Source organism: Rhododendron vialii, chromosome 9a (assembly GCF_030253575.1).
Source record: "Rhododendron vialii isolate Sample 1 chromosome 9a, ASM3025357v1".
NCBI classification, from domain to species: Eukaryota; Viridiplantae; Streptophyta; class Magnoliopsida; order Ericales; family Ericaceae; genus Rhododendron; species Rhododendron vialii.
The window spans coordinates 38,251,876-38,369,423 of record NC_080565.1 but is presented as its reverse complement, the minus strand read 5'-3'; the positions used below and the strand labels follow the sequence as shown (position 1 = coordinate 38,369,423).

At 39.5% G+C, this 117,548-nt stretch overlaps 7 protein-coding genes and 2 long non-coding RNA genes across 16 annotated transcripts in view; 4 read left to right on the top strand and 5 right to left on the bottom strand.

Annotated features, from left to right (window-relative positions):
- The first annotated feature begins 3,898 nt into the window (after nucleotides 1-3,898).
- On the top strand, nucleotides 3,899-6,698 carry LOC131300051 (pectinesterase 2-like). The gene is made up of 2 exons (XM_058325696.1): nucleotides 3,899-4,868; nucleotides 5,843-6,698. The coding sequence occupies exons 1-2, from the start codon at nucleotides 4,001-4,003 to the stop codon at nucleotides 6,532-6,534; spliced, it is 1,560 nt and encodes a 519-aa protein (XP_058181679.1). The 5' UTR covers nucleotides 3,899-4,000; the 3' UTR covers nucleotides 6,535-6,698.
- Nucleotides 6,699-9,063: 2,365 nt separating this feature from the next.
- Nucleotides 9,064-15,597, bottom strand: LOC131300049 (pentatricopeptide repeat-containing protein At5g62370). The gene is made up of 5 exons (XM_058325695.1): nucleotides 12,017-15,597; nucleotides 11,639-11,938; nucleotides 10,375-10,598; nucleotides 10,167-10,299; nucleotides 9,064-9,608 (listed from the first exon to the last, which is right to left on the bottom strand). The coding sequence occupies exon 1, from the start codon at nucleotides 15,228-15,230 to the stop codon at nucleotides 12,213-12,215; it is 3,018 nt and encodes a 1,005-aa protein (XP_058181678.1). The 5' UTR covers nucleotides 15,231-15,597; the 3' UTR covers nucleotides 9,064-9,608; nucleotides 10,167-10,299; nucleotides 10,375-10,598; nucleotides 11,639-11,938; nucleotides 12,017-12,212.
- On the top strand, nucleotides 9,603-10,677 carry LOC131300050 (uncharacterized). The gene is made up of 2 exons (XR_009190858.1): nucleotides 9,603-9,761; nucleotides 10,140-10,677. It is a non-coding gene; the product is annotated as an uncharacterized LOC131300050 (long non-coding RNA).
- A 2,035-nt stretch (nucleotides 15,598-17,632) lies between the features above and the next one.
- On the bottom strand, nucleotides 17,633-24,251 carry LOC131300044 (monocopper oxidase-like protein SKU5). The gene is made up of 9 exons (XM_058325685.1): nucleotides 23,624-24,251; nucleotides 21,499-21,608; nucleotides 21,118-21,388; nucleotides 20,879-21,017; nucleotides 20,013-20,379; nucleotides 19,109-19,474; nucleotides 18,948-19,026; nucleotides 18,035-18,234; nucleotides 17,633-17,911 (listed from the first exon to the last, which is right to left on the bottom strand). Exons 1-9 carry the CDS (start codon nucleotides 23,765-23,767, stop codon nucleotides 17,809-17,811), a joined length of 1,779 nt encoding a protein of 592 aa, XP_058181668.1. The 5' UTR covers nucleotides 23,768-24,251; the 3' UTR covers nucleotides 17,633-17,808.
- A 1,137-nt stretch (nucleotides 24,252-25,388) lies between these two features.
- On the top strand, nucleotides 25,389-86,674 carry LOC131300048 (uncharacterized). Its single transcript, XR_009190857.1, has 2 exons — nucleotides 25,389-25,526; nucleotides 86,447-86,674. It is a non-coding gene; the product is annotated as an uncharacterized LOC131300048 (long non-coding RNA).
- Nucleotides 25,524-30,725, bottom strand: LOC131300047 (beta-fructofuranosidase, soluble isoenzyme I-like). The gene is made up of 8 exons (XM_058325693.1): nucleotides 30,305-30,725; nucleotides 30,125-30,133; nucleotides 27,864-28,108; nucleotides 26,978-27,589; nucleotides 26,361-26,522; nucleotides 26,015-26,250; nucleotides 25,803-25,890; nucleotides 25,524-25,703 (listed from the first exon to the last, which is right to left on the bottom strand). Exons 1-8 carry the CDS (start codon nucleotides 30,720-30,722, stop codon nucleotides 25,524-25,526), a joined length of 1,950 nt encoding a protein of 649 aa, XP_058181676.1. The 5' UTR covers nucleotides 30,723-30,725.
- On the bottom strand, nucleotides 66,294-106,004 carry LOC131300045 (probable trehalose-phosphate phosphatase F). Of its 6 annotated transcripts, none has more exons than XM_058325691.1 (12): nucleotides 105,850-106,004; nucleotides 102,668-103,298; nucleotides 102,429-102,569; nucleotides 102,268-102,339; nucleotides 101,799-101,921; nucleotides 101,633-101,689; nucleotides 101,436-101,537; nucleotides 101,265-101,342; nucleotides 101,105-101,174; nucleotides 100,935-101,005; nucleotides 100,755-100,847; nucleotides 66,294-66,712 (listed from the first exon to the last, which is right to left on the bottom strand). In XM_058325691.1, the coding sequence occupies exons 2-12, from the start codon at nucleotides 102,956-102,958 to the stop codon at nucleotides 66,659-66,661; spliced, it is 1,152 nt and encodes a 383-aa protein (XP_058181674.1). In that variant the 5' UTR covers nucleotides 102,959-103,298; nucleotides 105,850-106,004; the 3' UTR covers nucleotides 66,294-66,658. The 6 variants fall into 6 exon arrangements, with proteins under 6 accessions (XP_058181674.1, XP_058181673.1, XP_058181671.1 ...); XM_058325690.1 differs by lacking the exon at nucleotides 66,294-66,712 and adding an exon at nucleotides 98,639-99,040 and having other exon boundaries at nucleotides 105,850-106,003; XM_058325688.1 differs by lacking the exon at nucleotides 66,294-66,712 and having other exon boundaries at nucleotides 99,798-100,847; nucleotides 102,668-103,154; nucleotides 103,227-103,298.
- Nucleotides 86,281-92,127, bottom strand: LOC131300043 (beta-fructofuranosidase, soluble isoenzyme I-like). Of its 3 annotated transcripts, XM_058325681.1 has the most exons (8): nucleotides 91,565-92,117; nucleotides 91,378-91,386; nucleotides 88,829-89,073; nucleotides 87,967-88,578; nucleotides 87,333-87,494; nucleotides 86,987-87,222; nucleotides 86,773-86,860; nucleotides 86,281-86,674 (listed from the first exon to the last, which is right to left on the bottom strand). In XM_058325681.1, the coding sequence occupies exons 1-8, from the start codon at nucleotides 91,968-91,970 to the stop codon at nucleotides 86,474-86,476; spliced, it is 1,959 nt and encodes a 652-aa protein (XP_058181664.1). In that variant the 5' UTR covers nucleotides 91,971-92,117; the 3' UTR covers nucleotides 86,281-86,473. The 3 variants fall into 3 exon arrangements, with proteins under 3 accessions (XP_058181664.1, XP_058181665.1, XP_058181666.1); XM_058325682.1 differs by lacking the exon at nucleotides 91,378-91,386 and having other exon boundaries at nucleotides 91,565-92,127; XM_058325683.1 differs by lacking the exons at nucleotides 91,378-91,386; nucleotides 91,565-92,117 and adding an exon at nucleotides 89,196-89,373.
- An 11,274-nt stretch (nucleotides 106,005-117,278) lies between the features above and the next one.
- LOC131300046 (uncharacterized) overlaps nucleotides 117,279-117,548 on the top strand; it is a 501-nt gene continuing 231 nt past the window's right edge. The window contains exon 1 of the mRNA XM_058325692.1: nucleotides 117,279-117,548. This exon is cut by the window's right edge and continues 231 nt beyond it. Coding sequence (XP_058181675.1) covers nucleotides 117,413-117,548 — 136 coding nt within the window. The 5' untranslated portion in view covers nucleotides 117,279-117,412.

Sequence of the window (117,548 nt, the reverse complement as noted above, 5' to 3'; positions counted from 1 at the left end):
ACGTACCCTTGACCCAGAAAAATACGATCTGTATCAGTGGTGGAGGAGGCTACAGTACTCTTTCTTCGAGTTTGAATGCAAATTGGTGAATGGAGCTATGAAGATCAAAGAAGCAGGTCGAGAGAGGATCTTCTTTTCTTGTGGTTTTTGTTCTAGCCTCAGAGACCATGTTTTCTTTTTTGTTGTTTGCGTAATAAATCCTCCCATCGTGGAGGTGTATGGTACTCTCCCTGCGTGGAGGTTTGTAGCCCACCCTTTGTGGCACAAATATAATCCTCTAACCAATGCTGCAAAACATTTCGAAAGATCAATAACGAGGTTAAAATGTTTGAAGTAAGCTAGAACACGAACAAGCGGGTGCGTTTATATGTACGTGTGGTCGGCTCCAAATTCCTGCCGTAGAATCCATTAACCCACGTGATGGAATTTGTGTCTGGAACATGTAGTTCACGTGCGTTTACTGAAGGGTCCATTCAACAAGGGTTCACACTGTTTATTCATTTACTATATTTGGTAAAGAAGCATATATCCACCCAAAAACAAGAATATAAAATTTGTTTAAGACCCACTTAACTTGGAAACAAAATTAATACTATAAGAAGTAAGCAAATGATCAGTTATCTCGTCCCACCACCAAATAAATAAGCACGCAAACCAACTTCACTTTTGGACCAAAGCTCTTCCATTCGACTTCCAATATTTTTTTACAGAACATGTGCCTCTCTCTCTCTCTCTCTCTCTCTCTCTCTCTCTCTCTCCTATAAATCAGGTTTTTAACAGTAGGAGAGAAGAAGTTTTATTAACTCAAGTAATTAATTTACAACACTTGTCAACACTGTTTTTGTTAATGTCAGAATTGTTAAGCATAAAAAAAACTTGTACTTTGTGTAAAGTACAAGATTTTTATGGACGATAAAGTACTTTTGACATTATCATTTTCCCAAGTTAAAAGAGCAAAGAATGGATTAACATCATCGTTACAGATTTACATACCAATAAGTAAATGACGTACGTGAGTTGTGAGTTCAAATCTTATGAAGAGTAGTTCCTTTTTTTTGCTATACAAAAATAAAAGTGCACGTATGGTACCCTGCCATCTCTATTAGGAAGTATCACATCGTCACACCACACCACTATTTGTCCGTAGGGACCTCACCGCACCTATGTCGGGACCGAAGCTAAAGTCCCACCATGTGTAAGTGGTGCATGTTAGGTGTATGTTTAGCCTTACCAAGGGGCTAAAGGGACTTAAACGTAACACTTTCCAACCAAATTTAAGCATTGTCATGACCACTGAACCAGCCCCTCGCGGTTCACAAAGAGAGTAGTTTAATTCATAGCCATTGTAATTTGTGAGACCAGGTCAGGATAAATTTAGGTTTGTATGTACATAACCAAAAAAGGAATGGCACAAGCCACCAAAACCAATCATATGCCCTAGTTAGCAGGAAAACAAAATCACCAGGTGTGAAATACAAGCAAAAACCCAGCAGAAACAGATTTTTATCTCCACCCAATCACCAAAAAAACACCACCAAGAAGAAGAGGCTGTGGCGTAGCAAAAAAAGAAAAGAAAAAAATGAACTGCAATGATCAACTCCATTACGAAATACTAGAAGCAAAAACAAAATACAATAGAGTATATATTTCCACCCATGGGCCAAAAAGCACCGACTAGAGAGGCAGTGGCAACTACAATGATTAAAAACCCCATTAAAGTTAAGTCGACCGTCATGTGGTGTTGAATCTCGAGTGAGCAGTTGAGTTGCGCGTAAGTTGGCACGAATACTTAATATGTTGCAGTATGCACACGAAGGTGGGGTCATAAAACAATTTGTAGTAGGTTCATATATATCTTGACCAATAGAAATGTATGGCAAATAGTAGTACTTAGCATTTTAATTTCTTCCCGTAGCATCAGCCGACCTCGCTAGTTTCCCCACAGCGTCCCACTATCTAGTGTCTATAGTGGCGTCTCCGCTCTCTTCACAATCACATATTCACGCGGGATTGACCCATCTGAATGTATGATTGAGACCGCCAAATTAAAAAGTTACTGTGAGGAACTAGTGATGTTTTTATCAAAAAAAAAAAAAACTAGTGATGTTTCGAATGCGGGGGGAATTAGGAATATGATTATCAATTTGCCTTACCGTTGAAAATTAGAAAGCAGTTGCGTGGTTCGATTGGGATGCACGTTTCCTAGTCTTAAGCCGGGGAAAATTTTTCAGTGCCGGGTGGCTATCACGTAGTTCTCGCTCGGCGCATTCGAGCATTTCATTACTTTTTTGAACGGCTCGGATTTGAAGAGAGAAAAATGAGAAAGAAAGTGTTAAGTGAAAGGAGAGAAAGAGTTTCAATTCAATCAAGTCGTCCAAAAGTGTATTGGACGGCCCAGATATGCCGAGCGGATGCCACGTGGGTATAAGTCAGATAGATCAAGGCGTTCTGGCGGAAGGCGAATCTTCAAGAGTCACACCAATAGAAAAGGTCAGACCGTCGAGCGGGCTAGTCTCAGTAATAAAACCTTACAATATGGAATAAGTCAGATAGATAATCGTGAGTCAGCCCCGAGGTTAGTCCCTGTGAGTTGGTCGATTTACTCTCCACATAAATGATCAGTTTTCAAATTTTGTGATCAGGGTGTAAGAATTAAAGTAATTTCTTGTGAATCTCTAGTCCCAACGTGGAAGATCTGCTTTTGATCAGATCAGGAAGTGCTTCTAGATTCGCGAAGACATTCCTAACCGTCGAGGTGCTTGTGAATTGGCTCAGATACTCCTGATCATCAAACCGGAAAAAAATAAAAATTAAAATCCCACGTTTCGCATTATGTCATAAACATGTTATTGGATTCATGTAAATAAATCCTCATGCCACTGATTGTAAGTACATTATTGTGATTATAAAAAATAGAATAGTATTAATAGGTGAGAGCAGAGACTATTGGGGAAGTTTGACCAAAAAAATAATAAAGTATAAAGTATTTTAAGGAAATCTCCATTTTGACTAGTGTACGGATAAAATTAGGCATTACTTTCACGAAATTAACTGAAAAAAAAAATTCATGTTCTCAAAGCATTATAAATGAAGACAAAATCGGAGAGAGCATCAAAATTTGGATTGCTAATTAAGATATTTTTCTTTACTAATTACTATTAGAATAACTTTTAATTAAATGCTTTTCTTTTTATCAAGAAATTTTTATTGCTTTGATTTGGTCAAAAGTAAAAGTTGTGCTAAACCCACTGACACAAGATTTAAAATCATTAGTGTGAGAATATAAATGATATGCTTACTATCTCTCTAGCAGTTTAAATTTTTATTAGATAAGTTGGTGACTAATAAGGTAATTAAAATGATAGCAGAAACACGTCTGCGTACTCAAACCTGAACGACTATCTAATAATTGAAATACTTTCACTTTTTAGCTCGTTTGTAGAGTCTGACTACATGTGAGAAAATATATTGTGATATACACAATCAATTCCCTCTATAATAGCTCAATCTTTGAATGAGTTATTTGTTAATTACAATTCAAAATTAGAATTGCAAATCCTATTGCAAGTGCATGCCCTCAAATTAATTAGTTTCTATAGAGGTTGGGTATTAGAACACTTGCAAATTTTATGAGAAATGGAAGTTTTGGCAGGAACACTTTACCAAACTATGCCTTTATTAGGCAAGGCGCCTAAGAGAGATTATCATAATTCAAACATCAAGACCAATTAATAAAACTGCGGTTTGGTCAAAGCCAATCTCTGTTCTAGCTTGACTTCTTATAAACTATTGCATTTGCACTTTGTATACTTGTCTCCTCTCACCCTTTTTCAACTCTAGCCAACCTTTCACCCCTCCTCCATTCCAACTATATATATAAAGAGACCCCCTCCCATTCTCAAAACCAAATTCAAGAGAAAGAAATCACGATTAGCCTGAGGTGTGTGTAAATTAGTCCGAGACACCCGGTAATATCGACAAAAAGCACCCGTTTACCCCTATGGCAACCAAGTTAGTATTATCATTATTTACAGTAGTCGTATCTTTCTCTTGTGCTTCGTCGATTGCCCTGGCGGCCTCTTCCGACGACATAAACCAGTGGTGCAACGAAACCCCGAACCCCGAATCATGCAAGTATTTCATGGCCCGTGGCTCGCACCACTTTGCGCCCAAACAAAAATCCGAGTTCAAGAAGATGGCCATGCAAGTAGCCATGGAACGAGCGCTTACCGCCGAGACCCACCACAAGGAGCTTGGCTCTAAGTGCCGTACCGAGCGCGAGAAGAGCGCCTGGGCTGATTGCTTGAAGCTTTACGAGAGCACCGTTTTCCACCTTAACCAGACACTGAGCCGGAAATGCTCCAACTCCGACGCTCAGACGTGGCTCAGCACTGCCCTGACCAACCTCGACACGTGTCGGGCCGGGTTTGTGGAGCTGGGCGTTTCGGACCTCGTGTGGCCGTTGATGTCTAATAATGTCTCCAAGCTTATTTGCAACAGTTTGGCTATTGATCACAATAACGGCTCGTCTCATAAACAAACTTACAGAAAAGGTTATCCGACTTGGGTTTCACCCGGTGACCGGAAGCTGTTGCAGTCGTGGACAGCTACGAGGGCGAACCTCGTGGTGGCTCAAGACGGCTCGGGAAACTACCGGACCATTAAGGCCGCCCTGGCTGCGGCGGCTAAGAGGAGGGGGAGTGGGAGGTATGTTATACATGTGAAGCGTGGGGTTTACAGAGAGAACATTGAGATTGGTATTAACATGAAGAATATTATGTTGGTCGGCGATGGCTTGAAAAACACCGTTATCACCGGAAGCCGCAGTGTGGGAGGAGGTTCCACCACCTACGACTCAGCAACAGTTGGTAAGCTCTCTCTCTCTCTCTCTCTCTCTCTCTCCTTATTTTCAACCTAGACTCACGGTGACTGATAAAGAAAATTGCTACTAAAAGGGACGGGGGAAAACCATGAAGGAAAGGAAAATTCGCTAGTCTCCTTCAAATTGATTGACTTTTTATAAGAAAACTAATAATGATCTTTTATAATATTTTTCCTATTAATTTAACTGCAGTTTCGAATATAGCTTTTGAAAAAAAACAAAACCTTGTTTTGAAGAATATGAAAGAGACCAATTTCTAATAGAAAAATAGTCTAACTATTAAATACTGTAATACTTATCAAAATTTTTTTTGAATAACACTTTTATATCAGCCGTCACTATTCGTGACATATACTATAAAGAAAATACACACACAAATAATGTTGGATATAATTGTCTATATTTCTCGATCTATTGCGTTTATTTTTCACATATTACAAAGGCAACAGTAAATTAAGAAAGCGTTGCTGTCGTGAAGAAATATTCAATATTATTCATTTATTACACCATGGAAAGCGTTGCTGTCGTGAAGAAATATTCAATATAATATTCAATATTATTCATTTATTACACCATGGAAAGCGTTGCTGTCGTGAAGAAATATTCAATATTATTCATTTATTACACCATGAAAATTCAATCGGCCTCTAGAAGCATCAACCTTTCACCTAAATTCTTTCAAATCGCATTAATTCCTACTCCTTCCGTCCCAAAATGATTGTCCGGTCCGCAAAATGAGGACTTAAAAATAATGCATTTCTTTTATAAAAAAAGTAAGAAAAAATCCAAACTTTTTTCATAACTCATCGATATCTAGTGAATTGTTAAAAAAAATTTAAATTTTTCTTGCAAAAAGTATATTATTTTTACGTTCTCGTTTTGCGGACTGGACAAATATTATGGGACGGAGGAAGTAATAAAGTCAATCACTAATTATTACCGATGTCTTTTTACCTGCAGCGGTCACCGGTGAAGCATTCGTAGCACGCGATATAACGTTCCGCAACACAGCCGGACCACAAAACTACCAAGCCGTAGCCCTCCGATCGGGTTCCGATCACTCCGTTTTCTACCGTTGCAGCTTCGAGGGTTACCAAGACACGCTCTTCGTCCACTCACAACGACAATTCTACAAGGAATGCTACATCTACGGCACGGTCGATTTCATATTTGGAAACGCGGCAGTAGTCTTCCAAAACTGCATGATTTACGCGCGCAAACCCCTGAGGGGCCAACAAAACGTCGTGACAGCACAGGGGCGGACCGATCCCAACCAGAACACCGGCATTTCGATCCATAATTCTCGTGTCATGGCCGCATCGGACCTGAGACCGGTGCTTAGTTCAGTCAAGACGTATTTGGGACGACCCTGGAAGCAGTATTCGCGTACAGTTTATTTACGTACTTATCTCGATTCCTTGGTGGATCCGGCGGGGTGGTTAGCATGGGATGGTAATTTCGCCCTGAACACTCTGTACTATGGGGAGTACATGAATTTGGGTCCCGGGTCTTCGACCCGTCGCAGAGTGAAGTGGGGTGGCTACCGAGTAATGACTAGAGCGACCGAGGCGTCAAGGTTCAGTGTCGCTAATTTCATCGCCGGCAGATCGTGGTTGCCGGCCACCACCGTGCCGTACACTTCTGGCATCTGATCACATCACTAGTTGCGCTGTTTTTTGATTGACTGATTCTTCTGTTGGTAATTCTCTGTTTTCTTTATTCTTTCTGTAATCCCTACATTGAAGAGAGTCTTCCAGGGGTATTCTTGTTGATTTTTTGAAACTTTAACACATACAACAATTTCTTGCTGCTGCTTCTTTCTAATCTTTTGGAGAATTTATATTGTTGGGGCCTATTGTTGTAGTCACCGGTGAATGCTCCGGTGACTACAGGGCTGACTACTTACGCAAACGATCAAACCGGTTGAGAAAACAGAGAAGAACTATGACAGCAGAACTGAACCAAGAAGAATTGAAAAGAATTAACATCTATAACTATGACAAGATTTGGATGTGGGAAGGCACAGAATTCTTCCGTGCAAACAAAAAGAATTCCTGAATCTGAACTCGGATTATAGACGCAATCCAGGTTAGTTAAACTCTCAAAAAATGCGATGACTGGAAATAGACCGGTGCAATAAGGGATGCAACATGGATTTATCACCTAAAGAATCAAGTGCAGATGAGCTTGACCTGGCAAATCTGCAGTTGTCTTCTATGTACAAAGGAACAAGTGCCGTGTTCATTTTTCAACATAAAACTTGGAAGTTGGATTTCACCCAAAAGAGCAGACAGGAAATTCGTTTTCGAAGAGCCATAGAACAATCAGACCATTGCGCTCTGCGTGTTAAAGAAAACTGCCAAATGAATGCTCTTAACCACGTAGATGTAGCAAGTTGTAACACCCCGCGACTCAACTTGGGATTAACACATCTATTGATCCTAAGGTCCGTGCCAAGAATTTGCCTGATTCTAAGGCAGGCCCGTGCCAAGTATTTTACACTTCACAAATGGAGCAGAGACACAAAGCTCCTAATCCAAACTCGTTTCAAACAAGCAAATTGCTTTAAGTAGAGCCCTGCCAGAGCCCAAGAAACCAATGGATTATCAAACTTGAGTCCCTCCTTTGCTCAGGAACCAGCAAAACAATGTCACTCGACTCACTGACACCTCCCAACCAAGCACCATCGCACATAGCTAGAAATTTTAATCATGAAGAAGCTTCCACAGTTCCACTTCAACATCACAGTCCCCTACCTGCTGCTTCACCAGCTTTTAATGGAGCTTTCTGGCCATCGCTGATCCCTAAATTGAATTAAACATTGTCAGACCTATTTCCCTTCTTATCTTTCATCGTCTTGTTCCCACATAACCCCAATGGTATCTTCATCCCCATCCCACAGTCTAGATCCCTTCCTCTCCAGTGTAGAAAAAAACTCCACCAATCTATCTAGCTGACCTCTTGCTAAGGGAATCTCAGTATTGGCTAGAAGCCTATACCAACCCTAGACGGGTAAAACTCACCTCAGAGACCTCTCTAAATGATGCAGAAGTGATCGCACTTGATTATATTGGCCGGTTTGAGCGAAACAGTCCAAGGACTTTAGTACTAGTGGAGGAGCGACCCATGATTGAGGCCCTCTATTTGGTCAATCATTCTAGAACCACAATTCCTAGGAGTCCTCCAAATCTTCACATATATGGGAAAAGATTTGATTTGATTTTCTAGTAAGAGAATATTTTATTTGAGTATCTTTTAATAGGAAACTTCTTTTGCAATGCCGCTTGTTTTGGTAATAATTCTCTGGGAATTAATATTAGGAATAAGTCATATTTTTATTTTTGGTAATTAGATCTTTTTCTTAATTGGCAAGTATTGCCCTTTGGTTATTTGTTTCCTAATTAGCTTGATCCTAGTAGCCTATAAATAAGCATTGTAAGCCTTCGGGCAATTCGGTTGAGTTTGAATAATAAGAAAGCAATTCGGTTGAGTTTGAATAATAAGAAAACAGAGAGCTTTCTCTATATTGTGAGTTTGTGAGTTTTGTTCTCGTGTCTGTTCTTGTTTTCATACGCTTCCCTGCATCACTAAAGCGTTTACAATAATGTCTGAGGCACTCTGAGCTCAAAGCCGACAAAGTAATCAGGCATCAAATTACCTGACCGCTCTCCAGTCCACCAGAGAAACGCTCCTTCATCAGGAAATATGTCAACATTTCGCCAAAAGGAAGCAGATCAATCATAGTAGCTAGGTTCCAAATCTACACCCATAAAGCCAGCGCAAGCTACTATCTATACCATATACCACGTCGTTTATACAAAGTACGGAATGTTTATGGGAGATATATTTCTATCTTATTCCTGTATCCCTTTGATCGAATCTTTTGAGAAGATATATTCTATTTGGTAAATCTATAACCCATGGAAAACGACAACAGGAACAGTAGCAAAATGCTCTACCGTCGACGAAATAACACGAATGACAAACAATAATCATGCAAAAGCCAGTTTGAAACAAGAAAACACAACCAACAAAAGTTCTAACCCTGAAACAGTAGTAGTTCAGGGTCTCGAGGCGCAAAAGTATGTCTCGTTAATATTTGCAATCCTCAATAAAAAACAGTCATGCACCCAAGTACACCAAAGTGCTGGCGAATGTAGCACCAAAATTGAGTTATTACCTTCTTTTCCAAATTCAAATCCAAACAGTACCACGTTTTTACCTTTGCACATATACCACTCAACTATGGATACCCCGGCATACATGAATATCTGGGTACATTTACGTAATAAGGAATCTGTGCATATCTACAGTTACATAGAAGATTGCTAGCAAATTAACAGAACTAGACACATTCACCCAAATGGATCCATCACTTTAACGAATCTTTGAGCATACATTACAAAACCCTCAATTGCACAGGTCTTCTGTTAAACACACACTAGTTTTTAAGAGGAAAAATGACTGAATCGGTAAGAAATCTAAACCTTTTTTTGCTGTGTTTATTTTGCCAAGCTAATTAAACGTCATCAGCCATCTTTCTTCGACTTTTCTGTACTGTTCATCTCCTTTTTGGTTCCTCTCGCCAGCTCTATTAACCACCATGGCTCCGCAAGCATGCACAAATGCCAAGTTCCGAGACATGGCTTTGCAAGCGACCGCAAAGGAACCACATAAAGTATAGCTAAGATGATGCAAATTCGGCTTTAGAGAGGCCATGGCAAACCTGGACGCGAGTTGGAAAGGGCGTTAGTGAAAACATTCTACCCCTACCGTTTTTTTTTATTGCTCAGCAACATTCTTCCCCTGACGTTGAAATCTGATTTTTCAGAGATAACAAAAAACACCATGGTTATTGACAATGGATCCGTAGAAATGAGTACTGCTATTGGTACCGTAGAGAAAATGCACCGACGGCCACCGGACGGCCGATCCGAGCCGTCCAAAAATTTTAAAAAACAAAACCGAGTGGGCTTACGCGAGAATCAATGGCATCCGAGGGTACTTGATCCGAGCACCCCTTTTTCGTCTATATATGTATATACGTGTATATACACGAAAAAGGGGTGCTCGGATCAAGTACCCTACACACCTCGGATGCCATTGATTCTAGCGTAGGCCCATTCGGTTTTATTTTTTAAATTTTTTGGACGGCTCGGATCGGCCGTTTGGTGGCCGGAGACGGCCGTCTGGTGGCCGTCAGTGCATTTTCCCTACGGTACCATCGGTACCAATAGGATTTTCGCCGTAGAAATAGTAAAAATGTTATTAGAACAAACCAAACCTGATGGCAGCTAATGATGGGTCTGGAAATTTTCACACCGTAGAAGAGTCTTTTGATGCATCAGCCAATAGGAGAGATGGAAATGGGAGGTTCGGCTTGTACATCGAGGAGGGGCTTTTTATTAATGGTCTATCTACATATGTTGATATAAACATATAAGTTTATATCTGCCCGCATTGAATCATGCTTTAGTATCTGCATGACTTACCAGTGGTCCTCAGATATGGATTCAAGGCTACAGCTTTGAAAGATACTAAAACACTCTATGCCCCTTTAAGTGATGGTGGAAATAGATAGTGTATTCACTGTTGAATTGAATCACCTCCACAAACTCGCTGAAACAATTACCTTGATGTCGGTGACAAGGATCTGGTGTTCAGATGACTTTTCAAGAATGGCTGGACCTCTGGATCTTCTCGAAAGGATTGGCCTCTTTGGAATGGAAAACAAAAAAATGTGAGGACAAGATCACAAAGAAACAGAAGGCATAAGGAAAGAGAAAAAGTAAGACTTGTTGACCCATAAGCACAACAGCCTTGCATGTTTAATGTTAACATACATAGGAGCTGCATGGTCAGGAGAGACAAGATTAAGAGGAAGAGGTTGTACATATCAACTCATTTTGATAAGTGTTGATCATATCACATGACACATATGTAAACATCAACAATATATTGACAATAGCATGATGAAGAACGAATCATGCAGAATTTGACAAAGCAAGAGAGAGCTCAAGGCAACGAAAATTCAATCTCAAAACAAAGCAACTTAGGACTCCGGGGTTGTGAGGACTGTAACGACGGTTCGTGATGGAAAATCTAGGAATCCAAGCTTAAGGGCATGTTTGGATCTTGGATTTTTCAAGCAAAAGGAAAATGTAAGGGATATAGAATTCCTTAATCAATTTTGAGACTGTAGAAATGGACTTCTTCGAAAAATCTTTTTCTTTGTTTTGTTCTCATTTTCTAGCTCAACCAAGAAAAAAGAAGCTTTACTTCATTTATTTGCTTTATTTTTTCTTCTCCCGCAACCAATCCAAAACCCTAACACCGCCTAAATGAACAAAAAAAAAGAGAAGTAGATAAAACCAAAACAGTTCCTCTCTTGCTTCTATTTTTATGCATATTCTAGTGGAAATCATATAGCATATCGTCGGAATCTGCAATCTTAGTTATAGACATAGCTTCTTTTAAGCACCCAATTATTCTAAGTAGAGTTTTGGAGATGATAAAAGATACCGTAACAAAAAGACGTTCTTTATACTATCAAATTCTTTAACCAAACTAGAGGAAGGTAAGCCCCAACAGGGTTTAGACTTGTGAACAGTAGACTGCGTCAAACATAGATGATAGAAACTTACACAGCTCACTGCAGAACCGTAAAAAGAGATGCACAATTGCATTCAACTCATTTCAAGTAAATTGATTACAACACGCAAGACAGGAAAACTGCAAGAAGAGGACACAACTCACTTTTGGCGGGGTCAATGTGGACAAAAAGACACCAACAAGTATTCGAAATCACCATTTGTATGATCTAAATCAGAGTCACTTGCATTGTAACCTTGAGAAATCAACCAAAGAAATAAACATGAACAAGAACGACAATTGAGAGAGAGAGAGAGAGAGAGAGAGAGAGAGAGAGAGAGAGAGAGAGAGAGAGAGTATCAGGAGATTGTCAGTGACTTTCAACTCTTTGAATCCGAAAAATGAATCATGTAGCCGACCCCAATTGATTGAGACACAAGGCTTCTTTGCTTTGGTAGTATTCAACTGCCAACAAGAAATGGATTAGGAAGCAAAAACAGGAAATATAAAAAGTGCAAAAAAGTAAGGGAATAGGAGTATTACCATAATGACCTTATGGCACGAGCTGACAACAGTGTGTTCCCGAAGGCGCCCCTCTCTTTCAAGAGGTTTTGCGCCTTTGCGGCATGTCAAGCCCTGGTGAGGTTCTTTGCTTTGCCTCGAACTCCACAATAACTTAAGGTCATCATTGGAGAGACAATATAAAAAGTCTTCACCGAGGGAACAGATATTTCTTCAATCATGAAACCAATCCCAGTTCTCTTTGCTTGTGACAGGATTCAATCAGAAATCTCTCTGCCAATTCTTCAAAAAAAACCCTTCTTTCAACCGCAATCTCAGCTAATATACTTCTTTTGTCAAGTATCATATCACGTACCACTTGAGCTTTGTGCAGTTTATCTTCTTCAACTAACAAGCGAAGCAACAAGTCCAGTACGAACTGTGAAGGTATAAAATCACGGGCGAGCATATCTTCACACATCCTCAAAGCATGAACACTCAGACGATTAGCACAAAGACATTTGAGTAGGTGTTGATAAGAAGCCTTGTTAGGAGAAAACCCTCTTTTATACATAGTGTGAGTCAATGACAATGCATCAAGTAGTCTTCCAGCCTGGCAAAGCCCTATTATCAAGGTGTTGAACACCATTCTATCTGGAATACAACCATATGCATTCATCTGATTGAACAACCAAATAGCAGAATCTGCTTCCCGAAATCGAATATGGGTCCCAATGAGAATTGTGAAAGTCACCTGATTGGGATACACACCATTTCTTAGCATCCATTCAAGATGACCATACGCATCATGTATATTGTTTGCCCAACAAAGTACAGAAATCGCGCCATTATACAAGTACAAATTTGGCATAAATGTAGTGCTCAAGATTTTCCTCATTACTTTTACCGCAATGAACTTTATTTCCTCAAGGGACTTCATCGAAATTCTCAACTGACTTTCCCTTGGCACCAAACTTCTCTGTTCAAGCAGGTGGAACAACACTTCCCTCGCCCTTTCAAACTTCCAATGTCCAAAATGCCATTTTCCTTTAATGCGTGCAATATTTTTGCAAACACCACTGACCAATGTGATACTACTGACCAGATCATGCTTAATTTGGCTAGTTTGCATCAAGCCAACCAATCTGAATGCAAATTCTAGTTCACTCTTCTTCGAAAATTGATTGATTAGAGATGTATATAGAACATTATTTGGCTCAAAACCATCTTCCAACATTCTATCAAGGTACAAACAACCCTTTTCAGTCATGTTTTTCTTGATTAACCCATGTATAAGGGCAGTGTAAGCACGATAACTCGGCTGAATTCCACCTTCTACCATCTTATCAAATAGTTGACAAGCTTCAACAGATCGTCCACTCTTAGAGTAGGCATTAATCATTGTGACATAAATGACCTCATCAGGATCAATACCAGCCTCAAGCATCCTCTTAAAAATATCTTGAGCCTCATATATCCTTTTTTCTCTGCTTAAATAACCGATAATAGAGTCATAAATAGCAACACTTGGCTTCAGTCCCCGCTCATCCATTTGGTTGAGGATGGAAAAAGCTGATGCCAAGTCACCACGCTTACAATGTTCATTGACCAATATCAAGTAAGTGGCTGAATTCGGGATCATCCCCCGATCTTGCATGAGGTCAAACAGGTACTTGACATCATTAACAAGCCCCTCCTGGAAAAGACATTTGATCAAGGAGTTGTAAGTTGAAAGCAAAGGTTGGAATCCACAGCTTAACATTGTGTCCATGCAAAGAAAAGCAGTTTCGCTTTTTCCTGCCGCACACAACGCAGGGATATAAATACTAAAGGCCACAACAGCTAAATCAGAGTTGCTTTTCACAATTTCTCCCAGCAAATGCTCCACTCTTTGTTCAAAACAAGTATCAGAATCTAAGGAAGAAGGGTCAAGACCACAACCAACTTTTGAAACTGCATGCAATAGCATGAGGGCAAGATTAAGCTCATGCCCCTTTGGGTACATCTTCAAAAGGGTCAAAAACATTACATGATCAGGAACAATCCCACTATCCAGCATCTTGTTGTACAATTCATCAACTCCCATTAGCTTGTTCTCATTATACATTGCAGTAATTAAGGCTGTGTAAATGTGCACAGTCGGAGCTATACCATTCCGATACATGCTATCTAAAAGCATCAGAGCACAATCAGATTTCTTATCCTTACAGTACTTCCTGATCATTAAGTGGTAAGTCACTGTATCAGGTTTTATTCCCCTCTCGACCATCTGGTTATGCAAAACCCATCCTTTATCTGGTAGACCAAAATTGACAAAACCGTGTATCAACGTATTGTAGATATAACTATCTGGCTCACAACCCTTCTTCATCATTTTCATAAATAGCCTCATAGCCATTTTCAGTTTCTTCTTCTTGCAATACCCATTAATAAGAGTAGTGTAAATAATCTTATCCAGAAAGAAACCTTGGGATTCCATTTCTGTACTCAGCAACTCGGCCTCCTCAACCAGCCCTCTCTTACAATAACTTAGAACCAATGACTTCCACAAATGACCAGGACACGGTACCCCTCTATCGCGCATTACGTCAAACACTTGTAGGGCTTCATCTAAATATCCCAAGATGCACAACCCATCAACCAAAACGTTATAACACCGAAAACCCAGCAGAATTCCAGAATCATTGATCACAACAAAGGAATCGAACGCCTCCAAAAGTCTATCTTTCGCGCAGAGCTCCCAAATGAGCGCATTGCACGTACTTCTACTAGGCACCCAGTTCATTCCAATCAACTTATCAAAATGGGTTTTTGCTTCCTCTAACTCTCCTAAACTACAACAACAAACAACCATAGAATTCAACACCAAAGGGTCAGAATCATTACCTTTGATTACAAACCCATCATTGTACACTATCTTGGCCAACTGGGTCTCACCCGAATCCACTAATTTCTTTATAACAGCTCCATAAGTACAAGAATCAAGCTCCATCCCTCTTAACGTGGCGAAATCAACGGCTGAGATTGCATCCGCGACAGACGAGCACTGGGATATTATCCTATGAATGACTCGCTGCGCAGAGGAGAATTGGTTGCGATGAATTAGCCTGTCAAGTAAAGAAAAGCAGAGGCTTTTATGGTCAGTTGGAGGAGTTGAAACTGAAGGGATTGGGGGCTCAATAGGTAAAGGACAGGTATTGAATGTTCTTCGGATAAAGAAGTAGAGGTTGTGAGAATTAGGCCTCTTTTTAATCATCTGATCTTATTTGAATAGGGTGGAGTGAAAAAGATCCAAAAAAAATTTTGGTCAGCAGGAAAAAAGACCCAGTTGAGAATTTAGAACCCAGAGAGGAGAAATGAGAGATGAACCAGTAATTAACAAGGTTGCCACTGGCCATACATGTATACACATGGATAAAGAGAGGCAATGAGGAGTAGAGAGTAGAGAGAGAAATAGAGTACCATATGGTCGTAAGTGGACGGACCCAGGTGAAGAAATTGATGAATTGAGTGAACAGGAAGGGGCAAGTAGAGAGAGAGAGAGAGGAGAGAAAGAAAGAATGTGGCGGGGCAAGTAAATCCCTAAACCTCTGACTAGCAGCCCCTTTGGATTTTGGGGTGAGAAAAGAAGAGAAATGAATGGGGTGTGTAACGGGTGTTCTCCCTTGTCAGCCAGCGAGAAAAGAAAAGAAAGGAGGGTGATTTCTCATCCTTCTTGCCAAATAACAGTGAGAAATCAAATTCTCACAAGCGATTGGTAGAGTTTCAGTGACTCTCCAATGAGTTGAAATTCTCTCCCTCTCATCTTCGGCAACCATGGTACTCTCTCTCTTCTCCGGCGACGCATAGTCACTTGTCCGACGACGATTTGAAGAGGGGGTAACCACACGCTCCCGTTTCTTAAGAAATCTTGCCACTTTTGGCAAAAAACGGAACTGGGTATGGGAGGGGTTCTGGTCTCCCTCCGTCTCTCACCCTCTCTCGCCTTCTTCCCCTTCCAAACAAGGGAGAGATTGAGCTCTCTCCCAATTTCTTTTCTTCTCTCGCGAACTCTTGCTTACCAAACAAGCTGTAGATGTGGCAGGGATAATCCGGACCCTTCAAAATCGGGAAATGGGCCATAATACAAGTCCAGACCGGTCCATTGAGATGTAGGCTCAATTAAAAGCACCATAGGGCTCCGGTCTCGTTTGATGCCTGTGGTAGATTTAGAGGATTCGAAGTATTGAGGTCCATTATGCTAAAAATTTTATTTTTTATATATTTATTTTTTGCTATACAAAGACAAGTCATTTCAGTTAGTAAAATACACTCTAAAATTAGAATCGATAGTGAAGAGGTATAATAAATAGTAAAGAGGGCCATTAATAGTCCGGGCATTATATCAATCCCCCACTCAAAATTCAAATCAAAAACCCATGAAGAGGGCCCATTGGATTCCCAATCCAGTCTACAGTACTCTACAACCACCATCAAACATGGACTCTATGTAGACAGTAGAGTGAAGGGGGGAGCTAAACTTCAAAGATGGACAAAATGAAAACTTCAAAATAAAAACAAAGCCTTATTTTCCTCATTCATATCAGTTCTCTACTAAATCACCATAACTCCAATTGTTTTAACTTGAAAACCAAAATTGTTTTTGTTTTTCGACAATCCGAAAGTGAACTTCGGGCCATTGGGATTTGGGATATGATTAATTGATCGTCAGTCTACATGTTAGTGTATGAACAATACCTGAGTTGTCGGGAAAGATTCTCTCTTGCCTATTGTTAGAGGATGTATGGTTTCCCGTATATCATGGTGTATGTGTTTTTGCCATGCTTTTATTAGGCAATGGTCTTTTGAATTTGGTGTCATAGAGAAAATAATAGGGTGGCTCATTGGCTTGTATCAAGATGTTTTAAAGGAGATTTCTCCCACTATCTCCTAGTTCTTCGCTTTCTTCAGGCCTTCGGCTCTAACATTTAACTGAGCTTCATGGCGATAGGAGTTCTTAGTTTGTTTCGTGCATGCACTTGTGTATTTCTTAGTTTGTTTCGTGCATGCACTTGTGTATTTAGTCGTCCTCCCTGAAATCATTCCTTGTTTTGTTCTTGTCATTAACAATCTCCCAGAGTAATGTTTGCATTATTTTGATTTTGTATTATTTTTTTGTTGAATAATGCTAAGTGAACAATGTCTCAAGACTCAAGAGTCAAGCCTGCCACAGGCAAACACACAAATTTCCAGATTTCCACGTTCAGTAATCATTTACTTCTTTGAACTGCAAGCCCTCACACACTTCAAGTCCAAGGAAAAAGGCTAGGGCTGTAAATGAGCCGAGCTTTGTAGAGCTCGAGCCTTAACAAGCTGAGCCCTTATCGAGCCAAGTTGAGTCATTTACTAAACGAACATCTTTAATCAAACCAAGCCATCCTTAACAAACCGAGCTTTTGTCAAACTAGCCAAAACTCGAGCTCGAGCTTGGCTCGTTTACTAAATGAACCAAGCCTTAACGAGCCGAGCCGAGCTAAACTCGCGAGCTGCTCGGTTCGTTTACAGCCCTAAAAAGGGCACATAAAGCAGTTGCATAATCTTCTTATAGGGAAAAGTATACCAAAACAAACACCACAGCCACAGGAAACAAAAACATACAGTTCGGCACAAATTAAATTGTTGAAAAATGTGGGTGAATCTTCACCAGCATGCAACTTTGTCACATAACAAGTGATGGGTACACCCAAATACCGACGACGTGGGTAAAACAAAACAAATGAAAATTTGTGCTGAAAGTACTTCTCTTGACAACTAGTCCTACTATCTTACAACTAAAACTGTAACTCAAGCAAATACTACCACATAACTAAAATGGCAGCAGAAAACAGAATCAGCAGAGTGAAATCCAGTCTTGATTGTGCACCAACAGTTGATGCTGAAGAACAGGTTCTCTGTGGCCTGAAATGCAAACAGAAGAGCAATGAGAATATCAGTTCGGATATATGCATGAGAGAGAGAGAGAGAGAGAGAGAGAGAGAGAGAGAGAGAGAGAGAGAGAGAGAGAGAGAGAGAGAATTATACTTCTGCATGTATCCAAGGGCACCACAGTAAAGGACATTATCAGGTGCAGCCAATTCTGTTGTGTTGTTTTCTTCAGGATTTACGATTCTCATATACGTCTCTTGGCCAAGGTACCATCTATCAAGATTTTCTGTCCTAAGATTCCACACTCCAACGTTGTCGAGAGAGACCATAATTGCTGTCCATCCCCCAGGGAAAACCTACTTATATATAAGGAAACAGTGGAAATTACTAGAAGAAATAGAATGTGCATTTCAATTATCAAAGAGGGGAAGAGGAAAAACAGGAAACTCATGCAAAATAAGTGCAACAGAAATTGCACATAATAATTAATGGGTGGTTCAGATTCAATGCCACGTATTGGGAAAATGAATCTCAAGCACATATTCATTTCTTTGTGCAGCTTTCTCGGTGCATGTAGCATGCTGGGGGGAATAGTAAAATATAGAAGATTTAAGGCACTGTTTGGATATTACATTTAGGGGTCTGCGGAGGAAAAAGAAATGAAATGGAAGATTTTCAAGCTTATCCAATGTTTTTACTGTCTTTTCCCCATCCATTACATTTCCATCCGCAAATCCAAGATCCGAAACACAGCCTAAAGCTCTCATTAGCGAATATTATAAGTTGCTCCAGCACATGTAAGAGACATTATAAAGACCATGAAGTACACAAATGTAAGCAGCAAACTAATTCAGATGCATAGATCTTGTAACAGAAAGGTCTTATTTGATGTCCTTGTTTTTATAAACCAGGGGTCGCCTCAGAACAAATTTTCTCATAAACTTGCACCTCATTATGACAAATCTTGCTCCGCGCGCACAGAGAGAGAGAGAGAGAGAGAGAGAGAGAGAGAGAGAGAGAGAGAGAGAGAGAGAGAGAGAGAGAGAGAGAGAGAGAGAGAGGAGCAAACCTGTATTGTACAGCGAAATATTGCGTCCCACTTATTATACGATTTTCTGCTACCATTAGTCCATTCCCCATAGTCCATCCTACAATAGCAATAACATAGTTATCAACAAACTCAGACGGAAATTCGATATTGCATAGTGATACCCAAGGTAAGAAATGTACCCAACAACAAAAAATGAGTAACCATCCATGTGAAAGCTCTGCACAACTGTATCATTGTTCTGCAATATGATTTCAACGAAGCCCTTATATGTACCATTAATCGAAGATATGTCACTACGAGGGGGTCCATTCAGTGGCCTGCTTGGGAAATCAAGCTTGTAATCACCTTTCACTTTAAATTTGTCGGCAAGTCTAACTGGTGTGTTAGGATTGACAAATGAAATTCCATTAAACGTCGACCGGAGTTTTCCATCAATAACAACCGGTGGCATGCTCCTTAACACGTATGTGTCAGTCACGTTGATCAAACCATAGTGAAAAGAACCTTGAGGGTTTCTACGAGATCCACTTGCAGATGCGTTTTGCCTGATAAAAGTCCAGTACAGGAAAAAATAATCAACCTAGATCTGTGATAATTAGATACGGTAAGAGTACATAGAAAAATGGGAGGAAAAAAAAAAGGAGTGGAGGGGGGGGGGGGCTCAAACCGAAGACCATGGGAAAGGAGGTGTATTAACAGTAGAGTTTGATATTGTTTGAAGCATTGGTTTGGCATTTGAGTTACATTAGCTTTTGAAGAATATATGGTTAAGCTAGAAGTCTAAAAGGATTTTTTTGGAGATACTTTTTACGTTTCTCAAAGGACAAAAATGTGCAGTCTGCAATGAGAAGTATGAGTTGAGTACTGTTTTAGTCAATGTTAATCAGACAACTTACCAACTTCCTCCTCTTTCATCCATTGAAAGTCTCACATTCCAATTTCACCAAAATTATATCTAAAGATAACCATTTATTTTTCTCCCTTGAATCTCATTCAAGACACTCTGATGCATACCATAAAATCATGAAAATGTTGGACTACACGGATTCAAAATGACATCATAATGAGAACCAAGCAACAAACCTGATGGTCAATGCCTCGGTCAGAACAAATGACTTGTCGTAAACATCATTTGGTGGATCAGGGAGAGGACCAGTTGCCTTTCCTTTTGAATTGGAGTAGTGCAAGATAGCAACACCAGTAACCCTTTGCCAAAGATCCTGGTTCACAAACCTAGCACTTGCCACTATATAGTAGTCGCTACTTGCACTTTGATTCATGGTAACTAAAAAAGAGTAAGACTGCCCAACATGGATATCTAAGCTACTAAAGCTTTCTTGTAAAGTGTAGTCACCCTCCGTTTCTACTAGAAGCAGATTATGGTTCTGGATTCGGAAATTCAAACAAGTTGAGACCCCCACATTGTGCACACGTATTCGGTAAGTTTTTCCTGCAGAAAAATAAATTGCACCACACCTAGTTTAGATCGAACACGAAGATTTTACAGTATGCTCAAGTAGGAAAGTGTACAACAGTGTGGGAAGCTGTTAATGCAGAACAATTGGAAATGAAATGGATTCCACTTTATACTGGCAGATAAAAGGAGAACGTTTTTCATTGGAAATTCTGAGTATAACTCGGAAGAAAATAATACACTTGACAAAAGAAGGGCGTACCCTTTTAATTCCAACCTACTAAATCAAAGAGAACTAAGTCTAGCTAAAATGCATTGGGGTATGTGCCAGTTCTACAAACCAAGAGATACAGACTAAAGCGCACATCTAAGTTGAGTGGCCTTAATTCTGCTGAACAAGGAGGTTTAGTAAGTGAAAAGGAAAAAGTAACAGTCAACAAACATGACAATAGAATTATAAATCAGTTCACTATGAGAAGAGCTTCCAAATGACCGTAAATCTCTTCATGTAAGAATCATTTAAAAGCTACATTACCTGGTTCAACTTTGATGGTTTCATGATCAATGCCACCCCGAACCAGCGTATTACTATATCTATAAGGTCCCTTCCCATTAATCAGAACCCCATCAGGTATACCAAGTTCTTTTCCAGCATCAAGATCCTTACTAAGTGCCTGAAGTTCAGGGACCAACAAGCATTATATTTGTACTTACTGAAATCAAATTTCCATTTAACAGTAACTCAAACCCACAAAAACTGAAACAAATACTAACCGTATGGTTTCGCTTATACCAATCACCAATCATAATGAAAATATCCGCATCCGGGGCATTAAAAGGCAGTAGGACCTCATTCTTGTTGCTGATGACGAAAGAACCATAGCCACCTGCTGCTCTCTGAAAATTGAGCGAGGGGAAATAGAAGAAGCTACCGACCTGATCTTTGACTTGAAACTGATAGGTCCAGTTCCACATTGGAGGGATAGGGCAGTTTGTCCCCAGAACACCATCTTGCCAAGCAGCACGACGCATTTGCACTCCAGGCCTGTCGGTGCCATATATCGCGGAAGCCTTAGAATTACTTGATGTGCAAAAGCCCAGCTATTGAAAAATTGAAAGTAGATAGGTTTTTGTTAAGAGTTTGCTGATACCTACCAAGTAATGAGGAGACTTTCATCCAATTTGTTCGTGACATTTACTACAACATTGTAGTTAGTAGTAACATTAAGAGTTGGACCAGGAAACTTCCCATTAACTGCTATAACCTGCAAACAATGGCAATATAAGATATGAAAAATGCACAAGCTCAAATATCCAATTAACCTCAAGTTAGCACAGGAATTCAAGTTACTAAGCCAGGGAGAAAATAGCCAAAAAGAAAATGAAACCAGGCGACAAGACATGAATTATGAACGATGAAGTTTTTTCATGCAATAAACCTCAATAGCAAATTCTCAAGCCAAATTATCAGATTCCTCCATTTAGCACATGAGTTTCCCAGATCTGAAGTTCTCGAGGGGCGGCGGTGAGTAATAAAGTGTGCGGTTGGGTTAGAGTGTTTTCTGTTTCAAAAATGCTACACTTTGTGTTTTTTGTTTCTCTGTGTTTTCTCCGGCTGTTTTTCCAGTCCGGTTTTTGTTTTCCGGTTTGGGTTTTCCCTAGATCCGGAGGGTGCGGTGGTGGGCAAATAACTTTGTGTCTAGTCTTTATGTGACTGGTTTGGTGTGGTTGTTTGCCTCAGATCAGTGGTCTGCCCGCCGTGTCTTCGAAGCTGCGTTGGACTGTCAATGGTTGTCCGTCCGTGGCCAAAACTCTGCGTGCCAGCGGGAGTTTGCTCTTTGGAGTGGCGTCCTTACCGGCGAAGGAAAAGCACTTTGTGTTTTTGTTTTGCGGTTTCGCCGGCGTTTTGGCTTAAGATTACTGTATTGGGAAAGACAGATTTCTCTGCGCTGCTTTGATTACTGCGATTAGGGTTTTGATTTTTGAAGGGAATTGTTTGTCTGGTGCATACTCCACGTGTCCCGACCTTGCCTTTGAGTATGTGGTGGTGTGAAGATGTCCCTGCTCTCAGACTTCAATTAGTCCTTCCGGTTATTCCTGTAGTACCATTTCGTGGTTTTGATTGAAATCTGTAGATGCCGTATGGCGTTTTTAATTATGAATAATTTCGAGCGGATCAAAAAAAAATGGAAATGGAAAACCATCTGAGAAACCATTAGGGTGGAATTTTGATACAAATCTACTTCAAAAGTAGTAACCCAGTCATTTCATCCAACGACATTTGCAATAGTCACGACAAATCAGTGATATAGAACCTTTAAAATCACAAATCCCACGTAGAACATTGACCCATAATGACAGGCACTCGAACCCAATCTCTTTGACAAATGAAAAATAGTCCTAAAATAAGTCTAGGAACACAGAAATTAAAAAATCGACCATAGAAAATGCACGGATGAACGAGATTTTCCCAAAGTGGACCTTACCAACAAATCACGTAAAATCCTATTGTCATGGGGCCAGTTTTAGTGTCCTATTTTTAAGATTTCAGGCTTGAAACCTTCCGAGTGCTATCAACTCCTATGAGGCCAATGCCACCAATTTAACGTAGCACTTTGTCTTGGCTTTAATGAGACTTCTCGCTAGTGGCACTGAGTCTCCTAAAGAATAGTCGAGGTGTATGTAAGCTAGCTCGGACACTCAGAGTGGACAGAAATAAATTGCATATTCCTAATACCCCTTGCTGAATCAACTGCAACTACCGAGTCATCTATAAATTACAGGGGAAAACAAGCCACAAAACCCAGGAAAAAGCCATAAAATCAGAATCAGTCACACCCACACTATATCTAATTCAACCTTCGTATTTCTACCTTAACTGCACACTTGACACTGCTATAAATCATGAAAAGCCACAAATCATACACAGAGAATTCATCTACAGCGATACTTTTGAAACTTAACTGCTTCACAAATGCAATTGTTCTGCTACCCCCCACACAAATACACACAGTCACGTCATTCGTGGTGTCCACCACATACACAGCGCAAAATTTGTGAGTGTGTGTATTTTTGAGTGAGTTGTGCTGGTGTGTGGACCCCACAAATTTTATGTGTATTTGTGTGTGTTTCCCTAGAATTTTTTTCACGAAAAACTGACGATAAAAAAAAAAAAAACTGCTGCACAAATCGGTTCCGTCATTTGCTATGTTCGGATGATTACGTGCCTCTGTGAGTGTGTGAGTTTCTGCATAGAGAGAGAGAGAGAGAGAGAGAGGACCTGTTGAGGAGAACCCAAAGGAGAAACGGTGATGTAAGAGAGCTCCAAGTCGAATTTGGCAAATGGGTCTCCAGCAAAACAGAGACCGAACAGCAAAGCAACGTATAGTACCAAACGCAACCCAACCGACCCCAAAAACTCCATCTAAGAAAAGGCTTCGCGACGGTTTCTGTTTTTCGTAAAGCGGATTTCCACTCAGGATTTTCACATCACAATGATCACATCACCATTTATATATACAGAGCGTCAGGGAGAGGGAGAGAGAGAGAGAGAGAGAGGGAGAGAGAGAGAGAGAGAACGGCTGTGTCTGTTTTTGCTAACAATAACTTGGCTGGCTTTGTTTGCAAGGAAAGTGTGGAGTCCTCAGCACTGGGATTGTGCCCTTTGGCGCTTCCCTTTTTCGGCAGATATTGTGGGGACCACTGTTCGTGACGTTATCACCGGCAACTCGCTAAACCCGTTTCCACCCCGATTCAACTCACTCATTAGGGGAGCAATTAATTTCGTGGAATATTATCCAAACCACATTACACACCTGTTCGATGCATGTAAATTCTATTCACGTCGAATGACTTCGGACAGGCATTTCTGTCCGGGTCTGGCTCATGGAACTCGTATTCCAAGTTCTTTTCACTTGAAATACCGTTGTCATTGCATGTCAGAAATGAAAGAGTGTTTCTCAACTTATAATCGGGACCTTGATCGATTAAAAAATTGAGAAAAGAAAAACATTAATGACCGAAAAAGATTCGTAAGATTTTAGATTTTAGAGCGTGCCTTACTTGTCCGCATATATTCGGATTTACTTACCATATAATACTACGGCCACGAAATACTATCGGCATGTTTAAGCACTTAATACTGGTAGTACTAGGCCATGCGTGACACTATGAATTTCTTAAGAGTAGAATACAACGAAAAATGTTCCAAGAATTGGTAACTGTAATTCGTAATTAATTAATTTCACTAAAATGGTCCTTAATTTAATTGTAGCACAAGGAAGGAAACAATATTGATTGTCATTCATTTGGAGATGATTTCCCCGTCAAAATCTTGAATTATGGACAAAAACTTTGACCGTGAGTTTTTGATAAGGAAATTACTTTTATTTATGTACACATTCATTAGTTGAGTTGTCCTTAATAAATTTGAGGAAATATATCTCATTCATATCTGTTTCGACCATTTTAGGATGTCAAATGAAAGATCTAAAAGAAAACTCAATCGGGTGATGTTAGTATCACAAATCTATCGATACGTGTATTATTTACCGCATATGGTGACAGGTATCGGTACATTGTTAATATGTTAACATGGCCGATGCTATGAATATTTCTACTACATGGGAAAAGGTGATTCACTCTTAATTTCTCTTGTTTTTTTGGAGAAATGAAGCATGAGTGAACCTTGTTTCCTATAAGATAAATTTTCAGAACGGCGCACGTATTAATCGCCGTTGCATAAATGATGACCACCAAATAAATGCAACTGTACTTGATCCATATTTCGATGCACATGAGCATTTCCATTTTTATTTTTTTTTGGATTTTAGGGCTAATTACGATTTCCCGTGAATATTATTTTAGATCATGTATGTCTTGAGAATGAAATACCTAGAAATTTGTGAAAATGTGGGCTTTTTTAGTCCATTTAGTTTAGGGAAACTCAAAGAACTAGTAATTCTGTTTCAAGTGGGATAGGAATAAGAGATCAGGCGGAGGCATACATGAATGGAGATCGAAAACTATCAATTAACATTAATGATCTACAACTAATTACATAATGCCTTTGGACATGCCCAAAAAGATGGGATTTTACACACAATATCGGAGTTTGGTTGCTGCGAAATTCCAGATTTTTTTTTTCTCCCCTTTTTCTTCCATTTTCCAGACAACAAGAATTAGTGAATGTCTGCTGAATCCATTTGCCATATCTTCAGAGATGCTGTTACATTTGTTCCGGTGGCATTGTTGAACAGAAATACTCGCGCTGCTCCATCGATGGCCCTCGTCGGGTAAAGTCGAGACGTGATCACTGTTCTTCCTCCTTGAGCAAAGCTTTCCACAATCGAATGATCCACCTGGATTGATTTTTCCACCAATTCAATTACATCCATTGAGCAAAAAAATGTAATAACAGTAGTTTGAAGCAGAGTGAGAAATGAGATATTCCAACATACCAATAATCGCATAGAGAATTTTTCGCCTTCGAGCACAGGGACCGTGCCACCATTCACCCTCTTGTTAACTGATGAAGCCTTTGATGACCTGCAATAGTTCAACGTTTTTTTTCATTTGATCAGGCGTATTTCAACGACATATCTCCAAATTGAGGAATATACGGTTTTTGTTTAGGCGAAGGGACATTATTTAGGCATAGGAAAAGACAAACCTCATCTCATCGGAACAGAAGAAGGTCTTGTAACTGCCGTCAATGAACTTAGAAATGTAGAAATAGACAGGCGTTAACTCGGACAACGCTTCATCAGCGAGAACCAGCAGCCCGAAAGGTCCCAAAGCGCCTCTTGATACAGCACCACCGGTGGTGTTGCATGTGTGACCAACATTGGCTTCAGTTGTCGCCTCCAGCACCGCCTTGTCTACTTCAAATGTAGCAACTATGTCCAACTGTCAACATTGACAAAACAAGTCCTCGTAAGCTTACTACATTGACATTTCTGTTACAACAATAATTCGACAAGCACGTAAAAAGTACTAGAAATGTAATAGCTAGAGACCTCTGTAGCCGAGCCTATGTTCAGTGGCACGACTGATCCCGGACCAAGCTCCACTCCATGGAATTCAGTACCGTTCGATCGCAACATCTCCAATTCTTCCACTGGCCATTGAAGTATGTTGCTTCCGGTCTTCTTGTCAAACACTATCGTCCTTGGAATGGTCTGCACAAGCACAACAGGAACCAAATCAGTCACCTATAGATGCTCCATTCATGAGTGTTAGCATGAATTCCCTGGCAACTGGTGCAAATTGATAAGACCTCGTTTGATCATTCTGGGCACTAACTTTTAATTTTTCACTCTCGCTAAAACGGAAACAATGAAGTATACAAATAGAATACTAGTTCAAAATTTGTCTTTAAAAAGGGTAAAAACTGCATCCAAATGAAGCATATGTGGTTATTGCAAAACACAATATACAACTAACTCATATCCCGAAAGGCAAAAAGTACCCGAAAACAAGTACTACCATATGGTATGGATTCAAATTTAGTATTGTGAGCCATACCCTAGGCCAACACTTCCAATTTGAACACTTTTCAGATCTTTTTTACAAGTATACAAACATTGAAGTGAATGTAATTGACGCGGTTTATGATAGATGAGGGGATATATACCTGAACTGATGCCCAACCCTTCAAAAGGTCATCACTTGCATTATCAGTTTCTCCGATCCAACTCCACGAGATCCTTCTCTGCTTGTTCTGGTCATAAAACGTCTTTGATGCATAGTACACCCCATAATCCACCCGCAACCCGATACCCACATCCATTTCCGGGTTATCGGGCGTCCACGTGTTATTTACAGGATCATATGTCCCAATTGCATAATAATCCTTCTTCTCATTATCCAAGCTTGCCTTCAGGACATGCTTAATACCCGGCCCATTGAACGACGTGTCCAGCCCATTTGCGTCACTTGTTGAAACCGGGTAGAAGTCCACACACTCCCACATACCCGTACCATGAACCGCATGCATAACACCCTCCAATAATTCAAAACTAGTAAAATTGGTGGTTTCGTAAACAAGGGTAATACCCGTGGAATTAATCTTTGACCCGATAGCAACCCGCCATTTTCCATCTTGGTTGACCCATGCGGTGGTAGGGTCCCTAAAATCTTTCCGATGAATACCGGGCGGGGGAACCAAAACTGGGTTACCAGAGTACTTGACCCAGTCTATCAGGAGCGGATCGGATAGGTTGGCGGGATACGCAAGGTTTTGCACCTGCACCAAACCACGTTAGTATATTCGGTATGGGTTAATAGACCCTACAAATTCCTAAGAACAAACAATACAAATATTATGCATTTGTAAATTCCTAAAGAACAAGAACTATCTATTCTTGATGATCAAAATAGTTTTTTACTCGATTTATATTCAATCCACCTTGAATAAATTTGGATTGAGCAAAAAACAAGCACTTTTATGAGTAAACTTAGTGAGTAGAGGTTTTTGAATGATACCTATCAGTAGAAATTTTTCTAGAGTCGCGACTGACCTGCACTTTTTTGTTGGTGAATCCGGTGTAAAGCATTACGATTTGGCCATCGGGTAGGATCGTGGCAGACCCGGTCCAAACACCATTAGCATCGAACCAGGTATCGGGTTCCATGGCGGAGGGAAGGTGGAGCCAATGGATCATGTCTTCCGAAACTGCGTGGCCCCATGTGATGTTGCCCCAAACCGAGGATTCCGGGTTGTACTGGTAGAAAATGTGGTACCACCCCTTGTAAAATAGTGGACCTGCCAGAAGAATTGAAAACATTGGGCACATGATTAAATATTGGAGACATGGACTATAAGTAATCTTAGCCCCGTTCCGGAATGATAAATAAGTACTTATTTTTTAAAAAGGCAATTTCAAGTTCAAAAATCATGTGCTTACGCAAATAATTTTTCTATCACTATAGATCTTGTTTAATAGATCTCATTGATATCTTTAATACGGTGCAAAAAAAATTAAAAAATTATTTTTCATTTACGTTATTTTTGAGTTTAAAAATGTGAAATAAGTACTTATTTTTTAAGAAGATGTTCTGGAACGGGGTCATTTGGGCCTTGAGGGCCATGACAATCAACTGGAGTAAGCTAGTATGCATTATTCAGGTATTGGGTGTTTGACTACGTACACAGTGCAGCAAAGGCTCGAGCCAAACATTCCACAATTGTTCGTAAACGGCTCAATTAGATGACAACCCTAAGTGTGTGCGACAAGTTAAGTTATTCGGTACATATTTCTCGAGCATTGTGCGGCCTAACGCTCTTTTAAAATTATTACAAACTTGTGCGGATACCATGGTACTAACCATAATCACTCTAGAAAATTCCTCATGCCGTGCATGTTAATTATGAATAAACTAAGCTAACGATTAGTACTCCAATTTCTTTTAGTATCTCTAACCCCGACCACTCGATATCTTAATTTCAAACGCACATGTGGTAGGTTTGGTGAACAGAACAGAACAGTCCCAATATAGAAGTAGGACTCCCCGTTCCATAATGTTTGCCGATCCGCAAAATAATGACGTAAAAATAATACAATTTTTGCAAAAAAAATTTCAACAATTCACTAGATATCAATGAGTTCTTTTAACATATGAAAAAAATTTGATATTTTTCTTGAAAGAAATGCATTATTTTTGAATCCTCATTTTACGAATCAGACAAATATCTTGGGTCGGAAGTATGTATTAAGCTGATCCAATGATACAGGAAGTGGAAGTCCCCTACGTCAGTCCAATGACTCCAATCTAGTTGGTCCTGTCCCCACTATTTGTGGCACCTCTAGGAATTCCCAGCCACACACGTGTCCTCTGAAATTACTACTTAACATTACCCTCATAATCACCCCATGGATCTGGTAAGCTTATTTTTTAGCATCAATATTAATTCGCTAAAAACGAAAAAAGTAATGTTAGTGCCGGAACCAAACTTTCACACACTTTAGGCTCCATTCTTGTAAACTTTTTTTTTCTTCTTTGTTTTGTGTATTTTGTTCATTTTTTTTTAAACTTTTGTTAAATTCGCATCATATTTTTTAGATTAATCATTCGTCTTGACGATATGAGTCTAAGATGAATAAAATTATGATGAAAAACAAAAAAAAGAATTCACTAAAAACAAATAAAGTATCAAACAGCTATCTTATTTGTCAAAAGTGAAGTCTCATTTGAATTTTTCAATATCGGTCCATATTTTTATACTTTTTCAATTCATCTTGTCAAGACAAACGATTAACCCTAAAAATGGGTTCACACTTATAAGTTTACAAAAATGTAGCTCTAACACACCCAAAAAAGGGGTTCAACACTTTCAATCACTGCGCTAATTCGCTCAACACCAAAACAGAATCCTTATCGCAGCTACGAGCCTACGTCAAATCGTTTTTCTGCTTAACTATTGATATCCCTTATTAAAAATAGCGTACTGTGTGTGGGCACCTCTACCTTTGTGACTCTGTTTATTGATCTTGTTATCGTTCTGGCTTTCAAGTAGTAGTAAATGAGTATTCGAATCAAATGTGTATATGGTTCAATGCACTTGAATCCCGCATGATAAATATAGGATCCAAACAAATCGTACAGTGATGGACACATGATGACATAAATCACATGTGTGTTACACGTGTGTCTATTCATGTCCGAAAAGTATCTTCGTAACAATGATTTTCTTTACGAAGGAAGAAACATTTTTTTTCTGCTTATTAACATAACATAATCACGGAGCAAGAGAGAGAGAGAGAGAGAGAGAGAGAGATACCATTAGGATCTGAAGCAGAAGTTAGTCCAATTCCCCAAACAGCAGCCATGGAAAATACCACAATTAAAGTTAGACTCAGTACAAAAATTTAACAAGCATTCATATAATTTATATGGAAATGGAACACAATGGAATGAAAAGGGTAGAAAGAGAAAAAGAAAAAAGCTGTTTGTAACGTACCATTCATCCAGTTTTTTTCTGGTTGAAAATGGAAAGCAGTTCTTTGCCAAGCGAACATGGCGTTGCTCCAAGGATACACCGAGTCAAGTTCGCCGGAGAAGTCCCGGAATGTCTTCCACGACACCCCCCGTGCCATCCTTCTCGACGGCGGCATTAACTTTTCGGGCGACATTGGGATCAGAGGAGAAGACGTTGGCTGATCATTTTCGTTCATGATTTCATCAGGGGAGGGTTGTGGGTCTTGGTTAAAAATCAAGACAATTAGAAGTGATAGAAAAAGCAGGGAAAGGAATATCCCGGCGAGAGCCTTGATGGCTGCCGAGGAAGCGGCGGAGTCCGGCAGCGGAGTGTATGGAGTGGCATTTTCGAGATCCTTGGGGGTGACCATTTTTGTAGAGATTTTTTCCTCTGAGGGCATAGTAGGGGATTTAGGATGGAGCAATGTGGTGGAGTAAATAAGATGCTCTCTCTCGCTCCTTATATAGAGAATCTTAGAGAGAGAGAGAGAGAGAGAGAGAGAGAGAGAGGTGATGAGGTGGGCAGTGGTCGATGCTATAAGGAAACTAGTGAGAGTAATGATAGCATGTGGAAAGAAATTAAAATGAATTTTCGTTTGACAAAAAAGAAGAAGAAAGAAATTAAAATGCTACTACTATTTCTATAGTACATTTCTATTGGTCAAGATATGAACCCATGACAAATTCTTTATGAACCCATGCACCCTGGCGTGCATACTTCAAAGTACTAGGTAATTTTTCCGTTAAAGCAATACACAATTTCTCTCTCTAAGGGTATTTAGTTTGCGCATACTTCAATTGATCACTGGAGACTCAATTTACTATATATAAACTAGTATGGAGCCCACTTAAAGCTAGGGCAATGCTTTGTATGAACTAACTCAGAAGGTTTCGAATTTAAAACCTGAAGAGGGAACAATACGCATCTTCTTCTTTTAGAAAGAAGCAAGAAAATTTCATTCACCTTAAAACTATTTGTGTAAAGAAAAATTGGATTTTGACTTCACAAGGCATGGAAAACTAAATTCATTTTTTCAAGTGGGGAGACATTTTTTGGGTTAAAAATTACTACACTATAGGGGTATGTAAAGCTATATCGAGATCGATCTCACATTCCGATTTCCTCCATTTTACACCTATTTAATCATTTAGCATGTTGCTCCTATTTGAGAGTTTTTTTTTTGCTGGTCAAGTCATTTTGAATGTAATGGTTTGAAAAAAACTTTAAAAATTTGATTGACCTATAATTAAGTAACAATTTTAGACGTTGGCGGATTGTAATTCAAGTTTGAGGAAATTTTCAACCACGTGAAATAATAATCATGTAGTCGCCACTGCGTGTGGGGTTGAGTTTTGGGTCCTACACGAATAATCTGAACCGTTCATTTATTTTAAAATCATTTTTCGAGTAGCCCTGCAAAAAATCAACTCAATTGAAGCAAAAAAATTAGCTCAATGGGATATGTGTAAGTACGTGGTTGATCCAATTTCTAAGTTTTGATTTAAAATTTAGGATCCTAAACTCTCAATAAAAAGTTAAAGATTGGATAAACCGTTTGTGCATATTTAATTGAGTTTTTTTTTTTGCAAGGATAGTCCAAAATTATGTTAAAGTTAATGAACGGTTTATATTATCCGTTTTTTTTTTAAAGATCACTGTTTATATTATTCGTAAGGAACCCAAAAATGGGTCCCACACGCCATCGGTACCCCATTGGTAATTTACAAGTCGGTACCAATAGTGCAGCTCATTCTAAAATTCTATGGACATACATAAATGTGCATAGATCTGGACACAAAAATCTATCCAGAACTTATTTGATATATGTGTGAGCTCCACGTCTATTGTATGGGACCCATGTATTTGGACAAAATATTTGTTCAAACTTGTGCATTTTTTGTTGTGCGCCCATAGCATCGCTCATCTTATAAGATAATGATTTCAGAGACTCCCTATATCATGAACTAATGCATCTCGGGGCCGGGGTTCGAGCACGAGCGAGAATGAAAGCGAGTGTTTGTAACCATTTCTCTAAACAGTCATTCCACAACTACACTCATTTACACACCCAAGTACACACTCACAATGGTGTGGGCTAGCTCCACGCACGCACACTGGATGTGTGTAGTGTGTGTCGAGCTCACATCCATACGACTGTGGGTGTGTAAATGGGTATAAAGCTCTCATTTAGAGAACTCGGCTCCAGCCCATTTTTCATTTATCCAGTTTGCTCACGTTTTGACCATTATTAAGTTTAGACAAATAAACACACGGTAGGACCGAAAAATTTGGTGGTGGAAAAGTGGAGTTTTCCACCTCCGGTAAGAAGAATTTAATCTCTTATCTGAAACTTATGACAATAATTAGTACTTTTATTTCGTGAATAATCACACACAAATTAAAGACGTTACCTAAATCTTCATTTGCTGTTCTGATCTACCAATGCGACTCGTTTACACGAATATAATATAAATTATAAATGTCAGATCAATAATCCTTTTAGGAAATCGTTTACCGTTCTGGAAACAGAGTAAATAAAAATATCCAAAACTATACCAAAAACAGAATTATAGAGATATTATTGAGTTGAGTGGAATCCCCTTCTACTGTTCTGGAAACAGAGTAAGAATAAAAATATCCAAAACTACACCAATAATATAGAATTATAGTAGAAGTTATGATTGAGTTGAGTTGAGTGAGTCCCCTTCCTTCTACGTCGGTAGAGAAGAAATGTGAGAGAAGGTAGTCACTTGAGTATCATCAATTCTCAGGAAGTCTCAAGTCTCTCTACCATAACGAGGAAAGTAATTATGTTAGTAGCTTAGGTGTACAGATCGGATCAGAGTGGTGGTGGACTCACACTTGAGTCTAACTCGAAATTAGTAATTCATCTTTCAAAGGTCAAACAAACAAATTACTATGAAGCAACTACGATGCCTCATGGCTTTGTTTGAATCAAGCAAACCTCGTATATGATCAATATGTCAAAAAGGGAAGGCAAAACAAACAGCCAAATACCTCTTGTCTTTCTTGTTGTGCCGAAAACAAAATTGAGAATTTAACAAATCAACAAGCGATAAAACAGAACACACGATTTACGTACGTGGTTTCAGTCAAGCACAAAGCAAGAACGTATTTCACGGAGAGAAGAGCGAGAGGAATCACTATAAACGATGAGAGAAATAAAGAGCCGGTTATACCTGTAACTTTACTTGAGTCACCCAACAGATATCTAGACGTACACAAACCCTAGGTGGAATCCAATAAGATGAATCAATTTTCCTAATATCTAAGTCCTTAAACAAAATATCATAACCCTAGCAGCCCCCAAGGCTCCCATTTATAAGAAAGTACAAAAAAAACTAGGTCAAAAACTACTTAAACACGCGTAGCCGCGCACATAACTAGCCTCGTTGGTCTGAACCAAACCAGACCAGCTTCGGATGACCAAAGCTGCAAATTACCACACACCCATAGAACTCGCCACACCACACCAGCACCGGACTAGAGTGGCTGAAAGTTGATTTTCCTTTTTGCTACGCGCACTAAATTTAGCACCTTTCTTCAAACATCTTGAATTCAAGGCGTATCTCCAACATTTCTTTCTTTGTTTCTACCCTATAAATACCCTATAATGAGTTTATTTCTTGCATTGGTTGAGTTATTGGAATTAGTTGTCTCGTGAACTCTCTGTACTATTTCAAGTTTATATTTTATAATTCATATGTGATGTAAATATGATCTCTTCTATCAATTAATTGAAAAAAAAAAGAAGAAGAGAAGAAAATACCTCTAGTCATTGAGCTTCAATTACATTGCATAACTCAAAGCAAAAGCTGCAAAACTAAACAATCGAAATTCCAAAACCTGAGCAATTTTGGAGATACACTTGTGGAATTTGTTGTTGGGTAAATTATTGTTTACCCCCTTTAACTGCGGGTCGGAAACACTTTACCCCCTCTAACTTATTTTTTAACACTTAACCTCCTCTAAGTAATGGAAACTTAATTTATGTCTGACTTCCTGTTAAGAATTGGATGGAAAGTGCCATGTGCCCATATAATAGACGTTATTACCCTTCTCCTCCTCCTTCAGATCAATACCTCAGACACCTCAACAAGCGACCCATTTTCGATCATCTCCCCACCGGAATATTTCCCGACCACCACCAACACTGCTAACGCGCACCACCTCCCCCCACCGCCTTCTCCTCCAAAACAACAACAATAGCACCAGCCTCCAGTTTACAACATCAAGAAGAGCGATTTTCGAGACGTCGTCCAAAAACCTCACCGGCCCACGAGCTGTTCACCACCCCTCCCCCGATCCAACCTCCCAAGCCCCCCAACTCCCACCTACATGCACTACCTCCAAACAACAGCCATTGCTTCCTCTGCCGCTGTAGCACGCGGCATCGGCCTCCGCGGACCACATGAAATAATAATCCTGTAGTCGCCACTGCGCATGGGGTCTACTTTTGGATCCTACACGAATAATCTGAACCGTTCCTTTATTTTAAAATAATTTTTCAAGTTGCCCTGCAAAAGATCAACTCAATTGAAGTAAAAAAAAAAACTCAATTGGATATGTATAAGTACATGGTTGATCCTATTTCTAAGTTTTGATTTAGAATTTAGGATCCTAAACTCTGGATAAAAAAGTTGAAAGATTGGATAAACCATTTATGCATATTTAATTGAGTTATTTTTTTTTGCAAGCATACTCGAAAATTATGTTAAAGTTAATGAACAGTTTATATTATCCTGGGTTTTTTTTTTTTTGAAAAGATCACTATTTATATTATCCGTGAGGGACCCAAAAGTGGGTCCCACACACCGTCGGTACCAATAGTGCAGCTCATTCCAATATGCCACGGACACACATAAATGTGCACAGATCTGGACACAAATCTATCCAGAACTTATTTGATATGTGTGAGCTCAACGTCTATCGTACGGGACCCATGTATTTGGACAAAATATTTGTTCAAACTTGTGCATTTTTTGTTGTGCGCCCGTAGCATCGCTCATCTTATAAGATAATGATTTCTGAGATTCCCTATATCATGAACTAATGCATCTTGGGGCCGGGGATCGAGCACGAGCGAGAATGAAAGCAAGTGTTTGTAACCATTTCTCTAAACAGTCATTCCACAACTACACTCATTAGAGCATATCCAGCTTTGACCCATTTTAAGACTCAAATTTAAAAATGGGGCAAAAACCACAAAAATCTCTCTCCAATCTTTGACCCAAACCCTTCTTCATTTTGGGTTTTACCCATTTTTTTGTCCAAATCTGCGACAACTTTTGCCTTGACCCATTTCTTCAACGGCTAGTTAGAGAGAGAGAGAGAGAAAAAAAGGGAGATGTGTAAAATTGAGATTTGATGGTTGGAGATGTGTCTACCCAAAATGGATTTTTGCCCAAAATTTGACTCAAATTTGAGGAAAAATATGGATGAAGGCTGGAGATGCTCTTACACACCCAAATACACACTCACAAGGGTGTGGGCTAGCTCCACGCACGCACACTGGATGTGTGTAGTGTGTGTCGAGCCCACATCCTTGTGAACGTAGGTGTGTAAATGGTATAAAGCTATCCTTTAGAGAACTCGGCTCCCGCCCATTTTTCATTTATCCAGTTTGCTCACGTTTTGACCATTATTAAGTTTTGACAAATAAACACACGGTAGGATCGAAAAATGTGGTGGTGAAAAAGTGGAGTTTTCCACCGCCGGTTGGAAAAATTTAATCTCTTATCTGAAACTTACGACAATAATTAGTACTTTTATTTCGTGAATAATCACACACAAATTAAAGATGTTATCTAAATCTTCATTTGCTGTTCTGATCTACCAATGCGACTCGTTTACACGAATATAATATAAATTATAAATGTCAGATCAATAATCCTTTTAAGAAATCGTTTACCGTTCTGGAAACAGAGTAAATAAAAGTATCCAAAACTATACCAAAAACAGAATTATAGAGATATTATTGAGTTGAGTGGAATCCCCTTCTACTGTTCTGGAAACAGAGTAAGAATAAAAATATCCAAAACTACACCAATAATATAGAATTATAGTAGAAGTTATGATTGAGTTGAGTTGAGTTGAGTGAGTCCCCTTCCTTCTACGTCGGTAGAGAAGAAATGTGAGAGAAGGTAGTCACTTGAGTATCATCAATTCTCAGGAAGTCTCAGGAAGTCTCAGGTCTCTCTACCATAACGAGGAAAGTAATTATGTTAGTAGCTTAGGTGTACAGATTGGATTAGAGTGGTGGTGGACTCACACTTGAGTCTAACTCGAAATTAGTAATTCATCTTTCAATGGTCGAACAAACAAATTATGAAGCAACTACGATGCCACATACCTCTAGTCGACCAATTGGACCTTGCTCGGTTGGTCAGGGTTCTTGCATCTCACTAGGAGGTCAGAAGTTTGAATCTCTCCATCTGCCTGAATTTGAAGTGTTTTTTCTTGGGAGGGCCTTTGTCTTTCTTGTTGTGCCGAAAACAAAATTGAGAATATAACAAATCAACAAGCGATAAAACAGAACACAAGATTTACGTACGTGGTTTCGGTCAAGCACAAAGTAAGAACGTATTTCACGGGGAGAAGAGCGAGAGGAATCACTATAAATGAGGAGAGAAATAAAAAGCCGGCGATACCTGTAACTCTACTTGAGTTACCCAACAGATATCTAGACGTACACAAACCCTAGGTGGAATCCAATAAGATGAACCAATTTTCCTACTGTAATATCTAAGTCCTTAAACAAAATATCATAACCCTAGCAGCCCCCAAGGCTCCCATTTATAAGAAAGTACAAAAAAAATTAGGTCAAAAACTACTTAAACACGCGTAGCCGCACACATAACTAGCCTCGTTGGTCTGAACCAAACCAGACCAGCTTCGGATGACCAAAGCTGCAAATTACCACACACCCATAGAACTCGCCACACCACACCAGCACCGGACTAGAGTGGCTGAAAGTTGATTTTCCTTTTTGCTACGCACACTAAATTTAGCACCTTTCTTCAAACATCTTGAATTCAAGGCGTATCTTCAACATTTCTTTCTTTGTTTCTACCCTATAATGAGTTTATTTCTTGTATTGGTTGAGTTGTTGGAATTAGTTATCTCGTAAACTCTCTGTAGTATTTCAAGTTTATATTTTATAATTCATATGTGATGTAAATATGATCTCTTCTATCAATTAATTGAAAAAAAAAAAGAAGAAGAGAAGAAAATACCTCTAGTCATTGAGCTTCAATTACATTGCATAACTCAAAGCAAAAGCTGCAAAATTAAACAATCGAAATTCCAAAACCTGATCAATTTTGGAGATACACTTGTGGAATTTGTTGTTGGGTAAATTATTGTTTACCCCCTTTAACTACGGGTCGGAAACACTTTACCCCCTTTAACTTATTTTTTAACACTTAACCCCTTCTAAGTAATGGAAACTTAATTTATGTCTGACTTCCTGTTAAGAATTGGAGGGGAAGTGCCATGTGCCCATATAATAGACCTTATTACCCTTCTCCTCCTCCTTCAGATCAATACCTCAGACACCTCAACAAGCGACCCATTTTCGATCATCTCCCCACCGGAATATTTCCCGACCACCACCAACACTGCTAACGCGCACCACCTCCCCCCACTGCCTTCTCCTCCAAAACAACAACAATAGCACCAGCCTCCAGTTTACAACATCAAGAAAAGCGATTTTCGAGACGTCGTCCAAAAACCTCACCGGCCCACGAGCTGTTCACCACCCCTCCCCCAATCCAACCTCCCAAGCCCCCCAACCCCCACCTACATGCACTACCTCCAAACAACAGCCATTGCTTCTTCTGCCGCTGTAGCACGAGGCATCGGCCTCCGCGGACCATATGAAATAATAATCCTGTAGTCGCCACTGCGCATGGGGTCCACTTTTGGATCCTACACGAATAATCCGAACCATTCCTTTATTTTAAAATAATTTTTCAAGTTGCCCTACAAAAAATCAACTCAATTGAAGTATAAAAAAAAAAAAAACTCAATTGGATATGTATAAGTACGTGGTTGATCCTATTTCTATGTTTTGATTTAGAATTTAGGATCCCAAACTCTGAATAAAAAAGTTGAAAGATTGGATAAACCATTTATGCATATTTAATTGAGTTATTTTTTTGCAAGCATACTCGAAAATTATGTTAAAGTTAATGAACAGTTTATATTATCCTGGGTTTTTTTTTTTTTTTTGAAAAGATCACTGTTTATATTAACAGTTGAAATTCTTTTTTCGCTATCTAAATACTCAAGAAGCAGAATAATAGGAATTGTAAAATAATAAACGATGAACACACAGATATACGAGGAAAACCCCTTAAAAAGGGTAAAAACCAAGGGAGGAAATCAAACCACTAAAAATAATCATTGTGCAGTTACAAAACGATCTTAACTAAAACAACCATGAATCCTCACCGACTGACTGAAGATCGAGTTGCCGAATCCACGTACACCGCACCAAGTGGTTAATTGCCGCACGCCTTGAATCCACAAGTCCTCCAGTATACTTCCAGAATCCACCGGAAGAATATTTCAAGTAGTTGAAATAATGTTGAAAAGAACTCTTGGAGTTTTTCAGAAAGATTGATGATCACCGGATCATGTGTTACTCCAAGAGATAATCTCCACTCTCCTTTCGGTATTGTCTCAGTGTTGAAGGCAGAGGGAATCAGCTCTCCTATTAGTGACACAGAAAACCCAAAAGAGCCGTCTATAAATAGTTGAATAAAATCTACCAAGTTGCTCAACCATACGTGAAGGCTTGTCCGGAGTTGCTCGAGCAACCAAAAACGTTGCATGTGCCCATGTTTTTCTAATGCTGCTTCCGTTGATCCCCTTTCCATAAAGTCTCCCATAATGACGAAATTCCGATGATTTCCTTCCAATGCATTTCCTTATCAAGCTGTTGATTGCACGAAATCCTCTTGACACCTTGATTTCATTATACTCTAATTGCCTTAATAATCTCTACTTCTCAATTACACAATATACTTCCTAAAACAAATGCTCTAGAAAGGAAACACAATAAATTACAACTCAACTAAAGAGCTACAAATCAAAAGAGATTTTTGTCATGGAATTTGCCAAAATATGGACCTTACATCCGCGAGGGACCCAAAAGTGGGTCCCACACGCCGTCGGTACCAATAGTGGAGTTCATTCCAATATGCCACGGACACACATAAATGTGCACAGATCTGGACACAAATCTATCCAGAACTTATTTGATATGTGTGAGCTCCTCGTCTATCGTATGGGGCCCATGTATTTGGACAAAATATTTGTTCAAACTTGTGCATTTTTTGTTGTGCGCCCGTAGCATCGCTCATCTTATAAGATAATGATTTCTGAGATTCCCTATATCATGAACTAATGCATCTTGGGGCCGGGGATTGAGCACGAGCGAGAATGAAAGCAAGTGTTTGTAACCATTTCTCTAAACAGTCATTTCACAACTACACTCATTTACACACCCAAGTACACACTCACAAGGGTGTGGGCTAGCTCCACGCACGCACACTGGATGTGTGTAGTGTGTGTCGAGCCCACATCCTTGTGAATGTAGGTGTGTAAATGGGTATAAAGCTATCCTTTAGAGAACTCGGCTCCCGCCCATTTTTCATTTATCCAGTTTGCTCACGTTTTGACCATTATTAAGTTTCGACAAATAAACACACGGTAGGATCGAAAAATGTGGTGGTGGAAAAGTGGAGTTTTCCACCGCCGGTAGGAAGAATTTAATCTCTTATCTGAAACTTACGACAATAATTAGTACTTTTATTTCGTTAATAATCACACACAAATTAAAGACGTTACCTAAATCTTCATTTGCTGTTCTGATCTACTAATACGACTCGTTTACACGATTATATATAAATTATAAATGTCAGATCAATAATCTTTTTAGGATAGCGTTTTCTGTTCTGGAAACAGAGTAAATAAAAATATCCAAAACTATACCAAAAATAGAATTATAGAGATATTATTGAGTTGAGTGAGTAGTCCCCTTCCTTCTACGTCGGTAGAGAAGAAATGTGAGAGAAGGTAGTCACTTGAGTATCATCAATTCTCAGGAAGTCTCAAGTCTCTCTACCATAACGACGAAAGTAATTATGTTAGTAGCTTAGGTGTACAGATCGGATCAAAATGGTGGTGGACTCACACTTGAGTCTAACTCGAAATTAGTAATTCATCTTTCAAAGGTCGAACAAACAAATTACTATGAAGCAACTACGATGCCACATACCTCTAGTCGGCCAATTGGACCTTGCTCGGTTGGCCAGGGCTCTTGCATCTCACTAAGAGGTCAGAAATTTGAATCTCTCCATCTGCCTGTACGTGAGGTGTTTTTTCCTGGGAGGGCCTTTGTCTTTCTTGTTGTGCCGAAAACAAAATTGAGAATATAACAAATCAACAAGCAATAAAACAAAACACAAGATTTACGTACGCGGTTTCACTCAAGCACAAAGCAAGAACGTATTTCACGGGGAGAAGAGCATGAGGAGTCACTATAAACGGGGAGAGAAATAAAGAGCGGCTATACCAGTAACTCTACTTGAGTCACCCAACAGATCTAGACGTACACAAACCCTAGGTGGAACCCAATAAGATGAACCAATTTTCCTAATATCTAAGCTCTTGAACAAAAGACCATAACTCTAGCAGCCCCCAAGGCTCCTATTTATAAGAAAGTACAAAAAAATTAGGTCAAAAACTACTTAAACACGCGTAGCCGCGCACATAACTAGCCTCATTGGTCCGGACCAAACCAGACCAGCTTCGAATGACCAAAGCTGCAAATTACCACACACCCATAGAACTGGCCACACCGCACCCGCACCGGACTAGAGTGGCTGAAAGTTGATTTTCCTTTTTGCCACGCGCACTAAATTTTGCACCTTTCTTCGAACATCTTGAATTCAAGGCGTATCTCCAACATTTCTTTCTTTGTTTCTACCCTATAATGAGTTTATTTTTTGTATTGGTTGAGTTGTTGGAATTAATTGTCTCGTGAACTCTCTGTAGTATTTCAAGTTTATATTTTGTAATTCATATGTGATGTAAATATGATCTCTTCTATCAATCAATTAAAAAAAGAAAAGAAAAGAAAATACCTCTAGTCATTGAGCTTCAATTACATTGCATAACTCAAAGCAAAAGCTGCAAAACTAAACAATCGAAATTCCAAAACCTGAGCAGTTTTGGAGATACACTTGTGGAATTTGTTGTTGGGTAAATTATTGTTTACCCCCTTTAACTACGGGTCGAAAACACTTTACCCCCTCTAACTTATTTTTTAACACTTAACCTCCTCTAAGTAATGGAAACTTAATTTTTGTCTGACTTCCGTTAAGAATTGGATGGGAAGTGTCATGTGCCCATATAATAGACGCTATTACCCTTCTCATCCTCCTTCAGATCAATACCTCAGACACCTCAACAAGCGACCCATTTTCGATCATCTCCCCACCGGAATATTTCCCAACCACCACCAACACTGCTAACACACACCACCTCCCCCCACCGCCTTCTCCTCCAAAACAACAACAATAGCACCAACCTCTGGTTTACAACATCAAGAAGAGCGATTTTTGAGACATCGTTCAAAAACCTCACCGGCCCATGAGCTGTTCACCACCCCTCCCTCGATCCAACCTCCCAAGCGCCCCAACTCCCCCCTACATGCACTACCTACAAACAACAGTCATTGCTTCCTCCGCCGCTGCAGCACGCGGCATCGGCCTCTGCGGACCACATGAAATAATAATTCTGTAGTCGCCACTACGCATGGGGTCCACTTTTGGATCCTACACGAATAATCTGAACCGTTCCTTTATTTTAAAATAATTTTTCAAGTTGCCCTGCAAAAAATCAACTCAATTGAAGGTAAAAAAAAAAAAACCTCAATTGGATATGTGTAAGTACGTGGTTGATCCAATTTCTAAGTTTTGATTTAGAATTTAGGATCCTAAACTCTGAATAAAAAAATTGAAAGATTGGATAAACCATTTATGCATATTTAATTGAGTTATTTTTTTGCAAGGATATACTCGAAAATTATGTTAAAGTTAATGAACAGTTTATATTATCCGGGTTTTTTTTTTTTTTTGAAAAGATCACTGTTTATATTATCCGTGAGGGACCCAAAAGTGGGTCCCACACGCCGTCGGTACCAATAGTGCAGCTCATTCCAATATGCCACGGACACACATAAATGTGCACAGATCTGGACACAAATCTATCCAGAACTTATTTGACATGTGTGAGCTCCTCGTCTATCGAATGAGACCCATGTATTTGGACAAAATATTGTTCAAACTTGTGCATTTTTTGTTGTGCGCCCATAGCATCACTCATCTTATAAGATAATGATTTCTGAGATTCCCTATAAATATCATGAACTAATGCATCTTGGGTCCGGGGATCAAGCACGAGCGAGAATGAAAGCGAGTGTTTGTATCCATTTCTCAAAACAATCATTCCACAACTACACTCATTTACACATTCAAGTACACACTTACAAGGGTGTGAGCTAGCTCCACGCATGCACACTAGATGTATGTTGTGTATGTCGAGCCCACATCCTTGTGAATGTGGATATGTAAATGGGTATGAAGCTATCCTTTAGAGAACTCGGCTCCGGCCTATTTTTCATTTATCCAATTTGTTCAAGTCTTGACCATTATTCAAGTTTTGACCAATAAACACACAGTAGGACCGAAAAAGGTGGTGGTGGTGGAAAAGTAGAGTTTCCACCGTCGGTAGAAAGAATTTAATCTCTTATCTGAAACTTATGACAATGATTAGTACTTTTATTTCATTAATAATCACACACAAATTAAAGACGTTATCTAAATCTTCATTTGCTGATCTACTAACGCGATTCGTTTACACGAATATATATAAATTATAAATGTCAGATCAATAATCCTTTTAGGAAGATTTTACTGTTCTGGAAACAGAGTAAATAAAAATATCCAAAACTATACCAAAAATAGAATTATAGAGATATTATTGAGTTGAGTGGAATCCCCTTCTACTGTCCTGGAAACAGAGTAAGAATAAAAATATCCAAAACTACACCAATAATATAGAATTATAGTAGAAGATATGATTGAGTTGAGTGAGTAGTCCCCTTCCTTGTACGTCGGTAGAGAAGAAATGTGAGAGAAGGTAGTCACTAGAGTATCATCAATTCTCAGGAAGTCTCTCAAGTCCACCATGCATGATGGATTGGATGCGCACCATTTTGCAGCTGATGCCATACTGGCTATCATTTGCATCAATGATTCGTCGAGGCCTTCAAAATTAATCGAGGTTTGCGTAAATTAGCCTGGAAATAGAGTAATAAAAAAAATTTCCAAAAACTATTACCAGAAATAGAATTATAGAGATATGATTGAGTACCCTTCAAGGTAGAAAGTATAATGTGAGAAGTGTTTTGGGGTCTTCTTCATTTACTATTTGGTAACGACGAAAGTAATTATGTTAATAGCTTAGGAGTACATGCAGATCGGATCAGAATGGTGGACTCACCCTTGAGTAACTCGAAATTAGTAATTCATCTTTCAAAGGTCGAACAAACAAATTATGAAGCAACTACGATGCCACATGGCTTTGTTTTGGGGACTTCTTCATTTACTATTTGGTCCGATTGTTTTGGACCATGCTCGGTTGGCCAGGGCTCTTACATCTCACTAGGAAGTTAGGAGTTTGAATCTCTCCACATGCTTGCATGTAGGATGTTCTTTCCTGTGAGGGCCTTTGTCTTTCTTGTTGTGTCGAAAATGAAATTGAGAATATAACAAATTAACAAGCGATAAAACAAAACACAAGATTTACGTACCTGGTTTCGCTCAAGCTAGCACAAAGCAAGAACGTATTTCACGGGGAGAAGAGCGAGAGGAGTCACTATAAACGGGGAGAGAAACAAAGAGTCAGCTATACCCGTAACTCTACTTGAGGCACCCAATAGATATCTAGACACAAAACCAAGGTGGAACCCAATAAGTTGAACCAATTTTCCTAATATCTAAGCCTTTGAACAAAGACCATAACCCTAGCAGCCCCCAAGACTCCTATTTATAAGAAAGTACAAAAAATTAGGTCAAAAACCACTTAAAAATGCGCAGCCTCGCTAGTTCGGACCAACCCAGACTAGCTTCGAACGACCAAAGCTGCAAGTTACCACACACCCACAGAACTCACCACGCCGGACCAGCACCGGACCAGAGTGGCTGAAAGTTGATTTTCCTTTTTTGCTACGCGCACTAAATTTTGCACATTTCTTCGAACATCTTGAATTCAAGGCATATCTCAAACATTTCTTTCTTTGTTTCTACCTTATAATAATGAGTTTATTTCTTGTATTGGTTGAGTTGTTGAAATTGATTGTCTCTTAAACTCTCTGTAGTGTTAGAAGTTTATATTTTGTAATTTATATGTGATGTAAATATGATCTCTTCTATCAATCAATTGAAAAAAAGAGAGAGAGAAGAAAATACCTCTAGTCATTGAGCTTCAATTACATTGCATAACTCAAAAGCAAAAGCTGCAAAACTAAACAATTGAAATTCCAAAACCTGAGCAATTTTGGAGATGCACTTGTGGAATTTGTTATTTCCACGTCCCCTTGAGCTGAATCAGCAATAAAAGGATTACCTTATCCCTCCATCGTGTCGACATGAAAATGGAAATTGATTTCATCGGAAAATAGGCCCCTTTTCTCATAATTAGATGTCCGGATCAACTTATGTGCGCTACAACTAATTTCGGGGTTTAAAGTTAACGATCGGACAAATCATCCAATGACCCCAGTGTTTGAAATGTTTGGACTTCATGGGATTCGATCGTGCGACTTCATAAAGGACAAACACTTATTAACTTTTTCATACCCATCCAACCAAACCCGGGACGCACCCCGGGACAATCATGGAGAATCAAACAATAATTACCATGAGGATCATGCCACCATGAGGATCATACCACATGATGTTTCATCTACCCTCTCATTCAATCATCCAATCCATTTTTGGTAGAATAATTTTGGGACCATTATTGGTATCGTTCCCACGTGTCTCACGGCAATTACTCATAAATCATAGGAACTGTGTAGACACCCCATTCTGGACCGTCTGGATAACGCTATTTCTCGAAACTTTTTATTGACCCAATGATGATTAAGGGTCGAGAACAGTCTGAGGATGAAGGTGTGTTTGAGCTTTGAGCATCCTGAACCTCTTTCAGACCTATTTCAAACCTTTCAAACCAGAGCCAAACAACCCCAACAAAACCCAAACTGGCTTACGCCATTTTTCCCTTGGCGCACGCCAGTTGGCTGCCACGTGTCGGTCATCGGCCGTTGGCTCAGTTTTCACTGGCGCACGCTGGTACATATGTGGCGCACGCCAGTCAATCCAATTCAAATAAACTTTATTCAGTCACATGGACGAGACTTTGGTAGCCACCCTGACGTAGGCTACAGTTCCCCTGATGATTGTATTCTGCAGGGACGTTCCCCCCTCTCTCCTACACACCCCATCACCTAGTCCCATGCATTTAATGCATGGGAGCCTCCTCTCCTTAACCCAACCAGCCCTTAACCCCAGCTGATCAGCCTTTATCTCAGTCTCTCTCTCCTCTATAAATACCCCTCTTGCATTCATTTGCAAGGGGTTAATCACATAAAGAGTCCAAGGCCTTTTTCCTTCTCTCTCCCTCTCTTCTCCTCCATTGAAAGAGGAAGTAAAGAGACCTTTCAGTCACACATTCCACTGATACATACTCACATTACCACCTTCTATCTCTCCAAATCAAAGCTCAAGCTATCCTTTCATCCCAAGCAAAGGTATATCACCTTTGTGTTCCTTTCTGTTTTCGTCTTCTAAGGGGAACCAGTAGGGTCCAGGCTAGTAAATAATACTAGTTCTGGCCTCAAACTGGTGATATACAACAGTCGTGTGAGATGAGACATGGCGCACGCCAGTAACCTTATGCCGTACGCCAGTCATGGCAGTATGTGCACTACTGGCGTAGGGATCATTGATCATCATTTCTATTAGCTTACATTTCTGTCAATCACCTGAGCATGCTAACAATCAATTTACTGCTTTCTGTATATTTAGTGCTGCTTAGCTGTAGTAGTTACTGCTTGCTCCTTCATTTGTTTAAAAGGCCTCTGGGATCCTTCTGGTCGTGTTCCAGAACCCAGATGATGCAAAGCCAAGCACTAGATTAAGGACAAACTGGCGTACGGCAGTGTTGCCCAGGATCCAGTGGCTGGCCCTTGCATCTTAGCTTAGTTTTGGCCTCCTTCCTGTCCCCACACTGTTTTTGGGGTATTCTGCTGCTTTTCGTGGCTTGAAGCCATTTCATCTGTCTGTAACTGTATATATTATGTTCTATTAAACTGCGTGGTTTGTCTTGAGTGTGTGCTGGTCCCTTTCCAGAGCCCAGAGGATTGCAAACAAAGACTGAGAAACTAGATAAGTGGAGTACGCCAGTTGGCTTGTGGCGTGCGCAGGTTTATCAGCATGCACTGGTTCGGCCAGTCCATGCTGGTGTGGAGCCTGCTCGCGCTCCTTCAACACAGCATACTCCAACTTATTCAAGTTGCTCAGTGCTTGTTCTCAATCTATATTTATCATTGCAAGCAAGTCATTCATAAAGCATTTTGTCATACAAACTGCAACTTGTTACAGTTTTAAACTCCCATTAATTGTTCCCCTGCCCTAACTGGCTAAAAAATGATCAAAAGAGAGAAAAATGCAAATGTTTTTACAAATTGCCTGAGTAGAGACCGATCTTCGGATTGGGCAAGAGGGGTGCCATAAAACCATTTCCCTCTCGTAAACTGGCTCCCGAACCTCAGATATCGAAGGTGACGACGGACCGGTCTACACCTTTTCAAAAATCAAACAAACGTGGCAAACGTTTTCGAGTTCGGTTCCTTGGGTGTTTCACCGCTAAAACCCGAGTGGCGACTCTGAATCGAAGCGTTTCGCCGCGCTTTTCAAAGAGGGCCGCACCCGATCTTTTAAAGAACAAAAATCAAAAAAATTTGGGGCGCGTGCCCACAGTGGCAACTCCGCTGGGGAACTCATTGCATTGATTGGTATTTGGCAATTAATACATAATTGAACAATTTTCAAAAGTCTGTCAAAACAGTACGCTTCGCGCTGCTGAAGAACGGAATGATAACGTAACAGGATCTCCGCATCCGACCAATCCGAACTGGGGCTTTTACTATTGTTCACTTATGTAGTTTTCTCCAAGTATTGATCAATGAAAGTGAGCCAAACTTCAAAAGGCATTTTTTTCAGAACATTGCATTTCTCTCTCATCAAATCATTCTTCGGCATTCTCCGTTCGCATCGATGGTTGGTCAGCCTCGTTGAGGTGTTTTGGGTAACCGGCACAAGTCATTGGAGCCCGGGGTCCTCGAACGCCAAACAACCTTGGACGATGATGAGTCGTACTACCGTTCGACCATTGCTTTGCTCTATGCGTCGCAATGGGAGGTATATCGTGGCTTTAGTCAAAGGAACCCCTTAAAGCCAAAACCAGCCTCTACACGCTTACAAAGCACTAGAACCTTTCAACCTAGGATAGGACCCTGCAGGGTAGGATTACTTGCATCTAACCCATATGCTGTCTATGTGTTATTGCTTTCCCTATCGCATGTCTGTACATACATTCATACCATTTTGCGTAGGAGCATGCTAGGGCGGCTTTTAGGTACTCTCTTTCGAATTTGTCTTATGCCAATTAGGACGCTGCTATGAACCAATGAAGAGTCGTGTATCTTGATGGTGCGCGTTATAAATTTTCAAGTCCTTGGATCAACGAGACTTTGGGAAATCAAGACTTTCTAAGTCCTTGTCTAACGCCTGGTCGAGGTTTCAAACAGAAAACTCCAAAGTTGAAACGTCGAGAACGGAATAGTCAAAGGCTTAGACTATTTTGACATTTCTTAGTGTTAGTCGATTCAAATAAAGGATACACCCTCGAAAAGAATATCCGAGGATTCGTGGCAACGTCCAAATGTCATAAGATAGACACTCTTTAGTCATAGAGTCTAGGAGGACACCGACGACAATGACATGTGCATTGCATTCCTTCAAATTCTTTCAAAAGCTTGCTGCAGGAACGCCACTGAGTTCTCATTTACTTTACTATCAAAAGCTCTAGGCCGTTTCACTGAAGGAAAGAGCCAAACCTACTTAGGAGCATCTGCCAGGGCTATTTCACCGTCACTTCCAAAGCCATATTACCCTCCTCAATCATCAATCCAAAATGGCAGCACAAACAGAGCTGGCTGAGCTGAAAAGGGCTGTTCAAGAAATGAACCAGAAAATGGACAAACAAATGACTATGGTTCAGGGACTGGTTGACCTTTTTACCTCTGTCATGTCAAAGTCGGATCTGGGGCTAGTCAAAGAACCTCCTCAGGCCCGCCACACTGCTATTGTCGGAACCAAGCTGTGCTCGAACGATATGTTCAAAGACCTGGCTGAGTTTCATGAAGCCAGGACTCACCCGAAGGAGAATGTTGGATCTTTGTTCAAAGCCAACACCGAAAGGGAGGATATGCGCGGCAAAGAAATCAATCCCAAAGGCAAAAGAGTGCATCATGTTCCTCAATTTGGTCGTCGGAACCCACCAAGGACCTTCTCCCGCTCCTCCACACCTTTGTCCTCGGTTTATGAGAAGCTCCTCGAAGCTGGCTTCCTCAAGCCACTCCTTCCAACTCCTTCACCTCGAACATTCCCGGCATCCTACAATTCAAATGCCTATTGTGCTTTCCATCAAATGCCTGGTCATCCCACCAATGCCTGCTTCCGCCTTCGACATGAAGTTCAAAATCTCATCGATAATGGCACCATTCAAGCTCCACTCCCATCAAAGCCCAATGTTATATCCAACTTCATGCCTCAACACGGTTCCAACCCATGTGTTAGCCAAATATCCATCAGCTCTACTCAAATCAACTCAAGCTGCACTCAAATCAAACCTAGCTCCACCATATTCAACCCAACCCTTTTCATTATCCCAGAAAATCAAACCAAGCCAATTTTGTCTCTCCCATCCGAACCCGAGGTTAACCTGATGGCCATAGGTGCAGTCGAGGTCCTTACCGCCGATACCTGGGTTGATAGTGATGAGGAGCCTATAAAGGAGGAATTCAAGAGGAAATTTAATCAATCAAAGGAGGAAACGGACTGGCTGAGATCCTTTAATCATGAGAATTTGGGGCTGTTGTTCAAGGAGTTCTCTCAAGTGGGTTTGGACGAAGAAGCTGAAGAAGCCGAAGTGCTGTTGCTTAAGCCTATTGTCCTCTAGCTCCCACCTCTCTGCGAGGAAGTCAAGGGTAACTATAAAAGTTGCATTTTCAAATCGCGTCTCTTTTGCATTGACACTTTCGAGTCTGAGTCTGACACAGTGTCTGTCAAGTCGTCTAAGTCTAGCTCTGAGTCGGAGTTTGTGCCTCTTGGCCCTCCATGTCGTAGCTTTTATTCTCAATTTGAGTCTTTTTACTGTACCTGGCAACCCCGAGGGTTTTTATGATATGCATTATCCTGCTTTTAAGTACTTTGCTGGCTTTTGAATAAACTGTGTCAACCCCGACGACGAAGGGATAGATTTTGATGGGATCATCCCCAAGGAAATGTGTTCCCTCGCCGAAAGGGAAGACGAAAGGCATGCTCAGCCTCTAAAAAGAAGAAGTAATTTCAAATAAACTTGAAAGATGGGGCAGACCCCCGGATGGTTCAAATTGGTTTAGTGTTGTCCCCATAAGAGTATTGCGCCCGTTCAGACTTGTTCAAAGAATTCAACAATATCTTGGCATGGTCTCACAAAGACACGCTTGGCGTTGATCATGGGATAAAGAAGTATCAAATCTCCTACCGCCGGATGCCAAGCCAGAAAGCAGGAGCTCAGAAGGCCCCAGGCCTCGTACCATGTTTAAAACAGTAACAATAGTGTTCCATCAAGCGCACATTAAAAGGGTGCAAAAGTGGCTTGGAGCGGGGCATTTCCAATTGTAGCAGTGAGGACCCTTTCACTATCAAAGCCATTCTATCTGGGGCTATAATCAAAGATCATCGACCTCGACGGCAACAAATTCAATACCTTGGTCAACCCAAATCAGCTCAAGCGTTATTATCCCTGAGAGATGCTCGTTGGATCGAAAACCACAAAGGTGGGCGATTCCAAGCAAAAGTTAGAGAAGCCTGCTAGACCGAAAACCTATGGAGGCGGTCTAGGCAAAAATGAATTAGCAAAAAGTCGAAAGCTCGCTAAACCGAAGACCTGAAAGGGCGGTACTAGGCAAAAGTTAGAGCATAAAAGGAGAGGTAAAACACACGAGTGAACCTTTGCCTGAACTACGTTTTGACCTGATTCCCAGAATGGGATACGTAGGCAGTCTCTCTTCGAGATCCGGTCATACTTTATCAATTGGATCCAAGGTTGACGTTTTGGTGCACATCAAGGGTCAGGAAAGGTCGAGAATAAGACAAGCCGAAATGCTGACTGGTAGGCTGAAGTCCATTGATTCATTGGAGAATCAGAAGGGGGAAATCATTCGTCTTTCAAGTTTAATGCAAACTGCTGTTTCAATTTTAAAGTTGAGCAAAAGCCTTAAAATATTTTGAAGCATCAAAAACAGAACGAAATGCTTATGAGGCCTAACGACTTCCGGTTTACTCTAAGTTCAGCAACGTTTATTTTAAGCGGCTGCAGCAGCTTTGCAATCTCGCGCGCTAGTTGGAGGCTCACACGCACTCGTACAAAAGTGATGTGCGTTGGTCCCAAGCCTGCGCGCTCTTCTTCAATCCCTGCATCAGACAGCAGTAGGCAGCCACCACGCCTAACAGAGATTTTTAGACCCTCAGGGGCACATTTCAAGTTCAAAGCACCTCGAATCTCATTCAAGGGGCTTTTACCAAGTCTTGTCATGCTGTGTAAGTCATATGGTCCTAATGTGGCTGCACAGGGGTGTCGGTTTCAGTCCGGGCCTATATGAGTCATCATTTGCGTCTTTTGTCCATCTTTGCGACACTTTTCAAGTTTTTCAATCCATTGTCATGTCGGGATACTTTTCCTAATTTTACCGATTTGTACATGTCATTGTACATTTGTTTGACCTTACGCAAGTGTCAGTTTCACCTGTCTAAGGGATATTGTGAATTTAGGCTCGTCAATGCCCGAAATTTCATTATTTTCCACGTGTCTAGGAGTCCGAGACATATTCGGGGCTCTTCTTCCTTTTTCATTTGAGCTAGGTGAGTCTGTACATATATGTGTCTATCTGTCAATTCAGTTTGCTTGTCAATGGTCCAATTTCAAACCAACGACGGTTCGCCCGTCCATTTTCAAATCAACGACGGTTTGCCCGTCCCTTATCAAATCAACGACGGTTTACCCATCCAACTTCAAATCAACGACGGTTTGCCCGTCCAATTTCAAATCAACGACGGTTTGCCCGTCCAGTTTCAAACCAACGACGGTTCGCCCGTCCATTTTCAAATCAACAACGGTTCGCCCGTCCATTATCAAATCAACGACGGTTCGCCTATCCAACTTCAAATCAACGACGGTTCGCCCGTCCACTTTCAAATCAATGATGGTTCGCCCGTCCAATTTCCAAGCAACGACGGTTCGCCCGTCCAATTTCCAAGCAGCAACGGCTTGTCCTTTCCAATTCAACGACAGCAAGTCCTATCCAAAGTCAACGATTGTAATACCCGTCCCGAATATTAGAGTATTTAATTCATCTTTTAATTGAATTATATGTTTTTGGGGTTGATTTGTTTATGACGAAAGTTCGAGGGGCTTGTATGTGATTCATGGGTGGAGCATAAGTAAGTTCATGTTTCAATTGCATACAATAATTTTCCCATAGCCTTTATCAAATATCCTGGAGGATATTTTGGGGGATATTTCTCCCCTATTCTCATCTGGCTTCCAACGTAGAGAGAGAGAGAGAGAGAGAGAGAGAGAGAAGAGGAAGAGGAAGAAGAAGAAGAAGGAAAAGAAGAGAGGAGAGCTTGAAGGTTCTTGGTTGTCTAGGTTGTTAATCATTTAGGTAATTTCATATTTTAATTGTTGAATTTCATGTTTGGGTAAGTCTAATTTCATGCTTAAATAGTTGGGTTCATGCCTTAATTAGATGATGCAAGTTAAGTTGGGTATGAGAAGAATACCTCTTGAATCTCTTGTGTTTTTATGTTTTAAGCTTCTTTGATTCATGGGGTTTGAGTTTCTTAAGTAGCTCTTTGATAAATATGAGTTAAAGCATGATTTGGTGTAGTTTGAGGAGTTTTAGATGTGGTTTGAGTAGAGAAAAAGGTTGGGAATCGGAAGAAAGTCGTGTTGGATTTTCGCTGAAAAACCCAGTTGGTACCCGTACCACTTTTTGGTGGTACCTGTACCGGCGGATCAGTGCTGAAACTTTTGGGTCGATTTTGGGTGGGTACCGGTACTGAGTTTTGTGGTACCTGTACCTCTCGGGTAACTTTCAGCAATTGTTGTGGAACTTCGGACGATCATATCTTTTTCATCCGGACTCCGTTTTGGGCAAATTATATATCAAAATTCATGTACCGAAAGCGTACTTTCCATTGGTAGTGGTCTCAAGAGCTAGCTCAAGGCCAATAAAAAGTTATGGTTAAGATAAGACAAGTTGATCATAAGTTTTCAAACCGATTTCAAGAGTTATTTTATATTTGAACTTTATGCTTGTTTCAAGACACTTCTAGGTGTTGACATGGACATATTTGTATTCGATAGTCATCGTTTAGCTTCTTGTTAGCTTTGTAACTTTGTGCTGAGTATTTGTGGAATTCGTAATTAATATGAGTTAACTTGTGGCTAGGTAAAGAGCCGGTCTTTCAGGAGGTGCCGAAATCTTAGTTTGGCATACTTTGGTCGATACGAAGGTGAGTGTGTTTGATATGGTAATGTTCAATGAGATGTTACAAGGTGGTGATTGTATATCATGCTATTTGAGATTTAGCTAATGATATATGTTTATTGGGTGTTGATTGTAACCGCTAAAGGGTTGTGGAGTGAGTCACACCATATCGTGGGCCATGCCGTCTAATTAACGGTGAATGGGAATGTGGTGTGCGGGACACAATTCCTTGGTTACATGGGAATGTGGCAGACGTGCCATTGCGTGTGTGATGTTTATACATGTGGTTATATAATTGAGTACTTGTGTTAAGTTTATGTGAATTACATTCAAGTGAGATATTCTTTCGGGTTGTGTGGTATTTTATTGAATGTATTCTATATCTCACACACTCCGGTTTTCCTTTTTGGATTGCCAGGTCACAGGTGGCCGTAGAGTTGGTCCACTGCCAGTCGACGTTTTGGGGACACTTGTATTAGTATCGAGTGTTGGTATTTTTGGTCGAATTGGTTGTATTGGGTCAAACTCGTACTTTTGCTAAACTCATTTGTGACTAATGTTGTCAAGTACTCTTTGACTTCGAGTTTGTAAATATGTTGGGTGTCGTTCGTACAATGCAAGTTTGTAATTATCGTAGACACCTTGTTTTTTTTTATTAATGTTAAGTCTTCCGCTGGGGTTTTACTCTATTCTTATTTAGTTATCGTATAGTTGTTTGTCTTTTGTGTGGAAAGCCACGTGGCCGTGTCGGTTCGGGCCCACTTCGGGTGTCGTTCCGGGGCGGGGCGTGACAACGATAGCCTGTCATGTCCAGTCCATTTGCAGCATCACTCTGTCCTGGTCTACAGTGATCCAACCATTTAACACATCTTCCAACAGTCTTATTGCTCTGTCTCGGATGGTCCTTCATAAGGAGATTGGCTCTGATTCCCAACAGATGGAATTTAACCTCCCTGACATGACCTACCCGTGATTGTTGGAGTTCTTTGTGTGCCGAAGAAGGTTTAGTCCCCAAACAGTGGCCATTCGCCCGTAACTAATCATTCCCTAGGGGAGTCCACCCCAGAGTCAGCCTATTCTATCCAAATTCGACAAGCGGTGGTCTTCCCATCCACTCAACTTATCCCCAGCAAGCGGCGGTCCTCCCGTCCATTCAAATCAACAAGCGACGGTCTTCCTGCTCTTTCAAACCAATAAGTGGTGGTCTTCCCATCCCCCTTCAATCAATCAGGTTCTTTAAAGTTTCATGTTTACATTGACCCGTATGTTCTGTTCTGGATAGCCTAGAATGGGGTGTCTAGAAAACCTTTGACGTTACTTGTCTCCAGCCAATGGTACCTCAAGTGCCGTCAAAGGGGGGCTACTGTAGACACCCCATTCTGGACCGTCCGGATAACGCTATTTCTCGAAACTTTTTATTGACCCAATGATGATTAAGGGTCGAGAACAGTCTGAGGATGAAGGTGTGTTTGAGCTTAGAGCATCCTGAACCTCTTTCAGACCCATTTCAAACCTTTCAAACCAGAGCCAAACAGCCCCAGCAAAACCCAAACTGGCTTACGCCATATTTCCCTTGGCGCACGCCAATTGGCTGCCACGTGTCGATCATCGGCCATTGGCTCAGTTTTCACTGGCGCACGCTGGTACATATGTGGCGCACGCCAGTCAATCCCAGTCAAATCAACTTTATTCAGCCACATGAACGAGACTTTGGTAGCCACCCTGACGTAGGCTACAGTTCCCCTGATGATTGTATTTTGCAGGGACGTTCCCCCTCTCTCCTACACACCCCATCACCTAGTCCCATGCATTTAATGCATGGGAGCCTCCTCTCCTTAACCCAACCAGCCCTTAACCCCAGCTGATCCGCCCTGATCTCAGTCTCTCTTTCCTCTATAAATACCCCCCTTGCATTCATTTGCAAGGGGTTAGTCACATAAAGAGTCCAAGGCCTTTTTCCTTCTCTCTCCCTCTTTTCTCCTCCATTGAAAGAGGAAGTAAAGAGACCTTTCAGTCACACATTCCACTGATACATACTCACATTACCACCTTCTATCTCTCCAAATCAAAGCTCAAGCTATCCTTTCATCCCAAGCAAAGGTATATCACCTTTGTGTTCCTTTCTGTTTTCGTCTTCTGAGGGGAACCAGTAGGGTCCGGGCTAGTAAATAATACTAGTCCTGGCCTCAAACTGGTGATATACAACAGTCGTGTGAGATGAGACATGGCGCACGCCAGTAACTTTATGCCGTACGCCAGTCATGGCAGTATGTGCACTACTGGCGTGGGGATCATTGATCATCATTTCTATTAGCTTACATTTCTGTCAATCACCTGAGCATGCTAACAATCAATTTACTGCTTTCTGTATATTTAGTGCTGCTTAGCTGTAGTAGTTACTGCTTACTCCTTCATTTGTTTAAAAGGCCTCTGGGATCCTTCTGGTCGTGTTCCAGAACCCAGATGATGCAAAGCCAAGCACTAGATTAAGGACAAACTGGCGTACGGTCTTCTATGACTGGTGCACGGCAGTGTTGCCCAAGATCCAGTGGCTGGCCCTTGCATCTTAGCTTAATTTTGGCCTCCTTCCTGTCCCCACACTGTTTTTGGGGTATTCTGCTGCTTTTCGTGGCTTGAAGCCATTTCATCTCTCTGTAACTGAATATATTCTGTTCTATTAAACTGCATGGTTTGTCCTGGGTGTGCGCTGGTCCCTTTCCAGAGCCCAGAGGATTGCAAACAAAGACTGAGAAACTAGATAAGTGGAGTACGCCAGTTGGCTTGTGGCGTGCGCAGGTTTATCAGCATGCACTGGTTCGGCCAGTCCATGCTGGTGTGGAGCCTGCTCGCGCTCCTTCAACACAGCATACTCCAACTTATTCAAGTTGCTCAGTGCTTGTTCTCAATCTATATTTATCATTGCAAGCAAGTCATTCATAAAGCATTTTGTCATACAAACTGCAACTTGTTACAGTTTTAAACTCCTATTAATTGTTCCCCCGCCCTAACTGGCTAAAAATGATCAAAAGAGAGAAAAATGCAAATGTTTTTACAAAATGCCTGAGTAGAGACCGATCTTCGGATTGGGCGAGGGTGGTGCCATAAAACCCTTCCCCTCTCGTAAACTGGCTCCCGAACCTCAGATATCGAAGGTGACGACGGACCGGTCTACACCTTTTCAAAAATCAAACAAACGTGGCAAACGTTTTCGAGTTCGGTTCCTTAGGTGTTTCACCGCTAAAACCCGAGTGGCGACTTTGAATCGAAGCGTTTCGCCGCGCTTTTCAAAGAGGGTTGCACCCGATCTTTTAAAGAACAAAAATCGAAAATTTTTGGGGCGCGTGCCCACAAACTGCAAAATAAGTTAAGGTGCTCGTCTGATAAATAATTTTTTTTTTTTGGTAACAAAAACATAATATCTGATAAATAATAATTGCATGCAATTTTGATAGGAGCCGCAAATTTGGTGATCTTGTCTGAGTTCGAACAGGTCATTGATTGGGGTTATCGTTCCGGCTTGCCAGCTGCATGCCAAAGCTTCATGGGATGTTGGAGTTTTCTAAACACAAAATATTACTTCCTCCGTCCCATAAATATTTGCTCGATTCGCAAAACGATGACGTAAAAATAATACTACAATTTTTCCAAGGAAAACTTTAATTTTTTTCCACAATTCACTAGATATCGATGAGTTCTTTAAATTTATGAAAAGAATTTGAATTTTTTCTTGAAAGAATGCATTATTTTTGCGTCATCGTTTTGCGAATCGGACAAATAATTTGATACTGAGGGAGTAGTAAGAAAGAATCAAAAAAATATGTTCAGTTACCTGTCCAAATTACTTCCAAGACAAATTCAGTATCCAAACAAAGCATAATTTTGATATAAACAATTAATGAAGCATAAACTCGTATCCTTCTATTCGAATTATGAATCTATGAGAGATTTATATTATCGAAATGAAATGAAATGAAATGAAAACCATATTAAACGTCAAACAAAATCTGAGCCTTCTATTTTATAAGTTTTCGAGTAAAATTCTCTGTTTAAATTCTTCTTAAGTTACAGAATGCAAACACAACCTACAGCTACATGGAGCACATTTACAAATGAAAATCTAAAGAGAGAATTCATTTGTTCCTCCAGGTCAGTGGGTAGAACAGTGGAAGCTAGGTTGGCATCTATCTCTGTATGAAAAGAAACGTCTACACTCTTCTGGCTAAAACATTTGCCCAAACATATTGTGACGATCCGAATTTTTACATTGCCTCAAAATTAATACATTTTCAATAATTACAAGTCCTTAAGATAAATATACATGGTGAGCCCTAAAAACCTCCAAAATGATACCGATTTTCTAAGCAATCTCTAAAACTGAGTCTTTCAATACTCCAAATTGGGTCCCCACTAACTTGCTCTGCACCTGAAAAATATAAAATGCCCGGATAGTATATGCAATACGAGGACAATAAACATGGCTATCGTTAAGAATATGTTCAATAAACGAGGATAACAAATCAAGTAAGATCATTCCGAATGTTTTCATTTGTAGCCTCATACCCGGTTCATCTCAGTAACATGTCAAGCACCACCCAGGTCAAACTCTGTATTAGGCACATGGGCCCCATAAACATTATGGACTCCCCGTGGGACAATCCATCATACATCTTTCATAATTCTGTGACCCGGTGGACTTAAACATGTACCAATATGTTCCATGGCTTTCAGTCAAATACTTTTTGTGTCACGATACAAGAAGTGACAATAACTGAATCAATAAGCTTAGACATCAAATGAGTACAAATATGAGAGAATCAAAAAACACTCTTTGCAAAAAGATTTAGGTAAGAATGTATTGTACACTATCCGATACCTCAAAATTATCATATGAGATGTGAACACCGCCTCAAGAATCAGCACCCTAATTTGTACTTCAACCTGACCTCAAATCACCCATGATTTTCTTGCTCCAAACGATGGATAACTCAACGGTGCTTCGTTCGCAACCTAACCTCTTAGAAAGGTTTACACCCCAAGCGTAGGGTTAGGTCGTTGAAAGCATAATAACCGGTAAGACCGGAATCGTTCCCACAGAGAAATCTTCTTTAGCGAATTTGGAATAGAAGTTGCTTATAGATTGCGGCATTCAAGCGGCCAACTTTGGAGTTTTGATTCGATTGACGAAATTAAACTTGGAAATAAACTAGGTTAAAAATGGTCGAGTCAAAGGGATTGATTTACCCACGACTTAGCCATCAAACGGTTTCTTCATCTAACTCATGAATGGACCGAAACCGTCCGGATCCACTGGACGAATTAAAAGCTGAAGACTACTTATAACTTAATTCAAAGCTCTAATTCAAATTGAACTCATTTAACGCAAGTGAGAGACGAAAAAAGATCGTTCGCAAGCGTAGGATTATCAAGCTCGTAGCACAAGGCGATAAACTTCATTGATCAAAGAAGCCACCAACCCCATGATCAAAACTAGAAATCATGGGTTTAATTCATTCAAAACCTTGAGATTAAGCTAAAGTTAAGAGAAACCATTTAATGGACTAATCCATAGGGTGAACCTCACCCCATGACCGAACCGATTAACTACTCACTCATAATAAAAAGACTAGAAAGCATGCTAAGAAAGGTAAATGTAATTAACCGATAGAATTGAAAATAAACTTGATTTATATAGAGATCTATCAAGTAGCTACAACATTAATACATGAGAAAACATCAAAACACTTAAACTTACTTGAGTTCTTGAAGAAAATAACTTGAAAAGCTTGAAAGACTAACAATGGAAATCCTAGAGCAAAAACTAGAAAACTAGGCCTAAAACTAACTAATGGCCTTTATCTTCCATAAATGGCATACAAGACTATTTATAGGCCTTACAAAATCAGCCTTACAATGGACAAAAAGGCCCCCAAAATATCCCAAAAACATACTAGAAGTAGAAACTTTCCATTAATGGAAGGTTGAAATGTTCAGCACAAAAAGCTGCTGGCCGAAGGGCATTGGTACCAATACCTAAAAAATGAGGTATTGGTACCAATCCAACTGTCTTCTAATTCGGCATGATGGTACCAATACCTAAAAAATGAGGTATTGGTACCTCTGTGTGAAAACAGCAGAACAGGGTCAGCTTGGGCCATCATGCCTTGTCGTGCCCCGACGGCCTTCCAATGCTTCATTACATGATCAACGGGACTTGGCGGAGGTATGCCTAGTGGCCTTGGACTCTTGGATACCCTCGAGGGCCATCCTCGATGCATATGCCTTGCTTGAACCACTTTGGCACGTTCCTTGCCAACCTTAACCTCCGGCCAATCTCCGAGGCTTCTTGTGGCACCGTTAGGCTTCGGTGATACCGGCGGGCATTTGGACACTTGGTTCATCCCGAAACGTTTATCGGCATCAAAATCGCCTTATTAGCACGTTTTACCTGAAATACACAAAAACGTACCTTACGTGCAATATCGCATAAAAACGACAATATATGTATACAAACACAACATACTAGAGGACTTAAGCACCAAGAATATGCATTATTGGGTGCTTATCACACCCCCCAACTTGAACTTTGCTAGTCCCTAGCAAACTAAAACAAAACGTATTTAACTAAACTATGCAATCTTCCCAAAACGAAGATACGAAAGCTATGCTCAATAAGTACAACTAGGCAAGAGTCCAAAACACCCCTTCAAATCTGACCATATGTAATCCACGCACAAACATGCCATGAACTAAGATGAACAAACTATGCCATATTAGAATAGTCAAGCATGCATGCACCACAATGAGTTTCAACTCTAAAACTCACAAGGATACGCTCTTATTCAACTTTTCACACAATGAGATACATGATACATCCCATGACAAGCGCTAGCGAGTAAATGCAATAGCCAGAGACAAAAAGCTACGCATGCTATCAAAGAAGCGCTAAGAATGAAAGGAAAGCTAACGATTGACAAGTATGGAAAGACTAGGAATATCAAAACTTAAGTAATAATAGATATCGACCATGCATCAAACGGAGTTAATTAGCATACAAAAGATCAACGGAGGACTTTATTAGCTTATAACGACCTTGGATACAAAGGGAAAGAGACTACAAAAATATAGTGGCCATATACTTGCATGGTTCATCTACCCTTGGCCACTACCAACCCTAGACTACCCAAGGCATGGCCACATATCGGCCAAACACCAAACAAAGTTATGAAAAAATAAAGAAAAACTACTACCACCGACTCAACAACACATAGTCGTCATCTTCATCCGGCTCCTCATGGTATTGAGCCTCGAGCTCCCCCTTTCCATCGGACTCTTCCTCATCCGGAATGTAAGCTAACCCGGAGGTCACACCAATCCTCTCATCATAGTATTCAACCCTCTTTCGAATATGATTTTGCTCTTTAATAGCATTTCTTTGATTTTTCTTTGAGGAATATGGTCATTTGAATTGAAATTTGTAGAGAGAGAGATTGAGGAGCCAATTTTGAGGGCTTTGGAGAGGGAGATGAAAATTTGGGGTTTTACCTTTTGTAGTGGGAGAGGAGAGATAGGGAATCACATATCAATTCATTGCCTTTTGCATCTCAACCACTTTATCATATTCACACCATTCCAAACTTCCTTGAATCTTTGAAAATCATTGACACACAACCCTCCAAACATCCGGTTGCCTAGGTTTGAACAATGGAAGAGACTCGGACTGTGGTTCAAAACAAGGACGATGAGACTCTTATGTGGTTTAATCAAACAAAAATGCCTTGAATCATTTCCTAAGTACGCTAGCAACTCCAACAAGATGCATGAAGGATATAAACACTACTTAAGCATGCACAAAAGGTGTTATTTACGCAAGTGCGGAATAGGAGAACGAAAAGCATGGGATGCTTATGAAACGAATCTTTACTCTAGTGATGCATAACACTTGACTTGACTTTTAGGCTCAACTTGTTCATCAACGTTCATGTATATGCATATGACATATGTTCAAACATATAACCAAATTCGATGGGATACATGACTCTTGCCATATTGACATAATTGAGCATAATTAAAGTATCTATCAAGAGAAATTACTACTAAGAAGGGAAGATTGCACAAAAAATTTAAAATTTTACCAAAAACAGAAAAATGAGACAAGTCTCATAAACATATATATAACATATATATCCCTCCCCCCAACTTAAACGATGCTATGTCCTCATAGCATGGAGAACAACAGTATTGAGAGGGAAAGAACAAAAGATTGTACCTCTGGAGGGAATGTCAACCCCCATATACCTCGACCAAGTTGGAGGCTTTCTTGTCATAGCTTCCCTTCATCATTGGAACTGCTTCCAAGGCTCACTCTTTCGGCTCCTCCATCGGAACCACAGCTAGTCACACAAGGTCATCGCTGGGGCTTTCTTGGTCTTACAACCGCGACACGTAATCGCACCCATGCTTAGGGCTCCTGAATGCCTCACTCACCATAGCTTTTAGACCTAAACCACCAAGGCTGGTGTGGTAGCATGCTTACCCTGCAAAAGACTTAAGAACCAACTACCTACTAAGAAGCAAAGACATTAGTACCACCCGGCTCATGTTATCCGGCCCTAACAACTGACAAGTAAAATTAAATCCACCAAATCGTCACGTGATTGAACGGGTACTACTTTTCTCCCCATTTCTCACTCAAAGCATCGTAGAGCAAGTCATGCAACAACTTCAAGTTCGAAACGGGTGGCTATACCGGACCATCAAAAGAGCAAAAGAAAAGAGATAAAGAAAAAGAAAAGAGAGAGAGAAAAAGAAAGAGTTTATGTACGTTCAGCCAAACGCGGGCTTCGAACATTTATCATGCCAACTAGAGCTAATAAAATGAACATAGCACTGCACTCCACACTCTGCCTCAAAAATTGAATTCGACCATGCCACAAAAATAAATACTTTGAGTACCGCAATTGCCGAATTTGCTTAAGACATTTAAGTTCAACCAAGTGCGCATTCCAAACTAGATTGATTTTCAACGAGTTGACAAAATCTACAATGTAAGGATGGTAAATCAAATCAAATTCATCAACACCAACAAAATCAATCAATTCGACTTTTAAAAACTCTTGCACTTGGGGAGACTCGATAGGAGAGGTAGCATCGTCTAGACCTGAGAGTATTGGATGGTTCAAAATTTCTATGGAAGGTATCTCCTCAAAGGAAGGAGACAAACTCTCGGGTCTAGACACATTCTTCCCATCCTGCTCATTCAGCAGAGCATTCAAGAAGTCTACCTCCGCATTCGTTTCCTCAAAAATGAGAAATTTCTCCCCCGAATTGTCACACAAAGGGGGATCAATAGGGGGAGAACACTGGATATCGAGCTCATCATCCGGCACATCACTCCATGCCGACTCTGCAGAGCTTTCACAATCTAAACAAACATTTTCAACAATGCTATGTGGCTCAATTTCCTCTTCCATGACATTTAAGGTGGCATCTTCAACATTGACATCATAAAGACAAGATTCTGAATTTTCAGCTAATTTATCAAAGTAATCCCAACTCTCATTAGCGGTTCTATCCAAAAAGGCACCATCAAACATCCTTTCTACAAGTTGACGCGTTGTAGAATTTAAACTTTTATAGAAAATGAGAATAAGGTGTCTTGTTTCATAGCTATGTTGCGACCAATAAAGCATGAGAGATCTAAAGCGCCACCAACAACATGCAAAAGACTCTTCATCAAATTGATAAAAATTTACGATTTCACATAGTAGCATATGAGTCTCATACATTGGGGAAAACTCTTTGAAAAATTGTTCTTCCATATCTTGCCATGTAAGTATTGATCTTGAGTTCAAGGAATAAAACCAACTTTTAGCCATGTCTTTCAAAGATGATGGAAATATCTTTAATAAGACCTCTTTATCGTTCATGCAAAGCTCCTCGAGTTCTATGATGTGCGCACATGGATTGTCAGAGGCTAAGCCATGAAAATGGGGTAACACTTGAAAGATGCCCGACTTAACATTTAAAACATTGGCAGAAGGGGTGACTATGCAAGAGGGTGTAAAAATTTGATTGGGATAAAGGTACTCCCGCATAGTCTTGGGGACTATTTCCTCATTTGCCGCCGCCATTCTATTAGATAGATAAGACATAAAGTAAACAGACTAGAGGGGCTATGCCGCCACCTCTTTCTCAAAACAGTTCCGTGGGGTTAAGCCACCGCCACATATATACACAACAAAAGAAAAGGCAATTGATGCTCAATCTAGCTTCGTTACACCTCAAGTCGAATTGGTGGCTCGGTTAGAGGTATCCGCTAAATCGAGTTCAAAATGCACAAAGGAAAAATAAACGGAGTACTTACAGTGGTTTGTCGAACCTCCAAATAAGCTATAATAAGACTTCCCCGGCAACGGCGCCAAAAATTGCTTCTCGTCCGCAACCTAACCTCTTAGAAAGGTTTACACCCCAAGCGTAGGGTTAGGTCGTTGAAAGCATAATAACCGGTAAGACCGGAATCGTTCCCACAGAGAAATCTTCTTTAGCGAATTTGGAATAGAAGTTGCTTATAGATTGCGGCATTCAAGCGGCCAACTTTGGAGTTTTGATTCGATTGACGAAATTAAACTTGGAAATAAACTAGGTTAAAAATGGTCGAGTCAAAGGGATTGATTTACCCACGACTTAGCCATCAAACGGTTTCTTCATCTAACTCATGAATGGACCGAAACCGTCCGGATCCACTGGACGAATTAAAAGCTGAAGACTACTTATAACTTAATTCAAAGCTCTAATTCAAATTGAACTCATTTAACGCAAGTGAGAGACGAAAAAAGATCGTTCGCACGCGTAGGATTATCAAGCTCGTAGCACAAGGCGATAAACTTCATTGATCAAAGAAGCCACCAACCCCATGATCAAAACTAGAAATCATGGGTTTAATTCATTCAAAACCTTGAGATTAAGCTAAAGTTAAGAGAAACCATTTAATGGACTAATCCATAGGGTGAACCTCACCCCATGACCGAACCGATTAACTACTCACTCATAATAAAAAGACTAGAAAGCATGCTAAGAAAGGTAAATGTAATTAACCGATAGAATTGAAAATAAACTTGATTTATATAGAGATCTATCAAGTAGCTACAACATTAATACATGAGAAAACATCAAAACACTTAAACTTACTTGAGTTCTTGAAGAAAATAACTTGAAAAGCTTGAAAGACTAACAATGGAAATCCTAGAGCAAAAACTAGAAAACTAGGCCTAAAACTAACTAATGGCCTTTATCTTCCATAAATGGCATACAAGACTATTTATAGGCCTTACAAAATCAGCCTTACAATGGACAAAAAGGCCCCCAAAATATCCCAAAAACATACTAGAAGTAGAAACTTTCCATTAATGGAAGGTTGAAATGTTCAGCACAAAAAGCTGCTGGCCGAAGGGCATTGGTACCAATACCTAAAAAATGAGGTATTGGTACCAATCCAACTGTCTTCTAATTCGGCATGATGGTACCAATACCTAAAAAATGAGGTATTGGTACCTCTGTGTGAAAACAGCAGAACAGGGTCAGCTTGGGCCATCATGCCTTGTCGTGCCCCGACGGCCTTCCAATGCTTCATTACATGATCAACGGGACTTGGCGGAGGTATGCCTAGTGGCCTTGGACTCTTGGATACCCTCGAGGGCCATCCTCGATGCATATGCCTTGCTTGAACCACTTTGGCACGTTCCTTGCCAACCTTAACCTCCGGCCAATCTCCGAGGCTTCTTGTGGCACCGTTAGGCTTCGGTGATACCGGCGGGCATTTGGACACTTGGTTCATCCCGAAACGTTTATCGGCATCAAAATCGCCTTATTAGCACGTTTTACCTGAAATACACAAAAACGTACCTTACGTGCAATATCGCATAAAAACGACAATATATGTATACAAACACAACATACTAGAGGACTTAAGCACCAAGAATATGCATTATTGGGTGCTTATCAAACGGCTTGCATGTATTATATTCGAAAAACTCAGAGTAAAATGGAGAAGTATCAATTACATATATATATGAAGAGGACAAGTTTCTTCACCATTCTTAATTATGCACATATATAAGCACTTATAGCCACATGTGCCACCTGCCCATTAAATTCTATACAATTACCACGTGTTCACACACTCACACAAAGCTCCTCTCACCACCACCGAATGCCTCTTTCATTTTTTTTTTTAGTCCTATATTGTCTAAATTTAAAACTCAAGTAAAATTACCATTTAGGAAAAATATGGGATGTTACACATATCCCTACTAAACAGATGCGATCCTTAAAAGTGTATCTTACTATCATAAGAGTGGTTGACCTAGCCCATATTTTCCCAGATTACCCAAACAGACCCTTAACAGTTAACATACCCAACAAAAATGAATTCATTTATTTCTACATATATGGAAAAATTATGAAAGCTCCGTTCCGTTGTCGGGATTGTTGCGTGGGAATAAATTTCCGAAAAGTGAGGTGAGGTAAAGTAAATGAAAATGAAATCTATTTTCTTGTGTATGTTCTCTTGACAAAAAACCTTGCAACAAAACTAAAATTTATTCCTATTGGCAGTCTCTATTTTGTACTCCTAGTAAAGAGTTTTCCAGTAGAAAAGTTGAAGATACGGGGCCGAAGTTGGGCCATGAAAGATCAATTGAACAGCAAACCCCAGGGAAAGTCTTCAATACACACCCCTTTAAAATGTGTACCTTATGTATCTATTATGTGGTTCATATTGTGTCACCCCATAAAAGATTACTTGTAGAACCGATCATTCAATTCATAACATTTTACTATTTCGTATCGTAACTTTTACTAGAAATTCATAACTTTTTATCAATATGTTTCGTAACTTTTTAGCAGTAGATTCATAACATTTTAGGTGTGTATTGTAGCACTTCCCTACAACCCAAACTTTACACAACACAAAATAAGGACACAGTTATCACAACATGGGAGAAGAACTTTGCTACAGTATTAATTTGCATATAAATAAATAAAAATGAACAAATACGCGTATTTCCATATTTGATCTTAGCAACTAAATCTAGGGATGACAATACAAAATAAATAATTGATCCGAAATGGTATTGACTATTGAGGATGTACTTGAGCCGATAATTGAAGACAAATTCTTAAGGCTTTCCAAAAAAAAATAAAAATAAAGGAACCTTTGAACAAAAATGATCGGCCCGATTTTGCTTTGATACCCTTTTCTGATTATGCAAAAAAACTCAGAAAAAATATTTAATCTTTCTACTGGGAATTAGTTCCCAAGTGGTATTTGTTATATCAGACTTCTCTTTTCTGTAGAATGTCTACAGTGGTCTTGACTTCTTCCATATGACCAGTGACTTGATAAACTCCATGACCTGCACAAATGTATAAATGCAATCAGAACCGAGGACAATAGAAAGGAAAATGCTTAGGACACAAATGTCACAGTTGTATCTGGAGCCATTCCATGAAGGATCAACGTGCATCAGACAGTTTCGAATACATTTATATTTAGATCTGTGTCTTAATATCCGTGTATCTAGCATTGCATGGTCTTGAACAAGAATGATGCCACACGAAACAGACTTAACAGTGCTTCTACATTTTTCAGAAACATGCATGCATGCCTGGGTCTATTTTCATTTTTGATAGTAAGTCAATAAACTCAAATGTGAGTCGCTTTATTGCGAGAATGCGATAAAAGCAGTTGCGATGCGATTTTCTTCTTTAACAACAAATCATCAATCCAAACCAATGTTATGAATACTGTTCCGTACCGGCCGGTACGTACCGGTTTGAGAGGAAAACGGTACTGTAACCCTTTAATACCGTTCCGGCTCTAATACCGGACCTTACCGGGAATACCGGCCGATAACGGCCGAGAAGACGTTACCGGAAAATTCGTCTGGTATTTTGCTCAGCCCAAAAAAACAAAAAACAGATCTGAAAATGTTCAGCTACCTCTGAAAATGACGATGCCGGCAGTGACGACCGCTGGCGACTGACGGAAGGTGTTCTAATACCGATGATTGTGCTCGCCGTTGATATCTTCTCTGCGTTTTTGTTTATTTACTTTTTGTGTGGTCTTCTGAGTGCTGACTCTTCTCGATCGAGAAAGGTAGAAGACGATAAGTTCAATAAGGATTTTTTATCTTCTGTGTGTGCAACTTTTGTTGTTTAATGTTTGTCCAATTGTCCAACAAATAAAGTGCCAGGAATTGCCAGTATATTGTTCATTACCCATAAAACTTGTCCTTTTCTTGGTGGAACTGCCACACCTGATTTTATAGGACTCTAATTATTTATGTTTTGCCTTTTCACTGGGAACAGCTAGAATCACGTTTACAATTACAAATGTTCTTTATTTTTTGCAATCTAAATAATAATAGAATAATATTTTACTTTTTGACATTTATTCTATACATATATGTAAGAATTTTAGCAAATACTTATATTTGACGGAAAATCCGAAACGGTACCCGGTATCTCATCGGTACCGGTACGTATCGTACCAGTAGCAAAACCGGTACCATGTCCGAAACGGTATTCAGAACTTTGATCCAAACAGCATCTTGCAATAATTAAACAATCTTCATCCACATTAGAAACATGCATGGGGCTGCTTCTTCTCATTTTTTTTCTCTCTTGTAAACTATACTCTCTTTAAAAGAGGCCAATTTCCTCATCTTTTGAATTCAGGCTCTGTTTGTTTGGGGTGAAAATATTTTCCGCAAAAATATTTTCCTAATTTTTGGTGTTTGGTAGCACAAAAATTGAGGAAAACTTTTTACAAGTAAAATATTTTACACCAAATCAACGTAAATTAACTTACCACTGAAATCTCCGCAAGTTATTTTACCATTGCTACTCACGACCCTCTCTTCCACTATATCAACAGTCACTTGCCAAGAATTGGAACTTTCAGTTTCATTCTCTCTCTAGATACACCAATTAGCTATCCCAGGCACGAGAAATTTTTTTATATCCCAGGTATACAAGGGCTCTTGGTACCTCTTTTCGGTCCGTTTTCAATTTTTAGGTCACTTCCCGAGCACAACTTGATAATCAGCTTCGTTCATTTTGTAGGGCTTGACGAGAACATTAATCCTGCCAAAAATTATCATTATCGGACTTTAGTAGATATATGATCTGCAAATGTGAAAAATGCCATAAAACAAAAATTGGGTTCTGATCTAGTGTGTTTTTGGATCCAATTTTTATTTTTTTGCATTTTTTACATGTGCCGATCATGTATCTACTAAAGTCCGATAACCATAATTTTTTTCAAGATTAATGTTCTCGTCGAACTCTACCAAATGAACGAAGTCGATTATCAAGGTGTGCTCGGGAAGTGAACTAAAAATTGAAAACGGACCAAAAATGGATACTAAGAGCCCTTGTGGGATATACAAAAGTTTCTCCCCAGGCACCTCTCTCTCTCTCTCTCTCTCTCTCTCTCTCTCCTATGTATTGTATATGTTTACATGTATCTATCCGTATAAAGGATTTGTATCCAAATTTGTTGCGGAGACATGATCTCCACATCCAACAAAACCCAGTTTCTAACATTTCACATTTCATTCTTCCAAAACCGATCAGCAGTATGGGAATGTTTGTTTACAAAAGTTCAAAGCACTGTTTTTAAGAATGTACCAAACACCAACAAATAGAAGTTCAAAATTTATTTTACATGTAAAAGATTTTTCATAAAAATATTTTTTGTTGTAAAATATTTTACGTCGAAACAAACGGAGCCTCAGTTAGCTCCTTTTAGAGATTATCAATCTTATTTTCCGAAATCTGAAAAAGCCATAAAATCAGAATCACTCGCACCCACACTATATCTCTAAATTCAACCTTCGTATTTCTACCTTAACTGCACACTTGACACTGCTAGAAATCATGGAAAGCCACAAATCATGCACAGAGAATTCATCTGCAACGATACTTTTGAAACTTAACTGCTTCACAGATGCAATTGTTCTGCTACCACCACACACAAATACACACTCACGTCATTCGCGGTGTCCACCACACACACTCCAGTACCCCACCAAATTCGTGAGCGTGTGTATTTTTGAGTGAGTTGTGCTGGTGTGTGGACCTCACAAATGCTGTGTGTATTTGTGTGTTTCCCGAGAATTTTTTTTCACGTAACTGATGATAAAAAAAAAAAACTGCTACACAAATCGATTCCGTCATTTGCTACGTTCGGATGATTACGTGCCTCTGTGAGTGTTTGTGTGTCTGTGTAGAGAGAGAGAGAGAGGACCTGTTGAGGAGAACCCAAAGGAGAAGCGGTGATGTAAGAGAGCTCCAAGTCGAATTTGGCAAATGGGTCTCCAGCAAAACAGAGACCGAACAGCAAAACAACGTGTAGTACCAAACGCAACGTAACCGACCCCAAAAACTCCATCTAAGAAAACGCTTCGCGACGGTTTCTGTTTTTCGTAAAGCGGATTTCCACATCACATCACCATTTATACACAGACACAGAGAGAGAGAGAGAGAGAGAGAGAGAGAGAGAGAGAGAGAGAGCTGCTGTGTCTGTTTTTGCTAACAATAACTTGGCTGGCTTTGTTTGCAAGGAAAGTGTGGAGTCCTCCGCACTGGGATTGTGCCCTTTGGCGCTTCCCTTTTTCGGCAGATATTGTGGGGACCACTGTTCGTGACGTACGCTATCACCGGCAACTCGCTAAACCCGTTTCCACCCCGATTCATTACACACCCGAACCACTCATTCGGGGAGCAATTAATTTCGTGGAATATTATCCGAACCACATTACACACCCGTTCGATGCATGTAAATTTTATTCACATCGAATGACTTCGGACAGGCATTTCTGTCCGGGTCTAGGTCCTGGAACTTGTATTCCAAGTTATTTTCACTTAAAATACCGTTGTCATTACATGTTGGAAATGAAAGAATATTTCTCAACTTATAATCGGAGCCTTGGTCGATTAAAAAAAGGAGAAAAGAAAAACATTAATGACCGAAAAAGATTCGTTAGATTTTAGATTTTAGAACGTGCCTTACTTGTCTGCAAATATTTGGATTTACTTACCATATAATACTACGGCCACGAAATACTATCGGCATGTTTAAGCACTTACTACTGGTAGTACTATGCCATGCGTGACGCTATGAATTTTTTAAGAGTAGAAGAATACAACGAAAAATGTTCCAAGAATTGGTAACTGTAATTCGTAATTAATTATTGAGAGACTTAAAGAATAGTCCTCGGATTCAATGCATTGTAGGTTTTCATCCTCCCTTTTTTTTGCACTTATGTATTCCTCCTGTTTTTATTTTAATACCAAAAGGGGACCAAAATATAATCCTCCCCGTCCCATACCACAATTTCCGTTGATTCAATCCCAAAATTTTTGGATTCCCTAAAAATCTATTGATATTCTATATAACAAAGCATCTCTCTCTCTCTCTCTCTCTCTCTCTCTCTCTCTCTCTCTCTCTCTCTCTCTCCACTCGTCCTCCACAAACAGCCGCTATCATTCATTAGTCCTCCAATGTCCTCCGATGGGCTGCGATCCACTCATCCTCCGACGTCCTCCGCCAACAGCTGTCGCCATCCATCAACAACTGCCATGTCGGCGTTCCGATCCCTATCAAAGACCTTGAAGAATATAGGTGGACCCAATGAATCATGCAAGCCACACAACAACCCGTTCACCGTCGAAGCCCCCAGCGTCGTCGTACAAATTGGAGTTCAACAAGACGGCCTCACGTGTAATTATCTTTTGATTGGTTGAAAGTATTGTATTACGTGCTTTTGTGTTGGCTCTATATTGATGCTATTGATGCTGCTGCTGGTTAATCTGTTCGGTCCATTTGCTGTTGCTGCTGCTGATTTGTTCTTGATGGTCTTGGATGGCCCTCAGTTTTAGGGTCTTGCAGATCTTATTGGTGAATGATGGTTGCCGATGTTACTAAGAAGGCTTTGCTCTAAAAGGCTTTTGATTGGGCCTTCTTGATGCTGCTTGTGTTTTTTATACCAATCCAACCCAATTTTTCGTTGGATGACTCTTCCTTTCCTGAATAAACCATGTTTTTCAATTCAATTTTTGTTTTCAAGGTGTATTCATGTATTTGATGTTTATTTATGTATTTTCATGAATAAAACATGTGTATTTGCTTAGCCTCCGAACCTCACCTTCAAATAAGGTTGAGAAAAACCCCAAGCGTAGGGCTAGGTCGTCGGTAGCATAGTAAACCGGCAAGACCGGGATCGTACCACAGGGAATTCGCAATACAGCTAGTTTGGATTGTAGGTTTAAAAGGTAGACTGCGGGGTTCAAGACGGCCAACTTGATTTTGCTTAGAATTGGTGAAAATCGCCCGGGCAAAAGACTAGGAAAAAACTTAGTTAACTTAAAAGAGGCAAGTCTAAGGATCTTCTAATCCTTGACAAAGGAGGTTACCGGTTCTCGATTATAACTCAGGCGAGAGTCACGACCGCGTGCTCTCGCTCGGAGAATTTAACTTTTATAACTATGTTTAATGAAAGATGTGATTAAACGGAGGCGAACCAACTTATTTAACGAATTTATCGAACACATAGGAGGCCACGAACCCTCGGGGAGCCGTTTGCCAAGACCGCTTGACAAACGCCTCACCAAGTAGTTAACACCCCTTTGCTTGGACCAAAAATGCAAGTTAAGTTCTATTCCGTAAATCATGCTTTTAAGCCCTAATATTTGAAAACCAAATAACCACCTAAGTCCTCGGGAAAGATTATCCCAAGACTTGGCCAAACGACTACTCACACGTACTTAAAGCAAAAACCAAAGCATAGAAATAAGACATGAATTTAAACCGATAGAAATGAAAATAAAGTTGATTTTATAAAGGATCTAGTCCGCGGCTACAACATTAATAAACGAGAAAATATTAAACGACAAATACCTTGAGGAGTTCTTGAAGAATTTAGCTAGAAAAGCTTGAAAGCCATTAATGGAGTTCTAGAAAAATAAAAGACTTAAAGTGGAAAGTGACAAGATGATCAAGAAGAGAGAGAGAGAGACCCTATTTATACAAGGTGGTCTCTCTCTCACAAAATATCCCAAGAAAATATCCCAAAAGTAGCCAAAAGTGGAAGATATTCCAAAAGTAGAAAGTAGAAAAAGCAGCAAAAACGTGGCTATAATCTGCAGTATGAACCGGTACTGGCCAATTCCCAGTACCGGTTCATAGGTCTTCAAAAGCTGGAAAAACGTAGACTCTGGACAGCATGAACCGGTACTGGCCAAATCCCAGTACCGGTTCATAAGAGGCAGAACTTCAGATTTTGCTCTGCTTTGGCCCAGACAGCCCGACAGCGACCCGACAGCCTCTTCGCGCTGGATTAATCACCCGACGGGGCTTTGTGGAACATTGCTTCACTGCCCCGAACCCTTTGATACTTCCGACTACGATCCTTGGCGTTAAGAACCGCCTTAGCACCGCATATTACCTGAGACAACCAAAACAAACCCTTACGTGCAAAATGAGATACAAAAGATAACTAAAGTAATCAAAATGTTACAAAAATAGGGAACCAGAGCACCAAGATTATACAATCTTGGTTGCTCATCATGCCCCCTAACTTGAACGTTGCTAGCCCCGAGCAATGATGCAGACAAAAAAAAGGGAAAACTAAACAATCCTTCCGGCAAAACAACTACGACACATGCTTCGATAAATCCAATGCGCAAGAGATCAAAAACAAACCATTTACCCCAAAGCAACTCACAGTCGGAGATAAGATGAGCAACTAGATGCTAAGCAGGTAACTAACAAGCATCCAACAGGAGTATCCAAAATCAAAAAGGTGGATACGAGACTTCCAACAACCTTTAATAACAAAAGTAACCATATCTCACGCAAAAGGTGCTCGAAAATAGGCGTGGTGAACAAAAAAAAATGCCAAGCCAAATATAAGTGGAGAGCACCATTAGGAAGACAAATTAACTAAGCAGCCAGAAAATTACTGAAAAGTAAAATGCCACAGACTAAACATGCCACAATCAACAATCTGAATCAAAAGGGAATCAAATTGTACGAAGGATCAACTAAGGGCTTTAAAGCTTGTAATGACATTGGTTAATCAAAAGAATGGTTAGCAAAATGGGAAGCGGCCATATGCTAGCTTGGTTATCTACCCTAGGCCGCCACCGACACCAAACTACCAAGTCAAAAGGCCACATGCCGGCCTAAACAAAAACTTCCTAAGACTATTATTTACGAATCCACCTACTAAAATGAAAAACAAGATAGGATAGGAGGACTGTCAACCCCCATGTACCCCGACCAAGTAGAGGGATTTTCCAAAGGTGAAACCACCGACCCTAATCCTCTTCCGACGACTCCTCGTACTCATCCTCCTCGTGAACAGGTTCTTTACCTCGCTTCCGAGTACTTGACTCACCAACACCACTAATCCCAGCACCATGTACAGCTTCTGGTTCCTCAGGAGTCGATTCTCTCATATCAGCCTCCGTGGGGACATACACATCACCTTCTTTCCCACATCGAGCTGCTATCCATAACATCCCCCTCTTTATGGCCGAGACATCCCTCCTCGTACGACGCATTTGAGTCTCAAGCTTTTTCTGTTTCCTCTGCACTGATTGGAGCTGAGCAGCCATAATTCTAGTATATTCTTTAATCCTCACAGACTGAGTCCTAGCAGTAGGCGTAGGGAAATCGAAACTGTCGGGCAGGGGTGGCTGAGATAATGCCTTACTTTTCTCCACAGAGCCACCCGTAATAGGACCGGGGGTACCCGGAAGAAGCTTTTCTGGAACTAGTACTCCTTGAGACTCGCAAAGAGCGGTAATCATAGCCAGAAACGGCATATTAGGCTTTGACGGTGCCGAACGCTCCCTAAACCTCACCAATGACTTCCAAATGAACAGAGCCCAATCAACCACCTCCTCATTGGAACCAAAAACAAAAATAACCTCGCTATCCTCCTTCCGTGGAAGCTTCTCCGAGCCATGGGGACACAGATTGTAATGAACCACCTTATTAATAACCCGATACTTCTCGAATAACCTGCCATGGACAAAACGGTCAAGCTTCAGGGGTTTATCAGTTAGAGCGTTTTGAATTTCTTCCTCTGACTTGGACCATCCTCTAGCAGGGTAAGTAATAGCTAGGAGTGAGGGGCGTTGGTAGTTTTTTAGATACTTGGCTATGACAGTCGGGGTTACGAGCACAGTTTTCTTCCCCAAGCGAGAGGTTATTTTCTCTTCCTTCTCATCCACTTCCATATTAGCATAGAAATCAAGCACCAACTTGGGTTTAAAGCCTTTGATTGGATCAAAAAAGAAATGCAATCCTCGTTGGTTAATGATATCGATGATTGGGTGAGTTCCTAGCTTCGCTCGATCCACCTGACGCTCACAAATGTACTTCCGACCTTTTAACTCCTTTTCCCATCTCTTTTTCTCCTCCTCTTTCCTCTCTCTTTTCCGCTTCCTATTTTCCTCTTCGCTTCTCTCCGCTCGCTCAGCATTCTTCTCCAGATCGGAGCGTTTAATGTACGGCGTTTTACCAGAACTATCCACTGATTGTATCGCATCCCCCATAAGCTTCTTTGATCTCCCCATTTCAAAACAACAATTCTCACAAAACGGAGCACCCCCCAAACTTCAATCAAACAACCACCTGCAGCAAATTTCAGCCCCCGTAACGGAAATAGTTCAAAAGCAGCCAAAAACTCACAAAAATTCACCCTGATTATGCAATCTACTAACCGAAACAGAAATTACAGCCCCTAAATTCAGAAACAAATACAGCCTGCCCCGGAAATCAAACACATACAGCACTTTGATCACAAAAATAGCCCGTAAACCAACCTCGAACTAGCACAAAGTCAGACATGAAGGGTTATGGGTGATTTCCGGAAAATTTGGGGGAAAAAAGAAAGAAATTTCGGTTTATACTTGATTTGGGGATCTAGGGTTCAAAATCTTGCAAAACTTTTCATAAAACATGAGAATCCAACACCTTGAGGGCTAAACATGCTTAAAGATGGATGACTTCCAGGAGAGAGAGGAAGAATTTCGAGTTCACCTTAGCTATGGAGATTTTCGGACCTTGAGAGGGAGATTCCACCCTTGAAACTTCTGAGACCCTCCTTGAAACTTGAAGATTAAGTGTTTTTGTGGAGGTTTATGAAGGTTTGAGAGGGATTTGGGATGATTTGTAGAAGGATTTATAGAAGAACGAAGAACAGAGGTGTGAGGGGGGGTTGTCTGCCGTTTCTGGGTTTTGGAATGGGAATAGAATAGGTTTTGGATTTATATAGTGGGTAGGAGAGAGAAGAGAACAAAACGAACCGAACCCCTTTTTTTTTAAATTCTGTCGGTTATGAACCGGTACTGGCCAAATCCCAGTACCGGTTCATAGGTTCTGAAATTCTGGGTTTAACTCTCTGCCCTGTATGAACCGGTACTGGTCAAATCCCAGTACCGGTTCATGTCTCCTGATTTGCTGAATTTTTACCCACTTCAACATTTCGAACTCCGCTCATTCCCAACACCTTCCAAACATCCCCCGAACACCTCTCAGCAGGTAAAACAGCATTCCAAACCACCCTCCAAACATCCGGTTTCCTAAGTTATGAACAAATAGGAGGACACGGACCAGGCTACAAAATAGGATGAGGGGACACATTTGTGGTTTAATTAAACAAAGAATGCCTTGTATCATTTCCTTCGTACGCTATAGATTCCAAAATGATTCAACAATGATATCAAGCACACTTAGGTATGACAAGAGAGTATTTTACCTAAGCTACGAATTTACGATGAAACAAGAACGGGATATGGCTAAAACTTGCTCAAAACATACTCAACACCTAATTGCTCATCTTTAATCATGCTTATGAGTTGAAATGTACACTGTCACTTAATATCAAACACCGAGCTCTTGCCAATTAAGAACAATAAGCATGTGCCAAGTTGTTTTAATCCACTAAATTTTGTAATAACGGAAGGATTGCAACCTAAAAACGAAAATTTTTTTACCGAACATGAAAACCAAGAAACAACATATATAGCGCAACTATATCCCTCCCCCCAACTTAAAGGATGCTATATCCCCATAGCACAAAAAACAACAGGAAGGAGAAAGGGAACAAAAGAGCGTACCAACGGGGGAATGTCAACCCCCTTATACCTCGACCAAGTTGGAGGCTTTTGCGTCACCGGCTCTTTTCGTCATCCGAACGGCTTCCAAGGCCAACTCCTTCGGCTCTGCCAACGGAACCATAGCTAGTCACACAGGATCATGGCCAAAGCTTTGTTGGACTAACAATCGTGACACGTAATCGCACCCATGCTTAGGGCTCCTGAATGCCTCAATCACTCCGACGGTAGATCCAATCCACCAAGGCTGGTGTGGTAGCACGTACACCCTGTAAAAGACTTAAGCCCGAACTACCTACTAAGAGCCAAATGACATTAGAACCGCCCGGCTCGTGTTATCCGAGCGCCCAATAAACAGAAAAAACAAAGAAAAATGGTAAAGAATACCACCCGATTTTCACGCAATCTTACGAGTCATACTTTTCTTCCCGTGTCTCACCAAGTAGGCAAAACGCGGGTGGCTATACTAGACCATCAAAGTTGTTACATCATGCTCGAAGTAAAATTCACCGCTCGACCTCACCAAGCAATTAAGCCCAGCGTTCCCTATGATCAAAACAAAGTGATGCCAGACAGAGCATAGTGCCAAAGCACGGGAATAGCAGGTCTCACCCAAAGACCTAAATTGCCCCCGATAGGGACATATCTGGTGAGCATGGATCGTTAACGGCAAACTACGTCAAAGAAGGACTAATTAAAGCCCGATACAATGATGCGTTGGTGAAATCTCTTGGTGATAGTATCCCGAAACATGATAAATAAAGAACAAAACATAAAAGCAATATTTACAAATGTACAAACATACAGAATTTAATATCAGAGCTCGGAGTGTCCAAGTCACAGCTGGACTCCGCCAAACAATGAAGTCCAGCGTCCCCTAAGATCGTAACTAGGCAGGCACAAGATAGAGCCAAGTGCGGTAATGGAGCACGGGAATATCAAGGCCTAACCTAAGATCTATACCGCCCCCGTTGGGGCTAATCTAGAAGACGTGAGTGGTTTACTGTGAATTACTCCTATCAGAAAAGCTAATGAAAGCCCTATGTCACTGATATTAAAATTGCCCTTACTAACCGGAGCTGGGCACACAATCCTTTTTTTAGTAGCGGCGTGCGGAGCTACATATACCCAAGTCAATGGAGGGTACCCCCTACCCAGGGGCCGGGTCCGACAAACAGTTAAGTTCAGCGGTTACGCTTTCGCTCCCCGTGCAAATTAAAATAACGCAAACTAAACCAATGGGCCATCCGTATAAACGGGATCGGCCAAAACCTCATCGGGCTCGCCAGCTTCAAAGCCACCAAGGAAGGGCTTAAGCCGTTGACCATTAACTTTGAAAGAGGAACCGGTACTCATGCTTTCTACTTCTATTGCCCCATGAGGGAACACAGTTTTGACAACATACGGTCCGGCCCAACGTGAGCGCAACTTACCGGGATGTAGATACAACCGGGAATTATACAATAACACTTTTTGGCGGGGCTCAAAGTTTTTAATCACAATTTTATTATCATGCTTGGCTTTGAGTTTAGATTTATATGCGCTAGAATGGTCGTAAGCATCGTACCTCAACTCCTCGAGTTCCGTCAATTGGAGCTTGCGGCGGCGGGCACCGGCTTTGGCAATATTGAAATTTAACTTCTTAATGGCCCAATATGCTTTATGCTCAAGCTCTACCGGCAAGTGGCACGCTTTCCCATAGACCAACCGATACGGTGACATCCCCAAAATCGTCTTGTAAGCAGTACGGTAAGCCCACAAAGCATCGACCAAACGAGTTGACCAGTCTTTACGGGTAGGATTAACCGTCTTCTCCAAGATATTCTTGATTTCCCGATTCGCCAACTCCGCTTGGCCATTCGTCTGCGGGTGGTACGCCGTTGAGACTTTGTGAATGATGGCATACTTCTTCATTAGGGCGGCAATGGACCGATTGCAGAAATGAGACCCCTGGTCACTGATGATAGCCCTCGGCATCCCGAATCTTGCTAAGATGTACTCCCGAAGAAAATCAACCACGACTTGGGCATCATTTGTACTAGTGGGAATGGCCTCTACCCACTTGCTTACATAATCAACGGCAAGCAAAATGTAGAGGTAACCAAATGACGTAGGAAACGGTCCCATGAAGTCGATTCCCCAACAATCGAACACTTCGATGATCAAGATGAGCGTAAGCGGCATTTCGTTCCGCTGTGTCACACATCCCAAAAGTTGACAGCGTGCACACGCTCGGCAGAATGCAAACGTATCCTTGTACAATTGTGGCCAATAGAAACCGCACTACAAAATCTTGGCGGCGGTCTTTCTGAAAGAAAAATGGCCGCCATATGCCTCCGTGTGGCAAAACTTGATAACACTTTATTGCTCAGAATCGGGCACACAACGGCGGACAAGTTGGTCGGCGCAATACTTAAACAAATACGGGTCATCAAAAGAGAACCATTTCACCTCGGCCAAAAACCGACGCTGTTCTTGCAAATTCCAATGGGCAGGCATCAGACCGGTAACCAAGTAGTTCACAATATCCGCGTACCATGGAGCCGTGGAAATTGAAAATAATTGCTCATCGGGGAAAGAGTCACCGATAGGGATGTGCGATGTATGATCTTCGAACTCTAGCCGAGACAAATGATCGGCCACCACATTTTCTACCCCCTTCTTGTCCTTAATAGTGAGGTCAAACTCTTGTAGGAGTAAGATCCACCGAATCAATCTCGCCTTGGCATCCTGCTTCATAAAAAGGTACTTGAGAGCGGAATGATCGGTGAACACAGTGATCGGAGCTCCCACTAGATAAGACCGAAACTTGTCCAACGCAAAGACTATGGCAAGCAACTCCTTCTCCGTAGTCGAATAGTTCATTTGAGCCTCATTGAGCGTCTTACTTGCATAGTAGATGACGTACGGCTCTTTCCCCTTCCGTTGACCCAAAACAGCTCCAACGGCGTAATCACTGGCGTCACACATGAGCTCGAAGGGCAATTTCCAATCCGGCGATCGCACAATAGGTGGAAAGGTAAGGCTAGACTTTAACTTGGCAAAGGCGGCCTCGCAACCCGGCGTCCACTCGAAAGGCACATCTTTGGCGAGCAAATGGCATAAAGGCCGGGCAATTGCACTAAAGTCTTTGATAAAACGCCGATAAAAACCGGCATGCCCCAGGAAAGATCGGATATCCTTCAAACACTTTGGAGTCGGAAGATTCCCAATCAAATCAATTTTTGCCCGATCCACTTCGATGCCTTTCGAAGAAACAATATGGCCGAGTACAATGCCTTCGGTCACCATGAAATGACATTTCTCCCAATTCAGCACCAGGTTCTTTTCCTCGCACCGTGCTAACACTAACCCCAAGTCGGCAAGGCAAGTCTCAAAAGAGTCACCGAAAACCGAGAAGTCGTCCATGAACACTTCCATAATTTTCTCCACCATGTCGCTGAAAAGGCCCATAATACACCTTGAGAAGGTACCAGGGGCGTTGCAAAGCCCGAACGGCATACGACGATACGCAAAGGTCCCGAATGGGCACGTGAAAGTAGTCTTCTCTTGATCTTCCAAGACCACCTCAATCTGATTATAACCGGAGTACCCGTCCAAGAAGCAGTAAAACTTGTGCCCGGCCACTCTCTCCAAAATCTGATCGATGAAGAGAAGGGGAAACTGGTCCTTTCTTGTACTGACGTTCAGCTTCCGATAATCAATGCACACCCGCCAACCAGTCTGAACCCGCATTGGAATAAGCTCATCCTTGTCATTTTTCACCACAGTCACCCCAGACTTCTTGGGTACCACTTGTATCGGGCTCACCCACTTGGAATCCGCTATAGGGTAAATAATGCCAACATCCAACAATTTAAGAACTTCCGTTCGCACCACATCCTTCATAATCGGGTTTAATCGTCGTTGAGGCTAGCGAGAGGGCTTAACATCATCCTCTATGTAAATGTGATGAGAGCAAAGAGATCCATCTATTCCTTTAATATCGGCTATGGACCACCCAATAGCCTTTGAATGCTTCCTTAACTTAAAGAGTAGTTGAAATTCCTGAAGTTCGGTTAGGGCGGAGGAGATTACCACCGGATATGTTTGGCCTTCACCAAGATAGGCGTACTTCAGGGTATCCGGTAGTGGTTTCAACTCGAGCACTGAGGGTTCCACGCTAGACGGAACGGCGCGCTTCTCAATTGGAGGTAGCTCCTCAAATTTTGGGACCCACGGGGTTATACCACACGCCGCCTCGTCATCGAGCAAAGAGCACAAGTAAGCAACATCAGGGGAGTCAAGAAACTCAGCCTCGGCGGAAGTCAGTGCCAACTCCAACTCATCGTTGCAAATAAACGTAGTGACGTGGTCTTGAACAAGTGAATCGATCATGCTTACTCCGCACACATCCTCGTCATCGCCCAATTGGCTACCGATATGGAACATGTTGACTTGCATCTTCATGTTACCAAAACTCATGTTAAGTCGGCCATCCCGACAATGAATTACAACATCGGATGTTGCTAAAAACGGCCAGCCAAGAATAATTGGGACGAATGATTGAGCCGCCGGCACCGGGCACGTATCAAGAACCACGAAGTCGACTGGGTACACGAACTGGTCAACTTGAACAAGAACATCTTCGACCATCCCTTTGGGAACTCGAATACTCCGATCCGCCAACTGTAAAGTCACCCGAGTCGGCTTCATTTCCCCCAACCCGAGTTGTTTATACACTGAGAAAGGCAGGAGGTTCATGCTTGCGCCCAAATCAAGAAGTGCTTTCTCAACAACCTTTCCCCCAATAGTGATGGATATCGTAGGACACCCCGGATCAGTATACTTGGGCGGAAGGGTTGACTGGAAGAGCGAGCTCACTTGTTTAGTCAAGAACACCTTCTTCTGCACTTGGAGTTGCCGTTTATGAGTGCACAACTCCTTCAAAAATTTGGCGTACGATGGAATCTGTTTAATAGCATCTAGCAAAGGAAGGTTGACCGTCACTTTCTTGAGAACTTCATAGATATCACTGTTCAGATTTGGCTTGGCAGGCGACTTTAGTCGGTTAGGATATGGAGCAGGAACGGTGAAAGCGGGCGGAATATCGCTCTCTTTGGCTTTTCCTTTCTCTTCCTCCGTAAGAGCTGGCTTGGGAGATTCCCCATTTGGCGTTGTTGGCTTTAATGGTGCCGGAAAAGGTAGCAAGATTGGCGCGACCGGCGGCTCCACTTGGGCATTATCAACCGTCCTCCCACTTCTCAACGAGATTATGGCCTTCGCTTGCTCGGGGAGAATCACCGAAGAGCTTTGTGCAAAATGTTGACCTTGAGGGTTGGGTTGAGGTTGGGTAGGTAGTTTGCCTTTCTCTTGTTGCAATACACCGATAGCCATTGTTAATTTACCCACTTGATTCTTTATATCGTTCATCGCCTGAGCAGTTTGCTCATTGGTGGTCGTTTGCATTTGACAGAATGCATTCAAAGTATCCTCCAAAGAACATCGTGGCGGCGGTGCTGGTTGATGCTAAAATTGGTTTTGCCCTTGGAACTGGTTTGGCGGTATGAATCCGGGAGGTCCTTGAGATGGAACCGTAGGGAACCGTGGCGGACCTTGAAACTGAGGTTGGCGCCAAGTTTGATTCTGAGGAGGAGGGGCTTGAGAAGTTGACGAGCCGGCCTTATTCTGGTTACCCCACCGGAAAGCCGGATTAGACCTCAACCCCGGATTGTAAGTATTGGAATATGGATCCCAACGTTGATTCAGAGCACATACTTCTTCGGGGAGTTGATTATAGTGATGTCGGAGGGTGGGGATGGTATGACAGTTGTCGGTCAAATGACCCGTAGTCTCACAAATGACACAAACTTCTTCCACTTGGCGAACCTCCTTCACTTCTTTCACTTCTTTCACTTGGACCGACTCTAGCTTCATTTTGTCCAACTTTAACGATAACTCATCCAACCGCGTCTCAAGACCGTTATGCTCGTTCACCAAAAACTTACCGGAGCCTCCCGGTCCTTGATTTCTCACAGCTTGGTCACCCGGATCAATGTATTGCCAAGTTTGAGCTCTCTCGGCCAAAGCATCTAAGAATTTCCAAGCGGCGTCGGGGTCCTTTCCCATAAAGTCACCGCTCCCCATAGTATCCAGAAGCTGCTTAGACTCCCGATCACAACCCAAATAGAAATAGTTAATCACAAGATACATGGGAAAATTGTGGTGTGGGACAGCGGCAAGTAAATCCTTGTAACGCTCCCAATACTTGTAGAAGACCTCCCCATCTTTTTGTTTGAAATTCTGAATTTGATCCATGAGAAGCTTGGTTCGGCTGACCGGAAAGAACTTCGTGGTGAACACATCTTGCACTTCCCCCCATGTCAGCAAAGAGCGGGGCTTCAAAAATGGAACCACTGCTTAGCCTTGTCTTTGAGCGAGAAGGGAAATAACTTCAAGCGAGCTTGATCTAGCTGTCCCGGCCCGGTCACAAAGGTGCTAACGATAGTCTCGAATTCCCGAATGTGAGCATAGGGATCCTCCAATTCACGCCCCTGAAACTCTGGTATAACCCGATGGTATTCTGGCTTAAAAGCGAACGCATTAGCGGCAGTGCAAGTGGGAATGGCTATCGGGGAGACATGTGAACCTCTTTCTGGCGTTAAATAATCACGCAAAGTGCGCGCTGCCGGTTGATCTGCCATTGGGCTTAATGAAGGTGATAACTCGCGAGATGCAGATCGATGTAGCCGATTCGATAAGGGGCTACGATAAATATTGAGCATACAACCTGCACAGACCAATAAAGCAGACTAGAGGGGCTATGCCGCCGCCTTGTTCTCAAACAGTTCTGTGGGGTTATGCCACCACCACTGCTATATAAGCAATAATAAATAGAAAGTAAAAAGACAATTGATGCTCGACTAGCTTCGTTAAACCTCAAGTCGAATTGGTGGCTCAGTTAGAGGTATTCGCTAAGTTGAGTTCAATACACATAAAAGGAAAATTAAATGGAATACTTACAATGGTTTGTCAATCCTCCAAATAAGCTAAATAGAGAAATCCCCGGCAACGGCGCCAAAAATGCTTAGCCTCCGAACCTCGCCTTTAAATAAGGTTGAGAAAAACCCCAAGCGTAGGGCTAGGTCGTCGGTAGCATAGTAAACCGGCAAGATCGGGATCGTACCACAGGGAATTCGCAATATAGCTAGTTTGGATTGTAGGTTTAAAAGGTAGACTGCGGCGTTCAAGACGGCCAACTTGATTTTGCTTAGAATTGGTGAAAATCGCCCGGGCAAAAGACTAGGAAAAAGCTTAGTTAACTTAAAAGAGGCAAGTCTAAGGATCTTCTAACCCTTGACAAAGGAGGTTACCGGTTCTCGATTATAACTCAGGCGAGAGTCACGACCGCGTGCTCTCGCCCGGAGAATTTAACTTTTATAACTACATTTAATGAAAGATGTGATTAAACGGAGGCGAACCAACTTATTCGACGAATTTATCGAACACATAGGAGGCCACGAACCCTCGGGGAGCCGCTTGCCAAGACCGCTTGACAAACGCCTCACCAAGTAGTTAACACCCCTTTGCTTGGACCAAAAATGCAAGTTAATTTCTATTCCGTAAATCATGCTTTTAAGCCCTAATATTTGAAAACCAAATAACCACCTAAGTTCTCGGGAAAGATTATCCCAAGACTTGGCCAAACGACTACTCACACATACTTAAAGCAAAAACCAAAGCATAGAAATAAGACATGAATTTAAACCGATAGAAATGAAAATAAAGTTGATTTTATAAAGGATCTAGTCCGCGGCTACAACATTAATAAACGAGAAAACATTAAACGACAAATACCTTGAGGAGTTCTTGAAGAATTTAGCTAGAAAAGCTTGAAAGCCATTAATGGAGTTCTAGAAAAATAAAAGACTTAAAGTGGAAAGTGACAAGATGATCAAGAAGAGAGAGAGAGAGACCCTATTTATACAAGGTGGTCTCTCTCTCACAAAATATCCCAAGAAAATATCCCAAAAGTAGCCAAAAGTGGAAGATATTCCAAAAGTAGAAAGTAAAAAAAGCAGCAAAAACGTGGCTGTAATCTGCAGTATGAACCGGTACTGGCCAATTCCCAGTACCGGTTCATAGGTCTTCAAAAGCTGGAAAAACGTAGACTCTGGACAGCATGAACCGGTACAGGCCAAATCTCAGTACCGGTTCATAGGAGGCAGAACTTTAGATTTTGCTCTGCTTTGGCCCAGACAGCCCGACAGCCTCTTCGCACTGGATTAATCACCCGACGGGGCTTTGTGGAACATTGCTTCACTGCCCCAAACCATTTGATACTTCCGACTACGATCCTTGGCGTTAAGAACCGCCTTAGCACCGCGTATTACCTGAGACAACCAAAACAAACCCTTACGTACAAAATGAGATACAAAAGATAACTAAAGTAATCAAAATGTTACAAAAATAGGGAACCAGAGCACCAAGATTATACAATCTTGGTTGCTCATCAGTATTCAATTTTTTTCGTGGCGTATTCATGAAAAATATGGTCGATTAATTTATTCATGTTTTTTATGATCGACTAAAAACATGTTGTATTCATGTTTTTTATGTTTCTTTGATTAATTTAGTCATGCTTTCATGTTTTTTCGATTAATATTTTTTAAATAAATCACAATATATTCATGTTTTACTAAAATTCACAAAAATTAAGGATTTGAAAATTCATGAAATTAAGAAGAGAGAATGGTTTTGAATATAATATCCACTAAGGATTTGAAAAATTGAAAATTAATCATCCCATAATTTTAGGTATATAATTACTATAATCTCACTAATTTAGGAAGAAAATATACACATACATATGAATATCTTATTAAAAGGGTAATATAGGTAATTCACCATCTGAAAGGATGAAAACATAACTGTTCAAAAAGTGCCAGATGAATACTTACGAGAGATGAGATTTGAGGATGGATATTTAAAACCTCCTTAATTATTTTCACTAAAATAGTCCTTAATTTAATTGTAGCACAAGGAAGGAAACAATATTGATTGTCATTCATTTGGAGATGATTTCCCTGTCAAAATCTTGAATTATGGACAAAAACTTTGACCGTGAGTTTTTGACAAGGCAATTACTTTTTATTTACGTGCACATTCATTAGTTGAGTTGTCCTTGATAAATTTGAGGAAATATATCTCATTCATATCACTTTCGACCATTTTAGGATGAAGAAAAACTCCAGTGATCGATGTTAGTATCACATACCTATCGATACATGTATTATTTACTGCATATGGTGACAGGTATCGGTACATTGTTAATATGTTAACATGGTCGATGCTATGAGTATTTCTACAACATGGGAAAAGGTGATTCACTCTAAATTTCTTTTATTTTTTTGGAGAAATGAAGTATGACCGAACCCCTATAAGATAAATGTTTTAGAATGGCGCGCATATCAATCGCCGTTGCATAAATGATGACCACCAAATAAATGCAACTGCACTTGATCCATATTTCGATGCACATGAGCAATCTTTGTAGAGAGAGTGAGTTTCCAATAAAAATTCTTGTTTTAGGGCAAATTGCAAATTTGCAATAGTCAAATTGTTTTCTCCAAATGGTATTTTGGTTAATGCATGTGAGGAGAACGACATACCTAGAAATCTATGAAAATATGGACTTTTTTAGTCCATTTAGTTTAGGGAAACTCAAATAACTAGTAATTCCGTTTCAGGTGGGATAGAAATAAGAGATCGGGCGAAGGCATACATGAATGGAGATCGAAAACTATGAATGGAGATCGAAAACTATCAACATTCCAATACTCACTGTTCAAATGATCTACAATTAATTACATATTGCCTTTGGACATGCCCAAAAAAATGGGATTTTTGGTTGCTGCGAAATTCCAGATTTTTTTTTTCCTCCCCTTTTTCTTCCATTTTCCAGACAACCAAACAAGGAAAAGGGATGAATTGACCAGAGTGAACTACATCTGATCCAACAAGAATTGGTGAATGTGTGCTGAATCCATTTGCCATATCTTCAGAGATGCTGTTACACTTGTTCCGGTGGCATTGTTGAACAGAAATACTCGCGCTGCTCCATCGATGGCCCTCGTCGGGTAAATTCGAGACGTGATCACTGTTCTTCCTCCTTGAGCAAAGCTCTCCACAATCGAATGATCCACCTGGATTGATTTTTCCACCAATTCAATTACATCCATTGCGCAAAAAATGTAATAACAGTAGTTTGAAGCAGAGTGAGAAATGAGATATTCCAACGTACCAATAATCGCATAGAGAATTTTTCGCCCTCGAGCACAGGGACCGTGCCACCATGCACCCTCTTGTTAACTGATGAAGCCTTTGATGACCTGCAATATTTCAACGTTTTTTTCTTCGTTTGATCAGGCGTATTTCAACGATATATCTCCAAATTGAGGAATATTAGGCTTTTGTTTAGGCGAAGGAACATCGTTTAGGCAAAGGAAAAGACAAACCTCATCTCATCGGAACAGAAGAAGGTCTTGTAACTGCCGTCAATGTCCTTAGAAATGTAGAAATAGACAGGCGTTAACTCGGACAACGATTCATCAGCGAGAACCAGCAGCCCGAAAGGTCCCAAAGCACCTCTCGATGCAGCACCACCGGTGGTGCTGCATGTGTGACCAACATCGGCTTCAGTTGTCGCCTCCAGCGCCGCCTTGTCTACTTCAAATGTAGCGACGATGTCCAACTGTCAACATTGACAAAACAAGTCCTCGTAAGCTTACTACATTAACATTTCTGTTACAATAATTATTCGACAAGCAAGTAAAAAGTACTAGAAATGTAATAGCTAGAGACCTGTGTAGCCGAGCTTATGTTCAGTGGCACGACTGATCCCGGACCAAGCTCCACTCCATGGAATTCAGTAACGTTCAATCGCAAACTCTCCACTTCTTCCGCTGGCCATTGAAGTATGTTGCTTCCGGTCTTCTTGTCAAACACTACCGTCCTTGGAATGGTCTGTGCACAAGCACAACAGGAACCAAATCAGTCACCGATAGATGCTCCATTCATGAGTCATGAGTGTTAGCATGAATTCCCTAGCAACTGGTGCAAATTGATTAGACCTCGTTTGATCTGGGCACTAACTTTTAATTTTTCACTCTCGCTAAAACAGAAACAAAGAAGTATATAAATAGAATGCTAGTTCAAAATTTGTCTTTAAAATTCTTTTAAAAACGGTAAAAACTGCATCCAAACGAAGCATATGTGGCTATTGCAAAACACAATATACAACTAACCCATATTCCGAAAGGCGAAAAGTACCCGAAAACAAGTACTACCATATGGTATGGATTCAAATTTGGTATTGTACTGAGCCATACATATACCCTAGTCCAACACTTTCAATTTGAACACTTTTCAGATCTTTTTTACAAACATTGAAGTGAATGTAATTGACACGGTTTATGATAGATGAGGGGATATATACCTGAACTGATGCCCAACCCTTCAAAAGGTCATCACTTTCATTATCAGTTTCTCCGATCCAACTCCACGAGATCCTCCTCTGCTTATTCTGGTCATAAAACGTCTTCGATGCATAGTACACCCCATAATCCACCCGCAACCCGATACCCACATCCATTTCCGGGTTATCGGGCGTCCACGTGTTATTTACAGGATCATATGTCCCAATTGCATAATAATCCTTCTTCTTATCATCCAAGCTTGCCTTTAGGACATGCTTAATACCCGGCCCATTGAACGACGTGTCCAGCCCATTTGCGTCACTTGTTGAAACCGGGTAAAAGTCCACACACTCCCACATAGCCGTACCATGAACGGCATGCATAACACCCTCCAATAATTCAAAACTAGTAAAATTGGTGGTTTCGTAAACAAGGGTAATACCCGTGGAATTAACCTTTGACCCGATAGCAACCCGCCATTTTCCATCTCGGTTGACCCATGCGGTGGTAGGGTCCCTAAAATCTTTCGGACGAATACCGAGCGGGGGAACCAAAACTGGGTTACCAGAGTACTTGACCCAGTCTAGCAGGAGCGGATCGGATAGGTTGGCAGGATACGCAAGGTTTTGCACCTGCACCAGACCACTTAGTATATTTGAAATTCCTAAGAATAAGAAATACCTTTTCTACCAAATTGAGGATCTTGGGGACAATTTTGATTTATCATTTGATGATCAAAATAGTATTTTAGCCGCTTTATATTCAATCCACCTTGAAGAAATTTGAATTGAGCAAAAAACAAGCACTTTTATGAGTAAACTTAGTGAGTAGAGGTTTTTGAATGATACTATCACTAGAAATTTTTCTAGAGTCGCGATTGACCTGCATTTTTTTGTCGGTGGACCCGGTGTAAAGCATTACGATTTGGCCATCGGGTAGGATCGTAGCAGACCCGGTCCAAACACCATTAGCGTCGAACCAGTTATCGGGTACCATGGCGGAGGGAAGGTGGAGCCAATGGATCATGTCTTCCGAAACTGCGTGGCCCCATGCGATGTTGCCCCAAACCGCGGATTCCGGGTTGTACTGGTAGAAAATGTGGTACCACCCCTTGTAAAATAATGGACCTGCCAGAAGAATTGAAAACATTGGGCACATGATTAAAAACTGGAGACATGGACCATAAGTAAGCTAGTAATAGCGCATTTAGAGGTGCATTATTTAGGTATAGGGGTGTGAGACTACGTACACAGTGCAACGAATGCTCGAGCAGAACATTCCGTAATTGCTCGTGAATGACTCAATTGGTTGACAACCCTATGTGTGTGCGACAAGTTATTCGGTAGGTATTTCTCGAATAATATCCAGCCTAACGCTCTTTTAAAATTATTACAAACTTGTGCGGATGCCATGATAATGTAACCATAATAATCACTCTAGAAAATTCCCCATGCCGTGCATTTTAATTTATGAATAAACTAAGCTAATCATGATTTTTTTTTTTTGAAAGGATAGCTAATCATGATTAGTACTCCAATTTCTTTTAGTATATCTGTAACCCCGACCACGTACACGATATTATCTTATTAAATGTGAAACGCACATGTGGTAGGTTTGGTGGACAGAACAATATTCCCAATATACTACTGTAATTATTAACCTGATCGATCCAATGATACAGGAAGTCCCCTACGTCAGTCCAATCTAGTTGGCCCTGTCCCCACTATTTGTGGCATCTCTAGGAATTGCCAGCCACACACCTGTGCTCTGAAATTAAGTACTACGTACAATTTAACGTTACCCTCATAATCACGAGAAGTTTTCCAGTGCCGGGTGGGCACGAGCCACGTCGTGCCGAGCACGATTTCATCATCCAAAAGTGTTTTGGACGATTCAGATCTTTTTAGATAATTTTTTAGTGTAAAATTACCGAAACACCTCATCCAAACGTGTTTTGGATGACCCAAATCTATTTGGGTAATTTTATAGTGTAAAATTACCAAAACATTCCTTCAAGCCCAAACAAATCTGGACCGTTCAAAACACGTTTGAACGGCTGAGATGCGTGTTCGGCATCACATGGCCCGAGCCCACCCGTGAAAATTTTCTCCATAATCACCCAATGGATCTGGTAAAAGAGATTATTAGGACTACTTTTATTTTCTAGCATCAATATTAGTGCCAGAACCAACCTCTCACACACTTTTGGCTCTATTCTTGTAAACTTATTTTTCTTTTTTGTTTTATGCATTTTGTTCTTCTTTTTTTAATTTTTGTTAGATTTGTGTTACTCGTATATTTTTTGGATTAATCATTCTTGAATATAGCAATTTAAAAAGTATAAAATTATGATGAAAAATAACAAAAAATTTACTAAGACAACTATATTATTTGTTTAAAGTGTTGTCTTATTTAAATTTTTTCAAAGGGGAAATGATATTGGCACTCCAAAAATTGATGCAGACACTCCAAAAAATAAAGGAAAGTGGCTTTGGTGTTGCACTGATTTTGGAGTGCCTACATCAAATTTTTAGAGTGCTAATATCATTTCCCGTTTCAAAAGGATTCACACTTCACTCACTGCGCTAATTAGCTCAAAACCAAAACAGAATCCTTATCCCGGCTACGTCAAATCGTTTTTGTGCAACTTTTTTTTTTCCTTGATACGCATTTTTCTGCAACTATATTGATATCACTTATTAAAAATAGAATAAATTCTATCCACAGTCGGTATAAAATTCTATTTTTTCACCATCGTCCATTATGAGCCCCACTATAATTTGAACCGTTCATATTATAAAACCCGCAGTATAATATTGCCATGCAAAAAATCAGTTTCGAAAGTCGATAGATATGTTAAAATTTGAATTTTGATTTATAAAATGACCAATCTGATTTCTGTCAATAATAAAAAAGATAAACATACTGTCCATTTTTACAAAGCAAAATTCAATTTTTGATATTCCTATCTATGTCCGATCAAGTTTATCTTTTGCATGGATACACTATTCTGTGGGGTCTATAAGATGAACGGTTCAAATCAACAATAAATACACAATATAACCGAAAAGATGGTGGGGAAAAAGTGGAATTTTCACTGCCGGTAAAAAGAATTTAATCTCATAAAGAATAGCGTACTGTGTGCGGGCACCTCGAATCAAATGTGTACGTATATGATTTAATGCACTTCGACCCCGCACGATATATGTAGGATCCAAACAAATCGTACAGGAATGGACGCATGCGTCTATACATGTCCGAAAAGTATAATATTCGTAACAATGATTTATTGCACTTTCTTTACGAAGAAAGAAACATTTTTCTGCTTATTATTCAATTTTTTAAGTTGAGATAAAGCCCTTAACACTTTGTCGACTGCGTGATCTGTGAGAGAGGAAATCACGGAGAGAGAGAGAGAGAGAGAGAGATACCATTAGGATCTGAAGCAGAAATTAGTCCAATTCCCCAAACAGCAGCCATGGAAAATACCACAATTAAAGTTAGGCTCAGTACAAAAATTCAACAAGCATTCATATAATTTATTTGGAAATGGAACACAATGGAATGAAAAGGGTAGAAAGGAAAAAGGAAAAAAGAAAAATGCTGTTTGTAACGTACCATTCATCCAGTTTTTTTCTGGTTGGAAATGGAAAGCAGTTCTTTGCCAAGCCAACATGGCGTTGCTCCAAGGATACACCGAGTCATGTTCGCCGGAGAAGTCCCGGAATGTCTTCAACGACACCCCCTGCGCCTGCGCCATCCTTCTCGACTGCAGAATTAACTTTTCGGACGACATTGGGATCAGAGGAGAAGACGTTGGCTGATCATTTTCGTTCATGACTTTATCAGGGGAGGGTTGTGGGTCTTGGTTAAAAATCAAGACGATTAGAAGTGATAGAAAAAGCAGGGAAAGGAATATCCCGGCGAGAGCCTTGATGGGTCGGTGGCGATCCGCCGAGGAAGCGGCGGAGTCCGGCAGCGGAGTGTATGGAGTGGCATTTTCGAGATCATTGGGGGTGAGCATTTTTGTAGGGATTTTTTCCTGGGAGGGTATAGTAGGATTTAGGATGGAGTAATGTGGTGGAGTTACTAAGATGCTCTCTCTCTCCTTATATAGAGATCTTAGAGAGAGAGGTGATGAGGTGGAGAGTCGGTCTGATTATGGGGGCGGTTGTCCAGCTTGGTTGGAAATAAAACCAGAGAGAGAAAGATAAAACTACAACAAATAATTATATAACCACAAACACTTCACACATACACTTACATCTTTTAGTGGATCCCACATACACTGAAGGTGTAGCGTGTGTGAACCCCAATATAAATATGAGTGAATTTATATAAGTATTTATGGTTTTAGAATGATTGGATAAAGAAAGAGAGAGAGAGAGAGATCTAGAGCTAGAAGACGTGTCGAGGGAGGACAGTTGGCACCTTAGGGTTATGTATTCCAAAACCAAAATGCTAGAGGTACCGACGAGGAAAGTACCGACAGCGTGTGAGCACGAGGAGAGTACCGATCGAGTGTGGGCAGTGGTCGACGCTCTAAGGAAACTAGTGAGAGAAACGATAGCGTGTGGGAAGAAATTAAAATGAATTTCCGTTTGACCAAAAAAAAAAGAAATTAAAATGTTACTCCTTCCGTCCCATTTTTATAGTCCATTTTCATTTTTCGTGCCGTTCTTTCAACGCTTATATCTTCCAATATGAATCTCCAAAAATATGTAATATGTATCTTGTTTGATAGTTCTCGATTAGATCTATAATACAAAGTTTTCAAAATTATGAAAAACATTATAGATTGAGAGATATAAGCGTTGAAAGAACGACACGAAAAACAAAAATAAACAATAAAAATAGAACGGAGGGAGTACTATTATTGCTATAGTACATTATGTAAAAAAGACCCTCATGAATGGGAGAAGAAAAGAATGGAATATGTGAGGACACAGGTATTGGTCAAGCTATGAACCCATGACAAATTGTTTATGACCCTATGCACCCTGGTGTGCATACTCCAAAGTACTAGGTAATTTTTCCGTTAAAGCAATACACAATTTTTCTCTCTTTAAAGATATCTGTGTCAGTTTACGCACACATCAATTGATTACTAGAGACTCAATTCACCGTAAACTAGTATGGAGTCCAATTAAAGCTAGGGCAATGCTTTGTATGAACTAACTCAGAAGGTTTCAAATCTAAAATCTGAAGAGGGAACAATACGCATCTTCTTTTAGAAAGAAGCAAGAAAGTTTCATTCACCTTAAAACTATTTGTATAAAGAAAAATTAGATTTTGAATTGACAAGGCATGGAAAACTAAATTCATTTTTTCAAGTGGGGATGAGAAAAATTGAAATTGGAGAGATTTTTTGGGTTAAAAATTACTACACTATAGGAGTATGTAAAGCTATATCGAGATCGATCTCGCATTCCGATTTACTCCATTTTAGACCTATTTAATCATTTAGCATATTATTTGAGAGTTTATTTTTTTGCTGGTCAAGAGGTAATTTAGAATGTAATTGTTTGAAGAAAACTTTAAAAATTTGATTGAGCTATAATTAAGTAACAATTTTAGACGTTGGTTGATTGTAATTCAAGTTTGAGGAAATTTTGGACCACATGAAATAATAATCCTGTAGTCGCCACTTCGTGTGGGGTCCACTTTTGGGTCCTACACGAATAATCTGAACCGTTCATTTATTTTAAAATAATTTTTCGAGTAGCCCTGCAAAAAATCAACTCAATTGAAACAAAAAAAATTAGCTCAATAGGATAAGTGTAAGTATGTGGTTGATCCAATTTCTAAGTTTTGATTTAAAATTTAGGATCCTAAACTCTGAATAAAAAGTTGAAAGATTGGGTAAACCATTTATACATATTTAATCGAGCTATTTTTTTCATGGATACTCGAAAATTATGTTAAAGTTAATGAATGGTCTATATTATCCATGACGGACACGCCGTCGGTACCCCCATTGGTACTTTACAAGTCAGTACCAGTAGAGCGGCTCATTCCAAAATGCCATGGACACACATAAATGTGTACAGAATTTGACACAAATCTATCCAGAACTTATTTGATATGTGTGAGCTCCACGTCTATCGTATGGGACCCATGTATTTGGACAAAAATTTTGTTCAAACTTGTGCATTTTTTGTTGTGCGCCCATAGCATCGCTCCTCTTATAAGATAATGATTTCAGAGACGAAAGCGAGTGTTTGTAACCATTTCTCAAAACAATCATTCCACAACTACACTTATTTACACACCCAAGTACACACTTACAAGGGTATGGGCTAGCTCCACGCATGCACACTGGATGTATGTAGTGTGTGTCGAGCCCACATCCTTGTGAATGTGGGTGTATAAATAAGTATGAAGCTATAGGGGTGTTTGGTTCCCTCATTTTTGCATTATCCCATTATGGTTGTTTGGTTCATTTATTCTAAAATTCATTTTGTCAGAATGAGTTCACCGTTTTTTGCTTTAGTGGGCAGAAGCTAAAAAGCGCCCAGGAGGTCCTTTTCACATTTTGAGCTTTTCACATTCTGTCTTCAATTACTAAAATACCCTCACTCAAATCTGGTAATTGCCACTTATATCCTCACATATACTTTCATTCCTTACACCTTCAAAAGCAAAATTTAGTTCAGATGTGTTGGCATAACTCCATAGACTTTCAACGCTCAAGCAAGTCCCGACTTCAAAAAATTATTTCATAATAAAAAAATTTGTATAAATGAGTAAAAACATTATTACATTCTTTTAATACAATACAATTAAAAATCAAGGGCAGCACGGTAAAATGCCAACTCATAATTCATTTTTATCATTCATCTACCAAATACTACTCCTGTTTCCAAATGTATTCTGCATATATCTCCCAAACAATTTATCAGATTCAAAATACATTGTGACCATAATTTAAAAAGTCAAAAAATTAAAAATGAAAAGTCAAAAAGTAAGCTCCCAAACACCCCCTATATATCCTTTAGAGAACTCGGTTCCTCCCCATTTTTCATTTATCCAGTTTGCTCACGTTTTGACCATTATTCAAGTTTATCTGAAACTTACGACAATGATTAGTACTTTTATTTCGTTAAAATAATCACACACAAATTAAAGACGCGCGTTATCTAAATCTTCATTTGCTGATCTACTAATTCGACTCGTTTACACGAATATACTATAAATTAAATGTTAGATCAATAATATCCTTTTAGGAAAGCGTTTACTGTTCTGGAAACAGAGTAAATAAAAATATCCAAAACTATACCAAAAATAGAATTATAGAGATATTATTGAGTGAGTAGTCCCCTTCCTTCTACGTCGGTACAAGAAAGGAAATGTGAGGGAAGAAGGTAGACTAGATAGAGTATCAATTCTCAGGAAGTCTCTCTCAAGTCTACCATTACAATATGAGAGATACACATTGCCAACCTAACCAATCCATGATGGATTGGATGCGCACCATTTTGCACCTGATGTCATACTGGCTATCATTTGCATCATTGATTCGTCGAGGCCTTCAAAATTAGTCGAGGTTTGCGTAAATTAGCCTGAAAACAGAGTAATAGTAAAAAAAAATCCAAAACTATTACAAGAAATAGAATTATAGAGATATATGATTGAGCTGAGTCCCCTTCATGGTAGAGTCTAATGTGAGAAGTGTTTTGGGGTCTTCTTCATTTATTATTTGGAAACGACGAAAGTAATTATGTTAGGTAGCTTAGGTGTACAGATCGGATCAGAATGGTGGACTCATGACCCTTTAGTCTATCTAGAAATTAATTCATCTTTCAAAGGTCAAACAAACAAACAAATTACGAAGCAACTACGATGCCACATGGCTTTGTTTGAATCAAGCAAACCTCGTATATGATCAACATGTCAGAAAGGGAAGCAAACAAACAGCCAAATACCTCTGGTCGACCAATTGGACCTTACGCGGTTGGCCAGGAATGTCAGGAGTTTGAATCTCTCCACCTGCTTGCATGTGGGTGTTCTTTCTTAGGAGGGCCTTTGTCTTTCTTGTTATGCCGAAAACGAAATTGAGAATACAATAAATCAACAAGCGATAAAACAAAACACAAGATTTACGTACGTGGTTCCGCTCAAGCACAAAGTAAGAACGTATTTTACGGGGAGAAGAGCGAGAGGAGTCACTATAAACGGGGGGAGAAACAAAAAGCCGGCTATATCCGTAACTCTACTTGAGACACCCAATAGATATCTAGACACAAACTCTATGTGGAACCCAATAAGATGAACCAATTTTTCTAATATCTAAGCCCTTGAACAAAATATCATAACCTTAGTAGCCCCCAAGACTCCTATTTATAAGAAAGTACAAAAAAATTAGGTCAAAAACCACTTAAACACGTGCAACCGCGCACATAACCAGCCTCTCTAGTCCGGACCAAACCAGACTAGCTTCGGACGACCAAAGCTGCAAGTTACCACACATCCACAGAACTCGCCACACCAGACCTGCACTGGACCAAAGTGGCTGAAAGTTGATTTTCCTTTCTTGCTAAGCGCACTAAATTTTGCATCTTTCTTCGAACATCTTGAATTCAAGACATATCTCCAACATTTCTTTCTTTGCTTCTACCATATAATGAGTTTATTTCTTGTATTGGTTGAGTTGTTGAAATTGATTGTTTCGTGAACTCTCTGCAGTATTTCAAGTTTATATTTTGTAATTCATATGTGATGTAAATATAATCTCTTATATCAATCAATTGAAGAAAAAAAAAAGGGAAGAAAATACCGGCCTCATTGAGGTTCAATTACATTGCATAACTCAAAGCAAAAGCTGCAAAACTAAACAATCGAAATTCCAAAACCTGAGTAATTTTGGAGGTGGAATTTGATACTATTTCCACGTGCCCGTGGGCCCTTGCCACGTCCCCTTAAGCTGAATCAGCAATAAAAGGATTACCTTATCCCTCCATCGTGTCCACGTGAAAATGGAAATTGATTTCATTGAAAAATAGGCCTCTTTTTTTCGTAATTAGATGTCCGGATAAATTTACGCACATTACAACTAATTTCGGAACTTATAGTTAATGATCGAACAAATCATCCAAGAATCTCAAGGTTTGAAATGTTTAACTTTCATGGGATTCGATCGTGCGACTTCATGAAAGACGAACACTTATTAACTCTCTCATACCCACCCAACCAAATCCGGGACGCATCCCGAGGCAATCATGGAGAATCAAACAATAATTACCATGAGGATCGTGCCACATGATGTGTCATCTACCCTCTCATTCAATCATCCAATCAATTTTTTGTACAATAATTTTGGGACCATTATTGGTATCGTTCCCACGTGTCTCACGGCAATTACTCATAAATCATAGGAACTGCAAAATAAGTTATGGTAGCTCTTGTCTGATTAAAAATAATTGCATGCACTTTTGATTGGAGCCACAAATTTGGAGATCGTGTCTGAGTTCGATCGAACAGGTCATTGATTGGGGTTATCGTTCTGGCTCGCCAGTTGTGTGCCAAAGCTTCATGGGATGTTGGAGTTTTTTAAACGCAAAATATTATTTCCTTCGCCCCATAATATTTGTTCGGTTCGCAAAACGAGAATGTAAAAATAATATTACAATTTTTTCTAAAAAAACTTCAATTTTTTTCAACAATTCACTAGATATCGATGAGTTCTTTAAATTTATAAAAAGAATTTGAATTTTTTTCTTGAGAGAAATGCATTATTTTTGAGTTTTCGTTTTGCGAACCGGACAAATATTTTGAGACAGAGGGAGTAGTAAAAAAGAATCAAAAAAATATGTTCAGTTACCTGTGCAAATTACTTCCAAGACAAATTCAGTATCCAAACCAAGCATAATTTTGATCATAAACAATTAACGGAGCATAAACTCGTATCCATCTATTCGAATTGTGAATATGGAAGAGATTACTATTATCAAAACGAAATGAAATGAAATGAAATCCATATTAAACGTCAAACAAAATCTGAGCCTTCTATTTTATAAGTTTTCGAGTAAAATTCTCTGTTTAAATTCTTCTTTAAGTTCAGAATCCAAACACAACCTATAGCTACATGGAGCACATTTACAAATGAAAATCTAAAGAGAGAATTCATTTGAATCATTTGTTCCTCCAGGTCAGTGGGTAGAACAGTAGAAGGTTGGCATCTATCTCTGAATGAACAGAAACGTCTACACTCTTCTGGCTAAAACATTTGCCCAAACGTATCCTACTAAACAGATGTGATCCTTAAAAGTGTATCTTACTATCATAATAGTGGTTGACCTAGCCCAATTTTTCCCCAGATTACCTTAACAGTTAACATACCCAACAAAAATGAATTCACTTATTTCTGCATATATGGAAAAATTATGAAAGCTCTGTTCCGTTGTCTGAATCGTTGCATGGGAATAAATTCCGGGGAAGTGAAGCGAGGTAAAGTAAATAAATAAATAAAAATCTATTTTCTTATATGTGTTCTCTTGACGAAAAACCTTGCAACAAAACTAAAATTTCTTCCTATCGGCAATCTTCTATTTTGTACTCCTAGTAAAGAGTTTTCCGGTAGAAAAGTTGAAGATACAGGGCCGGAGTTGGGCCATGAAAGATCAACCATCAATTTAACAGCATACAACCCAAACTTTACACGACACAAAATAAGGACACCGTTATCACAGCATGGGAGAAGAACTTTGCTACAGTATTAATTTGCATATAAATAAAAAACGAACAAATACGCGTATTTCCATATTTGATCTTAGCAACTAAATCTAGGGATGACAATACAAAATAAATAATTGATCCGAAATGGTATTGACTATTGAGGATGTACTTGAGCTGATAACTGAAGACAATTTCTTAAGGCTTTCCAAAAAAAAAGGGAACCTTCAAACAAAAAATGATCGGCCCGCTTTTGCTTTGATACCCTTTTCTGATTATGCAAAAAAACTCAGAAAAATATATCTTTCTACTGGGAATTAGTTCCTAAGTGGTATTTGTTATATCAGACTTCTCTTCTCTGTAGAATTTCTATAGTGGACTTGACTTCTTCCATGTAACCAGTGACTTGAGAAACTCCATGACCTGCACAAATGTATAAATGCAATCAGAACCGAGGACAATAGAAAGGAAAATGCTTAGGACACAAATGTCACAGGTGTATCTGGAGCCATTACATGAAGGATCCACGTGCATCGGACGGTTCTGAACACATCTATATTCGGATCTGTCTTAATATCCGTGTCTCTAGCATTGCATGGTCTTGAACAAGAATAATACCACCCAAAACAGACTTAACAGTGCTTTTACATTTTTCAGAAACATGCATGCCTGGGTGTATTTTCATTTTTGATAGTAAGTCAATAAACTTAAATGTGAGTCTCTTTATTGCGAGAATGCGATATAAGCAGTTGTGATGCGATTTTCTTCTTTAACAACAAATCATCAATCTAAACAGAATCCTGCAATAATTAAACAATCTTCATCCACATTAGAAACATGCAGGGCCGGCCCCAAGGTAAGCCCCGCAAGCCCATCGGCTTGGGCAACCCCCCAAGCTAGGGCAACCCCCAAAAAAAAAATTCCATGTAAATATAAACACGTATATATTTTTATTTGGACACAAACACAACATGAAGGATTGTGCTGGTTTATTGGTTAGCTGGGCATACCTAAGTTCCCTCATATTTAGGTGCGCCCAAGTTCAATTCCTGTGTAGTTCCCTCATATTTAGGTGCACCCAGGTTCAATTCCTGTGCCCAACACTGAAATTTCATTTTTTCGGTCTTTTCCTTTAAAACCTCTCTCTCTCTCTCTCTCTCTCTCTCTCTCTCTCTCTCTCTCTCCATTGACTACAGTGCACCCACTTTTCGCTCTCTCTTTTTTATTTGTCCAGAAGTGAAAGGGCATTTGTTGTTCATGTCAATTTTTTATTTTGGGAGATACTTCTTCTACATCAATAATTAGGGTGTGTTCCACTCACTAAAATAAGTATTTATTTTTTGAATGTATTGTGAGAGAATGACATGTCTCGTAAAACGGAAAATAAGAACCTTAACGGCATGGAAAACTCCTCCAAAAAAAAGAAAAAAAACAACTACTCACATTCTCATTCACATTGTGATGTATGCAAATAAGAAAAATATACATGCATATATGTATATAATGTATACACAGAAATCACAAATTTAAAAAAAACTTCAATAAAAACATTAACCATTTTTTAAGTCAAGTTTGTATTTTTTCAAGTTGGTCCATAATATTTCTTTTTTCAATTTATCATTAAATATAGAGCAATGATGAAAATAAAATTAATAAATGAAAGATAAAATAAATAGAAACCCATCAATTTTTTTTGAATCAAATCATGCTAAATCATAAAGCATTATAACCCAAATTTCATTTTAATTTTAATTTTTTCATAGAATTCAAACTAAAAGCACATTGTGACCTTGATTTTTTTGCCTTGTATTTTTTATTAATTTTTTATGACTTAATAATAAGCGGGCAACCAAGCTTGAGATTGGGCTTGGACAACCCAAATGTCAGGGCCGGCACTAGAAACATGCATGGGTGCTGCTTCTCATTTTTTTTCTCTCTTGTAAACTTTACTCTCTTTAAAAGAGGCCAATTTCCTCATTTTTTGAATTCAGTTTGCTCTTTTTAGAGATTATCAATCTTGTTTTCTGAAGTCTGAAAATAGCAGCAATTGGAGTAGTGATAACAACATGCTACTTTCTCCCCTACAGAGCAAAACAGAATCTATATTGAGTTGCAGAGAAAAAGTTTTAAGTAGTACCTCTGATGGGTCTCTGAGAGAGTAAAAGGCATGACTTTCCTTAGGCGCGGAAGAGACCAAGATGCCATAACCACGGTTTCCCTCTCTCAAAACCTGTAACAAGCCAATTAGGTAGATTCTTTAAAGGTTCAAGAGCCAATGAAAACATATGTATCCTTCAGGGGTTAGTCCAGAATTTACCTTAAATGCATCTTCATCGGTCCGGTCATCTCCAACATAAATTGGGAGCACATCATCGCAATCGCTTAAGCCTACACCAATAGAAGTTTTTTGAATTTACGGAAATAGTGGAATTTACAACCGTCAATGATTGTAATTGTTCAAAGCTGTAGAAAAAATCAGAAATTTACCAAGCGATTCAAGTAAGAACTCAACAGCTTTACCCTTGTTCCAATCAAGCACAGGCCGGACCTCTAAAACCTAAAAAATTGCAACAGAGAACAGAATTAAGGGACTGCAACTAACAAACTTCAAATTTGGATTTCTAAGCAAATTGGCATTGCAAGAAACCTTCCGGCCATGTGTCAATCGCAGACGAGGGTAGTCCTTCAGAATTCCGTCGACAGATTCTGCAATTTTCGTCCAACACTGAAATAATTCGAGAGATGTTAAAAAAAACAGAGGATCTGCAGTTAGTTGAAATAAAATGCTTTTGAAATAGCTTGCGAGAACCACCCCTACCTTCTCATCCACATTGCGATAGTGCACGGAGACACAAAATTTATTGTTCTCCACTTTTGCTCCTTTAATTTCTTTAGTAGTATCGATAAGGGATTTAAAAACCTGCTCAAGAATAGACAAATGAAATCATTTTCTATTACAGAGAAAAATTGCAAATGTAAGTCTCAAAATTTAGTTCATTAAGAAATTTTACCAACCTCATCGATCATGGGTAAAAACTGACTGGCAGGCTGGAACAAGTTAACTTCCTTACCCTATGTACTCAACGAATAAAATCATAAAACAAAGTCAACAACCATCTGAAGAGAGACAAACGAATTGGAAGCGATATGCAAATAGGATTGGTGGACATAGGCCAATTACCTGCTTGTCAGTGGACCTAGTACAGTGTGGTTGATCACTAGACGCTGGGCGAACAGGGCCCATTATGTCCATTCCATGACTACCAGCATAATAGAGGTTTGTTAACCCTACAAACTCGTACACCTGAATAAAGTGGTGTTATTGGATCAAGTGTCAGCCCAAGCAAAGAGTCAACAGAGTAGCAGAATATAAAACCATATTAGGGCTAGAGAGGCAGTCAAACTGAAACTAAGGTCAGTAAAGGAAAATTCTAGTAACGACTGCCTATAGGTCGGTGAATAGCCTCGATGTATGTTTCAAAAGTATATAGAACGCCATGAGAAGTGTACAAAAGTATTTGAAAATGTGCGAAAACACATGAAGTGGTAAATTTTTTATTCTAATTGCTTTGGCTTTATTCTCGCCTTAACCAACATACATAAGGTGATCGTCAGCAAGACACTTTTCTTAATATAAATACTACAAGTACCTTGTCGCGGCTTCTCCCACTAATTATGGCCGTTGGGAAACATTTTGCTACATTCCTGACTGCAGCACGCATCTAAGACAGTGATGAAGCATCAATAAGAATTTAATGGACTGATGGAGGAAAAAAAATTGATGCCAACATCTATGCGTTAGGATTCTCACAGCTAAAGACATGAAGGCACAGTCTGGGTTGTCCACAATAGGGGAAAGAGTCCCGTCATAGTCCAGAAACAGTGCTAGTCTCTTTCCCTTGGCATGATTAGTTATTTGCTCAAAAGAAGCAAGTGCTGAGGGATACTTGAGCTGCACAACCAAAAGTGGAGGTCAAATAAACTGTCTAATGCTTCACGGCTTCACCCAAACAAAACCTGACTTTTGCCTAAAAGAAGGGGGAAATTTACCATCCAATTGTGGTAAGCAACATCAGCACCGGTTGGTATGAGTTCAGTCCCAGAATCTTTTGCTAACTTCCTATGAGTGGGAGATGAGGATTTCATGGCATCCAGCCAAGAATTGGTACGGACATCATCGAGAGCAACTGTTTTTTTCTTTGAGCCAGTCAAGAAGAGTCCTGAAGAGAAAACTACACCCTGGGGTGAATGTAGACTAGAATGGAGGCCTAATCTTGACTTGTTCATGGGTGCAGGGTCAGTGAGAACAGGAGCACTATCACTTGATTTCCGGTCCCCCATGTCCAGGTTTGTTAAGCAAGAGAGCGACTCAAATACTAGGTAATGATTAGCCCTTGGTGAAAGGAAAAACAAAGTAATTGTTTCGCAAACCCCAATGTCAGAAAAAGAACCCAAAAATGCCTTTTATCCAACCCTCTTGTCAATATAGAACCACTTCTTCCAAGTTTTCTTGACACTGGTGGTAGCCTCCTGAAATCTAATGAACATAGATGTCAAAATGAGAGACAATAACGATCTCTTGAGCTGGGAAAGTTGTCAGACAAAACACCATTGGTCTTGCATGTAAATCTTCATCTCAGGAGCCACAAATGTACGACAAAAGAAGACAACGGTGTGCTATCTGCCAATAAAGAATACACAAGTAATGGGGCAGCTTCCAGATGCAACAGAGAATTTCTGCTTGAAGCCTCAAGGTATATGAGAATTGAAAAGCATATCGAAATAGTTGTCACAAAGTGAAATTGTGGTTCAAAAACATGCAGTAGCATAAGGCTATATTTAGCACAGATACCACGACATGAGAGTTGAGATCAACTAAACAACAAAGCATAGGTGACTGGAAAGAGTTACCACAGAAACCAGAATCCTCACGAGAACAATTATTTGCAGAAGAAAACCAATCAGAAGGTAACATAATATACAGATATTGATGAACTAAAAATATCTATAAATTGCAAACGAATACTTAATTGGAGTATATCTCAAATTTATTGACAAACAAGTTTGTTTACCAGGATAAAGCAAATAAACTTGGAACTCGGGCTTGCCTTCTGGCACCACTGGTTAGGTAATCTTATAGCATCTTCTAATGTATAAATAGGCCAAAATCATTAATATCTTTTACAGAAGATGAGAAAGAACATGTTTCCACTTTTCATGACATATATATATCACACACTCCTTGCTTTTCGTGGTCTAGTCCTCTGTTTATAACGTAAACTCGTGGTAAAAGAGGTTGACTTATTAATATTGACAAAAGTCCCCCTGACCCGCCATCTATTCTCAATAGAAGAACAGTTAAAGTACTTCGTATATTAATGAATGGAAATACATCATCATCAGCTTCATCTATTGGTCAGGTGACTGAGGTCTGCCATTTGACTGTAAATCAGCTCCAAAAGATTTCATCCCACAGTCTGATTACCCAAATCTGAATCCTTTTAAGAGGACATTTGTGCATGAAGGTCCCAAATAACACATAGCTATACACTACGCATTTACATCAGTTACATCTGGGTTAAACTCATCCCCAAAAGCTTCACGAACGCCACAACAATGTTGGGGGATTTTAAAATACAGTGTAGACTTACTTAGGATTAAGGATCATTGAGCAAGGTACACTGATGTTGTGACGAAGAAATAGACAATGTAATACAGACCTCACATCATTTTTTTTCCCTTGGGTTGGGGAAGGGGTGATAAACAGTACTCATTTTTTTCGACTAGTTGTATTCAAATCTTTCTTGTCTTAAAAAGTTGCATGAAGTAAAGCTTTCCAACGCAAATGGCGCAGAGCAAATCACAGCATATGCAACCACATACGATAGACTAGTATAGAAAGGCATTGGAAAGCTAAACATATGGACCCAACTTTTGTTGCTATCTCAAAACTTGTTGCAACCCACACAAGAGCGTAACCTTTATGTGAGAAGGGGATTCATATAGACAACAAAAACTAAACTGTGACATCAAAAAGCACAACTTCGCCATTTTTTTCACCATGCCTTTTGCCAATTTTAGGAACAAAAGCGATATGTTTGAAAGCTCCACGAGGTGTGTTTGGAACTTGCGGAACAAAAGAGAAAAGAAGAGAAAAATTTTAAAAAAAAGTTCCTTCTTTTGTTTGGTTTGTGGTGGAAAAAGAGAGGAAACATGAAAAAGTAGAGAACATCAAATAGTAAATTTTTCTCTCAACTTTCTTACTTTTTCCTTCTTAATCATTTTCCCTTCTTTTCTCTTTCTTTCACCAGTTTCCAAACAGAAGAGTGAGAAAGCGATTGGGACTTGTAAACAACTAATGCTCATTGACATAATCTTAGCATATTCACCGACAAACCATGCATTATAAAAAAAGGCTAACAGGTATAGAATAGTAAAACAACGACCAGACCACATCAACATATTCCAATGAGGTCATTGACAGGTAATCACGATGGTACCAACAAATGATTTTCTAATGTGGCATAATTTTTAATAGTTTCGTAAAATATTCCTTCCTAGTCACAAAACTCAGAATACACCAAATATCAAATTGTAAAGAGCACAACTACGACTAAACTTTTCATCAAATTGATATCAATTGAAGGGAGGAACTTTCATCAATTGAAAAGACCAAGATTTCGCCAAATTTGGTGGGAAAAGCTTTTGGTAATAATTTTGGAGTATTTCAAAGAATTTGATGAAATGTTTTAAATGAATCTGGATTGGAGCACTCAATTTTTTCATCAACAATTGTCAAAATAGGCTTTCCGAATAAGAGGGATCAAAAAAAAAAAAAAAGAGTTTAAGCAGTAATAACGATGAAACACCATGGAACCGTTCCATGTCAAATTAAGCTTTTAAAGAAAAAAAAATTCACAATTTTGATGGGGAAAAAGTGTTGATGACAAACCAAATAGACGATTAATCAAAAAGTCAAATCCAAGGACAAACGTTTAAAAAAAAAAAACATTAAAAGAATAAACATTTTTCTCAAAAAATAATGTTCTCGGCAACATTGTTTGCGAGAGAGATCAATGGCAACAGGTATACGAAATGCAGATCCAAAACCTTAAACATAGAAACGATTCATTAATCAACAAAAAATCCACAAATAAATAATCTTTGTAAGCACGAGCGAAAACGCTAAGGACAAAAGAGAGAGAGAGAGAGAGAGAGAGAGAGGATGTCACCTTTTTGCAACCGAAGAAGAGCGGCAAAGGAAACCCAAGCCCTAGAAATTGCAGAGAACGAGGGGAGGGGGGATATAGATATAAGCGTGTATGTATAGGTTTTGAATGCGGAAAAAGAGGAAAACAGGGGGAAGGGGGTTGGGGGGGTTTATATACAGGGTTTCGTTGTGGCGGAGAATTGGTTGAATCTCCAAAAAACAGAGAATCTTCAACCGATTTACTTCCCCACGCTTCTCTCAAGGCGCGTGTGGTAACGGATCCGACGAGCTAATTTTTCGATTTTTTTCTCGTATCGGAGTAACTTCAGCCCTTGTTTTGGACTAAACGGGACAATTCAAGAATATCGACAATCAATGGGCAAGAATTACTAGTATTAGTTTTGTATCGGTAGGATTCGAAACCATTAATTGAGAGACATTCGAATTATCGCGATGTGTATTCTAATCCAAAACAAATACAAATAGAATTTAATCACGTTATTCTAACTGACACACGTTATTCAGGCAACAAAACATCTTTTCTGGAAAATGAATTTGTGGTTGTTTTTATCCTAAAAAAAAATGCCCATTTTGCTTGAGATTTATCATATGAAGAAGCAATGTATAAGTTTTAACACGATTGCAGTTTCAAATTATACTTGATAGGACAAGTTTTTTCAACATCGGAGTCTTAGAAATTTGAAAGCAAAATTGGAAAATTTTTACTTATTATTTAAAAAAATAAATCACCATTGATACAAGAATCGTATTTGGTACAACAATTAATATGTCAATTGATTAACGCTAATTAACTAATTTGACCAAGATCTTTTTTATTCACCACAAAATAAAGAATTCAAGTCTTGCTATTGGGGAAAAATCTTCCTCTTCATATTATGGCACGCCACACCCAACCTCGTAAGGTCACGCAATCTCGCAAAATTCAAATTTTACAAGATTTATATATTCATCAGTTTTGACTTAAAATACTCTCTTGACCATAAAAAAATACAAAATAAACATATATTTTTATAAAAGAATAAAGAAATTGATATTAGCGCTCTTAAAATTACTGATGACGCTCTAACGTGAAGTTACTAGTAACTTAATAAATAAAGTGGAGCGTCATTAGTAATTTTGGGAGCGCGTATATCAATTTCTAAGTATAAATGCAATAAGTGTTCCTTCATAAGAATCATAACGTTTCAGGTTCTATTTCTACGGAAGACAAACATTTCTTCCGTGTTCGGTTACCATTTATCTTTAGTTTTAGTTTTGTTTTTCAATAATTACTCCTCTTAGGCCATCCACAGTAGTATAATCAAAAATGGATAACCAAAAGTTGACACATCAGCTTTTGATTATCCATTTAAAAGGTTGCTAAGCTTAACAATATTGAGGTCCACAATGGTCATTTCTAGTCCATAACCAAAATAAGGGGTCCACTATAATTTTACTCTCTCTCCCCATATGTTTTCCACCATTGATCACTTCCCTCCATTACTGTTTTTTTTTTTTTGGCAAAAATATATCGATTACCTCCATTAATTTTGGGGAAGAAATTGGTGACTTCCATCCCTCATATTATGAATTTGGAAAAAAAATAATGTACTAAAAAAAATCAAATTTGGAAAATAATGTACTCAACCACGGGGAGAGGAACGGGAAAAAAAAAATAGAAGCAGAAAAAAAAAGTGAAATACCTTAATCTGGCGACAATGAATTGAATTGTAGATGATTGAAAGATATAACTTCACTTTTGGAGAGAAAGAAAGAAAAATAGTTTGTGGGTGAAGAAAATGAGATATAGAACAAGCGAAGAAGAGAAGAAAATAGCATTTGAAACACGCATGTATACAAATTTTTAAACAAGTTAACTTATGTGGTGTGAGATCTACAAATTTTGATTATTGAAAAAGGTTTCTAGTTTTGGTTATTCAAAGTCCAAAATTTGATTATTTCTAAGAATGTTGTTAAGTTTGATTATACCATTGTGAGCCATCTTTTACACAAACATTGTTAACTTTAAAAATAATTTGCTTTTGATTATACCACTGTGGATGGCCTTATATCTTTCTTCGATCATTACCCTATATCTTCAATTATTAATTTCATTTATCTCTTTATTTCTCTCCAATCATTATCACTATCTCCAATCATTACTCTATTTCTCAATCTACCCACTACCAAAACTAAACTAAAGTAAACTACCAACCAAACAAAGTCGAAGAAACTTTGGGGCCACTAGGAGTTATGCTTGGTCATTGCCTTCAGGATTTCGAAATTAATCGAGATGCGCACAATTTGACCTAGATTTTCGGTTATTTAAAAAAAAGGGTTTAACGTCAACCTCAGGGATGAGGCGCGTAAAGCAACGATTTTTTCCTCGAAAATTATACAAATACTTTATGCGCCCAACGATTTCGTTTACTTTTATTTAGGAGTAATATTTTTTGTCCAACTGAATATTCCAATAGTAATAAAAACCGCCAAACCGTAGGGGTCCCCACTTCAGCAGCCCGGGGACACGGGTAAGCAAACCAATGGCGGCCCGAGGACACCTGTGTGGCACTGTCAGGATGACGTGGCCACGATTCGGAGCCGGGCCCACCGCCCAAGTTCGGAGCCATCCGAGATGTCAAGTCCCTTTCCGTCACGGTTTGCGTGGTCGTCGGCGACGGTAGGTGGGGCCTACAACACAAATCTGCTTGCGCGGCATCGATGTGAAACCTGTCTGGATCCCCGCGGTTGCTTTCCTCCAACAGCACCCACAAGATTGAAATATTATTCATAGCTCATAGGATACCGCCATGTGGTGCTTCAGAATTTTCTTCAATTGAAAAAATTTGCAGGATTCAAAACTTGTTCTTTTTGGTTTTCAAAAAGTATTTTTCAAAAAATACTCTCTAGATTACCTTTATTTTCAACATTTTTCTCTTTATCTCTCTCCGTTTATTACTCCTACAATTTTTCAAAAAAATTTCAAATCCAAACACAGCAGTATGTGAACCACAGTGTAACGTTTGATGGAAAAATGCTTGAGACACCACTACGTGGTATTCCAAGGGCACTGAATGAATCAACCTGTCAAATTGATTGATGGAAGATCAATTTAATAAGAAAGTAATCCTTGTGGGGGGACCTAATAAGTCGCATGCAATACGAGAGCGGAAGCACAGGAGTGAAAGCGTATTTGCAAGAATTGAGAGCGCAAATGCAACGGTTATTTTAAGGGTTATTATGTGACTAAGGGCACGACTATCCCTAGCATTTTAGGGTGCGGCAAACTTTTAAGATTTGAACTGCTTACATACTTTTATGGAAAAATAAAATGAGCATTAAATCAATCTATAAAATGAAAAAAATTCTATGATAGATTAGATTTTCAAAAGTATAGATCATTACAAGAATGTAAAAATAATAAAATATCACTTTTATTGAATTATTTGCGGTAAGAGTAGCAATTACGGTGGTATAACCAATCTATTCTACGGTTTGCTTTTCAATGGGTAGCATAACTAACTCATTCAACTTTTCTTGTCAAAGACTTCAGCGAATACAAGTTTCCATCAACTTTAATTTTGAATACATCTTCTTTTTTATTTGGGTTTATATGTTATGTGCCTTCTTTTTTTTATGCCTAGCATAACACCTACAAAATTAAGGACTTCTAATTTCAACAATTGAGAATGAGTAGTGATTTTCACACTTTTTGTGACGTGAATTTACATTTGTCATTCCAAGTGTGAACTATTTCACCCTTTTTTTTATCAGCAACTATTTCACATTTGGAACGACAAACATTATAACTTCACATCATAAGAACACGAAAAAGGGAGTGGTTTTAAAAAATAGGAGAGTGAAAATCAATCACCTTTAAGAATGTATAGGAGTAGGGTTTTTTTTTTGGGGGGTGGGGGGTAATGGTTGAGGTTTGGGTTGGCACGTGGTAATCCCTTCTCATTATGCGCTTTGAATCCATGTATAACAATTTAATTATTTAGCCCTAATAAAAAATCATACTACAATCAAAATCCAGCCCATCATTTTAGGTAATTAGGTTACTTTCGGTATTTAGACTTTTTTTGGGGATATTCATTAAATACTGGGATTAATTGTTTTGCAAAAGAACATGTAAACCAAAAACCATTTTATTCTAAAGAGTTATAATTAATTTTTGTCTCTACGGCTCACATAATCAAGTTTTTGTCTATAGTGTCCTAAATAAAAAGCAGATATTATAAGAGCCTTAGAAACAAAAATTAATTATGATCCTTTAAAATAATATAATTAAAAATATAAAATTTCTACACCGATTTAAATAAATTAAAATTTGGAACACTTATATTTTTATAATATATAGTATATATAAAGTGATGTCTTTTATACTCCTATATATAATGTCAAAAAAAGACAAAGGAGAAAACAAAGAGGGACCGACAATCGAAAAGTTTGTCATTTAGTGGTGTGGGCAGGGGCCGTAGCAGAGCCTCGCCTCCTTTAGAGCATCCGCATTGTAATAAACAAAATGATGTGAATAAGCAAATTTAACAACAATGCTAAAAAAACACTCCACATTGTAATAACCAAAATTATAAGGCCTCGTTTCGGAACGTAAAATAAGTACTTATTTTTTAAGAATGTAATTTCAAGTTCAAAAATAATGTGTTTACGCAAATAATTTTTTTACCAATATGGATCTTGTTTAATAAATCTCATCAAGATCTTTAGTATGGTGAAAAAAAAATTAAAAGATTATTTTTTATTTACATTATTTTTGAGTTTGAAAAATTGAAATAAACTACTTATTTTTTAAGAAGATTTTTGGAACGGGGCCTAAGTCTTTTAGTAAAAAATCAAATTCAACTCATTCCATAACCAAACTTAACAACTTTTATCAATAATCAAAACTCAATAACCAAACTCAACAATTAAACTCAAAAACTCAAAAACACCCTATATTGGAATCATCTCATCGAGATGAATAATTTGGTGTGGTCGGGTACGTGATTAAAACTCATTTGCGATTGGACAAATGCGCATTGTGTATTGTGGGATTTTTTTTGTTAGGAATACAAAAATAACTAATGTGGAGATAGAAGTTGTTAATTTTAATTATAGACTAAATAGATAACGGTTCTTCTATAATCAACCGGAAATCCTATGTGCACATCTATAATCAACCGGAAATCCTATATGCACAATCAACCCATTGGGTTGATGATGGGAAATACCAATGCCTCCACATGTCGCATTCTTATTCCTTTGGCTGAACTTTAAGTTTTGTACATGTCAGATGTCCTTTATATTTTTCCTAAATGCCTACTTTGCCCTTAGCACTTCATCTTTACTTTTTGTTGTTTCAAGTTCACGATTACTTCTTTTTTTAATATTCACGGCTACTACCTTTAAAATTTTGTTGCTACTTTTTGCCCTTTTTTTTTGAAATAACTTAGGTGTCCACGTCACCGTACGCGTATTTCAACTAATTTTGGAAACTCAGTCCCACAGTTTCGTATGGACTAACCCCAATAAAAGAGGGAGAAAATGACGGCCAATGACGTGTTTTGATAATTAATACTGCCAATAACATTTTCAACATTAATAAATATTTTTAGCTTATCATCGGCAGGTATTAATTATTAAACTATGTCCTGAATTTTCCCTTAAAGAAGTTGATAGCATTTGTGAGGGTTTCGAACCTAAAACCTTACGAAAAAACAAATCATAAATCTTAGACTTTAACCACCAAACTAACCCCTCGGGATAAATTTTTGCCCCTATTTTATTCTTTTTTTTATCGGCTTTTTTTTTTTTTGCCTGTTTTTTTTTTGCTTCTTTTTGCCCTTAGGAGTGCCTGCTTTTGTAAATTAATCACAAAATGCATAAAACTATGAACAACCATAGAATCTTACACTAAACAATTCAACGCTTCAAATTCATAAAAAAAAATCTCGTGTTTCGAACATCAGCAGCAACTAGCAAGGCACATAATTAGTTTTTTGACCTGTAATGGAACTGATTTTAATAGGACCCCATAAAAAATTATATTAATATTTTATGGATATTTTTTGTACAACATTTTTGTGGGGTTCAGAATGAGCCCCCACATGGAACGATGGAAACGAAAGAAAGAAAACGAAGGCGACTGTAGCATCTGTCTTTTTGACCTTTATGTGGAGTTATTGTTGTAGTACCTACGCATAACTACATAAGTAAATAGAGTACATACGTGTTTTGGACCCGTTTCAAGTTCCAAAAAATAATTCGAGCTGTTGATTTTTGTTTAAAATGATTTGTTTTGGGTCATTGTAAAAATAAACTCAATCTGATGATCCCAACAGCTCATTTTTAATAAAAATAAATTTTGAGGTGTTCTTGTAAAAAATTAATTCAATTGAATATCGGTAGGTTCTTTTTTATATTTGCAGGGAAAAAAATGATTCACCCTAAGAATTCTGAAAAAACACATACCGATATCTGATGTAGTTGAGTTTTCACATAAACACTTAAAAAATCATTTTAAGAAATGAGTTGTTCTAATCATTTTTGCGGGACCCGAGGAGCCGAGGTGAGCCACACAAAAAACATATGTACAAGATCGGCGTAAAACATCAGCGTTAACAAACTTTTTATTACTCCCAATGTCCCATTAGTTCCATACAAAATTATGTAAAATTTTCAAATTTAAAAATAATGTACTTATTGAAATAACTTTTAATTTTTTTTTGCAAAGTGCAGAATATCTCATCAAGATCTATTAAATAATATTTATATTATACAAAAATTATTTCATTAAGTGTTTTGTTTGGTTTATATTTTAGAAAGTTATTTTGGAGAGTCAAAGTGGTAATGAGTGGAAAGAGATAAAAAAAATTTATTGAAAACTGTGCCGAAAGTTAAAAGTTACTCTTAAAAAGTTAAACCAGAAGGAGTGATTATTTTTAAGTTAAAAAATTTTACGTAGTTTCGACTAATTTTATGGAACGGAGGCTTTTAGCCCACTGCCTTTTTCAATTGGGGACGAACTGTCATTTATTTGGAGGAATGCTTGTTCAGCACATGAATTGGAATTTTGGAAGTCAAAATTAAGGGGGAAGTGGAGAACGCACAAGGCCAACATGGTCATTGTGCTTTAACCGGGTAAATCAGCCGACAAGCCTGCCATGCATTAAATAAGGAAATGTGTATGACTCTCTTTTCATGGCGCGTGGAAAACACTATAGTCAGCCTTAAGGGTTGACGGTAGAATTCTCCAATAAATAATCAAATAAATAATTGATGTGACATATTTTAATTATTAATTTTGATTAATTCTATTGCGGATGCTCTTATGTTGTACTACTAAATTGTTGATTAGACATCAATAAGGAAGAGCCAGCGGATGAATGAAAACATACATCCAACGGCTGGTAGGCGAGCAAAACGATTTCTAACAGATGCAAAATCAGCAGTGATGATTCGAAGCAAGGATTGGTGGGCCCGAATCTGAGCTGGCAAAAGCGACGGCTTCATTTAAAAGTCTGTCAAACCTGGGCGGAAGAGAGATTTTTTGGTCTTTTTTTGGAAAGTTTTCACTTTGCGTCTGGTGCGGTCCACTGGAGGTTGGTTGACCGCGGAATCTTTTTCTTTTTATAATTCTTTGAACAAGGCTGATGATTTTATTTTATTTTTTTTAACGTCACTCATCTGCAAGTGTATTTTTGATATAAAAATATATTTGTAAAAAAATGACATTAACAAAAAGAGAGTGACAAAATCATTTTCCTTAAATAATACTACTAGTAATATATAGTACTTCCAAAACTCATTCCGAATCCGATCGGACAGTAAAAGTCCAATAAGTTTGATTAATGAACTTAATTAGTTTGAACTTCTGAAGGTGAAGGATTTGAAGAGGTTTTCACTCAAATGTGTAACATGTCGACAGGTAATCTCATTTTTATCAACATATTTTTTGTTTTTTGTTTTTTGTTTTTTCAACTCCTAAAGTTGTACGTGTGAGTATATTAGTTTATACGACGTGCCGCCGCCATTCTAAACAAATGAAAACACGGGCACACCGTATCTGACATGGATGCTCTACACTTTCAATTGGGGATGGTGTTATGCAGTGGTGTGCGTAGCATGGTGTTGCGCACGTCAGAGCTATCGGATTATGCATCCAACGGCTCGGATCTCATCTTGGCAATGAATGGCTCTCAATCGTTGATTGCTAAGATGAGATCCAAGCCGTCAGATGTATGATTCGACGACTCGAAGGTGCGCAACACGATACTGTGCACCTCACTGCACAACACCAACCCGAAGCCCCTATGCTTCATAGTCTAAAAGAAATAATATACTTTCGAAATTTTTATAAGGATGATATTCAATAATTGTTCATAAATTGTCAAATTAGCTACGTTAAGGAAACTTCGCGTTTGTCATCAAGGGTAAGGCACAAGAAATTTGCGTTTGTCATACGAATATAAGGAAACTTCACGTTTGTCATCAAGGGTAAGGCACAAGAAATTCGCGTTTGTCATACGAACATGTGACACAACTATTCTAAACAAATGAAAACATGAGCGCGACGTGTCTGACATGATTGCAGAGATCGTTTAGGTTTGTCTATGGTTCATAGTCTGAAAGAATATACTTTTGGAATTTTATAAGAATGATATTCGATAATTGTTCGTAAATTATCAAATTATATACGTTAGGGAAAATTCGCGTTTGTCATCAAGGGTGAGGCACAAGAAATTCACATTACCTAGTGGCGTAAACACGAATACTAAAATTCAAAGGCAAGAACGTAGTCAAAAAGTAAACTTCACAGGGAGATAATAGCATACTAATATTTTCTCATAAAAAAAATTATTTTCAGACATAAATTGGAGTACAATATAGTCTAATATTCTCTCCATTCCATATTGAGAGTCTCACTCTTTCTCTCTTACCATTTTTCAAATAAAAAAATCAATTACTTCCGTGCATAGTTTTTCAAATTTTTTTGCACGGTATTAAAGATCTTGAGTAATACTTTAATTTGGTGCGAAAAAATTTAAAAAATTATATACGAAAGTAGTTGATTTTTTTATTTAAAAAATAGCACGACTTTACATTGTGGACCCTTAATACGAAACGGATGGATGGAGTATATACTTACTGCTTGAGATAATAAGACTTATGTACCCAAAATTAGATCCTCATAAGTCGTAAACTGATGAATTATATTTTGCCGTTTAATTAGGTTAAATATTTCAACATGGTGGTATATTTCCAGGAGTCTTTGGTCAGCGCATTAAATAGGTTTCCGTAATCTCACCAAGCTAGCTACCCCCTTGGTATTTGAGATATATAATAGCCATGCCAATTGACTAGGCAATTTTCTCAGGAAAAATGAACATGAAATCCACCATTTGAAGCTAATTGAAATAATTTCTGCCAGTTAACGAACTCGGAATTCGCAATAATTTAAGATCTCTTTATCAAAAGTACGACGCTTTGTCGTTAATCTTCATAAAAAAATTTACTCCTAGTTGGCACAGAAACGTGACACGACATTGTAGCATAAAACAACACACATTATGTCTCTTGCCGATTGGATGCGGTATTAGTTTCTGGTGTATTATTTATAGAGGAATGATAAGATAGTGAGGGGTATTAATTAAGAAGGGAGAGTCTACATTGATGTAATATTTATAAATGGTATATTAAAAAGTAGATCGTTTGGATGATGTATTAGATAGGGGATAAGATTGGATGGATGCTGGAAAAAGTTGTCAAATGACTATTTTGCCCTTGTGCAATCTCAAACTTTATTATGTATAACGTTAATTATATAATTGCAAAACTCAATATATTTACTTTTTGACAATTTTAAGCTATAATAACTTACTTCATTAACAAATTAAATAATTTAGCAAATTTGTAAAATATAAATTTCGTTTTTTTTAAAGATGGGAACTTGTAGGAGTAATACACATGGTCACACATGTACTTTCAAAATCATTTGTGACCATTGAATTGCTCTCCATTATTTTGCACCATTTATTTGGTTTGGTTTCAACTACACTTGATAATTTCCCAACTTTGAGAATATCGGCGGCTGCCTTTATCCCAAACATAGAGAGAGAGAGAAGAAATACAGAAGCGTAGAAGTAGAAGAAGAACGAGGAGGAGGAGCGGCCCCACTTATTGTCTCTCTTCCGATTTGTACACAACCCATCCCCAATCTGGCAATCGTCTCTCTCTCCGATCGGTGGATTGTCTCTCTCTCTCTCTCCGATCTGTACACAACCCACCCCAAGAACAGGTACATCTCTCTCTCTCTCTCTACATATACATACATATTTTGTGTGTGTTTGTTTTTGTGGTGGTGCTGGTGATGATCTGTTGTTGGTGGTGGTGGTGTTCTTCTTCTTCTTGTTTCTCTGTGGCAATAGAGAGAGAGCCGTTGGGGATGAGCAGGGGTGTTTTGGTAAAAAAATCAGACTTAATACACCCGGATTAGCTATTACTACCTGGGAGGGTAGCAATAATTTATGGTTGTTGTCGGTGTATTAGCGAACACTGAGATTAATTAATTCAGGGGAAAAAATGGATACCAAACGGTGTATTGATTCCTCATCCGGGTGTATTGTATAATACACCCACCGTATACACCATCCAATCGAGAAGTGTCCACAATTTCAAAGTTTTGAAAAAATCGCCCTCTTATTGCTGGTTACAAATTTTTTCGACATCATGTAGGTCATCCAAAGATTTTTGTCTCTCACCATTCGAATAGTTGTGTGCTATGGTGCATGGCTGGAATATTTTACAAGAAGTTACAAAGGAAAAAAAAAAAGAAAAAGGCTGAACCATTTCTCCTTTCTCTTTTTTCTTTCTAATGTGGTGATAAATAACATTGTTGAATCTAGGGCTTAATTCCTAAAATCTTGTTCTTAATATGTGATGGAGTTACTCTTCTAAAATGCATTATCTATCAATTGTTTTGTTTTTTTTTTGCTAAGTCAACAGGGTGGAGGAGGGAGGGACCGACCATAGCAATCTTTTCTGGAGGTAACCGTTAATGATTTTTGACTTGCAGCGAGTCCCGTGAAGGATCAATCATCGATAGATTTCCACCTCGTCACCCAGGACAAGTGGATTGTAGCCGGACTTCGTAGGGAGATAAAATTCGAAATGGTGTCAATCGCACGGCTTGAACATTAGACCTCTTAACCAACCAAACCACTTGTGAGTAAGCCATTTTCCAAGAGAGTCATTGTGGAAATTTTCACCACGTATCATCACTAAGGCCCGGAAAGCCTGCTCTAGAGGCCCAATAATATGCCCAATATCCCTCGACCCAGCCCCGAAATCTGATCTTTGGTCCCATTTTCCGAACCAATTTGAGTATAGGTCCTTATTAGTAAAGAATTTAAGACGGCATCCCCAAATAGTGCGATTTCTCGTTTCCTTCCCACGCGGGTTTCGCTGCTTCCAGAACCAAAACCCTTTCTCAAGGAAACCATAAATCAGGGAGAGAAGTAGAAACTCCGACGATCCATCGGCGGAAATTCGAGCCCTAGGGCGAAGAAGATCGAAGCAAAGTGATGGGGTTAATAACGAGCAGTTTCCCATTCATAGTGGGCACAGTGTGTGGGATTTACATAGCTCAGAACTACGATGTGCCCAACATCAAGAAGGTTTTCAACGATGCGTTTTCCAAGGCCAAGCATGTCGAAGAGC

Coding starts and splice junctions, on each gene's coding strand:
- LOC131300047 (XM_058325693.1), bottom strand. CDS start 30,722: ATGCCCTCAGAGGAAAAAATCTCTACAAAAATGGTCACCCCCAAGGAT. Junction 26,251..26,360: donor ACATAGGCTCGGCTACAGAG/GTCTCTAGCTAT, acceptor CAATGTTGACAG/TTGGACATAGTTGCTACATT. Junction 25,704..25,802: donor AATTCTCTATGCGATTATTG/GTATGTTGGAAT, acceptor AAATCAATCCAG/GTGGATCATTCGATTGTGGA.
- LOC131300044 (XM_058325685.1), bottom strand. CDS start 23,767: ATGGAGTTTTTGGGGTCGGTTGGGTTGCGTTTGGTACTATACGTTGCT. Junction 20,380..20,878: donor AACCATCAAAGTTGAACCAG/GTAATGTAGCTT, acceptor ATTTTTCTGCAG/GAAAAACTTACCGAATACGT. Junction 19,475..20,012: donor ACCGAGGCATTGACCATCAG/GTTTGTTGCTTG, acceptor GACTTTTATCAG/GCAAAACGCATCTGCAAGTG.
- LOC131300043 (XM_058325681.1), bottom strand. CDS start 91,970: ATGCTCACCCCCAATGATCTCGAAAATGCCACTCCATACACTCCGCTG. Junction 88,579..88,828: donor CCACCGACAAAAAAATGCAG/GTCAATCGCGAC, acceptor GGTCTGGTGCAG/GTGCAAAACCTTGCGTATCC. Junction 86,861..86,986: donor TTCTGTTCCGATGAGATGAG/GTTTGTCTTTTC, acceptor GAAATATTGCAG/GTCATCAAAGGCTTCATCAG.
- LOC131300045 (XM_058325686.1), bottom strand. CDS start 102,958: ATGGGGGACCGGAAATCAAGTGATAGTGCTCCTGTTCTCACTGACCCT. Junction 101,922..102,267: donor GTGGGAGAAGCCGCGACAAG/GTACTTGTAGTA, acceptor CACTTTATTCAG/GTGTACGAGTTTGTAGGGTT. Junction 101,343..101,435: donor ATCGCAATGTGGATGAGAAG/GTAGGGGTGGTT, acceptor GAATTATTTCAG/TGTTGGACGAAAATTGCAGA.
- LOC131300051 (XM_058325696.1), top strand. CDS start 4,001: ATGGCAACCAAGTTAGTATTATCATTATTTACAGTAGTCGTATCTTTC. Junction 4,869..5,842: donor CTACGACTCAGCAACAGTTG/GTAAGCTCTCTC, acceptor TTTTACCTGCAG/CGGTCACCGGTGAAGCATTC.
- LOC131300049 (XM_058325695.1), bottom strand. CDS start 15,230: ATGATTAAAAAGAGGCCTAATTCTCACAACCTCTACTTCTTTATCCGA.